This window comes from Muntiacus reevesi, chromosome X, assembly GCF_963930625.1.
Source record: "Muntiacus reevesi chromosome X, mMunRee1.1, whole genome shotgun sequence".
Taxonomy (NCBI): domain Eukaryota; kingdom Metazoa; phylum Chordata; class Mammalia; order Artiodactyla; family Cervidae; genus Muntiacus; species Muntiacus reevesi.
The window spans coordinates 97,816,601-97,950,592 of record NC_089271.1 but is presented as its reverse complement, the minus strand read 5'-3'; the positions used below and the strand labels follow the sequence as shown (position 1 = coordinate 97,950,592).

Sequence of the window (133,992 nt, the reverse complement as noted above, 5' to 3'; positions counted from 1 at the left end):
AGGCAAGGACACTGAGCACTGCTCCCATTTCCCCAAGCCAGTGCACCTAACATTATGCTGTAGATTCAAGGGACACAGGTTCTCATCTCAGGCTTTCCAAAGTGAAGGGCCCAATGAACACAAATAGATGTTTAGGAATGGAGACACTACAATCTTCCATCACCAGCATCCACCTTTTTTTGCAAGCATTGCCTAGTTGATAGTCTCAGAAGACTCCAAATTAGACCCCTTTGTTGGGACTGACTCTCACTCAGTCCCAGGAGTTTTGTTCATATTAGCTCCTTCAGCCCAGAGAACTTTCTAGAGGGACCTAGGTAGGGGAGAAAAGAAGAGAAGAATGTTCCTCCTTTTGTCTTATACTGCAGCCTATCTCCCAACTCTTGCAAGATGCCATGTCTAGCAGGTACCCTAGGAGATGCACAAGCTGTTGGCTTTCTTCTCCATGGGGGGGGGTGGGACAGGGGTTGGGGACCATCAATTCACAAACTATTAACAGGCTCCATGCTAAGTCCAAAGGGATACACAATTGACCAAGATAGAGCCCTTACTCAGAGAGTCCCACAGACAAAGGAACAACTCAAATGCCACTTTCCTCAAGAGCAGAGGTCTGCAAACTGTGAAGAGGTCTGCTTTGGTCAATATAGTTTTCTTGGTACACAGCTACATTCATTCATTTACATATTTTGGCTTGAAACAATGTAAACTTATTCTCTTGGGGTTCTAGAAGTCAGAAGCTCAACATCAATTACACTGAGACAAAGTCAAAGTGCCAACAGGGTGGTTGCTTTTGGAAGCTCTGGGGGAAAATCTATTCTCTTGCCTATTTCAGCTTCCAGTGGCTGCCTGTAAGCCTTGACTTGTAGCCGGTTCCTCCATCTTCAGAGTGGAGGTCTCTGCTTCCATTGCTGCATCTCTTTCTCCCCAATATGTAGACCTCTTTCAGTTCAGTTCAGTCACTCAGTTGTGTCTGACTCTTTGCGACCCCATGAATCGCAGCACTCCAGGCCTCCCTGTCCATCACCAACTCCTGGAATTTACTCAAACTCATGTCCATCGAGTTGGTGATGCCATTCAACCATCTCATCCTCTGTCGTCCCCTTCTTCTCCTGCCCCCAGTCCTTCCCAGCATCAGGGCCTTTTCCAATGAGTCAACGCTTCGCATGAGGTGGCCAAAGTTTTAGAGTTTCAGCTTCAGCATCAGTCCTTCCAATGAACACCCAGGACTTATCTCCTTCAGGATGGTCTGGTTGGATCTCCTTGCAGTCCAAGGGACTCTCAAGAGTCTTCTCCAACACCACAGTTCAAAAGCATCAATTCAGTGCTCAGCTTTGTTCACAGTCCAACTCTCACATCCATGCATGACCATTGAAAAAACCATAGCCTTGACTAGATGGACCTTTGTTAGCAAAGTAATGTCTCTGCTTTTTAATATGCTATCTAGGTTGGTCATAACTTTCCTTCCAAGGAGTAAGCGTCTTTTAATTTCATGGCTGCAATCACCATCTGCAGTGATTTTGGAGACCAAAAAAATAAAGTCTGACACTGTTCCCACTGTTTCCCCATCTATTTGCCATGAGGTGATGGGACAGATGCCATGATCTTAGTTTTCTGAATGTTGAGCTTTAAGCCAACTTTTTCACTCTCCTCTTTCACTTTCATCAAGAGGCTTTTTAGTTCCTCTTCACTTTCTGCCATAAGGGTGGTGTCATCTGCATATCTGAGGTTATTGATATTTCTCCCGGCAATCTTGATTCCAGCTTGTGCTTCTTCCAGCCCAGTGTTTCTCATGATGTACTCTGCATATAAGTTAAATAAGCAGGGTGACAATATACAGCCTTGACGTACTCCTTTTCCTATTTGGAACCAGTCTGTTGTTCCATGTCCAGTTCTAACTGTTGCTTCCTGACCTGCAGATAGGTTTCTCAAGAGGCAGGTCAGGTGGTCTGGTATTCCCATCTCTTGAAGAATTTTCCACAGTTTCCTGTGATCCACACAGTCAAAGGTTTTGGCATAGTCAATAAAGCAGAAGTGGATGTTTTCTTGGAACATTCTTGCTTTTTCATTGATCCAGCGGATGTTGGCAATTTGATCTCTGGTTCCTCTGCCTTTTCTAAAACCAGCTTGAACATCTGGACGTTCATGGTTCACGTATTGCTGAAGCCTTGCTTGGAGAATTTTGAGCATTACTTTACTAGCATGTGAGGTGAGTGCAATTGTGCAGTAGTTTGAGCATTCTTTGGCATTGCCTTTCTTTGGGATTGGAATGAAAACTGACTTTTTCCAGTCCTGAGTTTTCCAAATTTGTAGACATCTGCTGAGTTTTCCAAATTTGTAGACATCTTTGCCAGTCATCAATCAACTTATCACAGTAGCTAATGAGGTACATTGGATCCCAAAAAGGATTACTGTGGCCTGGTAGTCACTGGGGCAGGAGTGTCCTGGTCCTCTAAGGTTTGCCAAAACCAGTCAAGCATGAGGTTCTATCTGAATGCAAGGACAAGACAGTGAGACAACTCACTTAAGCAGTGGTCAGGGAGAGTTGCAGCCCTATGGGTAGATGCATACAGAGGGTGCTGAGTAGGCCATTGAGGCAGAGAAGGTACTAGTATGTGGCTGGCCTCCATCTGGAAGAGGGGGCCAAAGGGCAGACAAGTCCTGGCAGGCTCAGCAGCCATGAATCCAGGGTAGGGCAGTTCCTGCAGAGCTTGGCGAGGCAAGGCCCTGGGTAAAGCACCAAAGAGCTGCCTACCTAATGCTCTAACCTGCCTCTGATAGGCCAAGGGCTTTGAGCAAGCTGCTAGATCCCTGAAGCCCTGTCTACCAAATACTCTTCAGATCATTCACTGGGCTGGTTTGGCACCAGGTGATGGTTGTCAAACGTGTACAGAGGTCACTAGTATGATGACACTGGCTTAGAAGGTGCTGAGAAATGTGGGTGGATCTGTAGGGTGGGTTCAGAAAGGCCTGAGAATCCAACTGCCCAGGTGAACAAGTGTTTGTTCTAGCACTGCCTCCAGGCCCAGGACTAGGTCTCTGATCCTGGCCCTGGGCCTCGTGTCCCAGTAGAGGAGGGACTGGGATTTGGACATGTTCTCTGTGCCCCATTTGGGGCTGGGATTAGTATTCAGGAGAGAGAAGCTCAGAGGCTGAGCTAAGGCCATGCAGCCAAAGGCCATCTAGCCACAGTGAACTGAAGGGGCTCCCGGTGGTACCAAGACTGGGACAAGTCCCAAGGTCCCATGGCTCTGAGGGCTATTCAGGAGATGGTGCCCTGTACCACTGCAGCTCAAGGGCTCCAGAGGTCCCTGTCCTGTTAACACGACTGTCGGATTACTCCCTTTTATCCAGTTCTGGCTCGGACCGCTGGATGTTGAGTGGCTGTTTTCAGTGTGGAGTGTCCCAAGAGAACTTCTGACATCTACAACCAGGGATCATTAGAGGGACTCTCCCTGGACTGGGAGATCATGGCAGCATGTAAGGGCCCGTCCCTGGAATGCCTCCTGTCCCCTTTGCTGGCAGACTCCTACAAGTCTCTGCTGGGCCAGCAGCCTGGCTAATTGAAGCTCCCCCTGTGCCTGCTTCCTCCACCAGTGGCTCTAGCCCAAGATTCCTGGCTCTTCTCCCTGTGTCCCCCTAGACTAAGGAGTCCTCCAAGACAGGGCCTGCTCAGAAGCTCCCTGTGACCTCTGTCATGCGAGCACCATGGTGCCTACCTCCCCCCACCTCAGCATGAGTGATCCATAGAGCTGAGCTAAATGGAACTGAAGGGGAGGCAGAAACTTCCTGGGGTATCAGCCAGAGGAGGCCTCTGCTGTAGGAGGCTACTGGCATGAAAACCGAGCAACACAGTAATGAGAAAACAGGCATGACCCAGGGCTGAGGAAATTCTCCAGGACCATGTTCCATGAATCCTAGTTGGCCTAGGACTGCCTGGGAAGAGTCAGGCTCTGGTAGCACTCTTCTGGGGCCAGACTCCAGCACCCAGTTGGCTGAGATTTCTCCTCCAGGGTCTGTAACTGAGTGAGGGCACCTAGGTCAGCCCCTTCATTGCTCAGATAAGGGGCCAACACTCAGGGGTGGCTGAGATTGGTCTAAGAAGAAAAGCCTATTCATGAAAGAATACCTATTAAAATGATAATCCCCTCCTAGAGTCTTCTGTCCAGCTCCTTCTAGAAGCCTGTGCTGAGGGAAGTAGCAAGGGAGGGAAAGTCACAAGAAAGCACTCAAGGGCCACTGTATTCCTCCCTAACCTACAGTACCTCTGAACATGACATGACATGGCAATGGGGTCTCAGCAGAGCAGGTTGAGATGAGGGCATTCAGGGGGACCCTAATGCAATAAGATGATGCCCTAATGAGGAGAGGAGAGACACAGATGGCCGTGTGGATATGGAGGCAGAGGGTGGGAGGGGTGCAGCCACAAGTCAAGGAAAGCCTGGGGCCACCAGAAGCTGGAAGACATGAGAAGGATTCTCTCCAAGAGGTTTCTGAAGGAGCATGGCCCAGCACATACCTTGATTTCTGATTTCTGGCCTCCAGAACTTTGGGAAGATAAATGTCTGTTGTTTTAAGCTCCCCCCTTACTCCCACCATGGGTGGCACTTTATTGTGGCAGCTTCAGAACACTCCTACAAACACTTTGACACCTGTCTCCTAGTAGCCTCACAACCAGTCAAAGGCAGAAACCTGGCCCATCTTCCCATTCCAGTGTCTGTGCTCCTGGTGCTGCCTCTCAGCTCACTGCTTCCACCCCAGTTGTGAATAAACAGTGCTCTTCAGCTTCAAAGCACTCTGGACATACTAATTAACTCTTGGTTAATTGGATGAAATAACGTGAAGCTCTAGTGACATCATCTGCATTGTGTGCCCAGATCTAGCCACAAGCGAAGTCTAGTGACTGCTGAGCTGTGAGCTTCATCTTGTGGTAACATGTTGTGCCTTTCGCAACCATCCCCAGAGCAGCAGTCTGGGAGGCCCCATTCCCCCCTCAGCTGCACAGGCTTCAGAAAACAGCCAGCCATGAGCACGCTTGGCCAATCAAGCACATGTGACCCTAATGGTTTCTGTGATTAAGCATATGTGTGTGTGTGTATGTGTGTGTGTGTGTGTGTGTGTCTGTGTGTGTCTGTGTGTCTGTGAGGGAGAGAGAGAGAGAGCCACGCAGCCCTGAAATTGTCTTACAGACTGCAGACACTCACATGTACCTTCAAGTACTGCACAGGATGGCCCTGTGGGCCTCTGCAACCCTCAGGGCCTATGCACCTCCTGACTTCTAGAGCCCAAAGAGAAGAATTCCCCTGACCTTTTTTTTTTCTTTTTTTTTTCCCCCTGACCTTTATATTCACAACCTCAGAGAGCGAGCAGTACTTGAGCTGGGCAAGTAGCTGCTTGTGAGGCTGCGAGTCAGGAGCCTACCCCAAGTCAGAGTGGGGAGAAACTCGGACCAAGGTCTACTGGACACAAGGAGTGGTAGGGCTGGCACTGTCCCCACCGTGCTGGGGGCCCCGAGGACTAGACAGTGGGCACGCTATGGTACATGGAGTCCAGGATGGGGTTGGAGTCCACCTTGGACTCTGCCATGGATTAACCAGGTCTCCCTGATTCCATGCAGGCTCTTTTTCATTCCCCACCCAACAACCAGGGGCTGTGTGCACCAGGTGGGTCTGCTCTTGCCAATCCCTCATGTGTGTATCCCAACGGGTGCCCTGTAACAACATCAGTGAACAAAAAATAAAATAGAAAGCAGATGCTGTCCAATAACAAAGAAAGGAAGGTCATTCCTGCCTAATTATCTTCCAATCCTTCAGATTATTAAAAAAAAAAAATAAGAAAACCCAAAACTCCAAGTTTGGTGCCCTTATGTTTTTCTTACTTTGTACAGAAGTGAAATAGACCCTGAAATGAATGTGCAGATCATACATAAGTGTGCAGCTTGATGTCAGCTCACAAAGAGAACATTATCTGTGCAAAAGCACCCAGGTCAAGAAACAAAATCTGGCCAGCACCCCAGAAGCCTGTCTGCCAGTTCCTCTCCTAGTCACTACCTCCCTGAGGGGAACCCCTCTCTTGCTATCTAGTAGCAGACATTAGGTTTTCCCATTTTTATGTTTGACATAGATGAAACTACACAGTATGTGCTCTTATATGTCTGGCTTCTCTCACTCAAGTTCTCCTTGTGTCCTCACATGATCTTCCTTCTGTGTGTGTCTGGGTCCTCACCTCCTCTTCTTGTTAGAAGCCATATTGGACTAGGACCCTCTGTAACTACCTCATTTTTCCTTAATTATTTCTGTAAAGATCCTCTCACCAAATACTGCAATCACACTGTAAAATTTTTTAAAAAGATAAAACTACATGCAAATGAAGAACTTCTGTTCATCAGGACACACTGTTGTTTTATGTGGTGATAAGTCTCATTAGTTCTCAGGAAATGCAAATTAAAACTATGAGATCTAGGAGATCCAACCAATCAATCCTAAAGGAAATCAGTCCTGAATATTCATTGGAAGGACTGATGCTGAAGCTGAAGCTCCAATACTTTGGCCATCTGATGTGAAGAACTGACTCATTGGAAAAGACCCTGATGCTGGGAAAGATTGAAGGCAGGAAGAAAAGGAGATGACAGAGGATGAGATAGTTGGATGACATTACCGACTCAATGTACATGAGTTTGAATAGGATCCAGGAGTTGGTGATGGACAGTGAAGCCTGGTGTGCTGCAGTCCATGGAGTAGCAAAGAGTTGGACACGACTGAGTGACTGAACTGAACTGATCTAGAATTTTAAAAAAACAGAGAATGCCAAATGTTGGCAAGGATGTGAGGGCAACTAGAACTCTCATGCATTGGAGGGAGGCTTAATGGATACAAGAACTTTAGAAGACTATTTGACCTTGTCTACTAAAGTTGAATATGTATATTTCTCTGACCCTTATCGAAGCTGGGAGTAGCAGCCAGGGAAAGAGGAGATAAAAGTATATCCCAACCACTATCAAGGGCTATGAGTTGAATAATGTTACTCCCAAATTCCTATCTTAACATTTTCACCCACATCCTGTTTGGAAATGAAGCAACATGCTTCTGTATAACTATAGGTCAAAATATCATAATAGAAAGTTGAAAATACATTGAATGTTTTGATAGGGAAAATACTACATATCAAAATTTGTGGGATACAGTCAAGGTTGTGCTTAGGGGAAAATATTAGACACAAATGTGTGTAGTTATAAAAGAAAAGGCTAACATTAATGAGCTAAGTATCCCTCTCAAGAAATTTTAAAAAAAATAAGAGGAAAATAACTGCCTCCCCCACCCCAAAAAATGAACGAATGAAGATACAGAAATTAATGAAAAAGAAAAAACAACCAATACGGAGGGTGAACAAAACCAATATTTTATTGTTTGAAAAGTAGAAAAACTTTGGTGAGATTAATCAAGAAAGAAGACAGAAGGTACAGGAATGGAATAGAGACTGTAATTATAAATTCTATGAACTTTAAATGATAAGAAGTTATGAGCAAAAACAGAAAGTTTGAAATAAAATACAATTCATAGAAATAATGCAACTTAGAAAAGTCCGAATAGTCTTATAACTGTTTAACAATGGGATGAGCATTTAAAAGTTTCCCCAATCCATGATGACTGATTTTATGTGCCAACTTGACTAGGCTATAGTAGCCTGTTACTCAGTCACTCTTCTAGTTGTTGCTGTGAATGTATTTTATAAATGTGATTAAAGCCCATAATCAATAGACTTTAAAGGAGATTATCCTGGATAATCTGGGTGGGTCTGATTCAATCTATTGAAAAGCCCTAAGAGCAGAGCTTTGGCTCCTACCAGAAAGTTCTAGGCTGTCCTTCCTCACAGCCTGCACTACAGATTCTAGGCTTCCTAGCCAGCCCTCAATTCCTGACACTACATCTCTATACACCTCTTACTGATTCTGGTTGAACCCTGACTGATAAAAACAGACACCCATGGAGAACTTGGCTGGAGGCTGGTGCCTAAATTCAAGTCACTCCCTGATCTTTCTAGAAATATCCTGCTAAGAGTCAAACACATGCTTTCTTTCAAATGTGGCATTTTGCACTGATGTTTAAACTCTGGCATAAGCAGCAGGTTGCATCAGCTTCGTATATTTACAAGCTGCAGGATTCAAATAATTTATTTTGGCCAAAGGAAGAAAGCCTCCCTAGAAACTGACAGAAAGAAGGAAGGTGAGACCCCCAAGGGAATTTCTTTTCCCCAGTCTGAACCCAGTGAGGTGATAGATGTGCAAGTCAGGATTCCAGGCCCTGGAGACAACCCAGGCCCAAATCCCAGCTCCCACACTCACTAGCTGTGTGAACTTGGACTTCAGTCCCTCATCTGTAAAATGGGGATAATCATAGTATTGTCCTCAGAGGGCAGGTTTCAGAAGTGTCTCTTTTCTGGTTATTGAAATGTCAATCTCAAACTGGATTTGACTCTCCTCTCCCTGCCTCCCACCCAGTGCAGCCTCCCCGAGACCATGACTGCTCTGAGACCCTCCTGCCACTGTACTGTCTTCAGGAAAATTAAGGGACGCTGGCTCTTTCATGGCGGCGGGGGAGGTGTTGTGAGCTCTTTTAAGGGTTCTTTGGGAGCATGTCCACTGTCAGTCCCCTGTCATGGATGGGCAGGCCAGCCCCTGCTATTTCTTTCCCCAAGAGGGAAGAGGAGTAGGAGTGAGGGGGGCTGTGGCAATGGCTGGTGACAATAAGGCCTGTATGTACCTTTTGTACATGACAGTGGAGGGTACCTGGCTGCCACAGCTGGCGGATGCCCGTAGACTGTGAGGGCCCTTAATGCCTCACATTTCGTTGTCTGCCGGGGGTGGAAGAGCTCAAGCTCTTAGTGGGAACAAATCAGTCATGTGTAAACAGCCCTGGGAGCAAGCAGGAGAGAGCCGCAGGCATCCTGTTCCCCTCTGCTCCGGATGTCTTGCTTATTCTGCTCCTGGCCACTAGATGAGTTTGGACAAATGTGACTGCTGATGCCTGATCTCTGACCCTTTCTTCACAGGCTCTTTCCTCATGGGGGCTCCCTTTCGGTTAAGCTGAGCAGGGCTCCTCACTGGCCTCTGTTAGTCTACAACCAACTCTTGCTATGCTGCCAGAGGATGCAGCATATGTTCTCTGTGACCTCCAGTGGCCATTGCGAGCTGCCTCTGCCTCCACATGCTTGGCCTCCACCCTGCACAGTCCCTCTGAGCCCCAGCCCTGTACTATCCCATGTCAGTTTGTTTCCTCCACTTGGCTGCCGCACAGGCCCTCAGTCTCACTACCTCCCAAACAAGTTTCATTCCCTGACCCTCAGAAGGGCACTCCTGAAGAGCGGATTCCTACCCCGACTTCCTTCCTCAATTGTTTCATGAGGCTTCTCTAATTCTTGAATAAATGATGTGTGCAAGTAACTGAAGCAAGCGGGCACCCACTCTATGTCTCTCTCATTCCCAACCTAAGCTCCCTCTGGGCTCAGCCCATTTCTTCTTCTAATGTCAGTAAACACCTGCCCCTCTCTTTGTGGGTGAACCCAACAGTTCAACCCGTCTGAACACTGGGAGGGCAGGGCTAGTGAGGGCCTCCCTTGTTGAAGCTGGGAGTGAGGCCAGGGGAAGATCAGATGAAGTCTATCCCAGCCACATAGGAATGTTTCTGCTGCTGCAACAAACCTACATCAAAGTGGCCACAAGATGAGCTAATAGAAGACGGACAAATGTGACTCCACATTTACTTAGCTTTATGTGGAGTCTTGATTTCATAGGGAGGGCAGCCTGCCCATGCCATTTCCCTGATTCCTCCCCCTCCTCCCCCAGTTCCTGGATCAGGAGCCCCCCTCCCATCCTCCACTCCACTGCATCCTCACATTAAGGTTGGTTCTCGGCATTTGAGATTCTTATCTGTTCCTTCTATTATTCTGGAACACAGGCTCCCCCCTCTTCCTCCCCCACCTTTTCCCCTAGGGGAATATCATAGAAGAATAAAGACATTCATCTTGGAAAAACTGTGAGTCCAACTTTTACTTGTAGGGAATAAACTTCAAAGAAACTTGATGATGGTGCCATTTTATTGACAGGAGATTTCCTACTTCCTTCCCTTTCTCCCTCTGTCACTCTTTTTCCAAACACCCACAGAGCAGCCCATGTCCCTTGTGGGTGCCACCAGGGGCCCAGACCTATAACCCAAAGGAGCTCTCCACCACCCCAGGGAGACATGATATCACCTGCTGCCTCTGCCTCCTCCTTCCTTGAGGTCAGGCTTCCCTCCAGTCATCTTCCCAGGACCATCTCTTTCACTTCCCCTCTTCTGCCCCCTGGCAACACTCTACCCCTTCCCCACTGGCTACCACCCCACCCCAGTGGATCTTCCTCCCTCCTAGCACTAGTTCTCACCTCAGGACTCAGTGACTTGTTAAGCCTCTTAGGCAGCTTTGTCTTCCCCCAGAGCCTGTCCTGTATCACAGGGAGAGGGCGGGGGAGGAGGCTCAGGGAGCACCTTCTGGGATGAACTCATACAGAGATGTTTAAGATGTAGCTTTTTATTTTTTTGATTTATTTTTAATTGGAGAAAAATTGTTTTACACTGTTGTGTTGGTTTCTGCTACACAGCAATGCAAATCAGTCATAATTATATATGTATCCCCTCCCTCTTGAGCCTCCCTCCCCTCTCCCATCCTTTAAGAAGCACAATCTAACCTGTTTTCTAAACACACCAAGTGTTTACTGGGCTTCTACTTATGAACAAGTACTATTCTCACACACCTGTTGGGTTCAACCCCTGGGTTGGGAAGATCCCCTGGAGAAGGAAATGGCAACCCACTCCAGTATTCTTGCCTGCAAAATCCAATGGATGGAGAAGCCTGGTAGGCTACAGTCCATGGGGTTGCAAAGAGTTGGACACGACTGAGCGACTTCATTTTCTTTCTTTCACACACATGTTAAGAGTGGCCAAAAGCAGTGATCATGTAAGGACTGCTGAGGCCATCTCAGGAAGGGGAGGGGAGGGAAAGGGCACAGTGAACTCCCACACAGTTTGTGTGCTGTATGGCTGTCCTATTACAGAGATAGTATATGTTCAAGAGAGTGCTGTCTCTGCCAAGTCACTCCCTGATGGTGGGACCATGATGCCGGGACACATCCAGCTGTGACTCTGCTTTGAATTTTGAAAATGAGTGTTTGCAAAAAAGTGGCATCTGCATTTTGTTGCTATACTGGAGGTGATCCCATTCTCTTGACCCAACACTTACTGAGCACTTAGTAGTTCCCAGTGCCTGTCGCGAGAGGAGGTGTATGAATGGGAGCCAGTTTCTCCTTTCTAGAGCTCATGGGCCGTGGGGGAGGCAGAGGCAAACCATGTGACTGCCACGTGATGTGGTCCAGGAAGAACCTGAGCCACATGTGTTGCCAAGGCAGTGGCCAACAGCTCAGAGGAGCTACTGTGAGGAGAAAGCATCCATTGTTCATCCAGTCCCTGCTGTGTGAAGTCTTTTTTTGTTTTGAAAGTGTTAATCACTCAGTCATGTCCAACTCTTTGCAACATCATGGACTGTAGCCTGCCAGGCTTCTCTGTCCATGGGATTTCCAAGGCAAGAATACTGGAGTGGGTAGCCATTCCTTTCTCCAGAGGATCTTTTTTGTTTTAGATCAAATTAATTCATTCTTCATTCCAGGTGACCCCTGATTCTGCCATCCAAGTGTGTTGTAGATGCTCCCATGTTCAATGTTTCTACACCTTTCTCATCTTGTAGACTTTATTTCTTCCTAGGTCTGACCTTTATAGACTGAAAAGCACTTCATTAGAGACACAGGCTGTTCATTATTAGAGCTTGTCCCCATGCCTCGACAGTCACTCACTTCCTTGGCTGTGTTAATGGTTTCTCTGTGGGCCCTCTGAGGGGCTATCCTCTCCTTCCAACACAGACGGTGGGGGAGTCCACAGAAATATACTTTCTGGAAGTGATACATGGCTGGCCTCAAGGCAGCACCCAGAAGCAGGAGGAAATCTCTCCTGGGCAGCCCACCAACTGGCCCTGGCCCCACAGCCTGAAAGCTCTTGGGCCAGAGGCAGCCTGGCACAACTTGAGTGGGCTCCTTGTGAAGTCACTGGGGCCTCAGCATGGCTAGGTGGGCTGGGCTGGCCTGGTAGAGGCAGGGGCTGGCAGGGTTTGCTTGTGTGGTAAGAATAGTTCTTTTTTCTTTTTTGTTTTTATTAGTGGTTTTTTTTTTTTTTAATTATGAAAGTAATGCACTGCCATAAAAATTCAAAGAGTACAGAATGGAATAAAAAGAAAACTTAAAGTACATTCCCACTCAGCCCACACAAACCCACTGCCTAGAGGCAGCCATCCTGATCATTTTCATGTGAAACCTTCTAGATACCTTATAGCATATACAAACAGAAATATAATGATGTAGTTGTTGAAAATCACTTTTTTAAACAAAAAGCAGATGCACATTTTAAAATAAATCAAGCATTGCAGAAAACACACACAAAAAAAGAAAGTCAAGGTAACTCAAAATCCATCTCCCAGACATACCAAGTGTTTCAAGGTGTTTCTCAATGCATTCAAACAATTTTATAGAAATGAGCTCACACTATACACACTCTTATGTATCTCATGGAAATTGCTTTCTCCCTCTTGTTCAACAATATAGACATTTTCCATGTTCATATCTAGAGACCTATAATCATCATCTCAATCAGCTTCATATTACCTGTTATAAACTTTGAATGTACATATGGATGGAAACCTACACTGTTACTAGCTTTTTAATATCAAAAATAACATTGCAACGAGCATACTTGTACTGATGTTCTCTCTCCCAACCCCACGTAATTGCCACCTGAAGATAAATACCAGTAACTCAAAACCATTGTATTGGCAACAGTAACACCTCTGTATCCATTGCATTGGCAACTGTAAGGCCTCTGACCACGTCAAGTCTTGGCCAGAATGTGGAGCACCGGGTGCTCTCACCCACTACTGACCCAAAGGAAAATCACTGTTCTATTGTGAGGTCAAACATGCCCATATCCTAGAACCCAGCATTTCTACTCTTGGGTATAATACACCTAGAGCTCTGAATATCCAAGTATGATTTCCCCACCTGTAGCAAGAACATTGGGCTTCTCTGGTGGCTCAGACGGTAAAAAGTCCACCTGCAATGTGGGAGACCCTAGTTTGATCCCTGGGTCAGAAAAATCCCCTGGAGAAGGGAATGGCTACCCACTCCAGTATTCTTGCCTGGAGAATTCCATGGACAGAGGAGCCTGGCAGGCTACAGTCCATGGGGTTGTGAAGAGTCAGACATGACTGAGCGACTAACACTTTCACTTATATAATATGAGCATCACCTGGGATCTTGCTAGAAATGCCAATACATTCCTAACCAAACTGGGATCTCTGGGGGTGAGGTCCTGCTCTCTTTGTTTTTTACAAGCCCTCTAGGGGATACTGAAGTCCATGAAAATTTGAGAACCACTCACCTCAAGAATATCTTTTCCATGTGGTCAGGAGATGTGTACAAGAATTCCAGAGCAGCCTTGTTCTTAATGGCACAACAATCAGAAGCTCACCAAATAGTAGAGATGAGGAGAAGTGGCCAGATCTCTGTAGCCCCAACTTTGGTGGGGACAGCTGTGGGAGGAACAGGTTTGGAAGCACTGATAAGGAGTTTTATTTGGGTCACCAAATACAATGCCTAATCAATGTGCATTGAATAGGCCTTGGAATATAGGAATATGAAATTAAGGGGAAAGTCCTGAGTTGGAGATGTAAGTTTGGGATTTATCAGCCTTCCGATGGTGTTTAAAGACACAAGATGGCAAGATGAATAGAAATCACCATAAAAAAGAATACCATTGAGAAGTGTTCCAAAGTGAGGAGGTTGGAAAGAGTGGAGACAATGAGAAAGGGTCAATCAAAAGTAAAGCTTTTCCAGAAGGAGTGATTCCTGTATCCAATGATGCTAACATATCCAGTAAAATTAGAATGAAAGCTGACCACTGGACATAGCAAGATGGAGAGCACTGGTTTTAAAAAGAGCCATATCTGTTAAGTGCTGTCCATGAGATAGAAGGGAAGAAGAAGAGTAAGAGAGAGAAAGTGTAGGTTATTCTCCCCACGGTTGCTACTGAGAAATGGAGGAGGGAAATAAATGAAGAGTAGCTTGCATTTTGATCAAAATGATCCAACCAAGTGGAAATAATTGATGACCCAAGAAAAAGGTAGAAAAAACATTAGCAGGCCAGAGTAGGTGGTAGGAGATGGGGTCAAGTGCCCAAGCCAGGACAGGTCATCCTGAGTCTCAGGACAAAAGTCATAGATAATGGTGCTGGTTGGTTGGCAGATGTTTATATCCATCACATTTTATATAATATACATATATACTGCATTATAGATATCAGATAATAAAAAGATGTTTTTAATTTTTGAAAAGTAAGCTTATTGAAGCAGTTGATTTATAATATCATGTTTGTTTGAGGCATACAGCATGGTGATTCAATTTTTGGTTTGTTTGTTTTGGCCACACCACATGGTTTGCAGGATCTTAGTTCCCTGACCAGGGATCGAACCCATGTCCCCTGCAGTGGAAGCACAGAGTCCTAACCACTGGACTGCCAGGGAATTCCCAAAAAGAATTTTTGAATGTTAGTATTGCTAGGTCAAAAGGAGTCCTCATAGTTCTTGTTACATATTTCTACAAAAGTTACAATTCATTCTCCCACCTCTAGGACCCTTGAGGCTAAGGGTGACCATTTTCCCACACCTCAGATAACCCTGGGTTTTGCAGATCCAATGTAACTTTAACTTCTCTGAGACTGTATTTGCATTTCCTTCGCATGTTAATGGGGCTCCCGCAAACCTTGTTTTGTGAATTGTCTGTTCCCTTCTTTGTTGGCCTATGTTTGCTATTGCTGGCTTTGAAAGGAGCCTTTTTTTTTATTTCTGGAAGATTAAGTCTTTTGCTGTCACATGCAGTTCAAATAAGTCTTCCCTGTTTGTCATTTGTCTAATGACAGTTCTGATGGATTTTGGCATACAGAAGTTTTTAATTTTTCTCTTTTCTTTTATGGCTCCTGGTTTTCATGACATACTTAGAAAGGCTGTCCCCATCCCAGGATTCCTTCTAGTACTTTTATGGTTTCATTTTTTTACATGAAATTTCTGAGCCATCTGGAGTTTATTTCAGTGTGGAGTCTGAGGTAGGAAATCCAGCTTGTTTTTCCACATGACTAGTAGTTCCAATGTCATCTACTGAGTGATACAGTTTTAATCTCTGATTTGAAAAGCCAGTGTATTGTCTAATAACATACCACATTTGACATGATCTTTTATTCCTTCTTTCATTCATTTGGCAAATATTTTGTGTGTGACCACTAAGGAACCCTACCAGGTGCTTGAGTGAGCAGGAAAGCATGAGATATGTTTCCTACATCCAAGAGTACGGGAGGAGACAGAAGACAGTGATTCTGTAGGGTAATGAGTGCTGGGGCTGAAGGGCAGCCCAGGAAGAGACACTTGACTGGTCTTGATGTTTAGGGACAACTTCCTACTAGAGGTGTGTGCAGAGCAGGAGTTAACCAGGGCAGGAGGACCTCAGTCAACACCAAGGCTTTGAGACAGAGAACAAGGTTTCTGTGAGGATCAGCAAGAAGTCCAGTGTGATGGGAACCTGGAGCTTGGAAGTTGGGAGAAGAGGCTGGAACCACAAGAGGCATCAGACCTGGAGGGTGACAGGGAAAGAGGAGTCTCAGAGGCTACCCCGATTTCCAGCTTGGACAGCTGGGTGAGTGAAGTCACCAGACTGACAATACAGGGGGGAAAATAGATGTAATGGGGCAAGAGTGGAAGCCAGAAGACCGTGGTGGTGGGGTAGGGGGGATCAAGGGTGATGGCTTGGACTAGGAGGGTGGTGGCAGTGGAAGTGGGAAGAAGTGATCAGGCTCTGGGTATATTTTGGAAGTAGAGCCATAATGAGAACCTGTTGATTGATTGGATGTAGGAGATGAAGGCCAGGTGCCTGGGTCTTTGGGCATGCAGAGCTGGGAGGTGCCACTGATGGGGAAGACCTAAGAGAAGAGAAGTTTGAGGGGTGTGGAGTTTTATTTGATGTGTTTAGTTTTAGTCAACCCTTGGACATTGTAGCAGTCCCTGGCTAGGTCTGAAAATTAGACTAACAAGAGAAAAGAGTACCCATTTCTTTAACATAAGATTGAGAGCCTTCATAAGAAAATGAAGACCTGAAGAAATGGTTAATCCTGAGTGGTTTTTTCTAGGTTTGATGAAGATGGAAAGTCATGCAAAGCCAAGATAGGATGAAGAGTTTTGAGCAAAGTGCAGTAAATTCAGGGGAACTTAGCAAGGCCTCTTTGTTCGGATTCTTCTTGGCCTTATCCCTGTCTTAGAAATAAGGACACTCCTTTTGTCCAGGTATCAGGAGGGCACCTCTCACCTGAGAGTCTTATGAACTGCTTCCAGGAGAAAGGTGGGAGTGTAGGGAAGGTCAGGGAGACCTTCTTGTTTCTGCCATTTTCTCAAACTCCCTCATCTTAAAATATTCAACATGCCATGTTTGCTGGTAGTGTGTCTCAAACCCCATCAACATCCATTTGGTGGTTTCATTGAGTGTCTCTCAATGTAACAAGCTCTATTCTCAGCACTCTCTGTTACCAATGTAACCTTCACAATGACCCCAAGAGGTAGATGTTGGTATTCTCACCTCCTTCGTACAGGTGAAAACCTAGAGGTGGCAAGTGACTTGCCCAAGGTCACACAGTGATTAGTTGGCACAGCCAGGATTTATACCCACACAGTCCAGCTCCAGAGTTTGTGCTCCTAACCTTCAATATCCTTGGGGAAGTGAAGAGTCAGGGAAACCAAGGGAAGCATGTTTTTCCAGCCCGAAGGAGTGATCGACTGTGGTTAAGAGGTTAAGTGAAGGCAGAGATGTGAGCACTGGGTTTGGCAACATGGAGAATCACTGGTAACCTTGACAAGAACGATTTTAAGGAAGCAGTAGGGTTGAAATCCTGACGGGAATGGGTTTATGAGGGAATGAGAAGCAGAGACAGCCCGTATAGACAACTCTTTCGTGGAGTTTTGCTCAGTAGAGGAGCAGAGAAAAGAGACACTAAGTGGAGCTGAGAGCAGGGTCAAGTGAGACAAATTTCCTTCTTTTCTTTAACATTGATGGATATGCTCCAAATAAAGTGGACCTTCTTATGATGCAGAAAAAAAAGGGACAGTTACAAAGACGGAAGTCCTCACAGATGTGAGAAGGATTACGATCCAGAAATGGATATTGGCACCATTCTGCAGTTATGTGACCTTTGCCAGCACCATCATCACCTTGGGGTGGACAGGAAGAAAGCAGATGTTTAGATTTGTCCAGATCTGAGTGTCCAGTGAAGGTGACAGAGGGTCTGTGGAGCAAGGGAAATTCAGATGTTAACAAAAGAGGTGTTAAACTGATAGGCCATTGACTCTATGCTGTCTAGAGAGGGCCAGGAAGGGAGGAAAGAGCTAATGGATGGGAAGAAAGCAGACCAACAGACAGGAGATCCCTATGAGCCAGAAAGAGAACTGACTATGTGTCTCATTAGGAAGTAGAACTAATGTGAACAAGCCCACTGGAAAGAGAGGAGACAGGGGTCAGAAGGTGGAAGCCTTGCAATACAGTCTCCAGAGGTGATAACAAGATGTAGGTTGCCCCTGTGGGAAGAGGCAGCTGCAGTGGACTTGACAGTTTCTTCAGTGATATTGGGGTTGAAGAACTGAGAGGCCTGAGGAGGATGGATGGTCCACTGGTAGGGATGCTGAAGTCCCACACTCACTGCTCCCCAACACTGCGCCCCCTTCCAATTCTCCCAGTCACCTTCTCACATGCAGTGAGAACTGGGTGGAAAAGAACAATGTGTCCTGTGCAAACATTTGCCTGAATATTCGCCTGAGCCTCAAAGGAGGAGAGGTGTTCATCCAAAAACAGACTAGTCTACTCCGAGTGAGTGGTGTGTGGGAGAAGGGAATGCCTCCCTTGGCTGAGGTTGTGGGGGGGACCTCACTTAGCAGAGGGACCCCAGGCTCAGTTAAAGGGGAAATTGAGAGCTTCCTTCTAAGGAGAAGTGATTCAGCTAGACTGCTAATGTACGACAGAACTTGCTGCAGGGATGAACTCTTTTCTATCTGTGCTGTCTGTTACAGAAGCCCATGGCCACATGGAGCTAAATGTGACTCTTGTGACTGAGGAACTAAAGCTTCAACTTTATCCCGCTGTAATACATTTAAATTGCAATAACCATGAGTAGCCAGTGGAGCTCTAGAGAGGTATGCTGGTGTTGGAGCAGCAGTCCTGAAGGTCACAAGGGGGGAAGAAAGGGGCATGAGGGAGGGTACAATGCCAGGGAGCCTAAAGCCATGTGGCAAGTTCATAGTCTCCAAGTTCAAGCTGCTGTGATTCCCTTTCCTCCACGAGGAGGGGGTGGTCTGCCCAGATGGACAAGGAGGAGGCCTCTGAACTGTCCCCTTCCACCCCCAGTCTCTCAAAGGCTGCTCCCCTTGAGGAAATCAAGGCAGCTAAGCACCCAGGGAGGTTTCTGGAAAAACCAAGGTGAGTCACAGTAACTTGGCTCTCCTGCATTTCCCCTTCCCAGGTGTGAGCACAGCCCCTAGTGAAGGAACAAATCAGCAACTCTCGGAGCTTGACAGACCTTCAGATTGCTGTGGCCTCAGCTCCTCCCACTAGCGGTTTAGCCAAGCCAGGCTTAGCAGGGCCCCTGAGCGAGAGCATCCTCCCTTGCTGGATGGATCCAGCTCTTCAGGAGTCACTTTTCCTGTGCATCCTGCAAGCCCCGCTAGGTCTCCCAGCCCAGGGCCCCACTCAGGTGGAGGGAACCTTCCTGTTTCTTGAGCAGGTGGTAGCTCTCACACCTTTCCTCTTCTTGGCCTATGATCACCACGCTCAGTGGGCATCAGGCCTGCCAGATAATCCAGGGACCTGGGCTGCTTCTGGGGAAGCAGTGGGACCTCTGGGGGGGAGCAGGGCTTGAGCCCTGGCCCAGGAGGACCAGACAGCTCCCAGATCCCCCAGGCATGGCCCCTTGCTGAGAGCGGCTGAGCTCTGTGGACGAGGGGGCGCTGGGCAGCCCGCCTATTGTCTCCTCCTCATGACTTCCCTTCCTCCTCCTCCCAGGAGCCTCCTTGCTGGCCAACTGTACTAAAACTCCGGAAAACCATGGCGGGGAGGTTTTCCAATTAGAACATTCTTTTTCCGATCTGTGGATGATTCTTAAAACAGCAAAAAGTCATTCTTCAGGGCATGTGGGGATTATCTGCCAGCGAGGCCTTGGCTCAGCTCGTGCACTCGTGCTCTGGAGGCCTGGCCCGGGGCTGCTTCACAGCCAGAGACAAAAGGCAGTCTGCGTTCCGGGCATCAGGTCACAGAGGCCAAGACAATGGCTGAGTGTTTCCTGGGCTTCTTCAAAGTAGTAGTTTTAAAAGGCAGAGGGGGAGTTCAGCCTGCAGGGGTGGGAGATGTGCACGTGGCCAAAGAGTCCTGCCTGTACAATCTCTCTGCTCCCAGAGGTGGGGGCACTGTCCACAAGGCAGGAACTGCTTGGGCGTGGATTCCGCACCATGGACCTGAACTGGTCTGCCTTCCCCACCAGATCAGGAGCTACTTCAGGGTGTGATTGGTCTCTGGGTGGGTGTGGCAGTGTGGTAGGGAAAGGAGGTCCTAAAAGGGGCATTTGATGAGTAAGAATAAGTGTGTATGTCACACACTGGGGGGGCCCAGCCCCTAAGCCGGCAGTGCAGGTCGAGGGCAGCGCAGGGGCCTCACAGGCAATACCCGGCAGGCGGGGTCTTGCTCCCAGCCACATGGAGAGCTGGTTACAGACTCAGAGGCCGGGCCTGCAGGTTTGGGGATCCATAGGGGTCACTGTGGCTACAACCACGCCTGAGGACCCCTGTCATAAGGGGACCCACCCTGCTTGGAGCCAGTGGAGTCACCCAACAAGTGGAAACTGGTTGAAGAGCTTAGGAAGATGAGGTGTCAGGGCAGGCCCTAGAAAGAGGGAGGGCAGGGGGGATTAGGGTGCAAACAGGAGCCCAGCCCTCCTCACATGTGAACCTAAGAACACCAACTGGATGGGGGTTCCATCCACAGCAACCAGAGCCCCGGCTTTAATCCTATTTCTGCCTCAGAATGCTGTGTGGTCTCTGTGGGCTACGGTCCATCCCTCTCTGGACCTGTTTCCCCATCTGCACCATGGCAGGGTTTGGATCCGGCATGGGTCTCCAGTCCCCTCCGGTATGAGGACACTCTGCCTGGCCTGGTTTTGGTTGTTTTCAGGTTCAACCTCAGCCTGAAAACTGTCAGGCCTTACCCGTCGTCCCCCTCCCTAACCTGGGAAATCATGGTCTAGACTGGCTTGCCTGGGTTCTTTTCCCAGCCCTGGAGACCTGAATGGGGCCTTCCTGGAGCCGATGAGCCCTGCTGGCCACTTCCTTCCAGACTGCCGCCTGTCCCCCTGTCATCTGCTTGCTTCCCAAAGGACTCACCTCCATTCCCTGCTCCTGGTTCATGGCTCCCCTCAGCATAGGGGGTCACCACTTGCCCACTGCTGCTTTTTCCAGGTAGCCCAGCCTGGCTGCACCCTCCAGCCCATCAGAGTTAGAGGCAGCACTTTTACCCTCAGAGCAAAGCCTTGTTATGGGGGGACTACTTGAGCTGGGGGGACTCCAGGAGGACTCTGCCAGAGCCTGGAGGGCTGGTCAGCCTTGCAGCTAGAGATGGTGGTCAAGGCACAAGAGGAGCTGAGAGTAGACAGGGACAGGGCCAAGCTCAGGCCAGGCAGGGGTAGAGCCCAGTCTGGGGGAAACCAGCAGCCACCAGAGTCTTGGCCCTCCAGCTCTAATCTGAGGGGAAGTTCACGAAGGACCCAGTGTTCTGGCTAAGAATGGACAGCAGTTCACCAGCAAGAAGACATCTTGTGCAGGGCCCTGGTGGGACAAGAACACTTGGTGCATCTGGGTCCACATGCCCGAGAGCAAGGAGTCAAAGAGGAAGCTGATGAAGTTGGCAAGGGCCTCGAAGCCTGGCTGAGGTGGCTGGGGGTGGCCCTGGCGGGGGTGGGGGGGGGGGCTCCGTTGGGGCAGTGAGCAGGTGGGCAGGGCAGGGCAAGGTAGGGCAAGGCAGTCACCTTTCGAGTCAAACTCGTTTGCAGGCAAGATCAGCTGCAGGGCCTGGCAGCCTGGCAGGGAGGGAGGAGTTAAGGAAAGGCCTATCCCTCTGGCTGGTGCTGTCATGGCGGGACTGACCCAGTGGGGGCTGAATCACCTGGTATGTGGGAAGAGCTGTGAGGCCCTGGGGCAACACAGCCCCAGGCAGCCCTTGCTCACTGGCCATTGTTGGCTTTGGATACCACTCTCACTTGTGCTCTCTGGAGTGAGCTTGCCATTTCCTACTGGTGGCCTTTGAGAGGGGGGCCGCCCTCTTTCTCATCCTTATGTCTACTGCATCTCTGTGACCTCTACCTTCTACCTCTTTAAGTAAGGGGCTCTGGAAGGGTAAGGGGGCCCAGAGAAGGGGTGAGACATACCCAAGGACATATTGTGAGTATCATCTTTAGGAGTTAGGATGCCAAGTCAAATCCACAGTGACCAGCAACCTGAGATCAGGAGTGGGGAAGTGTTAGATGCTGGTCCCCAGACTGGAAGCAGAGAACATTTGTTGGCAAGAGACACAGGTGATCTGAAGCGACTTTATACTTTAGATATAATCCCTAGTCCCACACCCCACACATATATCCACTCAGATATAGGGCTGCTTGCTTTCTACCTGATAAAGCCCGAGAAGAGCAAGGACAGCTTCCTGAGTGTCAATCACCTCCCAATCTTCCCCAACCCCCCATGTTGGTTTCCATGTCCCAGTGATGACTCAGACAGGGCCCTTCCCTCCCCAAGCTCACCATCTAGAACAATACAAGGTGACAGCCACTATACTTGATTGATGCAGTCAGAGGGAACTGGGGGAGCACGGACAAGGAAGTGTTCTACTTGCCTGGGTGACCCATGCAGTCAGGAGAGAATTTACGAACACTTGAGGAAAGTTTTGAACAATGACTAAGAGCTCACTAAGCAGACAAGGGGACAAAAGACATTCTAGGGAGTCTGTGCACCAGGAGTAAAAGCATCAAGGAGACAGGATGTATTCAGAAAGCAGAAGGAGGTGAGTGTGTCTGGAACATATTGAACCAAGGGAAGAGAGTGGCTGGGTCTGCAGCCAAATCCTTGAGCCCCTTAAAGTGGTTACCTTTTATCTTGAGAGCGATGGGAAGCCATCAAAGGCTACAGGCAGCTTTGGAGCCATGTGCAAACTCCTCGACTGACTTCTGTGTGGAGACTGGATGGGGAGGAAGGCAAGACCAGTGGCAGGGAAAGCAATGAGGAGGTTGGTCCCATAGTCCAGGCTTGGACTAGGGTGGTTCAGTGGGCGTGGAGAGAAACGGATGGATTGGAGGACCCTTGGGACCTAGATTCATCAGGATTTGTTGAAGGAGAACCAGTAGCTCCATGGTTTGGATGCTCTCATCCTCATAGGCCATCTCCTGGCCAATTCTGTGTGGTCTTTTGGAGAGAGAAGCCCCACAGGTAAGGGTAGGGGCTTCATCTGACACTCAGTCCATCCTAGCCCCTAGCCCAGTGCCTTCACTGTCACCAGTACTGAGCAAGCATAACAATGACACAATTACTCCAAAAGCAGGAATGAATGAATGACACTCATGAAACCGCACTGGACCTCGGGATCTGGCTGTGGCCCCCCACTGAGTTTGCGGGGGTGCCCTGGCTAGGCGGACAGGGTGTTGGCTGCAGTGCCTTTGGAACCCCAAGTTTCCCAGGAGGATTTCCCAGCGTGAGAACTCAGGCGCCGCCGGGTAGTAGGCTCTCTGCCTTTCTTCTCCTTCCCAGCCTCCGGGACTTCCTGCATGATCTGAGCCGACAGCCCCCAGTCCCGCCCCCCCCACCCCCGTCTGGTATCTCCATCTGTAAAATGGATCTAGGAACAGTAGCTCTCCACAAAATGAACCTGCAGCATCTGCGCAAGTCATTGCCCCGACCCGGGGCCAGATCGGGCCGGGCGCGGGCTGGGGCGCAACTGGGCAGCCCGGGCTCTTCACGTGGCGGCAGCCTCCCAGCCAGGGGGCCGCGAGCCCGGAGGAATTTGCCTGGAAGTTTTCCACAGCGGCCGAGCCTTCGGGAGCTCGCTCTGGGCTCGGTGCGGGGAGCCCCGGCCTTGATTTCTCCAGCGGCACCGGGGGCGGGGCCGGGAAGCTGCCGGCGGGCCGAGGACCCTGGCGGGGGAATGTCCGGAATGTGCCAGGCGCATCTACCTACCCCTGGAGAGGGCAGAGGAAGGGGGCCGGCCGAGAGGAGGGGCGAGGGGCGAGGCTCTGGGCGCAGGAGAAAACCTGTTTGTTCTCCTGCGGGCGGAGCCCAGTCCGTGCCTCCTCGCCGGCCCGCGCGCTCCCCACCGCGCCCCGCGTCCCGCGTCCGCTCCCCAGCCCGGGCCGGCCGGCGCTGCCCACCGGAGGGAGCCCGCGCCCCGCGCCCCGCGCCCGCCGGACCCTACGCCTGTCCCGCGAGTCGGGCACCTGTGCCAGGTAGGGCTGTCGAGTCGCCGTCCGCCATCGGCGCGGCTGGCAGAGTCCGCGGTGGAGGGGAACTCGGGCAGAGCCCAGCCGGATGACAGTGACGACTCGGGGCCTCAGTTTCCCCACCCATAATCTTCACTCTCTCTAAGTGCTTCTGCCGGCTGAGGGACGATACTTAGTTTTCTGAATTCGCAGTGAGTGAAGAGACTAAGAAGAGAGGCACTTAAGGCTGGCCCGGCCCACCCTCTTTCTGCTAGAGGGGGTGTGATTGTTAGTAAATGGCCTGGGGCCAGGGTGCTCTATGAGTTGATTGCAGGCCGCGGGAATAAGGGAATCTGCGATCAGCTAGTTCTCCCTGTGTCCATTTTGTAGATGAGAAAACCAAGACCCAGAGTCTGGCTCACCCTGGCGCCCAGACCAGGAGGCTCAGCAGTTACTTGTGATGAGCGTGTGCTGGGCACCAGGCAGTCTCCTGAAGGGCCACTGGGAAGATAGCTGCTCAGACAGAAGGCGCCGAATCAAGCGCCGCTGGGTGTTATCAACAGGATCTGCCATGAGCAGGCTCTGTGGCTGGATTGTTTCGGGGGCAGGGGAGCCAAGAGCCTTGTCCTCTTTGGAAAGGCAACAGTGATACCTCTGCCTTGGAAAGAGACTAAAAGCTCACTCCTCTGCCTACTTTGCTACTTCTGAGCAGGGGGTGTCCAAGAGGGTAAGACACCTGGTTGCCTCCCACCCAGGGCTGCTGGGGGCTCACATGAGGTCGGTGGTGAGTGTGCCAGGGCTTTGCAATAGGAATTGTGCTCATGCTGAGCCATTTGCACTTGGTCTTCAGACTGTGGAAGGCCACACAGCCACATCTCAGGACGACTCAGCAAACCCTGAGAGAGAGCCCCTCACAACCCACCCAGAGGTGGTCCAGACCCCTGGCACCTGGACCCAGTCCTGCCTGGGCCTCATGGCCTTGTGGACTAATGATCGTGTTACCTGGCTGGGAACAGAAAACAGGGCCCCATGGGCCAACAGGCCTGGGCAGTTGGGAGGAGCTCTATGTTCCCACTCATCATTACCAGCTCACTTAGAGCTGTGGTGGAAGGTGGAGGTGGAATAGTACCCTACCTTCCCAGGGTCTCCACTGCCTCATCTGAAAAATCAGGGGCAACTCAGAGACCAGCTCAGAGGCCCTGCTTATTGCTTTAAAGCAAGGGGCCAGGACATAGATGCACAGACCAGGAGCCAACTTGCAGGTTGGCCCTGGTACTTGTGCTGTTCACCTCATCACCCCTGGACCACCCCAGGATGGGAAGGAGCAGAACCATCTCACCTGCCCTACCCCCACTGTCCATCAGTTCCCAGACCTAGCCCTTGTGCCTTCAGAAGCCAGGACCTCGCTGGGGCCTCTGTACTCAACTGTGGGGAGCTGATGTGAGGCGCCCAGCACAGGGCCAGGCACATAGCAAGTGCTCACATCTGTTCTTTTGTACCCTCTGGACACACACAACTCAGTGACAGAGGTGGACCACGACCACACTGAGGGCTGCCTCCCTGAGTAGCATTAGCACAAGGGGCTGTGGGAGCCTGGGATGGGGGAGCAGGCCTGGCTGGGAGGATCAGAAAATACTTCCTGGAGGAGGAGGACTTGGAAGCAGCAGAAGGAGCTCAGAACTGCCCGGCCAAGGCCCACGCATTCTTCTTTGAAATTGTCCACCTCCCTTCCTTCTCAATTCGAGCCAGATTCCAGACGAAGTGCCCCAACCTGAGGGCACTGATCCCAGGAGCAGCCAGTGCTTCACCTCGGCCTCCAGCCTGCCTTGTGCTTCTGCTTAGCACCCCTGTGGCCTAAGATTCAGCGGGACAGAGAGTCTGGGCCCCCAGCAGTGGGCCAGGGACCTGCCCATGGTAGGCATCGGCACCTGGTCCCCGAACTGCCCTCAGTTGATGCCAAGAAAAATTTCAAATCTGGCCCAATGAACTCTGGAAGCTGGAAGCCTGCTGTCTCCCTTCCCCACTCAGCCTCCATGGCTGACTGATCCCTTTGGACTGGATCTTGCTTCAGGCCACAGCTCATAAGGTGCCAGCTCATGCGTAATACCCGCTTGCTTTCTGCTTGCTGAATGAGGTTGCCTCAACTGCCAGCCCCTGCCCCTGGCATCAGACAGGAGTGTGGTTGAAGGAGAGAAGAGCTGCTTTCCATGGCTCCAGAGTCCTGAGCAGCAATTCATATGGAACCCCAGGTCTTTGGGTCCCGAAGTTTGGGATCCATCAGGGGTTCTGCATTCCTTCCTGCTGTACTTGCAGAGAGCTGAACGATGCCAGGACAAGGGCAGCCACCCAGAGACCCACGTGCCTGAAAGTGACCCTCAGAAGAGGTTAACTGGTGGTCATAGCGTGTGTGATCGGACATGCAGGCACCTTTACAGTCGAGTGGTAGGAAAGTGGCTGGGAGACCAGACAGGGTTAAGACCCCAACTTGGCCACAGTCTAGTTGTGCAAACCTGAGCACATCATGAAAGCTCTGGGGGCCCCGTGTCACCTGTCCAGAAGGGAGGCTGAAGCCAGGAGCGCTGTGCTTTCAGGGCTGTCAGTGGATCCAGGGTCACCATATCCTCCTCCAGGAGCCATGGTCACCAGGAGTGAGGTTGAGGCCAGGTTGGAAGGGATATGGCCTCCCTACCCAAAGAGAAACCATTTTAAAATCCCTGCTAGTCTGTGCGAACGATGGACTTATTGTGTCTACTCACAGTTAAGTGATTTGCCACAGTACACTTCATTCTTGGTCATTTCTGGATGCCTACTAACTAGCATTTGATTTGCTTTCTTTGACAATTTTCACACTTGAGTTTTTAACTTTTATCTTGGAGTAATCAAAAGCTCACAAAAAAGTGATAAGAATGGTACCAAGGGAGAAGGCAATGGCAACCCACTCCAGTACTCTTGCCTGGAAAATCCCATGGACAGAGGAGCCTGGTAGGCTACAGTCCATGGGGTCGCGAAGAGTCGGACACGACTGAGCGACTTCACTTTCACTTTTCACTTTCATGCATTGGAGAAGGAAATGGCAGCCCACTCCAGTATTCTTGCCTGGAGAATCCCAGGGACGGCGGAGCCTGGTGGGCTGCCGTCTAAGGGGTCGCACAGAGTCGGACACGACTGAAGCGACTTAGCAGCAGCAGCAGTCTTCACACTGAGAGAGCACTACTTAGAGAGAGCAATTGAAAAGTTTCCAAAATTTTGATTCAGTCTGAAGAAAGGAAGCTGGAACTGTCTGTTCTTGGTGCCTTGCAGAGAGACTCGCAGCAACTCTCCGTTAACAGCTTTCACGTGGCTTGGATGTACAACACATCCAAGGTGGCCACACCTGTGGTAGAGCTTGGTAAAAGACTGAAGATACATTGGTGCTTTGATGAAAAGGTCAGTTGGCTGGTCCTCTCTCGAAAAGCTTATTTAGCCCCCAAAGCCAACTTTGTAACATATTTAAAACTGCTATTTTCGCTTATTTCTGGAATGTAAAAAAAAAATGTATAAAATGAATTAGCGTATGCTTCCTGAATAAAAAGGAGCCAGAGTTGATCAAAAAAAAAAAAAAAAAAAAAAAAAGAATGGTACCAAGACCCCCCGTATCTGGATCCCCCACTGTGAACATTTCTGGTCATTTTCTTCAGGAAGGGGGACGCTGATGTGGGAGCACTTGTGTGACTGTCACCTTCCAGGGGCCATAGCAGGGTCAGGAGGTGGGACTGGCTGGACAATGAAAGGACCAGTGGCCCAGGGGGTGTCATTTTCAAACTCCATAAGGAATTAGGGGAGCCGGAACCTGCAAGTTAAGCACACGTCCCGGGAGACCTAGATGCCAGAGGGACCTAGAGGCCACTTTCAGAAACACTCCCTAGGCTTTTCCTGTGGGGAGGGTGCTCACAAACCACTGCAAGAGGTGGTGGCAGCCAAGGTGGCTCTGTGGCTCTGTGGCCACAGCCTGGGTCTAAGAGGAGGCCTGGCTTCTGGGAGCAATGGTGGGTAGGCCCCCCACCGCTGCTGCTTGTTGGTCCTGGCAGTCCCTGACTGCATCGTGGGCACACCGTGGGTGCTCTGTGTGGCCCCTTGCTCTGGTCCCCAGGATTGTTGGCTCAGCACACGGCTTTCTGATGACTCGGTCAGTTTCCCACTGAGCAGGCCTGAGGATTCCTACCACCAGAATGGGTATCCTGGGTACAAATGCTCACATCAGGCAGCGTCTGGTTTAAGACTGAAACAAAACAAAATGCAAAACCAGGACTTGCCTCATTACTTCTGCCCAGCGAGCTCCTACTCATTCTTTCATTTTTTTTTCAGAAAGACCCGAGCCAAAGGCACCTTCTTGGGAAATGCAGTGCTGCTCTAGGCCCCTGTCTGTCTGTCTGCCCAGCACCGGGTCGGGCTTCAGCTTTCTGAAAAGCCTTATGGGACAGATGAAAATGTGGCCATAAATGAAAATGTGGGAAGTCAGGATCTGCAGTACACAAGAGTGAGGAAGGAGGGGGCTGGGAAGGCAGATGGCAGCCTCACTCGTGATCTCCCATGACCAGGGGCAAGTGGAGAGGACTTCCCTGTCACTGGACCTGCTCTAGCAGAGGCTGAATGGGTGGCAGGAGTAAGGGTGAAGGGGTGTTCCTGGGGTGGAGAGAGTTGGTTGGGGTGGAAGTGGGCTCTGATGACCCCTGGGTCCCTTTCAATCCCCTTGACTGTCTGTGGGCCCCACTGGAATGAACTGAAGACCACCTTGGTTCCAGCCTGCAGAGATACCTGGAGTGTGTGCTGGGAGGCTCAGCAGGGGAGGTGGCCACACTGGGAATAGCTCTTGTCAGTGGCTCTGGCAAAGGGTCCCCGGCATGTTGACTCTGCCCAGCCCCCTGGCCTCCACAGAGACATCTCAGAGGGTCCTGCCCAGAATCCCTTGCTGGCCCTTGAGGCCAAGTCATCTCTGCAATAGTCCAGTTTCCCAAAGCAACTGCTTATATCCATCCTGCTGGGAGCTAGAAAAGGGGCACAGAAGTGACGGGTGGCCAGGTGGCTATGTCCTACTGGGGCTTGAACTCCCCACCTCCTGGAGGGAGCTGGCCAGCTTCAGACATCTGCCTCCCCGAGCTCTTCTGGTGCTGACGCCAAGAAGTCTAGATTCTGGGGTGTTGAGGGGTGGGATGAGGGGAGGTAAAATTCCAGACTTTCATGCAGAAGTCATTTACCTGTAAAGCACATTTACAAATATTCCCCCCAGTCCATGCATTTTTTTTCCATATTACATTTTCCCCCTCTGCAACCCAAGTCTCCTCCAGCTCTTTTTTCCATGTGGTGTGCCTCCTTCCTGCCACCCCTTGGCTTCCAGGCCTGAGGCCTAGGATGGGAGCAAGGCGCTCCGCTCTGCTGCTCGCACAGGGCAAAGAGGCTGGCCAGGGCTCCTGGGAGCTGTGTGCTGCTTAGCTGACTGAGGGGCTTGGACATGACCCAGCTGCTCAGCCATCAATCTGGAAGGCCTCTGAGGGTCCCCTTCCTCCTGAACCGCTGCCGAGAATCTCTGGATCCCAGGAACCCCTGGAGGAAAACAACCTCTCTGCTGACTGTCCTCTCGCCAGCTGCTGGAACCGGGAATCAGGATGTCCTCGTTCCTGAGAGCTGGTCTCGGGAGACTGTCTCACAAAATGGGATGTTTGATTGTTCCAGCCCTTTTGGCCTGGGGAATCAGGTCAGCTGACCCAGTGGCAGCTTAAGTTGACTGGGGTCCAAACTTCGATACTCTGCCAAGCTTGTGCATTGAGAAAAGGACCGGATGAGGCTAACCAAACAGGGATCCCCAGCCCCCTTCCTGCTCCCTGCCTCAGTGTTGTTTGTCTGGGTGCAGGTCCTCGCTAGGGTGCCAGGCCTTTGACCTCCAGGGATGCTGCCAAGGAAGGACAGGAGGCTATGGCTCTGATTATGAGCTGCACTGAAGCCAGTGCTGCCCCCTCATGGTCAGGTGCAGGGATCTGGGAGTGCTTTGAGACCCAGGCTTTATCCTCAGCCAGACAGGATAAGTGATGGGTCCAGTGACTTTTTCTGACACCACGGGACTTGGACTCTGTGTCTCTTGCTCCTTCCTTTGCACATGAGTTGGAAGAGACAGCAGGTGTGTCTCTCCTGTGAAGTGACAGATAGTGGGCCCAGATGGTTTATCTCCAAACAAGCAGTGTCCCCACCGTCCTGTAAGCTTCTGTTTCTGCTGCCCCTCCCTTCAGGCTCAGGGCTGCCAGGCCGCCTGCAGAGGGAAGCTCTCTAAGGAAGCCCCTTATCTAGAGGCAGAGCTCTCCAGCAGGTGAGCTTTGACTACCTCGTTGTCATCCGTCCCCTGGGACACATCATTACCCTGAAGGATCTTGAGAGGGGTCTCTCACAGGCATTCACACACAAGGGTGAGACCTCATCTTAAAGCTCAGAGGCATTTGCTTGAAACACAGCCAAAAAGGACCCAGCCATCTCTTCTGGGAGGTGGCTATAAGGCACAGGGACTTTTCTTTGAGCCTGTTCCCTGATGCTGGGACCCCTGGAGGCTCTTATTCATGGAGGACATGGGTACCAGCCCCACCCCTGGGCCCAGATCCCCCATCAGCAGGGCCAGTCTTCTGGTGTGTTGAGCTGTTGCACAGCTGTGAGAGTCATGCACAGGTGTCCTCCCCACCTCCCTATCTCCCCTTCTCACTGAGGGTGGCAGCCCCCAGGTTGAATTCAGCCAGGAGGTAGGCATGGAGGGACTCTGGCCAGGGGAACTGACTGGATCCTCAAGCAGTTTGTCATAAGAGGGTTAGAGGGGACAGGTGTGACAGCCGGGGTTCTCCTTGCAGGTTTTGTTTCTCCATGGTTTAGTCACGACACCTTCATCCAATGGTGGGGGAGCCAGAACCACATAAAAATGCTCACAGACAGAGCTTTTCTAAAACATTGCCTCAAGTTGGCCCAGCAACCAGCCCTTGCACTGGGTGGCCCAAGGTCTCATTGACTTCATCCAGATGTCCCTGTCACATCTGTTTTCAGTTACTGGGCTTGGCTGCATGGGTCACGGTCAGTTATGCCCTATTGCCCTGTCGCACTGCTTCTTCACTCTTGATTTCTGTGCCATGCCTAAAGTGTCTGCCTGGAGCTGAGCCGAGGACTCTGGTGCCAAGAGACTGCACTGCGTCTGATCCCTGCCAACCAGAGATGGGGCCCTGCAGAAGGTCCATACACATGCGGAAATACAGCTGGACCTCCTGTCAGCTCCCTGGCTGCAGTGTCCCGACTCCTCTCTGGGAGGAAGGCCTGCCCCTCGCTCCCCTGCCAGTAGTGCACCCACTCATGCTTGTTCATGGTGGCCAGAGTCCAGCACATACACATGAAGACAAGCCCCGACTCCTGTGCCCTCTGGCTGCAGCTCCTGGAAGGCAAGGCTGAAGGTGTTTTGTTCCTCTTCCCTCCCATTTCACCTGGGAGGTCCCTGCCTGGTACCCAGCACCTGCCACCTAGGGTGGGAGAAGGATGGTCACTCAGCCTGCTGTCGACTTTAGCATGAGCCCTGCTGCCTTGCCCCCACCATGGTGTTCTTCCCATTGTCTGGAAGAAGGCAGCCCATCCCAGATGAGCCAGGGAGCACCAAGGAAGAGTGTGGGGGCAGCAACAGCACAGAGGGCCCCCAGGGGGACATGAGGGCTCCTGTGAGAGGCGCCACCTGGGCTGAAGCTCAAGGCCTTTTGTCAAAGGTGGAGACACAGAAACCTGCTTGGGAGGGTGGGTGGGCATGACATGGGGAGTCAGGCATGAAAGTCCAGAAAACTTTCTCCCAGTTAGTTTTCTCATCTTGGAGGCAGAGCATGTGCCTGTGAGGTGACAGGATGACCTCTCCTCCTGCTATTTCTCCATCTCTATCTCCTCATACATCAACCAAGCACTGGTGTCCTTGTCTGCCAGCTCTCCCAGGTCCCTCCCTGCCACTAGTCTGCCTCCACAAGCTCCTCTGCCTCAGCTCTGACCCCTCTCGCTGATGGCCTCAGATGTCTCCAGACTCACTGTGGCTAGGCCCACAGGCTCCACACACCCCCCTCATTGGCTCTTCACTTTTCTCTATCCAGTCAAGGCCAGAAGCTCTTTTCCTGGGAGGTTGTGGGGTGGCCTTGTGAGGCCGCAGCAGCTGGGAGGAAGGTGCGGGGCAGCTACCTGCGTCAGAGAGAGCCTGTCCTGACTCTCTCAGCCAGCCCTGCCAGGGACACTGCCCTGGCCTGCCCCAAGAGACAAGTGCAGGCAAATGGAAGAGGGAGGGAGAAGGGAGTAAAGGGCACAGAGGGTGGCCCGACTTGCTCAGGAGGACTTGCACTTGGTCCTGAGCTGCCCTGGGACAAGTCTGGATATAGGGCCTTGGTTGGATTTAGCAAGGGAAAGGGTCCTGCCTAGTGGAGTCGAGAGAGAGGATGAAGGGTGGTAGGGAAGCCACCCATTCCTTTGGTGGCCCAAAACAGGCCCTTGGGCAGGGTGATGTGACACTTCCTAAGAAATGAGAAGCCATCTCCCTATCAGGGTAGATTCAGGGCTGTCGTCCTGAAAAGGTGCACAGTGAGGACACCCACTAGCATCCAGATACCAAGCCATGGCATGGACAGAGCTAGCACCAAATTACAAGGAAGGGCACATCGTCTGGCTTGGGGGTGTCTTGTCACAGATTTGGTGGTTCAGCACCACTTCACAGATGAGGCTCAGAGAGTGGGACTCATGGGCCAGGAGAGCCTAGAAGAGTTTGGAAGAAGCCCAAGTGCCCAGAGAAGGAGGAAGACTGGAAGACTTGATCAGGCGGGAATTCTGCCTTTTGAAGGTGGCTGGAGGTGGAGCCTTTGGGTGATGTGGCATCCATCTTGTCTTGTTCTCCACCTTCTGCATGGGGTAAGTGGGGAGGTGCATAGGTCTGCAGTTAGAACAGTTTCTCTCTTCCCATGTCTTCTTGAATTCAAGTGCAAGCCCTGGCCATGAGAGATCTTGGCGTGTTGGACCTGGAAAGGGTAGAGGCTGGGGCTGCAGTGTGTTGGCTGCCCACCTCGGAGAGGATTTTGGGATCTGGGACTTGGAGTCAGTCATGAGGCTAAGAGGCTGGGCAGGCACTGTGTGCATGGCGGATTCAAGTTCAAGGCCTCTTCTGTGCAGCCAGAACCATACTGGTGCCTAGCCACCTGCACCCCAGGCTCCGTGATGTTGTACCTGGGGTCAGCAGGGCTACTGTGCAGCCACAGCTGGGTGCTTAGGTTCTAGCTGGATCCCCCACCCTCTGAAAGTGTTGGAAGTGTTGGAAGCTGGCCTACCCCAGCTGAGTTTGCTCATAGTGAAGCAGGAAGATGGCATGCTTACTGCGGGCGGATTGCCCTGTTGTCAGAGCCTGCGTCTGTGTGCTCTTTCGTCCTACTGTGTCCTTGCGGTTTTGAGCTTCTAGGCATGTGTCTCCTGCCATGTGCATGTCTGACCCGACTGAGAACTCAACCCACAATGAAGACAGGGGCAGCATTGCAGGATGGAAGATGGAAGGTGATCATACACAGAGGAGTAAAATGTTTTTGTGTACATCCTTTAGATGTTTCTTTTCCTGTGCATTTTTGTGTATATAGTTTAAGGAAATGAACATATCCTATAGATATTGTTTTAAAAGCTGCCTTTCACTTAATAATATATAGAAACCAGTATACATGAAAGTTTGTTAAATATTGCATATATCAATATCATTTGTAATGGCTGCCTACTATTTGCTTGAGTGGTAGATCATATGTTTAAAGACAACTACTGGGAATTTATATTATTGCCAAATTTTCACCATCATGTTCAACACTGAGATGACATCCTCTCGTATACTGAGTTCTACTTATGCGCTTGTCTCCTTAGGAAAAGTTACTATGAAGGGAACGGCTGGATCAATGGCCTTGCTCTCTCTGAGGCTCTCAGTACACAAGGAAACTTGTCCTCCAAAATGATGCCCCGACTGACCCGCCGGCCAAACCTGTTTGAGAGCCTTCCAGGAAAGAGCCCTCTTCAGTAGTCCATACCCCATCCTGCAAAGCTACCCCTGTCTGCAGTGTGGGTTGAGTTCTGAGATGGGTCAGACTAAGGGAGGGGATGGTAGGTCTGAGAGAAGAACTGGGTCAGAAGACTGGTGTTGATATTGTGTGTCAGGAGCATGGCCCCCACCAACCTCTAGTCCAGTGGCATAAATGGGGGCAGGAGGCAGGGGGTGGCAGGAGGGGACTGACCTGGCAGGGCCAGCTTCCAGGGATGCTGAGGTGTATGGTCCACTTGGAGCACAATGTTGACATTGAAGTGTGAAGAGTGACTGGGTCAGGGGAGTTTTCCCCCAGGCTTAGAGATGGTAGGGAGCCAGCAGAAGCTGAGTGAGAAGCGAGGGCTGATGTGAGCCAAGAAGAATCAGGGGGCAGTGAGTGTTGCCAGAAGGAAGAACAGATGGCAGCTGGCCTGTGAACTGTAGGTGTGAGGGGAGTGGTAAAGGGGAGGGAGAAGCTAACTGACTAGGACACGGATTCAGACCTCAGGTGTGCATCCATCTGGCTGGGACTCCTCACCTAAAGTCTCCATGTCATAAAGAGCTGCCATCTTCAGTCCCATGAGAAGATTTTTCTTCCTGACTCAAATTTATAGCCCCATCAAAAAAGACTTGACTTCTGAGACGAAACATCCGTCATGGTCTTTGCCTGATGAGGTAGGACAACAAACTGTGAAGATGGAGTCTGGAGCAGGACACACCCAGCTCCACTCCCTTGTCGTGGGCTCTTGTGAGTGCCCCTGCCACTTTGGCCTGGGAGTCCCCTGTGGCCGCTCTGCCTGTATCATTGGGCATGTGCCTGCACCTGCCCTGATTTGGGAAGTAAGTGGCTTGTTTGGTTCTGATTTGACAGAAAACTTCTAGGCAGCGTGACCAAGAGGCTTGTCAAGGGGAAACTGATGAGTTTCCAACCAAGTAGTGGGAGGTCCTGAGCTGAGGCCCAGAAGAGGTAAGGGCCCACCCCCCACAAGGCCTGTCAGTCAGTCACCAGCCTGAGACCAAAATCTCAGGCTGCTCAGTGGGCTGCTCCAGGGGCTGCTGGGATGGGTCAGTGGGCAGTGTGGTCCTAGGATCACCTCCAGAGTGAGCTATGACGTGGCAGCCTTAGTGCAGGGCTAGGCGCGTGGGGCTCCCACTCACAGTGATGAGGTGCCGTTCCTGGCACGCGGCGTGCTCAGGCCTCCTTGGCTGCTCAGTCAGTGCAGTTTATGGGAAATCCAGGCCTTGCTGACGTGGCAAATTTGGTTTGCTCTTGGCGCCCTGCCCTGCTCTGCCCATTTTAGTGTGCCCCTGACCTCCATGAAAACATGTCCTGGACTTGTCAGCTAGCAGCATGGCCCAACTACTCAGGCCCTGGCCCTGCAGGGGCCCAAAGGATGGTGGGCCTCTAAAAGGGAGACCCTTGTGCCTAGGACTGTGCGGGTAGAGCCAGGGGCCCTGCTTCCTGGCATGGCCACTCACTGAAGCCTCCTGCCCCTCTCCTGAGGCCCAAGGGACAGGCTGTGGTGGGTAAGTGCTTTGACTAAAGCCATCTTTGGTCAGTTCCATTCTGGAGAGCTGGCTTCCCCTCTCCAGCCCCTCCTGGACCTGGGAGGCCTCAGAGACCACCATGACCTAGCCCTCACAGGCCACAGAAGGGCAGCACTTGCCTCAGGGGCAGAGAGGCAACAACGAGGCTAGAAGACCAAGTGAGGAAGAGAAATCAGAACACAGGACACCTCATCTGGTGCCCAAGGGCTTGCCCACTGGACACAGATCCTACCCTTGAGCCACACAGGACTGACACCTCCAGGCTGAGAGTCGCTATGATCACTGTGCTAGGTTGTGCTGGGAAGCTGCAAGAATATTGGTGTCTTCTGTCCTCACAGCAGTCCTGAAGGGTGGACTTTTCTTTTTTAATTCCCATTTTATAAATGAAGACACTGAGGTAAGTCAGAGGGAGAGGTTAGATGACCCATTCAAGGTCTGTCAGATGGCCACTAAGGAGTGAGAGAGACAGCCCAACCCCAAAGTGACTGTCCCCCAGCCTCTATCCTTCCCCCATCCCTCCTCCTGTATCCACTAGTGTCAACCACTGCTGCCAACACTCACCAGCCATGAGTCTGGCCATCAGAGTTCTCTAAGAGAGTTGGTGGCCTGTCTGTCTCAGCCATCTCCCCAACAGACAGGCCATGCGTTCCCCCAAGGTGAGTGGCCCTGGGCAGATGCAGGATGTGCCACCCAGAGGGGCCCTTCGGCCAGACTTCACCAGCTCTGGCTTCCCCATGTGCAGAGGGCAGTCTGTAAGGTCTCAGTGTGCCAAGGACCTTATGGTGATGAGCCATTATAAATACAAGAAGTGACAGACCATGTGCTTGCCTTTGCCCTCAGGAGCCCTGTTGAATCTACTGAGAAGGGACGTTCAGAGTGAACACCATGAGCATCTCAGCTCTTGGAGGAAGCAGCAAAGGTGAGGTCTGGGCGCCTCCTGGGCCTGGACTTGGCCACAGGGCAGCAGAGTGAGAGCAGTGTATGGGGAGGGCTGCAAGCAGGCCTCGGGGTCCTGGGGTGGGGCACCCCTGCTGAGGCCGCCTGGCCTTGCCACCGCCAGGGAAGCCTCTCCCAGCAGGCCAGGAGGAGCGCAATACTGTCCTCAAGCAGATGAAGGTCCGCACCACGCTGAAGGGGGACAAGAGCTGGATCACCAAACAGGATGAATCGGAGGGCCGTACCCTGTAAGTCTGCGTGGCTGGGAGGGCCGGCGGCGACAGGTTGGGTGTGGGATGGCACTCCATGGGTTACACTAAACCAGTCCCAGGATGGGAAAGGCCCGGTGCCAGAGTGTGCAATGTGGATGCGGGCCGGGGAAGGAGAAGGTGCAATGGGAATGGTTGGCCAAGTTCCTGAGATACATGTAGCAGTCCCCTTTTGTGTTCCCTCTTTGCTCAGTGAGCTGCCCTCCGGCCGGACTCGTACCACCTCGCTTTCATCAGTTGGGGAGGTCCCGAAGGCCAGGTGAGAGGTGCTGCCCAGATGGCAGGTGGGGTGGGCCCACACTGCAGTCCTTGGGGGACAGGGAGGCCTTTGAACTCCACTGGAAGGACTGCTTTTACACTTCCTGGGAAAAGGAGCACAGGAATGACTGAATGCAGGTCCCCTGAGGCCAGCTGCCTCTCCAGCTACACCTCCGTGACTTCAGCTGAGAACTGAGACCAAAATTATCACTGAACACTCCCAAAGGGGTGCAGACAATGTCTCTGACATCCTCTGGGGCCTTCAAGAGTCACACATGACTCCCCTGCATAAGTGCCAGGGCAGACTCAAACACTTGCTCCAACTGTCTCCAAGTTCAATATGACATGTTTTGGCAGCTGGCTCTCCTCTCTGTTTCAAGGAATTTTGCATAGAGGTGTCCAGGGCGGTTCTGAAGTGTCAGCACATCCTGCCCAGATCAGGGGGATCTACTCCTAAGAAGTAGGAGGTTAGCGTTAGGGGATAGGGAATTGGTTGGGGGGGGGTGTCGCTAAATTCAGCCTTGATCCTTGTTCCAAAGAGCCAGCAGTTGGCAGTTGAGGGCAGTGGCCACAGCTGGAAGGGTAGGGTCCAAGTTCAGTGCTAGCCCAATGGGCTGCCTCTGGTCACAGTGGCCTTGCCCAGAATCCCTCAGTGACTCAGCACCTGTCACCTACCAGGTCCTGTACTGGGCACAGAGGACACAACCCTTTCCTCAGGGAACTGACATCCTAGCAGGGTAAAGGGGCCTGACCCAAGTAGAGAGATGAGCTTAAAAGATAGAATTGCTGATTGTGATAGCAGTCGGCAGTTGGCAAAGGCCTGAGCACAGTTCAAAGATAATCTACTCATTGTGGAGTATGTTTACTTTGGGGGTGCAGTTCTCAGCCTGGGCTTTGGTTTGGAAAACACATGGGATAAGTGACATTTTTGCTCTGCTTCCAGCCCAAGTGAGTTGTGGGGATGGAGGGCAGTGCCCCTGCCACCTGCCCGTGTGGGTCCCTTTAAGACCATCCCATGCTACTCGAGTCTAATCTTCCCTGCCCACATCCCTCACTCTCTGAGCACTCCCTGCCCCCCCCCCCCCCCCCAGGCAGGGAGTGAAGGCATCCCACTGACTGGAGGAGGGAGGCTAGAGCAGAGTGGGAGGTAAAGGATAGCTGGCCTTCACTGGCTCCCTCCTGGGCTCCACACCTTGGACCCTCATGTGTCTTCCTGGAGAGGACTGGGCAGAGTGGGGCATCAGATCAGGTTAGGGGTTCTACCTGACATGGCTTCAGCCCCCAGCCTCTGACCACAGAGCCTCAAGCCTGAGCTGGGTCAGCTCTGAGGATAGAGGTAGGGAGTGTTGTCATCCATCCTAGAAGAACACCTGCTCAGGGGAGCACTGGGGCCTGGCAGAACAGGGAGAAACCTGACTTTGGATGGGATACCTCTGTGTTCATGCCCAGCCATGGAACATACCTTCCTGGGCATCAGCTGTGAGCCAGGGCCCAGAAGAATCAGCCTTTCCTGGGGAGCATGAGGGAGACAGGCAGACCAGGACAGGCACCCTGGCTAGGGGTGCAGATGTGGCTGGCTGTCTTGAGAAGCAACCGGCACCTCTTGCTCCCCTTGTTCTGACCACACTGAGACACCCACCAGCCCACCCCCTTTACTGTCATCGGGCAGCCTGGGCCCGCTCGTGAGGCTTTAGTTCACATCCTACCTTCTTTTCCCTCTGCAGGCCCCTGAGCACGAGGGCTCCCACGGGCTATATCATCCGGTAGGTGACCACAGGAGCCCGCCCACCCACCTCCCCATGCTCACCCACACGGCCCCTGGCTTCTCCCGGGGGGCTCACCAGGCTGCTTCTTCCGGACTCTTTTTCAGTGGAGTGTTCACCAAGCCTGTGGACAGCTCGTCCCAGCCTCACCAGCACTTCCCCAAGGCCAATGGAGCTCCAAAAAGGTGTGTTCACAGGGCGCTGGCCAGTTGTCCAGTGGGAGGTATGGGAGTCCCCTGCCTGTCACTAAGGGGGTGGTAGGTGTCAGGTCTCTTCCTGTGTAAGGAAGGGCCCTGGACCACACGACCAGTGGCCTTGTCCCTGTGCCAGTCGTGGCACAGGGTCACCAGGACAGAGTCACAGGGAAGAGGCTGCACAGAGCCCAGCCTTGCTGATCAGCTGTGCTGAGTGGGGTGCTTTGGGCCGTCACCTTCTCAACAGGAAAAGCAGGAGCAAGGGGGCTGGGCCTGTCTATGACAAGAGGGTGGCCCTGCTCAGGGTGGTGCACATGTCCTGGGTATCTGGCAGGGCTTAGAGCAAAGAGGAAAGGGCACCAGCACCCACTTGTCCACCTGCCACATGCCTGCTGGGCCATGTAGGCAAATGTGGAAGCAAGGCGGGGAGGGTGGGGCTCTGCGGGTACACACCTGAAAACTCCTTGTCTCTCTAGCATGGCCAGTCTGGGGAAAGCAGATCCCACTGGCCCTCCCCGCCCTTCCTCCTCTGGCTACAAGATGACCACGGAGGATTACAAGAAGCTGTGAGTAGGCAATCGCAGACCCAGCTTGGTTTCCTCTTCTCAGGGCCCAGACACGGGGTCCGCTGAGGGCAGCTGCTTGCTTGCCTCTGAGCACAGTGCAGACTGCTGTCCTGCCACTCTGACCTCCCTGCCAGTTGCCACTGTGGCCTGGACCCCACCAGAGGATGGCGAGCCCCAGGAAGTTGGACAGTGTGCACCTTGTACTTCTGATCTCAGGCAAAGTAGGAGCTGTAGGAAGCTTGTGGAAGGAGCTGGTGGGTCTGGAGAAAGCATCTTGGGTCATGGCCCTGACTGTTTCCTGGACTGGGCCAGGCTGGCCTAGCACCTGATGAGTCCAAGCGTGCTGCTGGTCCTGGCAGCCTGTCAGCTAAGGGCACTTTGTAACTAAATGTGGGTTGCTTCTTGTATGTCAATCTTTGGGGTCCCCCTTGGAGCTCCCCATGTGGCCGCACGCAAGGCCCCCTCCTGTGGACCCAGCAGCGCGGGGTCTGAACAGATGTGGATTGTGCCTGCATTCCCAGGAACCCAACATCTTTATCTTGCTTGTCCCCTGTCACCATCATCCACTGACATGGAGCAACTAGGGAATCTCTCTGGAGAAGGGGTTGAGGCTTGAACTGGGTCTTGGGGGACAGTAAGGGTGGGAATAGGGAGAGATAGCAAGTCTAGCTTTCCAAGAGGAAAGAGTGGCTTGAACAGAGTCCAGGGGCAGCCAGGCCAACACATGCTGTTGTTCTTATAAGTTAGGAGGCCAAGCTTCAGAGGGCATGACAGGGAATGGTGTGAGGGTGGTTGATGGAGGAGGGGCCATGACTGGCAGCATCTTCAATCCCCCACCCCAGGGCCCCCTACAACATCAGACGCAGCTCAGCATCAAGAGCTGCTGAAGAGGAGGAGATGCGCTTCTCTTCTGATGAGCAGAAACGGAGGTAAAGGTGCCTGCTGGGTGTCCCACGGACAGGGCAGGGCCCAAGTCTCCACTGCCTGGGGAGACAGGGATTGTGCATGACATGTGGAGCATCTGTCTTGTCTATTGGTGGAGGGTGAGCGCCAGCAACAGGGAGCATTCCTGGAATCCTTGAACCACCCACTCAGTGCTGGGCCTGCCCAGGGACCCCCTCTTAGGAACTTTCTATGAGGGCAGAACCAAGGTAATGAGGAATTTCTCTATCAGTTTGTTCAAAAGGGTCCTGAGCAAATGGACTGAAGTAGGCAGTGTCTGGTACCCAGGGACAAGCCACCTGCATGTGGCTGGGGACAGGACCAGGCTCTAGAGGGGCCCATGCCCCTTGTCCCAAAGTGAGGGCTGGGTGCTTGGGCACAGCTAGGCCCCAACCTCAGTCTGACCCCCAGTGCCAACATCTGCTGGCCTGTCCTTGACGTTGGAAACGCACCGAAGGCCCCCATGCTGAAGGCTCAACAGATGGGCAATGCTAAGGGCAGAGTCAACAGTAGCAGAGGGAAGAGCTAAGAGCTCCAGGGCCAGGCTGCCAGGCATTGATTTCCCACTGTGCAGCCCGCCAAGTGTGGGCTCTCGGGCAGGTCACTAAAGCTTTCTTCTGCTTCCTGAGTAGCTGCCGTGCCTCATCCATTAGCTGCCCCCTCTCTGTGCCACCCCAGGTCCGAGGCTGCCAGCAGTGTGGTGAGGAAGACAGCTCCCCGGGAGCACTCCTATGTCCTGTCAGCGGCCAAGAAGAATGCCGGGTGAGCAGCTCAGCAGGGGACCCAGCAGGGCCACCCAACCTGCTCCATACTCTGGGCCAGGTCCTTTCCCCTCAGGGCTCTGCTCTTCCTCTGCCTGTGACAGTAGGTTGACAGGGACCCCATGTGTACTTTCTGGAAACCTGAGAGGTCTGGCTGCTGCCATCAGGGCTGGCAGGGTGCTGGGGATGTCACATGTGTGTGGCTTCTGCGAACACGTCGCCTTTCTGCCTTCTTCAGCAGCCCTGCCCAGGAGACACTGGCCCCATTCATTGCCAAGAGGTAAGTGTGGGCAAAGGGAGAGGGAAGCTCTTGTACTCATAGGGGTGGAGTGTGTGGAAAGTGGGTGCAGGGGGGATGGAGTTGCTGTCCCTGAGCAGAGGGAGTTGTGCAGAGTTGGCGGCTTCTGTTTGGAAGCCAAGGAAGCCCATGGTTGGCCATGGTGGCACAGAAGACCCTGGCAAGCAACGCTGCATAGGCAGGAGCTTGGCTCAGAGAACATGGCTGGTGATGAGAAACTTCCATTTGCCAGTGGCCAATAGGACCAGGTCCCTGACCCAAGATGGAGCTGTAGTGTTTCTTGGAAACACTGGGGTTTTGCACACTGGCCTCTGGGGTTTTGCAGCAAGAGTAGGTACCAGGGAAGAAAGCAGTTGTTCCTTTGCACTCCTTCCCACCCTACCAGGGGTTGGCTGGACAATGCCTTGGCAGGAGGGGTAATTGAGAGCCCCTGCCTGACCAGGCCCTTGGGAATGACCATGACATTGAAGATGGGTCCTAAAGGCTGAACAGGAGCCAGTGGGCCGTGATCAGGACATCAGGATGCTGCTGCTGAGTGACGGGACAGGACATCTTCTGGGAGAGGAGAGTACTTGGGGAGGACAGGGAAAAAAAACTTCTGGAAAGCTGAATATTAGGGCTATTCTCTTGCATAGAGAGGGAAAACATCTATGACAAACTGAGGACTGAAAAACAAAGGGAACTTGGCATACCAAGTGTTCCAGGCAGAGGACCCAGCTGTGCAGATTCAGAGGTGGGAAGACCAAAAATGCAGACCAGAATACAGCCAGCATGATCTTGGAGACAAGTTCCCACTAAGAGTCAGTTTGTAGTACTTTGTCATGGCAGCCTCAGGAACCGCATAGAGCCATGCCAGGTCTTTCTCCCAGCTTCTGGTGTCGCTGGCAGTCCTTGCCTTATAGACACATCACTCCTACCTCTGCCTCCACTGTCACAATACCTTCTTTTCTCTGCGTGTCTGTGTCCAAGTTTCCCTTGTATAAGGACACCAGTTGTTGTATTTAGGGCTCACCCTACCCCAGTATGACCTCACTGTAACTTGATGACAAATTGATTGCAAAGACTATTTCCAAATAAGATCATGTTGCCAGGCTCCAGGCAGACAGAATTTTGGCAGGACACTATTCAACCCCGTGTCCTGTCCTTATCCCAAGCTAGAGTCACTCAGCCACCAACATGACTGAAAGAAAGCATATTGTTCAGGCCCCAAGTGCATTTGTTTCTCTTCTTGCCCAAAGGGTTGACGTGGTGGATGAGGATGGGTCTTCTGAGAAAAGCCAGGACGCACGTGCTCTGACAAGATTCCCTGCTGGCTTGAGCAGGTAATCAATTGCTTACCTCTGCCCATGGTTGGAGACTGCCAGGTCACCTCCCTACAGGGCCTCAGGGTCAGTGTCCTCATGTGCCTAGTGACAGGGTGGGACACTGAAATCAGTAAGGGCCTGTCTGGCTCAATGTCCTGAGGTTGAAAAGGGCAAAACAGCCTGGTCTTCTGGGAGAGAGTGCTTCAGTTTTGTCTTTCTGGTGCTTATCTGTGTCAACTTAAACCTTGCATCACTGAGCACTGTAGTGGCCAACTGTGGGATGTGAGATGGTCTGCAGCCAGGGTACTCGTTCAAGGCTTTCCTGTAAGTTGGTCAAGTTCACCCTGCCAACGCTGTCCTCTGCCTCCTTCTTTGCCAGTGCAGACAGGGGCAGAGCCAAAGTGTCACGGGCCACTTGGGTGGAGCTCATGCTGAACCCAGGTAGGTGCCAGGAACTGGCTCTGGCCCATGAGCCCATGAGATGGGAGGCTTTGGCAGTGGGGTGACAAGGTAGGGGCAGTCTGAGCGCGGGTGATCTCACTCCAGGCAGGGCTCTGATTTGCCCTGATTTCTGAGCCCCAGAGTGTTGGGCAGATAATGGTGCTCTCTTTTGTCTGCAGGCAAAAGGCCATCAATACCTCTTTGTACTCTGAGCTGAATCATGCTAAGTCCTGTGAGAACGCCACTGCCCCTGGGGCTGTTACGGGTCTCGTAATGCCACTGCATGTCCACACACCGCTCCTTGACTCAAGCCCCTCAACCATTTGTATGTGACCTTGGTCCTTGGGGCCACCTCTTCTGTGCCAGGAGAGAGATAGGATAACCTGCTACAGCCCAGACTGGTGGAGGAGAAGGAAAACTGCAGGAGTTCAAGGCCAGCCACAGGTCACAGCCAGAGCAACAGGAAAATTTAAGAGCTCTTCATGAGGTAGCATTGATGGGACATGGTGACTAATGGAATACAGGGGCTTAGTATGCCAGCATTGCTGGAACAAAGGGTCACAAACTGGTTGACGAAAATAGTCAAATGTATTGTCTCCCAGTTCTGGAAGCTGGAAGTGTGAAGTCAAGATGTCAGCAGGGTTGATTTCTACTAAGACCTCTCTATTTGGTGTATAAATGGCTGTCTTCTCCCTGAATTTCTTCACAAGGTCTTCCTCAGTGTGTCTGTGTCCTGACCTCTTCTTATAAGGACATTAGTCATATTAGATTAGGAGCCACCCTACTCCAATATGACTTCATCTTAATTATATCTGAAACATCCTTATTCCAAATAAGCTCACATTCTGAGGTACTGGGGATTAGGATATAAATATATAAATTTTGGAGGGGACAAAATTTACCAAAAACAAAGTACATTTCTAAAAAGCGAAAGTGAAAGTCTCTCAGTCGTGTCCGACTCTTGTGACCCCATGAACTATACAGTCCATGGAATTCCCCAGGCCAGCATACTGGAGTGGAAAGCCATTCTCTTCTCCAGGATCCTCAACCCAGGGATCTCCTTAATTTCTGTTTTGGAAAAAACAAAAAGCAATTAATGTTGGTTTTACATGCTTTCTTAAAGCACAGAGGAGGAGAACTAGGTTGTGCTATCAATTGAGAGGCATTTTAACATTTATTCCAGAAAACTCCTTTGGCTGTTTACTGCCCACCACCTGGCTGTCACAGCAAAGTAGCTGTCTGTCTTAGTCGGGCCGCCATAACCAAGGCCCCACCATAAGTATGCAATAGTGGTTTGTCGGGAAGGCTCTTCCGTTAGTGTTTGCAAACCACAAGGTAGCTTCCCCATGAACTGCTGGCTGGTCCCAGGCAGCCTTCCTGTCTGACGCTACCCCCATGAGGCCCTGCAGTGACTCAAGGGGTCACCATCAGCCCCTCCACGCCCAACTCCTGCCTGCCTCAGTTCAGTTCAGTCCCTCAGTAGGGTCCAACTCTTTGCGACCCCATGAACCACAACACGCCAGGTCTCCCTGTCCATCACCTACTCCTGGAGTTCACCCAAACCCATGTCCATCGAGTTGGTGATGCCATCCAACCGTCTCATCCTCTGTCATCCCCTTCTCCTCCTGCCCTTAATCTTTCCCAGCATCAGGGTCTTTACAGATGAGTCAGCTCTTTGCATCAGGTGGCCAAAGTATTGGAGTTTCAGCTTCAACATCAGTCCTTCCAATGAACACCCAGGGCTGATCTCCTTTAGGATGGACTGGTTGGATCTCCTTGAAGTTCAAGGGACTCTCAAGAGTCTTCTCCAACACCACAGTTCAAATGCATCAATTCTTCAGTGCTCAGCTTTCTTTATAGTCCAACTCTCACATCCATATGTGACCACTGGAAAAACCATAGCCTTGACTACACGGACCTTTGTTGGCAAAGTAATGTCTGCTTTTTAATATGCTGTCGAAGTTGGTCATAACTTTTGTTCCAAGGAGTAAGCGTCTTTTAATTTCATGGCTGCAACCACAATCTGCTGTGATTTTGGAGCCCAGAAAAATTAAGTCAGCCACTGTTTCCACTGTTTCCCCATCTATTTGCCATGAAGTGATGGGACCGGATGCCATGATCTTAGTTTTCTGAATGTTGAGCTTTAAGCCAACTTTTTCACCCTCCTCTTTCACTTTCATCAAGAGGCTCTTTAGTTCTTCACTTTCTGCCATAAGGGTGGTGTCATCTGCATATCTGAGGTTACTGATATTTCTCCTGGCATTCTTGATTCCAGCTTGTGCTTCTTCCAGCCCAGTGTTTCTCATGTTGTACTCTGCATATAAGTTAAATAAGCAGGGTGACAATATACAACCTAGACATACTCCTTTTCCTATTTGGAACCACTCTGTTGTTCCATGTCCAGTTCTAACTGTTGCTTCCTGACCTGAATACAGGTTTCTAAAGAGGCAGGTCAGGTGGTCTGGTATGCCCATCTCTTGAAGGATTTTCCACAGTTTCCTGTGATCCACACAGTCAAAGGTTTTGGCATAGTCAATAAAGAAGAAATGGATGTTTTCCTGGAACTCTATTGCTTTTTTAATGATCCAGCAGATGTTGGCAATTTGATCTCTGGTTCCTCTGTCTTTTCTGAAACCAGCTTGAACATCTGGAAGTTCGTGGTTCACATATTGCTGAAGCCTGGCTTGGAGAATTTTGAGCATTACCTTACTAGCATGTGAGATCAGTGCAATTGTGCGGTAGTTTGAGCATTCTTTGGCATTGCCTTTCTTTGGGATTGGAGTGAAAACTGACCTTTTCCAGTCCTGTGACCACTGCTGTTTTCCAAATTTGCATATTGAGTGCAACACTTTCACAGTGTCATCTTTCAGGATTTGAAATAGCTCAACTGAAATTCCATCACCTCCACTAGCTTTGTTCATAGCAATACTTCCTAAGGCCCACTTGACTTCACATTCCAGGATGTCTGGCTCTAGGTGAGTGATCACACCATCATGATTATTTGGGTCGTGAAGATCTTTTTTGTACAGTTCTTCTGTGTATTCTTGCCACCTCTTCTTAATATCTTCTGCTTCTGTTAGGTCCCTACCATTTCTGTCCTTTATTGAGCCCATTTTTGCATGAAATGTTCCCTTGGTATCTCTAATCTTATTGAAGAAATCTCTAGTCTTTCCCATTCTATTGTTTTCCTCTATTTCTTTGCATTGATCACTGAGGAAGGCTTTCTTATCTCTCCTTGCTATTCATGGAACATTGCATTCAAATGGGCATATCTTTCCTTTTCTCCTTTGCTTTTCACTTTTCCTCTTTTCTCAGCTATTTGTAAGGCCTCCTCAGACAGCCATTTTGCCTTTTTGCATTTCTTTTTCCTGGGGATGGTCTTGATTCCTGTCTCCTGTGCAATGTCACGAACCTCCATCCATAGTTCATCAGACACTCTATCTACCAGATCTAGTCCCTTAAATCTATTTCTGACTTCCACTGTATAGTCATAAGGGATTTGATTTAGGTCATACCTGAATGGTCTAGTGGTTTTCTCCACTTTCTTCAATTTCAGTTTGTATTTGGCAATAAGGAGTTCATGATCTGAGCCACAGTCAGCTCCCGGTCTTGTTTTTGCTGACTGCATAGTTATCTATAGTTATCTGCCTGCCTAGTTATCTAGAATTCCAGGCCTAGTTGTATCCCTGAAGGAGCTCAGAGCACTGGGGAACAGGGATTGAACCAAAATAATTGATTTGTGGCCAACTAGGAGGGCCACCCCCGTCTCAGGTGCCAAACCCTACAGGGGAACAGAAAGAGTGCCACTGCAGGATGCCCCATCCCCCTCTTGACTCCTGACCTGCCTGGGTGCCTCAATGGCCCCTCAGTACCAAGTGTCCAAATCTGAGCTCCCATCTCCACCATCTCCTCCATCCCTTTCCTTCCCCACCTCAAGAGCCCACTTGCGGCAGTGGCCCTGCCTCCATGCACCATGTGGCCTAGTTTCTTGGGCTCATCTCATTTCCCCCCTCTTGATGTGAAGGATAACTCCTGCCCACCTTCCAAAGTGCACTCACTCGGATACTCCCTCTTAGAGACGCTAGCCTGTGTGAGAGCCCCAGGCCTGGCTGCTGCCCCCATCTCAGCACCGCTCAAGCTTTCTTGCCTCTCTGCTTCACCTATCAGAAGTGCCTTGGTGCTGGTACAGTTGGGTGCTTCTTGAGCTGCAGAAAGAAAGAAAGTGAAAGAAAGTGAAGTTGCTCAGTCATGTCCGACTCTTTGCAACCCCATGGACTGTAGCCCGCCAGACTCCTCTTTCCATGGAATTCTCCAGGCAAGAGTACAGGAGTGGGTTGCCATTTCTGTCTCCAGGGGATCTTCCTGACCCAGGGATCGAACCCGCCTCTCCTGCACTATAGGCAGATGCTTTAAGGTCTGAGCCACCAGGGAAGTTCATCATCAAATGAAAAGGCCAATATTGCCCCCTGTTGGTGTCAGAGGGAAATGCCACCATGGTCAGCCGAGAAGGAACTCCTCTGTCCTCCCTCCCTGACTTCTCTCCCTCTTTTAGCTGGATGAGTCCTTTGGCACAGGCCACTTGCATTCCCATCTGTAGCTGTGGCTTCACTGGATAAGAGCTTCTGGCCTCCAGCAGCTCTCAACCTGGCTGACCACTTCAGATTGAACTAGAGCTGTGGGTGGTTGAGGGTCTGGAGAGGGGCGAGGCTGCTGGCTGCAGAGGAGAGGCTTGGAAGACCCCTTTGTGAATTTTCTGGGGCTTCCATGAAAGGGTTCCAGAAACTGGGTGGATTAAACAACAGAAATGCATGCTTTCAGAGTTCTAGAGGCCAGAAGTCCTGAATCAAGGAAGGTGTCAGCGGGGCTGTGTGCTCCTCCAAAGGCTCTGGAGTAGAGTATGTTCCAGGCCTTTCTCTCAGTTTCAGTCCTTGGCACCTCTTAGCGTGTAGATGCATCACTCCGACCTCTGTTTCTGCCATCACATGGCTGTCTTCCCTCTGTGTGTTTGTCCCCTTTCTATAACACACCCTCTCTACTCCAGTACAATCTCATCGTAAATGTTTACCTCTGCAAAGACCCTATTTCCAAATAAGGCCACATTCATAGATACCAGGGGCTTCAGCACATCTTTTAGAAGAGACACAATGCCACCCATAGCAGGACCCATGGGGGCTGAGACTTTAAGTCAGCTCAGGAGGCAAGCATTAAGGGAGAGGCACCAGCTGGGATAGCGCTTGGTTCCTATTTCCTGTCTGACAGAACTAGAAATGCTGGGGAGAAAGTATGCTTTACTTACCTGTGACATCCCCACGTGGAACGTGTCCCTGCTCCCTGGCACAAAGGAGCAACAGGCTGTCTTCATGGTCATCATGAATGGAGATGGGCTAGATCAGAGCTACCCATGTGCACCAGGCCCCCTCTGGGCTTTCGTGTGTAGAGAAGCCCTGTCCACCGCAGCCCTTCCATTTCCTCTCATCATCTAAGTGTCCAGAAGGGAAAGAGATGAGCAGCTCACTGACCTGCCCTCCAGGGGCTCCCTGTCTCCATCCTGCCCCCCACGCACCTCTCCTCCTCCTGGGACCCCCGACTGTCCTTTCTGACATGCCTGATCATGTCAAGGCCTCACCCCCACCTCAAGCACATCTTGTGGACTTTCTTTGCCACAGTCGATCTGGCCTCTGTCTTTAAGAGCCCTGCCAGCCTCTTCCTCCTCCCACTGTCTCCCTCCAGTGAGTTTGGGCTCAGCTACTCCTCCATGGAACTTTCCAGGTGCCTTTGGGGCTTGATTTGGGCATGGCCCTACAGGTTACTTGTGTCAGCGCCCATGCCACTTGGCCCTCATCCTGTTCCCTGCTGGGCCAGGGGCTTCACCAGGGGAGGCCTGGGACTCACCCCTACCTGTACCCCAGTGGCCAGGGCCAACCAAAAGAAGGAGTGAGTGGCTGTAATGTGGACCTGATAGGTGTGGTTTGGAGTGAAGGAGAACCCCACAAAGCCAATGTTCTAGATTCTCTCCAGCCCTAACCAACAGCACAGACAGATCCTCCTGGGTGTCAGGCCCTGCAGTGGGGACACAAAATCCAGTGGTATTGGAGGGCTGTGTGCAGTCACTCTCAACCAGGCTCTGAGCAAAGGAATGCTCAAAGGGACCTTCTGAGGGCTGAGAATGTCTGATCCTGCCCGTGTTCCAGCTCATGGGCACCTGCTCTCTGACCTTCAAGCCCTGAGTCTTCCCTTTCACTGGCTGTCACTCCAGATTCAGCGTGTAGGTTTCCTGGGGATCTTGCTCACCATGTGTTCCCATCAGCCCATGAACTCACAAATTGCCACTTTGGATGCTGCAGTGTGGCCACAGCCAGGGCTCACCTCTGTACCCAGAAGGCGCCCCTCACTGTGTCTGAAGGAAGCTGGGATCAAGAACACGAGACTGATAAGAGGTCCCTTGGTCCCCTTCCTCTGGCACATGGAGGTCAATGGCCTAAGTTCAGCTGCGGCACCAAGAAGACTCAAGTCCAAGGAGGAGACAAGAGAAAAAAAGGGAGGGACAAGGTCTGGGTGTCCCACTGCACTAGCCAGGAGGCTCCTGAGAGAGGACACCGTGGGACCCCCAGCACAGATGGGGAAGGGGAGGCCTTTCTTACCAGCAACTCTCTACCTCTCCTTTGGCTGCAGTGCAAGAGGTGAGGAGACTGTCCACCTGCAGATCACAACACCCGGGGCAGGACTCCACCTGGTGGCCCCACACCTGGAAGAAATGAGGTACACACGATTGTAGAGATGGGAGCAGCAGGGCCAGGCTGCAAGTGATGAGGTCTGCGGGCTGGTTGGTGGGAGAAATGAGCAACCTGGATTCTTTGCCCCATCTCATTTCACTCCAGAACTCCTGGGAGCAAGCACTTGGTTCTATGGGGGAACAGATGCAGCCCTGGGGACCCCCTGTCTGGAGTTGCTGACTGTCTGCTTGGTAGGGGGAGGCAGACACAGACACAAGTGAGGTCAGGCCTGAGATGCCAACCTAGCCATGTGCCAGGAGCCCCTGGAAGTGATGGCTCACCCTGCTGGGCCCTGAGGATGGGAGCAGCCAGCTGTACTGGGTGGGGATCTGGGCTTTGTGGAGCCCCGCCCCACCCAGGTCACTAAGGCCGTTGTGTGTGACTGGGGCCACCAGGAATGGGGCGGGGTCACTGGATCAGCCTCGACAGTTCAGGAGTGGGGGCGGTTCAGGGAGATGCACAACCAGCAGGGAGCACAGTGGACTCAGGCTTACTCCCAAGGTAGGGGGCAGACAGGTAACATGCTGGCAGGGCTTGGGGGATGGGGGGATGGGTCCAGCAAAGCTGAGGTGGGAGCAATTGGAAATCTGAGCAGGGAGGGGAGACCGCGGAGGGAGGGAGACTTCTGTGCTTCTCTGTGGCACTCTGACTCCTGCTCATTTAGCTACTCACCTGCCTCCATGCCAGCACCTGGGAGGCTGCAGTGAAGCAGACAGACTGAGACCCCACCTCATGAGGCCAAAGTCTGGGGAGGGAGGCCAGAATGGACACCCAGGCTAATCCTTGGGGCAGTGGGAGCTCCAAGCAAGGGCCTCTCACCCGCACGGTGGTGGGGGTGGTTAAGGAAGGTTTCCTGGAGGAACTGACATCTAAAATGACTCCTGATGGATCTGTGGATCCCTTGACTCTCTTCCTTGGCTCCACCCTCTCTACACCCCAGGCCCAGTCAGGCACTGAGTCCTGTCCATTCTGTTTTAGAGATATTTCTGTCCCTACTCCCTTCCCTGGGGCCAGGCCTCCTCTATCACTCACCCCATCCCAGAATCTTCATATTTCTACTTGGGTGCCATTTCTAAAGGGCAGCAGTAGTCCTCTGCCAGGCCTGGTGAAAACCCCTGCAACACCCCCTTCCTTTTAGGCTCTGCAGCCTGAACTCTACCTTGCCTGATGGGGCCGAACCACCCCCTCCTGGCTCCCCTTATATACACTCCTCCCTGGACCTTGCCCCCCAGCCTTCCCCAGCCCCACTTGGCTGTACAGGCTGTAGGCTCTGCCGGGGATGCCCTTGCCATTTGCATTGTCCAGTCTCAGCCAAGATGTCTCCCATCTGCTGCACCTCCTTCATCTGTGTGTCTTTCTGTGAAGGGCTTTCCATACTGAGCTCACACAGAGAGTCTTACACACAGAGTCATGATTGTCCACACACGGATGGCTCTGCCCCAAGAACCCCAAGTTCCTGGAGAGCCCAGAGCCTGTCCCAGAACAGGACCACAGTAGCATTTATTGCTGGAATAATTGAGAATTACCCAGTGTGACAATGTCTTTAATATGGCAACACTGGAAGCTGCTTCACTGTTTTCCTTAAGGTGACAAGTACCTGGGAAACAAGGGCAAAGTGACCCTGAAAGACACAGGAGGAAGCCGGGCTGTCTCTGAGGAAGGTCTGCACTGTGTGCCCCATAGGCCTCTGGCATTTTGTCTGGAAGTGACAAAGCTATAACAGCCCATTGAGATCCCCTGGAGTGCCCCCTCCAACTTTCCAACAGAAAGTCAAGTTGGAGAAAAGGAAGAAAGAGGGAAAACTCTTAATAGAATTCACTAAGCCCTGCCTTGCCCCAAACAGCCAAGCCCATGTCCCCATGCAGGATGTAGATGCAATCACTGTGTCCATTTTACAGATGAGAAAACTGAGACCCTAAATGGTTCAGTAACTGCTAAGTCCCATGGCCAAGAGCAGGCAGATCCATAATTCCCACCTAGCCTGCCTGACTCCCACCCCACACTTTTTGCTCCATAACTCACTACAGTAGTGGGGGCTAGGGGTAGAGGGCAGGGAGGGATGCTATACTTAGTACTTTACAAATTACTATTTATGATGACCTTACCAGGAGGCCTTTCACAGTTTGTGGTTGAGCTTTGGGAGAGAGGTCAGGGCTCAAGAGATTTCCATGTTCTATGTAGAAGGATGAGAGTAGAAATAATGGGGTTCAAGCTTGATGTTTACATGGGGTACAATGTCAAGGGGCTCAAGGAGAGAGGAGCTGGCAAACTGAGCACAGATCATATTGTGGAGGTGGTGGCTGCCTAATCATTCCCCTGGAGGCAGCTGGGGAGGTTGGTCAGTTCTGGCCATGTTGAGGGTGAGCTTCCTGAGGGTCAGCCCAGGAAGTAGTGGGTATATGGAGAAGTGGGAAAAGGCAGATGTCATTGGCTTCAGAATGACAGTTGACACCATGGGAGCAAAGGAGGTGACCAAGATCAGTGGCAAAGCATGCAGATGGTGAGGAATGCCAGGAACACCAACATTTAAGGGGCAGAAGAGGAGAAATAGATGGAAGAGTTATGGAAGGTGTGGCAAGGCAAGCAGGAAGTGGTGACACAGGGTCATGAAGGATGGATGGGGGAGAAAAGGTGGGAGTTACCCACTGGGTCAGTGGTCTTGAATGGTCACAATGACAGGAGTGTTTCTGTTGGGGTTGGCACTATGAGACTCCCTGATGACCTCAGAGAGAATACAGGGAGTTTGAATCAAGAAGGTAGGATCAATTTTTACCCCATAGAAGATTATAGTCCAAAACTCTGAAGAAGCCAGACTGCTTGGGTTCAAATCTCGGCTCTTCCCCTTATTACTTGTGGAACTTGGGACAAGTCACTCCAGGCCCTCTGTGCCTCAGTTTGCTCATTTGGAAAGTGGGCATGGATAAGAACAGTGACCATGCTGTGGGGTTGATGTGAAGAGCTAATGCATGCAGAGTCATGAGAATGGGGTCTGACTGTCAATCAATAGTAGTTGTTAGTAGATCCTGATAATTAGCCAATCCTGCAACATCAGGATTTAAGCTCTTTGGAGAAAGTTAGCATTTGGGGATGAGGTAGCTGCCCCCACTTAAGTGTGGGTGCTTAACTTCTGTTTCTTTCCACTTTAGGTCTTCCTCAGGTTCCAAAGACAAAGAGGTCCCTCACCCCGGAGAGCCCAAGAGAAACTTGACTAGTGAAGGAGCCTTTAGGAGCCCTGATGCAGACTCTGAAAGGTAACTTGGTGCAGGGACCAGAGCCCATGTGGCCCCCCATCCAAGGCCAGTGGATGGAGCTGGGACCAGGGCTGTTCCATTCCTCACTGTGTCCCCAGTGTCTGGGGTGCAGGTCCTCAATGAATATCTGTTGAAAGAATGAATGAAGGAATGCATAAGGCCTGGAGAAGGGTAGGCCTCCACCAAGATCCCTCAGGGAGGCAGTTGGACAAAACTCTAGAGGAAGACAAAACTGTAGGCCAGGCCACCCCAACCCCAGCCCTCGGCCCAACCTCATTGTGCCTTTACTCCATGGAAAGCAACCCTGTGGACAGCCACGGCAAGCAAGGCCCTGAGCTGGAGGTTTAGGGAAGTCAGTGATCAAAGGATGTATGGGCCCTTGCAGAGCATCTCATAGGGACTTCCAGGATGGCCTGTGGACAAAGGGAGATGTGGAAGGGGTGCAGGGGTGGGAGGCAGAATGATAACAGGGAATGACGAGTCCAGAGGGGCTGGTTGTGCCCAACATCATGCAACCATCCAACTCACATCTCCCTGAAGCCCAACCAGGGGAGCCTGGGTATGGTGGGCAGGGGCTGAGAGTTGGGCACGTCCTCAGTGAGAAGCTGGTAGCTAGTAACGGAGAAGAGCCTACAGGCTTGTCCACCTGCTATCGCCTTCTCATTGTGGAACCTCAGCCCTGGGCTCTGTGGTTTATTAGTGGCCCCAACCGTTTTGTCCTTTGTTCTGTTGGTCATGCCCCCACCCACCTCCCATTGTGCCCCCTTGCTCTGTTTCTTGGCTCCATTCTTGATCCCAGCCCATCAATTTTGGGATGAAAGCTAAAATAGTGCTGGTATTATCTTGGCTTCTGTTGAAGCAGTACAGAGTGGCAACTGAAGGCCTGAGCTTCTGGTCCTCGAGGACTGCTCTCAGGATGCCTGAAAGTGAAAGTCACTCAGTCGTGTCTGACTCTTTGCGATCCCATGGACTATATAGTCCATGGAATTCTCCAGGCCAGAATACTGGAGTGGGTATCCTTTCCCTTCTCCAGGGAATCTTCCCAACCCAGGGATCGAACCCAGGTCTCCTGTATTGCAGGTAGATTCTTGACCAGCTGAGCCACAAGGGAAGCACATTAAATTAATTTATGTTAATTTAAGTAAAATTAAATTAAAGCCCATTTTTCCAGTGGTCATGTATGGAGTGTTGGACTATATGAGAGTTGGACTATAAAGAAAGCTGAGCGCTGAAGAATTGATGCTTTTGAACTGTGGTGTTGGAGAAAACTCTTGAGAGTCCTTTGGACTGCAAGGAGATCCAACCAACCCATCCTAAAGGAGATCAGTCCTGGGTATTCATTGGAGGGACTGATGTTTAAGTTGAAACTCCAATCCTTTGGCCACCTGATGCAAAGAGCTGACTCATTTGAAAAGACCTTGATGCTGGGAAAGATTGAGGGCAGGAGAAGAAGGGGATGACAGAGGATGAAATGGTTGGATGGCATCACCGATTCAATGGACATGGGTTTGGGTGGACTCCAGGAGTTGGTGATGGATAGGGAGGCCTGGCGTGCTGCGGTTCATGGTGTCACAAAGAGTCGGACACTACTGAGCAACTGAACTGAACTGAACTGAATTAACTTACATCAAATCAAATTTACATTAAATCATTAAATTACATTAAATCAAATTTACATTAAATCTAAACTCTGTAAATCAGCAAATGTTTCTTTTTGCATCCAGATCAAGTGCACAGTCAAGTGATGGCAACATGGGATTGGAAGCCATGGGCTCCCCAGCTGAAGACTTGGTTGGAGCAGACATCAGCTCTGGGAAAGGAGGGTGAGCTACCCTGGGGAGGCCAGTGGCCCCAAGTTGCTGATTCTTTCATGTTCCTGGTGACAGTCTGGGGTCAAGCCTCCACAGCTGCTTGGGTTGCTGGGGGCAGAGCACTGCTCATTTTCCATAGTCTTGCCCACTGCTTCTCCCATCTCCAGCACTCCCACCACCACCACATCCTTTGTCCCTGGACTTTCCACTCCTGAGATTTACCTCTCCTTGAATCTTGCTTCTTCTCCTACTCTCTTCCACTGGCTCTCAAGTTCCTCCCAAGTAGGCACAAGGTAGACATGGAGAGCTAGGTTGATCTGTGGGTAGGAGAGAATGATGGATGAATCACTGCCTTCTTGATTCTTGGCTGAGCTCTAAGGGCAAGCTAGAAAGAAGTCATTCATCTCTGCTTTTTGCCCTTCCCTTCCAGAAGCCCCAAAGCCTCCTCCCTACCCCAATCTTCCTCCTCTGGCCAGCTATGCTCTCAGGTTCAGTGAATGGAAGAGCAGTGGCCCAGGAGAAAAAGTGGGAGACGAGTGTATCCACCTAGGCTCTGACTTCTTGGACTTGGATGGAGTCAGGGCCCATTTTCTCAGGTGATTTGTGGAGTGGCAAGGTCCCACCTGTCTCCAAGTGGTTCCAAACCAAGCATAACTCTTCCTGGGGGGAAAAGTCCAGGTGTGCAGATGTTGGCAGAGATAGTTCAGCTCCAAGCTGTACTACAGCCCTCATGGTTCAGAGCAGATGGCCAGAGAGGAATGGCGAAAGTGATGCCTGCAGAGAGCCACTAAAGCACTTGCCAGCCAGCACCCCTGCCCTACAGCAGTCTGTCCGAGGAGGGACTCCTTTGTTTTCCCAACTGGTCCTTTCAGCTGCCCCTACTTGTCCGGGCCCACCGGGAGCCTCTGCCTTCCCTAGGGTTACTAGTTTGCAACTGATGCCTGAACTCTGACCCCCACTTCCAAATCAGGAGCACAAGCCCACCTGGGAAGAGGATGGCAGGCTGGGGCCTCTGGTGCCAGGAAAGCCCATGGGGCCAGGGCCTTGGTTCTCTGAGCTTCCCATAGTGGGGAGGGCTGTGCAAGAGCCCCACACCTGCAGCCAGTGTCACGGTGCTGGCCAGCACAATTTTGCAGATTGACTCCATTCTCTGGTGCAACATTACTGGACTTGGTTCTTGATTATTTCCTCTTCGGATATTTATCCAGATCATCCTTCTTGTGTATGCCCCGTGACAAATTGAAGTCTTTGATTTCTGTTTTCAGTTTCCTTAAAATGAAGCTGAAGCTCATATTAACTTGCAAAATTATCTGAAGAATCTTCTAGATTTTTATAACTTTTAATGCAGTGTTTTACACTGACTCTTCTATAGTTATTTTGACAATGACTGTTAAGAGACTTGCTTTTATGATCTTTCTAAAGAAAAAGTTGTTTGTCATCAACAAAAAAGCACTCTCCTTTTCCATTCATTTTCCTGAGTTTACTTAATAATTGAATTCAGTGATTATGGTGGGTTTGGGAACAAACACAAGGTGGAGTGTGCAGGCTAGTACAGGTGACCAGGTGCTCCATAAGCCCTGACTTCTCGGAGTGCTATGATTCATGCAGAGACAGAGAACTCAGCCTACACCTGGGAAGGTTGCATAAGACAGCACCCACTGAATCTGTATCAAACTGACGGGCAAAGACAGACTGCAGACGGTTGCTGCTTCTACAGATAGCCACAGGGCCCAGTAATAATCACAGGAATGTTTTAGCATGTGTTAGGGCCCAGACTGATGCTGAAGTTGAAGCTCCAGTATTTTGGTCACCTGATGTGAACAACCAACTCATTAGACAAGAGCCTGATGCTGGGAAAGATTGAGGGCAGAAGGAGAAACATTGAGGGCAGAAGGAGAAGACGTCATCAGAAGATGAGATGGCTGGATGGCATCACCAATGCAAAGGACATGAAATTGGGCAAACTTCAAGAGATGGTGAGGGACAGGGTGATGCTGGGAAAGACTGAAAGCAGGAGGAGAAGGGGATGACAGAGGATGAGATGTTGGATGGCATCACCTACTTGATGGACATGAGTGTGAGCAAGCTCCAGGAGTTGGTGATGGACAGGGAAGCCTGGTGTGCTGCAGCCCATGGGGTCGCAGAAAGTCAGACATGACTGAGTGAGTGACCTGAACTGAACTGAGGGAGGTTTGGCAGGCTGCAGCCCGTGGGGTCACAAAGAGTCAGACATGACTGAGTGGCTTAGCATACTTGCACACACACTGTTCTCAGTAAATGTATGAGGCAGACACAGTTATCACCCCATTTCAGAAGCCACTCTCTTGGGGGGAGTAGACATAAAGACACAAAGTCCTGAACCAAGACCAGGCTTGGACTCCTTCCACAGGCCGTGCTCACCTGCTGGCTTCACCCCTCTCCTGGATGATCAGGAGGTGCCCAGTGCCAACTCACAACCTTGCAAGCCTGCACCAGCAACCATCAGGTAAGGGTTGGCCAACTTCCCAATGATCAACCTCTTTGCCTCTGGCACCTCAGGTTTCCCCTCGCACTTCTCAGCTCTATGACATCTTCACATCAGGCAATCACCACAGGACAGGGAAGCCTAGAGGGGCCTTGACATAGAGGTTAGCCCACCCACTGGGGGCAGTGGGAGAGAAGATATGGGTGATAAATCAGGTGACCCAGACAACTTAGCACATAGCCACAGGGACTCAAGCTGAGGTGGCAGAGAAGAACGCATTGGGAGGTGGAGCTTAGAAAGAGACCCTGCTCAGAGGAGTCAAGGGGAAGAATCCCAGGGACAGACAGTAGAGGGCTCAGTCCCAGGGAGCCTTTGAGGTGGCTGGGGGAGGTGCAAAGGTGCAATGGAAAGAGGTTGTACATTCCCAGGCTGCACGCTTCTCTGCCCTATTTGATCTACCAATCCACCAGTGGAGAGAAGCCATTTTACTATGGATTTGTGGAGCATTTAGTAAGTAAAGATCTTTCTGGATTTCCACAGAGCCCCAGGAAATGTAAGTCATGCAAAGATGCTGGAACCCAAAACTAGCAGGACACTTCCCTAGGGATTCCAAACTGGTCATGTCCAGTGCTTAGTCTTGAACTGGGGTGTTAAGGCCACAGCCAGGGCTCACAGGATGCTCTAACTCACAGCAGCCTTTATTGGCATACATAGGTCCTCCTTTCCCATGAGAATGCAGCTAGGAAAGGGAAGACCCGGGCCCCCAGTCTTCTTTGGTCTGAGGCTTCAGCAGGCCTGTGTGCTTCCTCCCTCAGCTCTGATGCCATTTCGGCCTCTGCTGTCCTGGCCAACAGGAAGAGCAACAGCCTGGCAGACCTGGAGGATATGAAGGCAAATCCAAAGGGGTAAGGCATCAGCCAACAGTGCTTCTGTGGTGGAGAGATGCAGCTCAGGTATGCATTAGCCCTTGACTGGGTAGGTGAGATCAGTGATGCCTACTAGCAAAAGGGATGTGGCGAGGGCTGAAGCTCCAGCTACAAACCTCTGGCCTGTGCCTCCGAGGCCACAGAGCTTCCCAGTACACCTTGTAGCATCTAGCCAGGAAGTTCTCCATAACCAGGAAGTCATCCACTCTTTCGGTCAGCACTCACTCGGACGGCACCTGCCCTGTCCTGGAGGTTGGAGCACATAGACAAAACCTGGTCAATACGAGAATAGGGGAAGTGGGGCCTAACACAGCCTTGTGCGACAGGTGATTTTGAGCTGAATTTTGAAAGGTAAATAGGAATCCTCCAAGCAGAGAGAAGAGTATATACATAAGACTCCAAACAACCTGGTATTTACTTGGCACTGTATGTAGCTGAGTGTGGAACAGGCTTGTCACAGTAGGCATGGGCTGACTGGCCTTTAGTACTGGATATCATTAATAATCACAACAACTACTTCACTTTGGGGTACCTCCTGTGTGCACAGTCCCGTAATTAGTTTCTCATACAGTCCTCCCCACAATTGTGAGCTTTGCACCTAATTATAATGAAGAACAAAGGACTAGAAGTCACATCTCTGTGACTCCTGGGAAGAACAGTGCTCTGAAAGAAATAACCAAGTTGCTAAGATAAGAAAGTAATGGTGGTGAGGAGGGTACTACTTAGATAAGTGGAGTGGGGCGATGATTCAGGAGAGCTCCTCTAAGGAGGAGAAGGAGCCAACAACTCAAGGAAGAGCAAGGAGAAAAGAACTGGAGATGGGGGAACATAAACTAAAAAAACTCTGCTGTGGGAACACTTAGCAGGTTCCTAAGCATCAAGTAACTGGAGCCAACCTGGTGAGGGGGATCACAGATGGAACTGGGCCCTGGTAAGCCATGAGACGGAGACTGCATCTTATTTCAATTTTTAAGCCAGAGAGGGACATGGTCTGATTTAGGTGTTTAAAAAGTGAGTGAATTCCTGCAATGCTACACCTCATTACAGCTACTTTTTTTTTTTTTTTTTTTTTTACACTTGTCACCCCTACATAAACCACGGTGCTGGGGGTTGGGTGGGCAACAGATCTCTAAGGTATGAGGCCCTATTATGTGACTTTTTGTTTGTTTGTTTTGAATTTAACTGAAAGTGAACCGAGTGAAAACAAAAACTGACACCTGTTACCACATTTGGGGAGGGTTAAAGAGGACCCTCCTGTGGGCTTCGGTTCTTGGTAAGGACCCAAAGAAGAATCTGGGATCTTACCCATGGCAAAAGAAAGTTTATTAAGGAAAAAACAGAAAGAACACCTCAACTGAGACATGGGCCAAGCCAAGAGAGGCACTGGCAACAGAATGATGAAGTACAGGGGTTTTTTTCAATACAGAGGGCTTTTACATATTCACCTAGACCAGCATGGACTGACAATTTTGATTGGCAATTGGAAGTTGCATAACAACAGGCTCTATCACACATTCTTTCCCATAATTCAGTCTGTTATAATCATGTATATATGTATAGATAGATGTATGTATGTGTGTATGCATAGAATATTTATGAACCCTCAGTGGACTCCTGGATGCCTAAGGTTACTTGAGGACACACCTGCACATCAAGGGCACATGTGAGGGAATTGAAAAAGCCCCTGTGGGCTTTGTATGGACCCTCTGCCTAGGGCATATGCGCTAGAGCTGGAGAAGTGTGGTTATTTTGTAGTATATCAGTGAGCTCTCCTGGGTCACAGTGGCACATGTCTGGGGTGGGGTTTAGACATCAGTTTGAATTATCCATTAACATATGTAATATTCCTCATAGCTAGGGAAGGATCTTGCTTCTTGCTATGCCATTTGACAGTGGAGGAAACAGAGGGCTCCTGTGAAGAGCAGAGCTAGGGATAGAGCTGAGACACGGCTAACTCTGGGCTTCCCTTGTGGCTCAGTGTAAAGAATCTGCCAGCAATGCAGGAGACCCAGGTTCAATTCTTGGGTCCGGAAGATACCCTGAAGGAGGGAATGGCAACCCATTCCAGTATTCTTGTCTGGAGAATTTCATGGACAGTAGAGCCTGGCAGGCTATAGTCCATGTGGTGGCAAAGAGTCAAACATGACTGAGTGACTAACACTTTCACATGGCTAACTCTTAACTCTGCTTAAAAGTTTGCAAAATCAAAACAAACTTTATTGATCCGTGTTTCACAACTCTGGCTGCATTTGATAACCACCCGGGACGTTTTTGTTTATTTTTTTTAAGTATCCAGAACCCATGCAGAGATTTAGACTTATTTGCTGTAGGGTAGTGGTTCTGAACCTGGGGCATCTCCCCCACCTCCAATCCCCGAGTCTCGTGGCAATGTTTGGAAACACTGCTGATTGCCACAAATGGGAAAGGGTGTTACTGGCAAGTAGTAGGTGGAGACCAGGGATGCTGCCCAATGGCCGAAAGTGCACAGGACCGCTCCCATCACAGTTATCCAGTCCAAAATTTCAATAATGGCGAGGCTGACAAATGCTGTCCTAAAGCTGATCTCTACGGAAAGTCAGAAGATAACGGGCTGGGAAGAAAAAACGGCGCACACACTCCCCACCTTCGCTGCAGGCAGCTGAGCAGTGGGCGCAGAACGTACGCGCCTGCACATGCGCACACCTGCACCCCTTTGACTAGGCGAGCGGGAGGCCTTCCAGTGTGCGCTTGCGCGTGCGTGCCCCGGGGTTGGGGGGGGATGTGAACGTATACGTCCAGCTCCTGTGCGCCTGCGCGCGCCGCCATTTCCTGCGGCTGTGTGCTCACGTCGCGGGGCTTGTCGGGAAATGCGACAGTCCACGCTTTGAAATGGCTACCTTGGGCGAGAGAAGCCTTGGCGGCAGTTCCCGTAAACGCCGCGAGATGGCGTGCGAGAATCACAATTCTGCCTGGCCGCCCATCTTGGGCGCCTTGGGCTCTCGCTGCCCATCCCCCGATGGTCTGGAGGATTTGGGTGGTCCCACCCGCATGGAGTTGATGCAGGCCTCCTGAACCCGAGTGCACCATCACCACAGTGCAGGCGGAGGCGGGAGAGAGGAAGGAAGCTGGGTGCCTGCAAAGATCCAAAGGGGCTGTTTGGCGAGCTGCCCTGGTGGTCTCTGAATGCCAGAGACTGGCCTTCAGAGCTGGCCGTGGCCAGGACCCATGGACACGAGGGGAGTTCGGCTCGACCCTTCAACCCCGAGGGACCCTGGGCGGACCTGCAAACTCGGCACTGGGGCTCCATGGGGAGAGGACGTCATTATCAAGAGGTCGAGGAGGGAGGTGGACAGGTTGGGTGGTCCAATTTGCACAGCAGTGCCTTTGTCCCAAAGTTGAAGAACTGCGCTAATCTGACTTTGGTTTTGCTTCATCACAGTACATGACAGGTACAGGAAGAGGTTGTATAGTGTAGTGAGCATGAACTCCTATGCCTGGGCTCTAATGTAACCCCTGTCCCTTACTTGCTGTGTGGCCTTGGGTATCTTACTCATCTCTGTGCTTCAGTTTTCTTACCTGTAGAATAGTGGCAAAAATACATCCTACCACGTAGGGCTGTTGTGAGGGTTAAATGGTTTTGTGTGTAGGTCATTTCCTGGCACAAAGTACTACATACATGTTGGAGTCTCGTTTTATTAAAAGTTAAAGCTAAATAACCAGCCCCAGAGGAATACCTCTTTCCACCAGAACTATTTAAGGACATGGGGAATGCTCCACTCTGATCCTCTTTTCCAGGTTTATTGGCCTGACTTCATTTAATGAGACACAGAGTCGCTCACCCCTTCCCCAGTATACATTAGACGTTACATCTAAAGCGTATACTGTTTTCCTCTGTGTTGCAAGTCTGGGTTTTTCAGGTTTGTGTTCTCTCTGCATTAGGAACAGGTGGACTTTAAGCACATGTATTCACTGTGGACAACTGCAGTCAATCATTGGAAGAGTCTAATGGAGGTACTGCAAGAGTGGAAGGAGCTGTTGTCTTCCGTGTAAAGAATATGACTGTGTCCACAGTTGGCAGTAGCTGGACTAGGCTTCCAGATTTTTGATCTAGTTACAGCCAGAAATATTATAATACGTTTACTGTCTCTAAACACTTGACTTCTAGGCAATGTATTAGGGGCCAGGAGGACTTCTGGGTTATTATATTGCTCAGCAAGACTTCTTGTGACTGTGTCACTAAAATTTATTTTTCATGGGTCAGGTGGGTTATACCTTCTATAATTGTAGTGACTCTGCTCTGAGGCTTAGGGAAAAGCAGCTTTATTCATTGACTTGTCCCTGTGTCACAGTAGACATTCAAATTGCTCTTTGCTGAGAATCTCGGCTTTATTCACAAGCTTGGTGAGGAAAACTTCTATTATCATAATTCTATTGGAGCCATGGGTTGGTACAGGACTCTGATTGAGTAAAGTTAGCTCATGGGGTTCTCAAGGCAAGAATACTGAGAACTAAAGAGCCTCTTGATGAAAGAGGAGAGTGAAAAAGCTGGTTTAAACTCAACATTCAAAAAGCTAAGATCATGGTATCCGGTCCTATCACTTCATGGCAAACAGATGGGGAAACAATGGAAACAGTGATAGACTGTTTTTTGGCCTCCAAAATCACTACAGATGATGACTGCAGCCATGAAATGAAAAGATGCTTGCTCTTTGGAAGAAAAGCTAAGACCAACCTAGACAGCATATTAAAAAGCAGAGACATTACTTTGCCGACAAAGGTCCTTCTAGTCAAAGCTATGGTTTATCCAGTAGTCGTGTATGGATGTGAGTTGGACTATAAAGAAAGCTGAGTGCTGAAGAATTGATGCTTTTGAACTGTGGTGTTGGAGAAGACTCTTGAGAGTCCCTTGGACTGCAAGGAGATCAAGCCAATCAATCCTGAAGGGAATCAATCTTGAATATTAACTGGAAGGGCTAATGCTGAAGCTGAGGCTCCAATACTTTGGCCACCTGATGTGAAGAACTGACTCATTGGAAAAGACCGTGATGCTGGGAAAGATTGAAGGCAGGAGGAGAAAGGGACAGCAGAGGATGAGATGGTTGGATGGCATCATCGACTTGATGGACATGAGTTTGAGCAAGCTCTGGGAGTTGGTGATAGACAGGGAAGCCTGGTGTGCTGCAGTCCATGGGTCGCAAAGAGTTGGACACGACTGAGAGACTGAACTAAACTGAACTGAAAGCTAGCTCAGGGCTTCCAGAGTCAGGAAACATGCTCTTTAGGCCTTTTTGGTTTGTCATTGACTCAAGCCTATATGTCATAGGCAAAGGTGGGGTGAGTGTGTCAGGGTATTCTGCTGGCTAAGGGAGTGGCACTATTGGAGAAGAGCATGCTCTCCAAAAGTTATGAGTTCTGCTCCTCTTGTTATTCCAGCTTGAAAGCAGTGAGTCTGCCTACTATGCAATTAACTTCCATGAATAAAGAGTCCCAGGGCTGGAGGTAGCTGGTGGTATGATCTTCTTGCCCTAATATAGCCCTACAAGCAATTGGAGGCAGGCTGCTGATTGGCAGGGTTGAATTCAGGATGGACCAGGATCAAGGTGATGGTGAACTAGATAGTCATTTTCTGGAATGCTAGGCTCATGTTCTCAATAACCTGACTCAGTCTTGGCCACTGGCCTAGTGGGCATATGAAATCTTTGGTGCCTGAGCACCATCACACAGGATGTGGAGGAGGCACCAGTGAGGAGAACAAGGCCCTTGGAAGCATGCCAGGATGGGGATGACAATGGGAGGATGATTGACTGCAGTTGTTCACAGTGAATGTGGATGTGCAAGTATAGGTGTGATGTCAGGCCAGGAAGGACAGAAGATCTCCCAAAGAACTTGATACTGAGGACATCTGGGAGGTCACTGCCTCCTTGCTGGATTCAGAGTGTGGCAAAAGCATCTGGGCTCAGGCTTCATCTTATACAGGGACAGCCTTTGTCAGTTGGAGGGAAGCAGCGGTGCTGGGGTCCTCCTGAGGAGGACATGAGTGCTCCCTGAGGTGGGGGCCATGCCAGGCTCCTCCCCCCCCCTCCCCGGGAGAGGAGCCTGCTGTGGTCACAGAAGGGGATATGGGTGTGCAGTGGATGATCAAGGATTCATTCTTCCTCAGCACCTTGGTGGTTTTTGAGGAGAAGAATGTGGTCACCAAGGAGGGAGAGACGTGGCAGGGGAGGCCCGGAGTCCTGCAAGATGATCAAGGAGACCCAGTTGTACCCACCCAGCAGTGCACAGACCCCAGCACCTCGGAGCAGACCAGCCCCAGAAATCCTGAGCAGCGCCTGGAAGTGGACAGCCCGGCCAACAGGTAAGGGTTACTCTGTGCCAGGCTCCTGCTAGCCTGCCTGAACTGGAATTTTTCCAGGGGCCATGACCAAGGTAGGACCCACTTTTGCCCCACATGCATGCCAGTGCCTGGCACATTGCACACCTAGGTACTCAGGCTCCTGCCTGGTGAATGCAGTTAGAATGGTGATCCCCGGGCATGGAGCAGTGTCAAGGGGCTTCCTTTGGCAGAAGGAATCGAGATGGAGCCTGTGATGGGAGCAGTCATCTGTTCCCAGAGGTAAGAAACCCTGGCTAATTTCTTATGTGTGGAAGAGGAAGAAGGTCTCCCAGAGTATAGGAGCACCACAGGTCGGGGCAAGGGTGGTCTCGGGTAAGATGAGGGCTATATGTATGTGTAAAAAGGCTCTGTCAGATAATTAAAAATGATGGGGGAAAGGGGAGACTGTGAAAGAGTACAACAAGGTGAAGCAGAGAGAGAAGGTCACAGTGACAGGGGGAAAAAAGGAGAGTGCAAGCATATTAGAGAGGTGCCCTGATACTGGCAGTAAAGGTGGGGGGTGGGATTATGATTGGTGATGTGTTGGTGTGTGGTATGCATAAGTGACAGGGCAGGTGTAATTGTCACTAGAGGTGACTTTGTGGTGTGGGTGTGTGGTGTTCAAGTCAAGGCTCTCCTGATGGCATCTGCCTGGCTGAACATTACATTCGTGCCCTATAAAGCTTATGGATGTGCTGAAAGATGATTGAAACACAGCCAGTTTGTATTGCTTGGAAATTTCATGGAGAACAAATGAAAGCACTTATCACTTCTGCAGATCCAAGCAAGAGAGAAATGCTAGAAGGGAACACCGGAGTGTTTCACTAACCCAGGAGACAGGGAACAGTAGCTGTAACTCCTATTGCAGAGACAGATAAAATAAAAACTTAAAGCTCAACGTTGAAAAAGCTAAGATCAAGGCACCCAATCCCATCACTTCGTGGCAAATAGAAAGAAAATGAAGAGTGGCAGACTTTATTTTCTTGAGCCCCAAAATCACTATGGACGGTGACTGCAGCCATGAAATTAAAAGACATTTGCTCCTTGGAAGAAAAGCTACAATAAACCTAGACAGTGTATTAAAAAGCAGAGACATTGCTTTTCTGACAAAGGTCCATCTAGTCATGGTTATGATTTTTCCAATAATCACGTATGGATGTGAGAGCTGGACCATAAAGAAGGCTGAGTGCTGAAGAATTGATGCTTTTGAACTGTGGTGCTGGAGAAGCCTCTTGAGAGTCCCTTGGATAGCAAGGAGATCAAACCAGTCCATCCTAAAGGAGATCAGTCCTGAATATTCATTGGAAGGACTCAAGCTGAAGTTGAAGCTACGATACTTTGGCCACCTGATGCAAAGAGCTGACTCATAGGGAAAGACCCTGATTCTGAGAAAGATTGAGGGCAGGAGGAGAAGGGGGCGACAGAGGATGAGATGGCTGGATGGCATCACTGACTCAATGGACATGAGTTTGAGCAAACTCTGGGAGATAATGAAGGACAGGGAAGCCTGGCGTGCTGCAGTCCATGGGGTTGCAAAGAGTTGGACATGACTGAGAGACTGAACAACAATCTTCATGATACTGTGGTTCTTATACATAAAGTTTCCATACTTAAACAGGAGGCTATTTTTAGTGCCAGGCTCACGTGTTAGATGTAACAGGTTTTCTTATTTAAGAATATCCAACTGGTCTTTGATTCCTTTTGCCCATCTTTGACTCCAGGCCCTGTAGGGGCCCAGACCAAGATACTGAAAGGACAACTCTGGACTTTGTGCCACAGTACTCAGTGTGCTCTCTGGTTAGACAGGGTGAAAAAAAATGCAGCCTGTAGGTAAAGGAGGAGGTGATTGGGCTTTGGGTGGGGGGGAGTTAGGGTGGATGTCAGGAGAGTCTTTCTTTATAGGTGGGATGAGGTTGAAGCTGGAAGACTTTGCCAGAAAGATAGATACATTGTGATGGAAATATAGACTCAGGGTGGCTACAGTGAAGGAAGAGTTAATGGTTGGCTTGGTGGGAAGTGATGAGCGAGGCTGGGCAGGCACCTACTCCTAGATTGACGAGCATGACCCACATTCTGAGGGCCCCAGGCACCACTGACAGGTTTTGCAAAGGAGAGTCTAAAGACCAGACATGACAAACGGGGTGGATATACAGCAACACAAGGGAGGAGACCAGTCAAGAGGCTGTTTGCCCAGCCAGGAGATAGCTGACAAGTTGCCTTATCAAAGGTAAAGGTGAAGGAAAGTGGTAGCCAAGGCTGCTCCCAAGATTTCACTTTTGAGCAACTGTGTGTAGTGTTGGCCCCAAGGTTTGATAGGAACTAGCTGATAGCTGGTGAGGTTAGTGGGGATTGATGTGCAGAGATGTGATAAGGTCATTTGGGCCTGTGAGGATGACTGTATGCTGAGTCCTGGGAGTTCTAGTGAATCATTGACCCCAAGGGTGGTCTTAGAGATACCAGCACACTACCCACTACATTAACCCAATAAAGGACAAAAACTGTGGTCACAAGCACAGGTGGGCAGGGTCAGAACCTTATGCCATAAGGACTTGGACTTTCTGCAGAGGAAAAAGAGCCAAGAAGATTTCTTTTTAAATTGTTATAAAATACACAAAACATAAGAATTACCATCTTAACCATTTTAAAGTATGCAGTTAAGTGGCATTAAGTACATTCATAGTGTTGTGCAGCCAATGTCCAGAACTTTTCCATTAAACAACAGCTCCCCATCCCCTCTACTCCCAGCCCCTGGCACTTACCATCCTACTTTTTGCCTTTATATATTTACTACTTTAGATACCTCATAGAAGCAGAACCATACAGTATCTGTCCTTTTGTAACTAGCATCTTTCTCTTAGTCTTAATGTCTTAAAGGTTCATCAGTGTAGCATATCAGAATTTTCTTTCTTTTTAAGACTGAATAATATTCCATAATGTGGACATACTGCTTTTTGTTTGTTCTCTCATCTGTCAGTGGACACTTGGGTTGTTTCCACCTTTTGGCTATTGTGAATAGTGCTGCAATAAATATGGGTGTACAAATATATTTTCAAGATCCTGCTTTCCGTCCTTTTGGGTATATACTCAGAGGTGAAATTGCTGGATCATATGATAACTTTATATTTAAGTTGTTTTAGGAACCAGTGAACTGTTTTTCCACAGCAGCTGCAGCATTTTCCATTCCCACCTACAGGGCCAGAAAGGTTTTAAGCAGACAATTGATGTGGTCAGATTTGTGCTTTACAGTTATCTCTATGGTGTCAATGAAAAGAATGGACTTGAAATGGGCAGGTACAGGCAGGGAGAAAAGCTTAGAAGTTGTTCCAGTCCTCCAGGTAAGAGATCATGAGGCCCTGTCTAGGATAGCAGCTGTGGAGATGGAAACAGAGTGGTTTAATAAGAATAATGAACCCAGAATTTGGGAAGCAATGAAGAAGAGAGAAGTGTCAAGTCAGAAAGTATGTGGCTAGGTGGAGTATGTAGCCCCTCCTGGCTCACGTGGTGGGGCAACTCTCCAAGTTGCCACTGCACTTCCTGGAGCCATCTGAACAAATGCCCACTTCACGGACATACCAAGCCAAGGCAGCAGTCTCAAACGAGTCAACAGACAAGGGCACCAGAGGCAAGGCTCTGGCTTCCAGGTGTGGCTGTGGACAAGCCCTCTTTACAGACCCAAATGATTCTCCACTTCTAGTCTTTGGGTCCAGTCACTGGCATGGTATCTCAACAGACTAGGTTTATCAGAAAATGTGGCATTTGGAGTGTGTAGGTCAGGGAATTAAGGGCCACTTACTCCTCATAATCTCAAGTAACAATCAATTCCTCAGCCCCAGCCTGGACATATGTCAGACGGAAAGGTGGTCTATGCACCCTTCCAGTGGATGCAGCTTGACTAACCTGGGATTCCAAGAAGCACAGAAGAGGGCAGACTGAGAAGTGCAAGGACACAGGCAACAATAACAGCAGAATTGTGAAGGTGACTTGGATGAAGGATAGAAAAAAATCCAATCAGGATCTTAGAATGTCTGAATTGGCCAAGTTAGAGTAGTTGAGAGCTGAGACAAAATAGAGAATTCTTATGTGTGGGTTGCATATAATTTCACATAGGGACAGTTGGTATGGCCCAGCAGAAGAGGACCAGAGGACAGTCATTGCCAAGGGTAAAATCTCAGGCTGTGGGAGATTGTTTTTCCATCAGCTTAGCAAGCTTTAATTTTTACATTTTATAATTTTATTATCTTCATTATCTCCACCATAGTTTGGTCTCAGGTCAAACAAGAGGGAGGAAACACAGTTCCACCCATCAACAGAAAATTGGATTAAAGACTTACTGAGTATGGCTCCACCCATCATAACAGACCCAGTTTCCCCCACAGTCAGTCTCTCCCAACAGGAAGCTTCCATAAGCCTCTTATCCTTATCCATCAGAGGGCAGAGAGAATGAAAACCTCAACCACAGAAAACGAATCAAACTGATCACATGGACCACAGCCTTGTCTAACTCAATGAAACTATGAGCCATGCCATATAGGGCTACCCAAGACAGACGGGTCATGGTGGAGAGTTCTGACAAAACGTGGTCCACTGGAGAAGGGGATGGCAAACCACTTCAGTATTCTTGCCTTGAGAATCCCATGAACAGTATGAACAGGCAAAAATATAGGATAGTGAAAGTTGAACTCCCCAGGTCAGTAGGTACCCAATATGTGACTGGAGAAGAATGCAGACTTAACTCCAGAAAGAATGAAGACATGGAGCCAAAATGAAAACAGTGCCCAGTTGTGGATGTGGCTGGTGATGGAAGTAAAGTTCAATGATGTGAAGAGCAACATTGTATAGGAAACTGGAATCTAAGGTCCATGAATCAAGGTAAACTGGAAGCAGTCAAACAGGAGATGGCAAGGATGAACATCAACATTTTAGGAATCAGCAAACTAAAATGGACTGGAATGGGTGAATTTAATTCAGATGACCATTATACCTACTACTGTGGGCAAGAATCCCTTAGAAGAAATGGAGTAGCCATCATAGTCAACAAAAGAGCCCAAAATGCAGTACTTGGGTGCAGTCTCAAAAATGACAGAATGATCTCTGTTCGTTTCCAAGGCAAACCATTCAGTATCACAGTAATCCAAGTCTTTGCCCCAACCAGTAATGCTGAAGAAGCTGAAGTTGAACAGTTTTATGAAGACCTACAAGACCTTCTAGAACTAACACTCCCAAAAGATGTCCTTTTCATCATGGGGGACTGGAATGCAAAAGTAGGAAGGCAAAAGATACCTGGAGTAACAGGTAAATTTGGCCTTGGAGTGCAAAATCAAACAGGGCAAAGGCTAACAGAGTTTTGCCAAGAGAACGCACTGGTCATGGCAAACACCCTCTTCCAACAACACAAGAGAAGACTCTACACATGGACATCACCAGATGGTCAATACTGAAATCAGACTGATTATATTATTTGCAACCAAAGATGGAGAAGTTCTATACAGTCAGCAAAAACAAGACCAGGAGCTGACTATGGCTCAGATCATGAACTCTTTATTGCCAAATTCAGACTTAAACTGAAGAAAGTAGGGAAAGCCTCTAGACTATTCAGGTATGACCTAAATCAAATCCCTTATTATTATACAGTGGAAGTGACAAATAGATTCAAGGGATTAAATCTGATAGAGTGCCTGAAGAACTATGGATGGAGGTTTGTGACATTGTACAGGAGGCAGTGATCAAGACCATCCCCAGGAAAAAGAAATGCAAAAAGGCAAAATGGTTGTCTGAGGGGGCCTTACAAATAGCTGAGAAAAGAAGAGAAGCTAAAAGCAAAGGAGAAAAGGAAAGACATACCCATGTGAATGCAGAGTTATGAAGAATAGCAAGGAGAGATAAGAAAACCTTCCTCAGTTTGAGGAAGAAATGGAAAGAAATAGAGGAAAACAATAAAATGGGAAAGACTAGAGATCTCTTCAAGAAAATTAGAGATACCAAGGGAACATTTCATGCAAAGATGGATACAATAAAGGACAGAGATGGTATGGAACTAACAGAAGCAGAAGATATTAAGAATACACTGAAGAACTCTACAAAAAAAGATCTTCATGACCCAGAAAACCATGATGGTGTGATCATTCACCTAGAACCAGACACCCTGGAATGCGAAGTCAAGTGAGCCTTAGGAAGTATCACTTTGAACAGAGATAGTGGAGGTGATGGGATTTCAGTCGAGCTATTCCATATCTTAAAAAATGATGTTGTGAAAGTGCTGCACTCAATATGCCAGCAAATTTGGAAAACTCAGCAGTGGCCACAGGACCAGAAAAGGTCAATTTTCATTCCAGTCCCAAAGAAAGACTATGCCAAAGAATGTCCAACCTACCGCACAGTTGCACACATCTCACGCGCTAGCGAAGTAATGCTCAAAATTCTCCAAGTCAGATTTTGATAGTATGTGAACTATGAACTTCCAGATGTTCAAGCTGGATTTAGAAAAGGCAGAGGAACCAGAGATCAAATTGCCACCATCTGTTGGATCATCGAACAAGCAAGAGAGTTCCAGAAAAGTATCTACTTCTGCTTTGACTATGCCAAAGCCTTTGACTGTGTGGATCACAACAAATTGTTGAAAATTCTTCAAGAGATGGGAATACCAGACCACCTTACCTGCCTCCTAAGAAATCTGTACGCAGGTCAGGAAGCAACAGTTAGAACCGGACATGGAACAACAGACTGGTTCCAAATTGGGAAAGGAGTACATCAAGGCCGTATATTGTCACTCTGCTTATTTAACTTATATGCAGAATACATCATGCGAAGTGCCGGACTGGATGAAGCACTATCTCAAAGCAAGACTGCCGGGAGAAATACCAATAATCTCAGATACACAGATGACACCACCATTATGGCAGAAAGGGAAGAGGAACCAAAGAGCTTCTTGATGAAAGTGAAAGAGGAGAGTGAAAAAGCTGGCTTAAAACTCAACATTCAAAAAGCTAAGATCATGGCATCTGGTTCCATCACTTCATGGCAAATAGATAGGGAAATGATGGAAACAGTGAGAGAGTTTATTTTGTGGGGCTACAAATCACTGCAGATGGTGACTGCAGCCATGAAATTAAAAGATGCTTGCTCCTTGGAAGAAATCTATGACCAACCTAGACAGCATATTGAAAAGCAGAGGCATTATTTTGCTGACAAAGTCTGTTTAGTCAAAGCTATTATTTTTCCAGTAGTCATCTGTGGATGTGAGAGTTGAACTATAAGGAAAGCTGAGCGCTGAAGTATTGATGCTTTTGAACTGTGGTGTTGGAGAAGACTCTTGAGAGTCCCTTGGACTGCAAGGAGATCAAACCAGTCCATCCTAAAGGAAATCAGTCCTGAATATTCATTGGAAGGACTGATGCTGAACTGAGGCTCTAATACTTGGGCCACCTGATGAGATGAACTGGCTCATTGGAAAAGACCCAGATGCTGGAAAGGATTGAAGGCAGGAGGAGAAGGGGATGGCAGAGGATGAGATGGTTGGATGGCATCACTGACTTGATGGACACGAGTTTGAGCAAGCTCTTGGAGTTGATAGACAGGGAAGCCTGGTGTGCTGTAGTCCATGGGGTCACAAAGAGTCAGACAGTACTGAGTGACTGAACTGAACTGAATAATTATATAGCTCTGTCATTTCCGATGCCTGAGTATAATAAAGACAATGTAATTTGGGATATAGAGGAAGACTTTTGATTTCTTGGATGACTTAACTGGTGAAATTTATTCCTCAATTACTTGAAAGAATCAGAATTCCTCATGAGGGAGTACTTGTTCCAACAAAAGTTTAGCAGCAGTAGTTGCAATGCCCCCTTTAAAAGGGAAAGCTTCAAGTCAGTTAAGGAACAGACATGGTAGTAAGAACATATTTAAAATCATGAGATTTAGGAGATGAATGAAATCAAATTGCCAATGAAGGAAAAGGTCTTGAACATATGTATATTAACAAAACTCCATAGGTAAGTGGTAAGAATTTCCAGTAGAAACCCACTGACTTAGAATACCTGAATTTAAATTTTAAAAAGTAAAATTGCAACCAAATTAACATTTTAAAAATAATTGAAATTATGACTGATAACATTGTGATTGATAACATTGTTCTCTAATATTGGGCAAGGCAGGGCAGCACTGGGATTCTGAGAAATAAAAGCATATCATGGACAGTGAGGGCACTGACAAATCTCTAAGAATTTTATATGGTTTCTGAAATATTTATGTAATTAACATTTTACTCATAAAAATTAGGAAATGCTTTGCATTGTTATTATTATTATTTATTATTATTGGATTAGTGCTTCTCATGTAATTTATATAATATAAAGCATATTGTACAGTATAAAATACAAATATACAACTCACAAGACAGCTGTTTTTATTAAATTAACAATATTAGACTAGCTTTGTTTGCCAAGGATTTACCTAAATTCTTTGAACTTGAATTTTTTAAAAATTCATGTTAGTTTATAAAAAATTCTTATAAAAGAATACTTTTTCTTCTGTACATTCAAAGTACTAGAAAAATTTTAATGAGTTTTAGAAATATTTAATTTATATAAGTGTTTATTTATCCCTAAGTCAACTGGAATAAAGGATAAGTGATCTTGTACATTTACTTGGTAATTCTATTCACAAGTAAAAAGATATTACACATATATAACATACACATGTACATAAATGTTCAGATAGACTCAAATGGAGATCTTATGTCTTGAATTCTAAAATTTCAGCCATGTGTCAGGTATAAACACAAATTAAAGACTCATTGGTTTGTATAAGAGCTGGTTCTCCTTTTTGCCACACTTTATATTTTTATCAGAATTCTGTTTCTGGCAGATGGGACAAGTTGATGTCACCTGCTCAACATGAAGGCTAAAGCTTCCTGCTAATATTTATATAGGAGGCTTTAAATTTTTTTTGCCTTGATATATAATCTTATGGAGACTGTAGACTAAATTTTGGGTGAGGGACCAAGGAGAAACTAGTCATTTGGGATATCTTAACAGTTATCTACCTGGATAAAATATCTAGAGCATTTCCAATTAGGTTTTTCAGCATGTTGTTTTTATGCTTTGTGTCCAGGGAGAGCTTCCCGCCAGTGGGGGCAGGACCTAGAAGGCAACATATTTGTCCTAGACACTTAGGGGAAGAGAAGTCCTTCATCACAGATAGTTTGCGATATTGGGAAGCAATAGTAGCTTCTGTGGAGAGTTGACAGGGAGATGGGAATGAAGAAGCGAGAAGAGCTAGTGCACCCAGCTCTTTCAAGAAGCTTGGCTGTTGCAGGGGGTAGAGAAGCCGCGGAGTTGGGGTGGGGTGGGGTATTTGAAGTTAAGAAAGACCTTTTTGTTTGCCTTAAATGGACCGTCTAAGTTATTAGCCCATGCTTCTGCTTTTATCCCACTTCCATCCGCAGACTTAGTGATGGGAAGTGTAGTGGCAGCTACTTGATCAGACTGGGGATGGGAAGGGTAGTTGAAGTTACATCCTGAGTGCAATTTGTGACCTGCAAGCAGACCCTCACCCCATAATTTTCATGTGTGTGTAGGGGAATGAAAATGCAATTACTTCGTTAAAAATAACTGTGACTGCTTGGCAATAAAAAAGACAAGGAGATCCTAACTGTGATTAACAAATGGGCAACAACGGTACGTCTGCACCTGAGCCTGTGCGTGTGCCTCGGGCTCATGCTCCCTGGAATTTGGCAGGTGTGAGCCTGCAACAGCCGCCATTTTCAAAAGCCGAGAGCTCTGACCGCGATGTCCGTCGTGAAATACGACTATCAGTAAAGAAAATGGCTGTCCTGGGCATGCTCAGCTCAGGCAGGGCTTATTCTGGGCTTTGCCCATGTTAGCCAGCAGATGGCAAGCAAGGATCACCTGTTGGGCGTCCTCAGCCGTCTTGGTTTTCTTGGCCCTTCCCCCCCGCATTGCAGGATCATCAGTCTGTTTGAGAATGTAGCAAGCCCTGATGATTCTCTTCCCACTCCTTTGCCCCCCTACCCGCCCCACCCCGCCCCCCGCCAGCCAAAGCAGGACTTCCCTGTAGCTCAAACAGTAAAGAATCTACATGTGATGCAGGACACCAGAGTTCCTTCTGTGGGTTAGGAAGATCCTCTGGAGAAAGGAATGGCAATCCACTCCAGTATTCTTGCCTGGAGAATTCCATAGACAGAGAAGCCTGGCGGGCTACAGTTCATGGGGTCACAGGGAGTCAGATATGGCTGAGCTGCTAACACACACAGCCAGCCAAAGCAGCTGAGGGGAGAAGCCTCTTGCCAGAGAGCTGGTGCCCTGCTGGAATTTTGTGCACAGGCATTCTGAGCACCCTGGTCTGGGTAGAAGACAGGATGGCTTGGGACTTTTTAAGCAGGACAGGTGAACTGGGACTGGGGAAATTTGGAGAAAGGAGTCATGGCAACAGGATGAAGGGGACAGAAATGCCACTGTTTCCGGCTAAGAGAGGTCTTTGTCTTTTAAAACATCATTGAGGTCATCAGTAGTCATTTCCAGTAGTCATGTATGGATGTGAGAGTTGGACTATACAGAATGTTGAGTGCTGAAGAGTTGATGCTTTGAACTGTGGTGCTGGAGAAGACTCTTGAGAGTCCCTTGGACTGCAGGAGATCCAACCAGTCCATCCTAAAGGAAATCAGCCCTGAATGTTCATTGGAAGGACTGATGCTGAAGCTGAAACTCCAATACTTTGGCCACCTGATGAGATAAACTGACTCATCGGAAAAGACCCTGATGCTGGGAAAGATTGAAGGCAGGAGGAGAAGGGGATGACAGAGGATGAGATGGTTGAATGGCACCACTGACTTCGTGGACATAAGTTTGAGTAAGCTCCAGGAGTTGGTGATGGACAGAGAAACCTGGTGTGCTGCAGTCCATGGGGTCACAAAGAGTCAGACACAAATGAGCGGCTGAACTGAACTGAAGTCATCAGGTGTTCTTGGGGACTGTGTTTGCAATGGGAGGGGAGCAGTGGTGCTGGTGTCCTCCTGAGGAGGACATGAATGCTCCCTGAGGTGGGGGCCATGCCAGGCTCTTCTGTGCCCCCCAATCCCACCTCCCCAGGAGAGGAGACTGCTATGGTCTCAGGAGGGGATATGGGTGTGCAGTGGATGACCAAGGATTCATTCTTCCTCAGCACCTTGGTTGTTTTTGAGAAGAATGTGGTCACCAAGGAGGGAGAGACGTGGCAGGGGAGGCCTGGAGTCCTGCAAGATAATCAACAAGACCCAGCCGTACCCACCCAGCAGTGCACAGACCCCAGTACCTCAGAGCAGAGCAGCCCCAGAAATCCTGAGCAGTGCCTGGAAGTGGACAGCCCGGCCAACAGGTAAGGGCTACTCTGTGCCAGGCTTCTGCTAGCCTGCCTGAACTGGAGTTTTGTCAGTGGCCACATCCCAAAGCAAATCCTAATATACTAGTCATGCCCATTACCTTCTGCAGGTGTGATTGGCTAGGAGTCCTTGTGTAACTGACCAGCAATGAGCATTCCAGGGGCAGGTCTCTGTTGGCTTGAGTTTGAAGCCACAGCATCAAATCTGTTACACAAAGCATGACAGACATTTGGAGCATGAAGACCTGGGTTGGCAGAGGGATATAGAGTGCCTTTGCCACTTGTGGGGGTGGAAGATTTCTGAGGAAAGTGTGCTATAATGTGAATAAATTCTTCCACTGCCACAGCCACCAGGATGGCCTTGCATGGCAGCATATCCATGTTCCTTAGCTCCCCCAAGATCTTTCCCCAGAGTGACCACAAGTTTGGGAAATGATATACAAATGGACTTCCCTGGTAGCTCAGATGGTAAAGAATCTGCCTGCAGCATAAGTGACTTAGGTGCAATCCCTGGGTCGGGAAGATCCCCTGGAGAAGGGAATGGCAACCCACTCCAGTATTCTTGCCTGGGGTATTCCATGGACAGAAGAACCTGAATACTCCATGTGAGCCAGCTGTAGGTAACAAACAAAATGACCAGCCCTCTATCCCCACCCTCATGAAGCACACAGTGAACCAATGACCAACTACTACAGCAGTTACACCACTGCTATTACAGCAGTAATAACCATTAGCATTTGCTTCAAGCTGAGAATGTGCAGACATCCTTCTGATGCTTTATGTGTACTCACTTAATTCTCACACCAACCATATGGGAAAAGTGCTATTATTATCTGTCCTATAGATAAGAAACTGAGGCAGAGGTAGGTTGAATAGCTAGCCAGTAGTTGTCCAACCAGACAGTGGCCTAATAGGGATTAAAACACAGTCAGCCCAGGGCCTGTGTTGCTAATCACCATGTCATATCTGCAGCCTCTCCATTCTTGATAAACTGGCTCATCTTATCCTTCAGGTCTCCTTGATGCTTCAGCTCTTTTGTCGCCTGAACTATTGTGTTGGGTGTGGATAAATGGATGCCAGCCACTTACTAGCTGCTTAGTCAGAAATGGATGCTGTTTCCTTCCTCTTGTACTCAGTCTTCTTTTCACTGTCTGGTTCTGTTCTTTATCCCCCCACCTGTCTTTCCAGGTTCCCACGGGGCTTCCCCTCCCAGCCAGTCCACTTCCTCCAGTCTCCATGGTGCATTCCTGTGTGCTAGAGTGATATAGGACTATCTCAGGGTAACTGGGCACACTGAGGCAGGGAACCTCACCCAGCCTGGGGTGAGAAGGCAGGTACCCTGGAAGGGCTTCCCAGAGGAGAAGGTGGTGTCATGTGCAAATGTGCTAGAGAGGTCAGATGCACATGACATAGTCCCTAAAGATGGGGCTTGGGAGCTGGGCAGGTGCTAGATTATGATTGTTCTCTACAATCCCCACTCTTAGACTAGTTGAAGTCCTGTGCACTGGATTCTCTGGCAAAGGGGTGGTAGCCCAGAGGCTAGGGCAGGTGGATGAAGCCACACTCAGGACATTATCTGAGTGGCACCATGTTGGAGAGAAGTCAGAGTTAACCCAGGGCAGTGTGTTCCCGTAAAGCTGGGCTGAAGATGTTAGACAGGGAGTTGACATGAGGTGATGGCACAAATGGGGAAGGCTCAGGGATGGAACCTAAAAGAATTCCCTGAATAGGCAGGCAGCTGCAGCAGCCTTTGGTATGGGACTGCTGATCCAGGAGCAGGCAGAATAAAAGCAAGTAATGGCCTGGCCAGAAAAACACCTTGTGAGCTGGCTAGGAGGTCCAATTCCAGGCCAAGGGTTGTGTGTTACACCAAAGGGTTGAGATTCAGAAAAACCATTATACCCATAAGTTTTCTTCCTCTTCTTATGGCAGGTGACTTCCAGAATGAGGTCCATCCACATCTCTTCCTTGGTGATGCCTAAATTAATTTGTCCCTCTCTTCCTCAGCTTTGTATTCTCCAGAGACTTCACTGGAGGAAGGGGGCAGGGAGCTCATTCCTGGAAGGGGCTGAGTCTGTCAAGTTCGTGCTAGCCCTATAGCTATGCTATAACCAAGTGAGTCACAGGCCAAGGCCCTTGGCTGTAGGAGTAGTTATGGGCACATGCTGGAAGGTTGGGGTCTTGCCTCTGACTTACAAAATGAGTGCTTCTACCCATTGATCTCAGGAGCCTCAAAGAACAGAAGCTCAGTGATCTTCAAGGTTTGTTTAAAAAACATTGGCATTCTTTTAAACTCCTTGACATGGCAGTTTTGGCATTAGCCCCTGATAACCCTGTGTGACTGCAACACATCAGTTCTCAATGTTGACATACTTGCCCCTCCCTCCACTTCTTTCAGGATGAGAAACCCCTCGGGCTGTATGGTCTCAGTTCCCAGGCCTGCCCCTTCTGAGCAGCATCCTATTCACATGCCAGCCTCCCCAAGTGAACTGGAGCCCAACTCAACCAGGTAAGAAGAGACCATCTGGGAGATGTTCTTTGGGCTATTCCCTGGAGCTAAAAGACTCAGCTTTTGTCTCATGCTACTTCCTTGACATTAGTTCTAGTGCCTACTGCAATTCCCAGCAGCCTGTTGGTCAAGGGGCCACAAAGTGTGGCCCAGGTTCCCCTAGTATAAACTCCTGTGTGGAGGCCTGAATGGAGTCTCCCAGTGAGAAGCTGATGTGCCACTTTCTAGGGCTCTGCTACCCTTTGGACCTTGCTAGTGTTTCTTGGGGAACATGCTTGAAAAGGCCAAAGAAATACCTCTGAGGTCAGGGCCTATGTTGTCTGTCTCTCTCATGTTATCTGTTGTGAGAAGAGGCACATACCTACTGCCTCACCTCTGCTCCTGGCCCCCATGCCATGTTAGAGTTCAGGAAGGGGGTCATTGCAAGGAGACTGAGTGAGGGGTGTGTGTGTGTGTGTGTGTGTGTGTGTGTGTATGTGTAGGAGAGATCAGAGGAGCCTCTACTGCCATCAAGCCAGCAGGCTGGAATGCAGAGCATGGGAATGGGGCCAAATGTGGGGTCATTATGAGTCTATCATGAAGTAGACCTTGTTTTCAATAATGCCAGTGGCTTGTCCAGGGTGAGGCAACTTCTCGACCTCTGGAACTCCTTGAGTGAGAAGGAAGAAAAAGGAGAGATTAGATTGCAGGTGAAGATTTGAATATCTAGGATTGAGACTTATAGGCAACCGTGGTCCCAGACAAAGGGGAAACAAAATGTGGTGAGAGGAGGATAGAAAGTCCACTGGAAAAAAAAAAGTCCACTGGACTGAAGTCTCAGGAGGGTAGTGTACCACCACTGGCTGTAGGGAGCCTCTTTCTAGCGCTATCAAATCTGCATACAGCCGGCAATACCCATGAACTTTGCTTTCAGCCCAAGTCCACTAAATGGGGGTTCTCCCTGCCCTGGATCCTGCTTTAGATCAGGCCCAGTCCCCTGGAATCTTCCAGTATCCAGTTTTCTGTTCTGTTATGCTTTTTCTACAGCAAAGGGATTCTCTTTGTGAAGGAGTATGTGAATGCTGGTGAGGTATCTTCCAGGAAGCCACTGTCTTCATTCTATGGCAGGTAAGAAGTCCCAGATCTTTCATATCATGGCCTTCTCCTGCCAGGCCCTGTGTTGTTCTCATTACTGCATCCCCAGTACCTCACTAAGTACATGGCCCGAGTACCTTCATTTATTGCATAGGTGGATGATTTAATCGCCCATGGATAAGATATACCTTTCCAGCTGTTCTACCTAACTTGATGTCTTGTGCTCCACTTTTATCATTACTTCATCCTATGCTCCACTTCCAGCCTCATCCATTTCTACCTGTCTTTCTCAGTAGACTACAAGCTTTCTTTTTGTGAAATACTGAGAGTATCACTCTTGATAGAGCTGTTGAGGCCCTTAAGAACCATCTAGTTAATTCCATCCTTCCAGAACTCAGAGCTCCTCTCTTCAGATCCCATGCTCCTTCCAGCATGCCAGTTTGCTTCATTTGAACACACATTTGACTGTGTGTATTCACACAGATACATGCATAACTTTCCACTCATCTTCTCTTTGCTTGCTTCCTGATGCTGTACTGAAGTCTACCTCTGTGCCACCTCAGCTAAAAACTAACCCACACTGAGACAGTGTCCTCCTGGGAATTTTTAAAAATGACACATCCCCTCACTTCTGGGGTTAGGATTTTAGTAACAGAAAGGAACATCCTGGCCTTATTTCAGGATTCGGCCTCTGGGGATCCCAGGCCAGCTTTCACTGCTGCTGTGGAATGATGAGCATGGGCACGAGGATCAAGTTCAAGTAGACTCAACCCTCATTTGTTGGGTCATTTTGGGCAAGATGGTCACAGTTTCTTCATTTGTAACTCCTTAGAATGATTTTTCCCAAGTAGCTTTTTTGAAATATAATTCATATCTCATAAAATTCACACTCTTTAAAGTGTACAGCCCAGTCATTTTTGGTACATACACAATGATGTGAGATCATCACAGCTATCCAATTCCAGAAATTTTTATCACCCAAAAAGAGAAATGCACACCTATTAGCAGCTCTCTCCCTCCCCCCGCCTGACACACACACCACCAGCCACAGCCCTTGGCCACCACTATTTTCTGTCTCTATAGACTTTTCAGGGAGGTTTTGATATGAGAAATACTGTTATGAGATATGAGAACTACTGTTTACTGTTATAAACCTCCAGCACCCTCAAGAGAGCTATCTTTGCCTCTATGAACACTGTCTATGAATCTGGTATTTCTTCTTCAAGTCCCACCAGTACTTTGTTTAATTGAGCACTTAGAATTGTGTAGCTCAGTGTGTTTTCCCCTTTTGCTTTACATTGCAGGAGGTTTAGAAATAAGCTTAGTGCTCAAAAGAAATCAGAAGCTGGGCTGAAATTCTAGTTCACTCCTTTTACTGCAAGCATGACCGTAGCCAGGTCACTTACCTCAGGAGGTCATCGCACAGCTCCTATGAGAATGGAAGCTTCACCAAAGCATGTCCTAGAGCTTGTAGCTAGTTTTTCTTCCTTGGAAATAATTTTTAATCATTAGTTTTTATATAAGAAGTCATATTATTGAAAAATAAAGACATACAAAGGAAAAAAGCCACCCTGAATCGCACTCTGTAACTCAAGCACAGGTATTATGTTGGAATGTTTCCTTCCTTTTTTGTTCCTATTCTTAGTGTCTGATTTCTGCTGTGAGTGGGCTCCTGGTGACTGTCACATTATAACCCAGGCATATATGTGGGGAGAAAAGCCATGGTCCTTTCCCCCTGGTCAGTGAAAGTGCCAGTTACAGCCTTCAGAATCCTAGTCACACATTTGTCATCTTCCTCATCATGGCAGGTCTTCTTTGCCCCCAATGCAAGGGATCTTCTCTGCAAGAATTATGCCTTGGTGGCACCCAGTTTAAAGCTTCCCCTACCATTTAGCATAACAGACAATGGCAAGCCAGGCAATCACGTCTCAGCTTGTGGCCACAGGGTTAATCAGAAAAGCATTGTCCACTAATGACTGCAGTAGTAATCTGCCTCCCATTTTTTGCCCTCCTCTCTACCATCACACTCCCTGCAGCACTGGCAGCAATGAGGACTCATGCAACATGGAGAAGAAACTCTCATATGATGGTACTCTGTACTCTGAGAAGTAAGTCTGCTGTGTTACCAAGGAGCACACAGGTCTACAGACGAGAAGCAGCTGAGGGAAATGTAGCCATTAAATCCATTTGCTTTTGTCTACTGCTTTGCTACTTCTGATCCATTTCCAGATGTGATGTGTCACACCACAGCATAGGGCATGCTTCCTTCATCCAGATGTCACACTTGTGGCAACCAAAGCCTTTGAATCCAGCTAAGACCAGAAGGCAAACACAGTGAATCAGTGACAGAGCTAGGATGAACCCCAGGGCCCTGACTGCTCTGCCATCTAACTGTGAGCTGGAACTGGCAGTGATAAAATACAAGGGAGGAGCAGAGCTGTGATGAGGGCAGGTGTCTTTTTAGCAACAGTGTCAAGAAACTGAGCCCTGGGCCAGCAGCAGGGCAGGCAGGGATGTTCAGCAAGTTCTGTCTGAGGGGGAAAAGCAGGGGTGACTCCAGAAACAAAGGCAGAAATCCTGGAACTGGGGAGATACTCAATCTACAAGTCGGTATCTAGGACTTCAGTATGAGGTCCCAACAGGCTTCACAGCCAAACTCACTTTGTGATAGTCCTTGGATCCTTGCTGTTCCTATGATATTCCAGGCAGGACCCAGTAGTCCCAGGCATGAAGAGAAGGGCCATCAAGACAGGGAGCTGGGTAGGGCATATAAGGACATGTCTCCTGTAGGAGAAGACATGGGTCTTCCTGTTTTAGAGGGGAAAAGCCCACCATGCAGATATGTTTGGCAGGGGGACAGGGAGAAGCAAGCTGCCTGAAATAAGAATCACATTGCAGTGCCCACACATATGATAGAGAGTAGGGTGAAGATATATGACTGGTTTCTGGAAACAGTGTGAGGGTCTACAATGGGCTGAGGTCCAGTGTGGCCCAAGGCTATATATGACCAGTTGCACACCACAGGTAAAGATGTCAGGCCGCCTGCATCAAAGCACAGAGTCTGCCTGTATCACATCACAGAAGTCTGCATACTAGCCTGACCATGGATTCTTCTTTTTCATTTTCCAGAACAAGTGGAGGGATCTGTACTTACTGCAACCGGGAGATCCGAGACTGTCCAAAGATCACCCTAGAACACCTTGGCATCTGCTGCCATGACTATTGCTTTAAGGTAAGAAAGAGGGGTGGTGTTGCCGAACATCATCCAGAGCTGGGGATTCCTTTTGGGTTCAGGGAGAGTGGAGAAGGCTTGATTTCTGTATACTCATGCTCCATCTCAAGGGCTTTGCAGAAGTGGGAGCTGTGTGAGCGCTCAAGTCTAAAGGAGTTAATGAGTGTTGGCAAGTCTATATGCTTAATACTGTGAGGGAAACAAAAGCAGCCTTATGGGGAAAGACTATTCCCAACAGAGGGCCAACAAGTGCAAAGGCCTTGAGGCAGGAGCATGGAGTATTTTAGCTCACATGGCCTGAATAGCATGAGTGAGAGATTAGTGGTAGGAGATAAAGTCACAAGGATGCCGAAGAACTGGGTCATGTAGGTGTTGGAGGACACAGAGAGACTTTAGATTTCATTCTAAATGAAGCTGGAACCTACTAGAGGGTTTGGGTGGTAGAAACACAAGGTCTGACTGAAGCTAGAGAAAACAAAACAGTCACTTGATTAGGGAGTTGGCATGGCAGATGTCAAGATGGTGGCTGGATTGGGGATACTGTTTGAAAATAGAGCTGGCAGTCAGTGGGGTGTGAAAAAATGTGAAGAGTCAAAGGACACTCCAAAGTTTGGGGCCCAGCCATTACCTGAAATGATGGTGGTGCCTTTTACTGTGAAGGGAAATACTGGAGGGGAGCAGGTTTGAGCAACAGGGAGGTGTAGATGAGTGAAATTTCAGGGAGAGCTACATGGGGAGCACCTGTGGTCATATGGATATGTGTGTTTGTGTTCCAGGGAAAGGCCAGGGCTGACGAAATCATCTAGGGTGTGGGTAGGTGAGGATGGGGGCTGACGCTGAGCCTTGTGTCTTTCTAGTGTTTAGAGGTTGGGAAGAGGAGGGGGTCTACAGAGGAGGATGAGAAGTAACACAGAATGTAATGCCCCAAGTGACACAGTTTCTCCAGAGAGTCCAGTGGTCACCAGTGTCAGTGGTTGCTGAGAGATCGAATGGGATGAAGCCTGAGGACTGTGCTTGAAATTTGCAGCATAGTGGTCGTTGACCTCAGTTGGAAGAGTTTTGGTGGAGTGATAGGGATAGAAGCCTGACTGGAGTGGGCTCATGTGGGCATGGACAGAGTCACTCTGCAACACTTTCCTGATGAGCTGGCTTTATAAGGGAGCAGTGCAAGTGGACAGTGGGGCAGAGGTGCTAAGCACAGGTTTATGCTGATGGGAATGGTAAGAGTAGCAAGCAGACACTGATGATGCAGGAGAAACAGATGCTGATGGTGATCCTGATGCACATCTGGAGGAGAGAAAGATGGGTCCCAGTGAACACATGGCAGGGACAGAAAAGGCTGAATCTGTGGGTCACTATGGAGAGGTTCCCAGGTTGGTGGGTAGAAGAATGAAGAACTTCTTCAGTAGTTGCCTCTGTTTTTCTCAGTGAATGAGAAAACAGGATTACCTTTGAGGGATGGGGAGGAGTGTTGGACTCTTGATAAGAAAGGGGAGGATTTGAAAATTTTCTCAGAGACAAGGAGGGTGGATGGGCCCTGCAGAGCCTGTTTGAAGGGAGGACTCATGCATTCCTTTGGAGACCAGTTAGCATGTAGTGTGTTGTTCCCTAGCCAGGCTCAGCCACAGAGGTGAAACAGGGACACTAGCATTTACTGGGACAGAGGTTATACCAGGTTTAGCACGATTTAGTCTGTGCTCAGGGAACAATAACAGTGAGGCAATGGCAGAGACTATCCAAGTGAGTTGGAGGACATGGAAGTCAAGGAGAGGGGCGAATGACTTATTGCTTATGATGAGGTCTAGAGCAGCAGTTCTCACACTGGAGTATGTGATTCACACTTTCACTATCCCCTGAAGGGCTTCTTAAGACAGAGTGCTGGGCCCCAGCAAGGTTTCTAACTCAGTGCATCTGGGTGGGACCTGAGAATTGGCTTGTCTAAGAAGTCCAGACAATGCTGAGGCTGCTGGTCCACAGAGAGTCTATCCAGGGTAGTGGCTGAGGTAGAGAGGGGCCCAGTACATTGGAGGAAAGGAAGAAAATGCTAGGTGGTTGGAAGCCCTTCCATCTGCGCGGATGCAGAATTGACTCAGGAGTAGAGGTGCAGGGAGAGATTGTGACATGTGGTTTGGCAAAAACATTGTTTTCCTGATTCCTGGACTTATGGGAAAAGTTATGAAAAAACTGTTATCAATAATTAAATCCCAATAAGTTGGATAACTGGGAAGAAATGGATGCATTCCTAGAAACATACAACATACTAAGATGGAACCAAGAAGAAATTGAAAGCTTGGAGAGACCAATAATAAACAGATTGAATCAGCAACCAAGCACCTCTCAACAAAGAAGAACTCAGGGCCAGGTCTTCACAGGCAATTCTAACAAATATTTAAAGAAAAAATAATACCAATCCTTCTTAAACTCTTCCAAAAATAGAAGAAAGAACACTTCCAAACTCATTTTATGAAGCAAGCATTATCCTGACACCAAGTCAAGCATAATATTAGAAATAGGGCTATGCTATGATCCAGCAATCCCACTTCTATGTATATACACAAAGGAATTGAAATCAGGATCTCAAAGCAGTCTCTGCACTGTCTGTTCACTGCAGTGTTGTCGATGATAGTCAAACCATGGAAGAAATCTAAATGTGCAGTGACTGATGGATAAAGAAAATGTGGTATATACATTAAAATGGGATATGATCCAGCCTTTACAGACAGAAGGAAATTCTATCATTTGCAGCAACATGGATGAAATTGTAGGACATTGTGCTAAGCAAAGTAAGCCAGACAGAGAAGGGCAAACACTTCTTAGTACCACTTATACGAGGAATCTAAAATAGCAAAATCCTTAGGAGAGAGTAGGATGGTGGTTACTGGGAGCTTGGAGAGGAGGTGAAATGGGGAGGTGATGGTCAAAGGATAGGGTGTCCGGTACGCAAGATGGGTTAGTTCTAGAGATCTACATGGCACAGTGTCTGTAGTTAATAATACCATATTATATAATTAGAACTTGGCTAACAGAGGAAAAGAATGTTAAATAAAAAATCCTAGAGTGCTTTTTCAACTTTTATTTATATACCCTAATCACAGAGCATCCCTGTTAAACACAGAATAGAATTACCTAAGCAACTCTTGGCACATTTGGTCCCACAGAGCCCAGTGTTGGAGGAAAGGTACAGTTGGAGTGGGTGGGCATCCAGGGAAGGCTTTGTGAGGGAGGTGGGTCTGGAGTCAGAGATGAAGACGTATCCAGGGGTATTTTCCAGATGGCTAAACAGGTATCCATCATGCGTGCAGAGGGAATGAGAAAGAAGAGGCCAGCAGGAGGCTGGCAGGCATGGGAGGAGGAGGCCCACAGTGGCAGGAATTTTAAACTTGCCTGACTGGGTTGCACACAGGGCAGGGAAACTTAGAATTGTGGCAAAACAGTGAGGCCTGGTATTCTTGGGGAATTCCTAAAATGTGGGCAGGGTGCCTGAGATCCACCCCTGGGGGCCGTGAGCACAGAGGTAGAAAGGATATCACTTTCACAAGATCACAGAGCTGCTCAGAACTGAAGGTCAAAATCCCGGCTCCAATATCAGAGTGAATGTTGTCCAAGTTGTACTCTGCAGCCTCCCAGGAAATGCCATTCCACTGCTCAGGTTCATCTGTATAAATTCATCTGTCACTGTCCTTTATCGGAGGTTTATCTTACCTCTTTCAGATTGACATAACATTTTAAAACACTAGTTTGTATTGTTATGTTTCGGAATAAAGAGAGGACACTTAATGTCCACAGCATCATAACAGCCTTTTAGACTCCTTGTTCTCCACAGAGTGAGGCATGTTGCAAGTCGGGGCTGTTGATTTTTTCTTTTTTTTCTGTTAGAAGAGGTTATCCTCTAAATGCATCACCACCACTAATTGGCTAAGTTGAGGTTCAAGCCCGGGCCTACAGTAACTAAAATGACAGAGGGCTCATACAGTGAAAAAATGGCCAGGAGACAGGAACTGAAAGGTAGAAGAAGAAAGACGTCAGAGAGGTGCTGGATGAGAATGAGCAGAGGGACTTAGGGATCCTAGCAGTTGATCTCCACTACTTTCAGCTGGAAGCAGAAGGCTTGTCCAGGGTGTGCCTGGAGACAGCTGGAGTCCCAGACATAGGGGGATTCTTGGTCTCCTCTTATTTGAGACTGTATGCAGGCCCCTCTGCTCTAACCTCTAATACCAGGAGGGTCTGCAGCAGATGGATAGCCATTTCATCCTTTAGAAGTTGTTTGGAGAGGCAGGCCAGAGGGGCTGGACTGCTGAAATCACCTTCCCTTTCATTGTGCCTTCATATCACCTTCCTTTCACTTTCAACATCACAATTAAGGCTCTCTGATAGATGAGGAAAAAGAGCCTCAGTAACTCACCCAAGCTCAGCCAGCTAACGAGCAGTTGATTTAGGGCTCAAACTCAGGCCCAATTCTGAAACCTGGGCTCCTAACGACTGTGTGGTCATTCTGCCTGTTAGTTTTTGTTTTACTGTTGCTTTTGTTTTTGTTTGGGCTTTGTCTCTGTTTATGCCAGTTTTAAATTGTCTGCTTCAAAGTCCAGGATGTGACATCAGCTTGGTGCCTGCCCACTCCACTCATTGAGATTGCTGCACTTATATGTTGACCTCTAGCTTGTTTTCTCTTTCAGTGTGGGATTTGCAGTAAACCAATGGGTGAACTTCTGGATCAGATCTTCATTCACCGTGATACCATCCACTGTGGGAAATGCTATGAGAAGCTGTTCTAGGTGGGTGCTGCCAAGCAGCAGGAAATTTACTAGGGGGAAGAAATGTGCCCTAGTGTCTCCCTGAGTCTTGACCTGAGGCACTGCTATCTCTCCTAGCCTTTGTGTTCAGGGGGCCTGAGTCCTTGTATCCCTATACCCTGTGAAACTTTGAAGTCTTAGGTGGTACAGATGAAGACCTTTCCCATGGACATTTCCAAGCTGCAGAAGCCCCAGTCTCTTCCTCTCAAGGAGCACCTTCCATGCAGCAGCTCAGCTAAGCCCACTAGCTGCCCTGCTAGGTCATTGGCCCATCTGGGGACAAGGAAGTAAAGACCTAAAAAGGAAAAGGACATGGAGAAGCACTTAGCTTGTAGATGGCACAACCAGGACCTCAACCCAGGACTTCAGATTCAGCTTCTCTGCCACAGTCCCCTGGGCTGCCTCCAGCATTGCTCAGAGAGCATCAGATCAGGACTCAACAGCCAAGATAGTCAGTAAAACAAGATATTTAGCTGGGGACCAGCAGCAGGTAAAGGCCAGGATAAGTGGGCATGTGTGGGAAGTGATGGTGCTGTCCTGGTGCTTGGGCAGCTTCTGGTCCACGTTGTCAACTCTGCTTGAACACAGGTTTGCATGCTAAAAACTAGTGGAATTGACCCTAGTGTCTGAGTTTCATGGGGCCTGGTGATCCTGGCAGCCCATCCTCCTTAGCACCTGTTCAACTAGAAGCACAGGACAGAGTATCTCCCTTAAAGGCAATGGGAATGGGTAGCAACCAGGCCCTCTACCAGCTACGAGCCTGTTCTACCTTTTCTCCAGAAGACACATTGATCTGGACTATCACTTCCCATGCCTGGAGTAGTCGCCCTCCCCAAGAGTCTCTGACTGCTCATTGGATTGGGTATGTGTTTCCAATCTCATGGATACTTCTATTTTCTTTTACTTCCTCCAGGCTGAGAAGAAAGTGATGACTCCTGGACAAGTTTGACTATCCCCAGTTGTCCCAAGTTGCTGGCTCTTCTTCCCTTACTTCCTCCCTCATGCTTCTGATTTGTTCATGTTTTTGCCCTTCTTAAGTTGAACTTGCTTATATCCAGTAGCATATCTTGATGATGTTATGATAATCCCTTGTGTGTGTACCTTTTTATAGCTGAAAAAGCACTTCCCATCCACGATCTTACTTCAGGTTCAAGCAAAGAGTGTTGAACCATAATTCTGTTTTGACTTCCCTAAGACCAGTCAGCTTCCTGATGAGTTTAGGTGGCCTAAGTGTGCCTTTGGGACTTGAAAGCAGAAGGAGACCCCCCTAAAGCTTCTTAGGGGCCAGGTTAAAGAATGCCGATGATCCCTGGTGGGTAAATTGCAGACACTGAATGCTAGGGATCGACATAGGCGAATGTTTAACTTGTCTATTTAGCATATATATTTTTGGACTCTCCATATCCTTTTACAACTAGTTCGTTGCTTTCAATTGAGTTACGTAGCAGATTTTAGTTACCTCCTCCTACCTACCTTTCAGTATAGCTGAATTCTTCCCTGCAGGCATGTGGGCATGTATTAGAAAGTTTACACATTAGGTTTAAATTCTCTATGATGTAATTCTGAAGAGGCTACTGACCAAATGGACACCTGTGTCTGAATTTTGATAGCTGATTGATACCTTAGACCTCAATTTCCAACCCCTAAAATTTATACAGGGATCCCCTAAAGTAGGTCTTATAGTGTATAGACTCCAGTAAGATTATGAAGGGAGGAAATCAGCTAGCATTCTTAAGGTCTTACTACGTAGCAGGCATTATAACAGAGTGATGGCATTAATCCCCGTTCTAATCTTGTGAATAGGGTATTCTTCTCCCCAGTTTGCAAAAGAGGATATTGAGGCTCAGATAAGCAGTCAGAACCATTGCTGTGTCTCTCCAGTAACTGTAACCATAGTCCTGAGCCTGTGTGGAGGTTAACCTAGTCCTCCTGGGGAATCTGCCCCCCTCAGACCTTCCCTGAGGCACACTTTTACAAAGAGAGGCAGGTGGGAAATTGCACTCCTCCTCTGGGCATCCTGGGTAAAATACAAGAAGAGCCAAACTGGCCCTCCTCACCCTCCTTTGCCATGAAAACACTTCTGAACTGAAATACTCTTCGCTGGGAAGAGATTTGACTCACAGGTCTTCCCAAAGAAGAGCTTGTCGACCCAGGGGAAGCTCCAGTGGGCTAGCTGATCTGAGCACAGGGCCCTCAGTGACGTCCCATTTTCCAGTCCAGACAGATCCCAAGCTAGCAGCAACTACCAAGACCCCAGGAACTTGGAACAGGGACTCCTACTGGCCTGCTGGACAGATGTAGGCCCGTGCAACTGGGCTCCTCCACCTTTGGTACCGGGATTACTGTGTAAATCGGGCTTCCCTGGTGGCTCAGTTGGTAAAAAATCTGCCTGCAGTGCAGGAGACCCTGGTTCAATTCCTGGGTCAGGAAGATCCACTGGAGAAGGGATAGGCCACACACTCCAGTATTCTTGAGCTTCCCCTGTGGCTCAGCTGGTAAAGAATCTGCCTGCAATGTGGGAGACCTGGGTTTGATCCCTGGGTTGGGAAGATCCCCTGGACAAGGGAAAGGCTACCCACTCCAGTATTCTGGCCAAAAGAATTCCATGGACTGTGTAGTCCATGGGGTCACAAAGAGTAGGATGCGGCTGAGCCACTTTCACTTTCACTGTGTAAGTTCCACAAAAGGACAAACTGGCAGTTTCTCTGATTAAAAATGAGGGCCTTTTCTCTTGATCTCGAAGAGTTTGGGCTGCCTTTCTGAGTGTCTGGTGTCCTCCGCTAGCATTCAGAAGTTGTTTTGTGGATGTTACTCCACATTAAAATAACATTTTTTTTTATGAGCCTGTGGGGGAGAAAGTGGTCTCCCCGTCCTATTCTTCCACCATTTTGGGACCACCCCTTCTCTTGATTAAATTAGAAAATGTCTCTCCATCTATGTCCAGTTTCTGAGCCCTGTGCACATTGGATGGTGGACTTGTTCTTCTTGCAAAATGATCAGAGAAGAACATTCCATTTATTTACTTGGATGTGCATCAGATTTGCTCTAGATGGGAAAATTGGCACGGCATGCCACGTACTGACACAAAATATGAGCTGGTTTTCCTCAAGACTAGCCCTCAGCCTGGGACTTGGCACATGGTAGGGATTGATACATAGATGCTGAATGAATTAGTGAAAGGGAAAGAGGTCCAAGATAGGCTGTCTTCCCCACCTTCAAGATACACTCTGCCTTTAAGGGAGTTTTAGAACCAGTGTGCAAGATACTGATTTTAATCTGAAAAAATCTCTTTCGTGGTTGAAATGGCTCACAATTCTGCAGACTTAAGGAATAGAGGTGGTTACATTACACTTTGCTTCTTTTTAGTTGCCTAGAATTTTTAATCATACTTGCTTGACTCACAGTAACGTACACAAACATAATAAATGGTGAGATACTTCATGTGTAAATGTTAAGGTTTCCTTTTTTAAATGTAATAACTTGGTGCATTTGGCTGTGTGATTAATTTTCTCCTATTACTTGAAGCCATTCTCTTTACAAAATCAAATAAATACTTTTAAGAAGTACCAAATATAAAGAGCTAAAAAAAAAAAAGCCAGCATTATCTAGAAATTATACATGCACTAGAGGTGTGCAATTCTAGACCTGTCAGATCTTTTTTTAAAAAAATTAGTTTTATTGGAGTGTAGTTGCTTTACAGTGTTGTGTTAGCTTGTGTTGTACAGCAAAGTGAATCAGCTATACATATACATATATCCCCCCTCCCTTTTGGAGTTCCTTCCTATTCAATAGACCTGTCAGATTTTTTTAGACCTGTCAGATCTTAATGAGTAATGTTTTATTCTTTTGGGCCCATCCTTTCATTGCTGATAGGTGGCTGCTTCATCCTTATTGAGCACTTGCAATGACCAGGAGCACAGTCCCTTACAAGCCCATTCTGTCTTTGGAAATGCATTCCTCAGTTGAGTTACAACCTGTTCCCTTTAGCTATCATCCACTGATAATCTATAATCCCTCTCTTGTATGCTAGCTCCTAAAATACGTAAATATGCTTATTGGATTCTTCCTCTGTCAACTTCCCATTTAGCACTCCTGTTCCCATCAACTCTGGCAGTAATTCTGAATAGACATCTCTCCAACACCCTCCTCAATGGTGCCCCCTCAACCACACATCCCAACCCATTCCTCCAGATGTGTACCAACAGGAAAGACTTTTCATCTTGTTCATTAGGGCTAGTGGCCCAGGCTGTCAGAATCCTGTTGAACAGCCATTCTGTATATCAGGTGATCCATGCTTCCAGGTTTTGTACCCGAAAATATAATTTACATGCCATCTATGTCTTAATCCCACCTGGGGCCAAAAAGGGTTGATCAGGAAATCAGCCCAAAGATAGAAGACATGTCAGAGAAATCCTTCCACTACTGAGTAGGGATGTTGGGACCCAGTATTCAGTTGATATTGAACTAGTATCCCTGTAGCTACATTCTCACTGCACCCTCAACCACCATCTTGGCTACATGAGTACCATTGGGAAATGAAGAAGATGCTTCACCAATTCAAAGGACAAGAACTATAATAGCTCCTAACTAGATATTTCTAGGAATCTATTGGTGATAGTATGTGATACAAACACCCCCACTCTACCCAAATAGAGTAGTGTTATTTTGAAAAATGACTTAGCAGAGCTGGTTCCAAGCAAGCCATTTGGTCACCATACTCAGCCTCCACTATTCCTCCTTCCCCTCTACAGATCCACACCTATGAGGGCCCTCAACCCATACACCCCACATGGGGTCCTCTGGGGGACTCTACTTATGAGTGTATTCCACCTGTGAATTTCCACAAAACACATTTCTCTTGTCCTGTTTTTCTGCACAATATCTTTCCCCCATGAATTTCCCAGTGGAGGAAATCTTCCACCAGGGGACCCAACAGTGGTTATATTGAATTCGAAGTGGAGATTGCCACCCGGTCATTTGGGACCCCTCTTGGCACTGAATCAACAAGACAGGTGTTTTTACCTGCTGGCTGACTGCTCCTGATTATTGAGGGGGAATGGAGTTACTACTACACCGTGAAGGCAAGAAGGACCATATCTGGAACCTAAGAGAAAAAAATGAAAGTCTCTCTTAGTGTTCCCATATCCAATAATATAAGCTAATGGATGGTTATAATGACTCACGCAGGACCAGTAAGGGATCAGATTGGTTAGGAATAAAGATTTGTATCTTACCTCCACATAAACAACCACAATCAGCTAGATGAGGTCATGGGGAATTGAAGTGCTAGTGGAAGAAGGAAGTTATAAATACTGAGTATGACCTCATGGCCAGTTGCCAAAATAACAACTATAGAAGCTACACATACTTTGTCTTGCTTTGTTATTATATGGTTGAATCTCATGCCCATTATTTTTTATTTCACCCATTTCCAAATGCTGTGTTTGAATTGTGTGGGTGGTACTTAATAACCTATAACCTATAGAGTACAGTATATCAAAGTGTAATTATGGCAGATCTAGAGAAGAAACAGACATCCCCCAGAGAATGAGAGTGTACCCAATGGGACTTTTGCCGTCCCGCCTTCCTGGAGAAGACAGAGGTGCATTCACCTGTATGAGGAATGGTTGCATCATGCTAAGCAGAAGCATGGTGTTGCTACTGTTACCATTTGGAAGAAAATAATGGAGAGAGAAGTATTATGGATGATGAGTGGTCAAAGAGTTGGACCGTGTTGGATTGACTGTTAGCAACTAGGCCACATCTCTGCCCCTTTGTACAATTTCTACTCAGTATATGGGATAGTCCTAGGAACTACATGTTCTAGAATCCCTTATCAAAATGCCTCCAGGTTTGATTACCCAGCTACTAGAGTACTTTGAGAGAAGAAGAAGCCCTTATTCCCTGGCAGCAGCACTGGGCACTAAGAAGTGTCAAAAAGAGGTTATACCTGGTTTCTTTCCCAGTGACTTCTGGGAAACCTCCTGAGAATCATCCATGACAGTCCTGCCTGCAGCTGAAATCACTGGGGGCTTTTTCCTAGTGTATCAGCAGCAGCCTCCCTCCCCTTCACTGCTCCAACCCTTCTACTGGTTGTGAAAGCCACTGATTTCCTATTCTCAACTCTTCCTGCTTAGGTAAGAGTGGCACTGCTTTTCTGATGGGCTACCCTGTTAATGCTGTCTCCATGCAGCCTTCCTCTGCGCTGTATACCCTGCCTGTGAGTGGCTTCTGCATCTTGTCACCTGTCCCATGAAAAACCCCGCACCAGGCCTTCCTCACTGTACACACCGAACCCCTTCTGCACAGTGCTGTAGCCCAAGGAGCACCTTCTGTGCCAGACCCATCACCTAATGACATCTGCAGGATTCTTTTTTCTCTAAACATCCTCTGAACTCAGCCCCACTCATGAATGCCCACTGTGTTCCCTCCTCATCCCATCCCCCACTGCCCAGGAACTCCTGTCTGCTGACCTGCTCCTCTGGGTGCCCACTATATTGTTAAGAGTTACAGATATCTTAAGATAAATGAGAAAGGGTTTCTTTCATCCAGAATATAGAGCATGAAAGCATCAGCAATGTTCCAAACAAAACTCATAATCATTCTTCATCAGTTAGTTAAGTCCTATGTAATTAATTCTCGTTCTGCTCAGTCTTGGGTTAGCAGCCTCATGAACCTATCAGCTTATATCCTAGAGTTCTGAAAACTCTGGCTCACTGCAGTGATAGAATTTCAAAGTTATTTAAGTAATGGCATCAGAAACTTGTGCCTCAACATTTGGCAAAGTTCTTTTCCTGAGGGTCTGAGACCTCTTTTCTTGAAGAGAAAGCATTGTGCCCTGTAGGTGATTGCAAGCGTGTTTGGGGAAGCATAAGTGCAAGACAAAAGATTTAAAATGCCATAGTTAAAGATCTGATGAGAGTTCAACACAAAAATAATGCAACTGACAAGGAAATTTGGTTATTTCTGTGCAACATTTAAAAAGATAACTAGAATTACGATTGATAACACTACACTGTTTGTTGTTGTTCAATCCTAAGTCGTGTCTGACTCTTGCAACCCCATGAACTGCAGCATGCCAGACTGCCCTGTCCTTCACTATCTCCCAGAGTTTGCTCAAACTCATGTCCATTGAGTTGGTGATGCCATCCAACCGTCTCATTCTCTGTTGCCCCCTTCTTCTACTGCCCTCAATCTTTCCCAGCCTAACAGTCCTTTCCAATCGGTCGGCTCTTTGCATCAGGTGGCCAAAGTATTGAAGCTTCAGCTTCAGCTTCAGCATCAGTCCTTCCAATGAATATTCAGGATTGATTTCCTTTAGGGTTGACTGGTTTGATCTTGCAGTCCAAAGGACTCTCAAGAGGCTTCTCCAGCACCACAGTTTGAAAGCATCAATTCTTTGGTGCTCGGCCTTCTTTATGGTCCAGCTCTCACATCTGTACATGACTACTGGAAAAACCATAATAGTAATAGTGTTAGTCACTCAGTCGTGTCCGACTCTTTGTGATCCCACAGACTGTAGCCTGCCAGGCTCCTCTGTCTATGGGATTCTCTAGGCAAGAATACTGGAGTGGATTGCCATTCCCTTCTCCAGAGGATCTTTCCAATCCAGGAATCAAACCCAGGTCTCCTGTGTTGCGGGCAGACTCTTTACTGTTTGAGCTACAGGGAAGACCAGAAAAACCATAGCTTTAACTATATGGACCTTTGTCAGCAAAGAGATATCTCTGCTTTTTAATATGCTGTCTAGGTTTATCATAGCTTTCCTTCCAAGGAACAAGTGTCTTTTAATTTCATGGCTGCAGTCACCATCCACAGTGATTTTGGAGCCCTAGAAAATAAAATCATGGTTTCTAATTTTTCCCCTTCTATTTGCCATGAAGTGATGGAACTGGATGCCATAATCTTAGTTTTCTGAATGCTGAATTTTAAGCCAGGTTTTTCACTCTCCTCTTTCACCTTCAACAAGAGGTCCTTTAAGTTCTATTTGCTTTCTGCCATTTGAGTGGTATCATTTGCATACCTAAGGATATTGATATTTCTCCTGGCAATCTTGATTCCAGCTTGTGACTCATCCACCCTGGCATTTTGCATGATGTATTCTGCATATAAGTTAAATAATCAGGGTGAAAATATACAGTCTTGACATATTCCTTTTCTAATTTGGAACCAGTCCATTATTCCATGTCCAGTTCTAACTACTGCTTCTTGAACTGCATATAGGTTTCTCAGGAGGTAGGTAAGGTGGCCTGCCATTCCCATCACCTGAAGAATTTTCCACAGTTTGTTGTGATCCACAGTCAAAGTCTTTAGTGTAGTTAATGAAGCAGAAGTAGATGTGTGTGTGTGTGTGTGTGTGTGTGTGTGTGTGTTTTAATTTTTGTCATTTCTCTATGAACCAATGGACATTGGCAGTTTGACCTCTGATTCCTCTGCCTTTTCTAAATTTCCTATATCTGGAAATTCTTGGTTCATGTACTGCTGAAGCCTAGCTTAAAGGATTTTGAGCATTACCTTGCTGGTGAAATAAGCACAATTGTATGGAAGTTTGAACATTTGTTGGCATTACCTTTCTTTGGGATTAGAATGAAAACTGACCTTTTCCAGTGCTGTGGCCACTGCTGAATTTTCCAAATTTGCTGACAAATTGAATGTAGCACTTTAACAGCATAATCCTTTAGGATTTTAAACAACTCAGCTGGAATTCCATCACTTCCACTAGTTTTGTATGTAGTAATGCTTCCTAAGGCCCACCTTACTTCACACTCCAGGATGTCAGGCTCCTGGTGAGTGATCACACCATCGTGGTTATGTGGATCATTTTTTGTATAGTTCTGTGTATTCTTGCCACCTCTTCTTAATATCTTCTGCTTCTATTAGCTCCTTGCTGTTTCTGTTCCCTTATCGTGCCCATCTTTGCATGAATTTAAACAGTTTAATATCAGGCAAAGCAGCACCAGGACATATCATAAACAGTAAGGGCATTGACAAACCTCCAGGAAATTCATACTGTTTTTGAAACATTCATTTCAATAACATTTTGTCCACACAAATGGAACCTAGGGAAGGTTAGGCATCTCTTGTGATTTGACAAAGCCTCCCATGAAATTCAATATATCAAATAAAATTTTTACAAGGTGAAAGATCCTTTGTGATTTTCCAGGGTCTCTCTAGGAAAACTCAAATAGGGTTTCAGAATAAAGACTATATCACTCAAGGGAATTCCTTGGTTGTCCAGTGGTTACGACTCGGCGCTTTCACTGCCAAGGGTCCAGGTTCAATCCCTAGTCAGGGAAATCAGATCCCAGAAGCCTTCTGGCATGGCGGGCGGAATAAACAAAGGATATATACCACTTAGGATTTGAGTGTGGGGAAAGTAAAATAAAAGATCTGTTCAATAAATTTGAACACTGGGTTAAATAAGATCATAGGTCCATAACAAACACTACTTGTCTATTTAACCAAAGTGACAAAATATTTTGAAAGTACATATTGAATGAAATGCAATTATAAAGAACCTTAGTTCTTTCAAAATTGACGAGGTTTGACTGAAGGCCATGATAAAGTCAACATAAAGCAAAGAAAATTATTCTGATAAGAATCTTTGCTTTCTAGGCAGATGATTCAAAAATTAAAGAAAAACATTTTACAGCCTTAGTAATTTTAGTACCAATAATCTAAGGAAATGTTTCCTGTTTAACAGAGAAAATAAAATAAAAAAATAAAAAATAAATAAATAAAACACACAAACAAAAAAAAATTCTAGTTTTGCATCAGTGTACTATTTGATATCATAGCTCAGTTTTTAAAATATTATATACAAACCCATTGATCTCTAGGCAGCTTTGACCACAAGAAACAAAATCCTTTTTCTGAGAAGCATATCCATTCATGTTTTGTCTTGCCCTTTCATCTTTTTCATTCTTTGAACAACCAGTAATTTTACTTTAGGAAAAAGTTATTCTTTTTCCTTAAGAAAAACACATCTTGCACATCTTGTATAGTTATCTTAGTATAAGTATTAAGTTTTAAGTTAGCAAAAGATCTTGGAAACTAATGTTGACATAATATATATAAAACATAATTACTGCTAAAATAAAGTTGTGTGAGGGTAAATTCACTTTCATTAATTCCTGAGAACTTTAAGAGTGTTCAATTCATAAAAAGCACTTAATTATCTCTAAACCAATCATAACAGAGCTCCTTGAAGGGCTTTCATAATCTAATTCAGTAATACCATCAGGGTAGGACATATTATATACACATACACACACATAAACATAAATGTAAGATAAATAAGTCCTGGGGATGTAATGTACAGGATGGAGACTATAGTTAATAAAACTGTACTGTACTGTGTATTTTTGAAAGTTGCTGAGAGGGTAGATTTTTTAAAATTCTCATTGTAAGAAAAAAAACTATGTGCATTGATAAATTTTAACTAGACTTATAATGGTGGTAATTTTGCAACATATACAAATATCGTTATGTTATACACTTGAAACCAATATAATGTGTTTTCAGACATGTTTTTTAACCTCCACTGTTCTTTGTGATGGCAATCAGAACACCTCTTCCCATGGTATCACTTTCTGTGACACCTATCATACCTGTAATGCCATGTGGCTGAGTGGGGGCTTCACAGAGCCACAGTGGACTTGTGTTATGAGAGCCCTCAGGTAAAATGCCCCACTTGAGTTCTGTGACTTTCTGACACCAGCAGGTAACTACTTTTTCTTGGCATGGGAAGGAGACTGATTTAACAGGCTTTCCATAGTACTTTCGAGTGAAGTCAGGCATATTTAGGTCTGTGTTCCCCTTCTCAGACAAAGGAAATACCTTCACTTAAAAAGGATTCTGTAAGTATCTTGCTCAGTAATCACCCAGCTTTCTAGAAAGGAGAAACACAGAATTTCAGTCCCACTCCAGTCCTCCTGAATCAGAGCTTGCACTTTTATCAAGCTCCCCTGGAAGTGGGATCCCACTATATCAGGCCAGATGCACCAGGACCATGCCATTTATCATGCCTGGCACACACCAGTACCGTGCCAATCAGGCATGGCGTGCACCAGTACCGTGCCATTTCAAGACATTGTGACCAGCCTTGGAATTGCAAAGGAACCTCTTGCACACCTAACCCTGCTCACAGCCATTGCAATCAGGACTGGGAGCTCTGGACCTTACCCTGGAGGGGAAAGTGGCTTCAGCCCTTTCTCTCCTGGCCTTTACCAACTTCCATTGATCAGACGTATTCCTGCTCTGGAATGAGGGGTGTTTGAGGTAGAGAGTGTGTAAACGGGTGGAGGGATTTAGGAAGGTGGGCCTAGGTGAGGGTGGGGGCCACAGGGAAATGAAGGCGGAGGCTTTGGGACAGTAGTTGGATTTGAGTGAGGTCAGGGCTTAGGACAGGCATTGTGCTTGGGAAGAGGTGGGACATGGCTTGAGTGGGGGTAGGGATCGGGCTTAAGTAGTGGCAAGGTTTCATTAGGGATGGGACTTGAGTGGGGGTTGGGTCACGGGAAGGGGTGGGGCTTCATGGGGGCAGAGATTGAACTTCCAGCGGGGTGGGGATTGGCATTAGGGGCTGAGCTCAGTTGAGGGTGGGGCTTCGTTGGAGGTGGGACTTGGATGGGGTGGGCCTTGATGGCGACCTGGGTCAAACGTGCCAGGAGGCTCAGCGTCAGGGGTGGGACTTAAGGCGTCGGTTGCGCTTCGGTGGAAGTGGGACTTGGCAGCGGGGGCAAGGTTTAAGAGCCAGTGAGGGATTGCAAGTCGCTCAGTCGTGTCCAGCTTTTTGTGACCCCCAGGGACTATACAGTCCATGGAATTCTCCAGGCCAGAATACTGGAGTGGGTAGCCGTTCTCTTCTCCAGAGGATCTTCCCAATCCAGGGAATGAACCCAGGTCTCCCGCATTGCAGGCAGATTAAGGTTTAAAAGAGGGCTGGAATTGAGGGCGGAGTAATAATAATTGAGGGCTTCCCGATGGCTTAGCCGGTAAAGAATCTGCCAGAGATGCAGGCAGACGTGGGTTCAATCCCTTGGTTGGGAAGACTCCCTGGAGGAGGAAATGGCAACCCACTCTAGTATCCTTGCTTGAAAAATCCCATAGGCAGAGGAGCCTGATGGGCTATGGTCCATGGGGTCACAAGAGTCAGACACATAAGCACACGCACTGCAGCAATAATCTTAACTGCACTAGCGCTGAATACCAGTTGAGCAGTTTCTTGTAAACCTGTACCAGAGTGCTTGTGAGCACTTCTGTAGACTCAGAATTGGCACAGCCTGAGCAGGGGCTTGTGAGGCAGAACCTCGGCCTTGCCTGGAACAGATCCAATGAAGCAGTGTCCACTGCCCCAGCACCAGGGACTGCCTGTGTGAAGCACTGGAGAGCAGGTCTGGTGCTGCCTGTGGGTGGAATTCTAGCATCTGCACTGCCACTGGATCCTTAACCAGCATGGTGAACAGCTGTGAGATGGAAGAGGCCTCTGTAACCCTGGCAAAAAGCAGGAGGGGCGGGGTTGCCTGCCAAGGTTTACAGGGTCTGCAGGGTAGGGTCACACCTATGGTCGGAGTTGTCTGTTCCTGCAGTGTGGCACTGGAGACCCTTTTTGGGTCCCTTTTCTGCCTCTGATTCTAGCTTCCAGACAGCTGGAAAACATAAGCTAATGTTTTCGGCTCTTGGTCCTTGCTGCCCAGCCCCCATCTTCCCTCCCCCCAACAAAAGATACTTCTTTGGTTAGAGGCCAGTGACATCACCTGTTGCTCCTTAACCTTACCTACCACATGACACCCTTCTGTGATGGAAACCCATGGCCCATGCTGTCCTTGGTATCCATGGCAATATGACAGCTTGTCACACATTCTCTTCAGTTCTTCCCATCAGTTTCACTGTCTTGTGCAGAGCTCCAGTCATCTTTCTCATCTGTCAGGCATTTTCTGAGGAAGGAGGGAACTGGACCTCTTCGTCCTCTAACTTTTGCCCCAGAGAAGTGGGTACCAGATGCCCTGGGACTGCACAGCCCTGAGCCAGGGCATGGGCATGCACATGCGCGTGCGTACACACACACACACACACACACACACACACACACACACACACACACACACACACACACACACACACACACACACACACACACACACAGAGGCTTTGTCAGGCCCCGCCTCCTACCTCTGGCCTTTTCACCACAGGCACCTCCAGGACACACAGCAGAGTCCTGGGACTTTGAGGAGGAGCCCACAGCAAGCGGAGGTCAGCAGGGACAGGATGAGGTGGAGGAAACTGGGCCTAAAGAAACCCCTCCACCAAATGATTGGGGAAGCCCTGGGAAGCAGGGGCTGAATCTCTGTGACCAGAAAGGGGAAGGGATAGTGGAGGGGTTTTGGTGGGGGTTGGGAGGTTGGGAATTAATGTTGTTCTCACTCCATATGCATATATAGGCTGTGGAAAACGGAGACGATTTGGCCTTCATACTTGGCATTGACCCAAAAGTCCTTGACTTCTGGTCACATTGTGAGCTGATTACTGCCCTTAGTATTAGACCAGTCCATAGAAACTGGGAGCAATGGCTGTGACTGTTGGAGGATTGGTGCAGAGGAATGGACCTGGACCCTAGGAAGGTCTTGCTAATCTTGGGGATCCCCATGGAGTGTAGTGAGGCGGAAATTAAAGAGACCCTGAGGAGAGGCTTAGAGTCCCTCTGCACCTACAGGGTGCTGGGCACAATGTTCAGAAGGGAAGACCAGGCTAAGGCAGTTTTCCTTGAATTGACTGACACTATCAACTATGCTACTGTGCCCAGCCGGATCCTAGGAAAGGGAGGTACCTGGGAAGTGGTGAAATCCCGTAGCCCATATGAGGAATTTATCAACAGAATGAAGTACTTCCTAAAAGATGAGAGTCGAAGAATGGTAGATGTGGCCAAAACCCTGGGCTACAGCACTCACTCTGAGGGGGCAGAGTCAGAGGGCTTGGCTCAAGTCAGGCAACCAGTCTTGCAGCCTCTGAAAGAAAGCCTGTGGTACCAAAAACTCAAGATGTTTTCAGGAAACACTCTCCCAGGACCAGGTGAAGAGAGCTTTGAAACCTGGCTAGAGCAGGTGACTGAGATGATGCAGCTATTGCAGGTGTCAGATTGAGAAGCGGCGGCATTTGCTGGAGAGCTTTGCAGCCCTGCCTAGTCCATCATGTGGGTGCTCAGGGTCAGCAATGACTCCATGACAGTGGAAGAGTGCCTGGAGGCCCTGAAGCAGATATTTGGGGCTAAAGAGGACCACAGAATCTTACAGTTTAAGTTATCCCAGACCTTCCAGAAGTCTAGAGAGAACATCTCTGGTTTTGTGGTATGGTTAGAGCCCCTGATTCAGAAAGCTGTGCAGCACAGCCCCTTGTCAGTGAGAAGCACAGACACGATTCACCTGAAACACATCCTAGCTCAAGCCTCCATGACCACTGCCCTCCGGGGCAAGCTCAAGCTACTGGATCAGTGAGAGTGTGTGCCCACTTTCCTGCAGTTAATGAAGCTCCTTTGAGATGAAGAGTGTGAGGCCCCCATGGCAGTGACCGAGAAGAATCAGGGTCCAGCAGAAAGGGTCTGCAGGGCATCAGAAGACAGTGTCCTGATCCCTCAGGTCATGGTACAGGCAGGGTCAATTGCTGAGAGCAACACTCAGACCATCCAGGAAGGGATCGTTCCATTTCTGAAGTGCAGTGGCTATCTTCCAGCTGTGACACTGGGGAGGAAGGCCACAGCCAGGCATTATTTCCTAGGGCCGAGAACCAGCCTCCGGCAAAGCCCAGGCCTCAGCTGGCAGCAGAAGAATCGGGGAACAAGAAAGGGGCTGGGACCATTGAGCCACCCCAAGCCCTAGGAAGCATAGGCTCAACATATCCAGGTACCCCCTCTGCTAGCAGACAACAGAAGTGTAACGGGGGAAGAGGCAGTCCACACAAACAGGGGGAACCCTGAGTGGGACAGAGGGGCAGGGCAGCCAGGCCCAGCCCCCTCAGCCTCTACCAGCTGGAAGGTGCTCCACCAACCAAGCCAAAATAAATTCAGGGAGGTGCGGGAGACCCAAGTAGGGGGCCGTCAGGTGCAGCAAAAGGGGTGCCTGTGCCTCAGACAAAGACCTCAACTTAGCAGAGACTGAAGGTGTAGTCAGGGGCTCTGGCATTGGCCCTGGTTTCTGGCCACCTGCAAACGCCCACCCTGTAGGCTCTGAGTTAACGATGCTGATGGTCCCCCAGGCCACATGGGGCCTAGAGGAGCCTCTCTGGAGGCTATCTCTGCCACAAGGTGCCAGCACTGTCAAGGAAGAGCTGTGGGGCAGACGGGAGATGCTCTGGTGGGGAGACCGCAGGATCCAGCCTGTCTTCAGAATCATCTACACTGCCCCAGGGAGTCCCCAGGAAGGCAGCACCCTGGAACCTTTCTGAAGTTGAGGGCAGAGGACCCAGAGGCCCATGGCACCCAGTACCAGCCTACAAGCTGTCTTCCCCCACCCCAGCCCCTGCAGCCTGGAAGGACTGTAGGGACAAGGACAGCAAAGACTGTGAGCAGATGATAGGGCCCTGGGTACCTGCTGGGCCAGTACCCCACAACTGGCTTTGGTGTAAGTGGGTGTGTGTGTAAACTTTTGTTCCAAAGGAGGAAAAGGGGAAGGAGGAGGAAGAGGAGGAGGGGGATACAGGAAGTGGAGGAGGATAATTCATTGGTGGGAGGGAGGATTCTTTTGTTCTGCTTAGGTTTGAGCTTGGTCACTGGAGACCTGGGACTTGCCTGGAGAAGTACCACTCACCAGCTGCCAATGCCAAGGTCAGCCCCAAAGCCTGCAAATGGAAACAGCCCTGAGTGGGCAGCCCCTGCCTAAGTGAGGGGTGCCTGCAAACAGCTGTTGCCCACACTGGCTTGGGAGACGTTAAGGGCCATATCATGGTGCCTGGGCCTCCCCCTCCCACCCCCCTAGAGGGGACCCCTATTCAGTATCCCCTGGGGAAGGCTGATCCCTGTCCTGGGAAGTCCAGATGTGTCCCTGTAGGCCCCCTAGTGACCCAGGTCTCAAGGAACCCCTCCCTGCCCCAGTCCCCTCTCCCCTCCCCAACAACACACACCCCCACACCCCGCAGAGCCCTGCGGTGCCCAAGAACCTGGGCCGGGTGTCCCCACCTACCCAGTCAGCCACCACTGGGCCCTGCCACATGTCCTGAGCTTCAGCACCAGCCAAGGCCCTACCCGCTGTGGTCCCGGGTCCTCAGCTCAGTGTGTGCTTTCCCGGTGCAGATTCAGGCTCAGTTCTGCTTGGTCTCCTGGAGATGTGCATGTGTTCTTCTCTGAGCAGTTCCCACAACCGTGGCCCAGAGACACCCCAGCCCACTCTCAGGAACCAGTGGGAAGGAGGGGATGGACGAGGGCTCAGCCAGTGTCCACCCCGGGACTTATGGAAGGAAGATCTGCATCGGGGCTGCAGTGGGGCTTTGGAAGGCCCCCAGGACCTGTGCTCTGCTGGGCCACCCTGTGCTTCCTCGGGATTCTGCGTCCTCGGCCTGGTGCAGTGTGCCCTGCTGTGTGACTGACTTGTACCCACCATAGGGCATGTGGGCCCAAGCGGGAGGAGCTGCCCTGGGGGTATCGGGCATTGCCAGTGTCCACCTTCCTGGCAAGACACCGCCTGTGAGGCCCTCAGGAAGGGAGAGTGTGGGGGGAGGGAGGGCTGCTGTGTGGGGGCAGCGCGGGCACCTCGTTAGGGACCCTGGGAGGAGGGGGGAGGCAGGACCGTGACCTGTGGCCGTTAGGAGTTCTTTGTGTTGATATTCCCTGTCTTCAATGGTTTCAGTCAGTGCTGCTCTTTAATAAAGTTTCTTGAAAGTTTCAGCTGTCTTGTCTCTGCTCTGGATAGTGGAGGGGAGGGGCTGCCTGGGGTGGGGGTACAGTGGCCTGGTACCCCGAGTCGGCACTGCAGTGAGGTCCCGGCAGGGTTCGAGATGGTCTGTGTGGCTCCCTGGGCCGGACGGAGCTTGGCGACAGGGATTTGTGGGCAGGGACTGTGGCTGGTTAGGTCCCCAGGAATCTCAGGGAGCCCCCAGGAATGAGTGGGTTAGATGTGGGGGGAGGGTAGGGTCAGTTGGTAGGACGCCAGGCTCCAGAATCCCTGGCAGCTCCGTGGGGACTCTAGGCAACCAGATGGTTCAGAGAGGTCACGTGTGCCATCCCAAGGACCAGCCAGCCACAGAAAGGTCCTGGTGTGAGTTCATGGCCACTGTTAGGAGTGTGGTGCAGGATTCCAGGGCATGGGTGTTTGCCCACCCTCCTGAGATCGGTCTACCCCTGCTGGCCAACAGCGGCCAGCCCGGCCCTGGGCACCCAGGGACGGGGGTGGTGGTGCGGGGGGGTTGGTGGTGTGATGTCCGAGGACAGGAGGGTGGGCCAGCAGGAATTCCACAACCCCCTTTCCTCAGAGGCGAGGAAAGGCTGGCAGCACTGTTCTCCACTTTGAGTCCAGGGCAGGGTGGCCTGCTGAGAGGCACGGGCAGCCCTCTCCCTGTCTCACTCCCCCGCACTAGTCCTGTGTTCTGGTAGCAGGCAGAAGGCAAGGTGCGGGGATGTCAGTAGGAGGCTGCAGACAGGGGCCCAGCGATAGCCCCTTCCTGCCCAGAGGCTGACTCGGGGTCTGCGGCTACCCCAGAACCCTCGGTGAGCAGAGCATTCACCAGGGTAGAAAGCACCACTGATTCCAGAGAAATTTTCTCGAGCCTGAGGCCATCCTGCATGCGCCTGCGTGTCTGTGCCCCGTGAAGTTGCGCGATTACGTCCGGCGCCTCTGCGCCTGAACGCGTCGCCATTTCCTGCAGCCGCGAGCTTGGAAAGCGACCATCCACGCTTCCAAAGGCTACCCTGGGCGCGAGAAGCCTCGGCGGCAGTTCCCATAATGGCCGCCAGATGGCGGGCAAGGATCACAATTCTGCCTGTTGCCCATCTTGGGCGCCCGGGGCTCTCGTTGCCCATCCCCCAATGGCCTGGACGATCTGGGTGTTCCCACTGGCCTAGAGCTGACGCAGACCCCCTGAACCCGAGTGCACCATCACCACAGTGCAGGCGGAGGCGGGAGAGAGGAAGAGAGCTGGGTGCCTGCAAAGATCCAAAGGGGATGTTTGGCGAGTTGCCCTGGTGGTCTCTGGACGCTGGATGCCGGTCTTCAGAGCTGGCCGCGGCCAGGACCCATGGACACGCAGGGAGGGCAGCTCGACCCTTCAAACCCGAGGGACCCTGAGTGGACCTGCCAACTCAGGGCGCTGGGGCTCCGTGGGGAGGGGACGTCGTTATCAAGAGGTGGAGGAGGGCGACGGACCGATTGGGTGGTCCAATCTGCAGAGCAGTGGCTGGCGCCTTTCCTTTTTCAGTGGTAGAAAGTGAGTAGAAGAGAAATGAGAGGATTACCCTGATTACCAAGTTGTAGAACTACGCTTAAGTCTGCGACCTCTGTTACTGTCATTACAATATATACTGCTTCCAGTTTGTGGGTACTTACTACTGCTAAGGCCTTGGTGAGCCTGGTGGGCATGGTGCTCAGGCAGTCGGTTCAGCCATGAGTGAGAGGTGCCTCTTCAACTGTCCTATTTGTTATCTAACTTCCTGCCTCCCAGATGCTTATGCGAGTGCACCAACTCTTCTATTTAGACAACTAACATGGTTATGCCTCTTGTTGTCTTCCTTTATACAATCAGGTTCTGCTTTTCTGCCTTATTTGATTTTTATTTCTTCTAGCAAAAGCTCTTCCTGAATTAAGGCCAGGCACAGCACAGGCCATTTTGAGGTTTCCATTTCCAGCCCTAAGAGCCTCCATTTCCCAGAGCCGCAACAGTGCAGGGAAGAGTATCACTTCCATCCCTTATCATTGGTAGAATTTGGCCTTTCCTTTTTCAGCTAGCCATTCCTCTCCCCCTTGTGCGTGATATCTGGGTAAACGGGGAAGAAAGCCTGGGTTCTCCTTCCTTTAGCACCACAGGGAGATCAGAACCATGTGTGCTGGTAACTACATGTGAGAACTCTCACTTTGGCCCCACCTTTTCTCCATGGTAAAATCCCAGGCCACTCTCTATTCCTTGCTCTCAAAAGTCACTTCACAACTGGTTGAGAGGCTTGTCCTGCTCTCTTCAGAACCCTTGATTCTGAAAGTAATGAACCATTTCTTGACTTCTTGATGTGGGTGGGGGGTGTGTGTGTGTATGGGGGAGGTGTCATTGGTCTCCACATCCAAATCAAATTTTAGGTTGTCATTCATTGTCTTTACATTGGTGGAAGTTATGTGCAAGTATACGGAACTGCACACCACTCGCACCCCATCCCCCCCCCCACACACACACTACCAAGAGATTCAATTACAAACAATATCACAGGAGACATGACAGAGATTAGAGCCACTTTTAAAGATTTAGGGGTGGTGGTCCCCATCATATCTCCATTTGCATTGCTAGTCTGTTGACTACAGAAATTGGTTGAATCCTGTAGAATGACTGTATACTTCAGGCTTCACCAAGTAGTAATTCCAATTGTGGATGCTGTGTGTTGGATGTGGTATGATTGCTCAAGCAGATTAATAAGCCCTTGACTGTGTGGATAACAATAAACTGTGGAAAATTCTGAAAGAGATGGGAATACCAGACAACCTGACCCACCTCTTGAGAAACCTATATGCAGGTCAGGAAGCAACAGTTAGAACTGGACATGGAACAACAGACTGGTTCCAAATAGGAAAAGGAGTATGTCAAGGCTGTATACTGTCACCCCGCTTATTTAACTTATATGCAGAGTACATCATGAAAAACGCTGGGCTGGAAGAAGCACAAGTTGGAATCAAGATTGCTAGGAGAAATATCAATAACCTCAGATATGCAGATGACACCACCCTTATGGCAGAAAGTGAAGAACTAAAAAGCCTCTTGATGAAAGTGAAAGAGAAGAATGAAAAAGTTGGCTTAGAGCTCAACATTCAGAAAACTAAGATCATGGCTTCTGGTCCCATCACTTCATGGGAAATAGATGGGGAAACAGTGGAAGCAGTGTCAGACTTTATTTTGGGGGCTCCAAAATCACTGCAGATGGTGATTGCAGCCATGAAATTAAAAGACGCTTACTCCTTGGAAGGAAAGTTATGATCAACCTAGATAGCATATTAAAAAGCAGAGACATTACTTTGCCAACAAAGGTCTGTCTAGTCAAGGCTATGGTTTTTCCAGTGGTCATGTATGGATGTTAGAGTTGGACTGTGAAGAAAGCTGAGCACTGAAAAACTGATGCTTTTGAACTATGGTGTTGGAGAAGACTCTTGAGAGTCCCTTGGACTTCAAGGAGATCCAACCAGTCCATCCTAAAGGAGATCAGTCCTGGGTGTTCATTGGAAGGACTGATGCTGAAGCTGAAACTCCAGTACTTTGGCCACCTCAGGTGAAAGGTTGACTCATTGGAAAAGACCTTGATGCTGGGAGTGGTTGGGGGCAGGAGGAGAAGGGGACTACAGAGAATGAGATGGCTGTATGGCATCACCGACTTGATGGACATGAGTTTGGGTAAACTCCGGGAGTTAGTGATGGACAGGGAGGCCTGGGGTGCTGCAATTCATGGGATCATAAAGAGTCAGACACGACCGAGCTACTGAACTGAACTAGGTCCATGTTATGTGGCCATTGATTTGATGAGTACATTCCTTTCTATTCCAACCAATCAGAGAAAGAGGATGTGAAGTAGTTCACAATCATGTAGACAGACATCTCTATTACAGTTTACTCCACTGCTATGTTAACTCTCCTGCCCTACATCATACCCGACCTCATAACATAGTACAAAGAGATGTGGATCATCTAGACAGCCCATAGAACATCACTCAAATCAGTTAAATGACATGATCGTATCGACTGAAGAAGATGAGTAAGAGGCATCTGTAAGACACATGTGCTCAAGAGCATGGGAAGTAAACCCTATGAAAATCCAGGGAACTGACAATTCAGTCAAGTTTTTTGGAGTTAAGTAATCAGAGGCATGCCAGGATGTCTCCTCCAAAGTGCAAGACAAATAATTGCATCTTGAATCCTCCACCACAAAGAAGACAGCAGGGTTATTGCTACAGTCCATATGATGATGCAGAAGGCTCAGAGCTGGGGTGCAGGAGAGGAACCTGCAGCAGGTCCAGGCTGCAGTGGAAGTGTGGACCATCTTTTATGACACCCCTCATGGTGTCAGATGTATCAGTAATGGGTAGGGATGCAGTGTCAAGTTCAAGACCAGCCGCTGTAAGGGAATTGCCACCTAGGTCCCTGGGGTTCTGTAGGAAGGCCATGCCATCAGCATCAGAGATTATATGTCTTTCTAGAAATAGCTTCTGGTGTGTTTCTGGGCCCTGGTAGAGACACATGCTTGACTATGGGACACCAAGTTGCCAGGGTCCAGCCCCAGCAGGATCCAGGGGTACCTTCAGGATGAACGGTGTCGGCGAGGGAGAGAGAGAGAGAGAGAAAGAGAGAGAGAGAGAGACCAGACTGGGGGTGTGCAGCAGAGTCTGGCAATGATTTATTTTTTTACCGTAGCTTTTATACCCTAATTTAGTACATTTCTAAGGGGAAGATAGTTTAACATTACATCAGCTTGTCCTTCACAAAACCAGGGTGTTTTCTGCATGCTTCTTTGTTTATGAGGGTCTTGTACATTATCTTCTGGTCTTGGAGTCTATTGACATTTTATACAAGTCAGGTGAATGTAAACCTATTTTTTCCTTTCTGTGGTGATCTTAACAGAAAAGTTTCAGTCTCTTAGGGCAACAGTACAGCATGTCACAACATAGTAGAAGTATAACCTTGTTAACACAAAAGTTGATTCTTTTGCAGAAGTTGTCCGTTGAATTTATCTAAGAGGTTTATCCCACACGGACTCTGAGGCTTTGGTGAGGCAGCCCTTGCCTAGCACTCCTGGCTAATAATTAACAACCATCTCATTGGTACCACACTAGGGTTAAGTTATTATTTTCCTAGATCTTTAACTATGTTAACAATGGTTTCCATAACACAACCTTAGCACATTAAGAGCAAAAACACAGCAAGCAAATGTTAACCCAATAGCCACTTTTAGAATAATTTTTCTTGTGTTTTCTAATAGGGCTTCCTCACTCCCTGAAGGGCTCTATGTCTATTAGGGCCTTTATATGATCAGGTTCTTTATGCTGTTTTATGATTAGGGTATTATAAGCAGTCATGCATATTAGTACCAAGGGCATAGACACCTTTGCTAATCAAACTAGAATGCCAGCAAAGGAGTTTAAATTGAAACACTCCTTTCATCCTGGATAATCTCATAAAATACCACCACCCGGGAAACTTATTTAAAGTTCTAAATTGATTCTTATTTGGAAAGAGATCAGGGAAGGCCTTCTGCCCGTGTCACAGAAATTAGGGAGTAGTCTATTGAAGCAAGCATCAGAAAGACAGATATCATCTTTAAGGTGAGTGCTGGGGGCAGCTTTTCAGAATCCCTGAAAACCTGATCCGCCTTGCCTGTCAGGTTTTCTCCTCATGACCTTGTCATGGGTGGAGTCTCGTGAGCTGGCCTTTTCAAAATCCCTGAAAACATTATCTGCCTTGCCTGTCAGGTTTTCTCCCTCATGACCTTGTCATGGGTAGGATCTTGTGTGTTGGCTCCCAGCACCAAGTGTTTTGGCCTTTCTCCTACCTTTGCCATGAAAGAGGAGAAGGAGAGGTATTCTCTACCCTCAAATGAAATGTGTCAGTTCAGGTCCTTCAGGAAGCCAAACTGGAGTTGGAAAATGTGAAAGATGTATGTTTCACCATGCATTGCCCCAAATGTCAGAGATGCAGCCTATTAAGAAGCAGAGACATTACTTTGCTGACAAAGGTCCACCTAGGCAAAGCTATGGTTTTTCCAGTAGTCATGTATAGATGTAAGAGTTGAACCATAAAGAAGGCTGAGCACCAAAGAATTGATGCTTTGGAACTGTGGTGTTGGAGAAGACTCTTGAGGGTCCCTTGGACAGCAAGGAGATCCAACCAGTCAATGCTAAAGGAAATCAACTCTGAATAGTCATTGGAAGGGCTGATGCTGAGGCTGAAGCAACAATCCTTTGGTCACCTGATGTGAAGAGGCAACAAGTTAGAAAAGACTCTGATGCTGGGAGAGACTGAGGGCAGGAGGAAAAGGGGGAGACAGAGGATGAGATGGTTGGATAGTATCACCGACTCAGTGGACATGAGTTTGAGCAAACTCCAGGAGATAGTGAAGGACGGGGAAGCCTGGTGTGCTGCAGTCCACGGGGTCGCAAAGAATCGAACACATCTGAGTGACTGAACAACAACAGCAATGCATTGCCACAGATGCTAGAGATACAAGGGACATTGAAACTACTCGTGGTTCAGGCCATTGTGGAGCTTAGAACTGCTGAAGGAACTGCAGAAATACATATGTAATCATTGGAGAAGGCAATGGCAACCCACTCCAGTACTCTTGCCTGGAAAATCCCATGGGCAGAGGAGTCTGGTGGACTGCAGTCCATGGGGTCGAGAAGAGTCGGACACGACTGAGCGACTTCACTTTCACTTTTCACTTTCATGCATTCGAGAAGGAAATGGCAGCCCACTCCATTGTTCTTGCCTGGAGAATCCTAGGGATGGCGGAGCCTGGTGGGCTGTCGTCTATGGGGTCGCACAGAGTCGGACACGACGGAAGTGACTTAGCAGCAGCAGCAGCAACATATGTAATCATTGTGTTAAGTGCTTAAGAAAAGCAAGTACTACAAGATTGCATTAGAGAAGAACTTAACTTAGGTGGGGACAGGAATGCCAGTTGAGGTGCTGTTGGTGAAGGGAGAGGAATACTGAAACATGAAGGATGAGTAGGACTTGGCCAGGCAAAGAGTGAGGGAGGTTGTGCTCAGGCAAAAAGAACAGAGTATGCAATAGGCAGAAAAATGACCTCTACCTCAGCCACCCACTTCCCCTGGTCACTTCCCAGGCATTGTCATCTCCTACAACTGCCCTCTCCCACCTCGATCATCAGTGATTCAAGCATCCCACTCTCTGATTACAGACTCCTCACTGTGGTCATTTTCCAACCTCTTCAGAGCCTTCATTGATTTTTTCTGTCTCTGTCAGCCATCTCCTTCTTCACTTAATCTTTTTATTTAAAATACCTTACTCAGGTATAATTGAAATGCACATTCTTAAAGTGTACAGTTTGATAAATGTTGATATCTTTTTACACCCATGTAACCATCATGATGATCAATATAATAAACATTTCCATCCCCCCCAAGCTTTCTCATATCCCTTTGAAGTCCCGGACTTCCCTATAGTTCAGATGGTAAAGAATCTGCCTGAAATGCAGGAGAGCTGGGTTCAATCCCTGGGTCAGGAAGATCTCCTGGAGAAGGAAATGGCAATCCACCCCAGTATTCTTGCCTGGAGAATCCCATGGACAGAGGAGCCTGGCCGGTTACAGTCCATGGGGTCACAGAGTTAGACATGACTAAGCGACTAACACACATGTACCGTGCAACCTTGCTAAAGTTACTTATTACTTCTAGGTTTTTCTTAGTAGATTCTATGGGATTTGGGGGCTTCCCTGGTAGCTCAGTTGGTAAAGAATCCACCTGCAATGCAGGAGACCATGGTTCAATTCCCGGGTCAGGAAGAATCCGCTGGAAAAGGAATAGGCTACACACTCCAGTATTCCTGGGCTTCCCTTGTGGCTCAGCTGATAAAAATCCGCCTGCAATGTGGGAGATCTGGGTTCGATCTCTGGGTTGGAAAGATCCCCTGGAGAAGGGAAAGGCTACCCACTCCAGTATTCTGGCCTGGAGAATTCCATGGACTCTAGTCCATGGGGATTTGTACACGACTGTGCAACTTTCACTTCATGAGATTTTTATATATAGAAACTGATGTCTTTGGGTAATAGCAGTTTGACTTCTTTTCTAATAATGAATACCTTTTATTTCTTTTCCTTACCATGAGGCAAATACTATTATGTTTTAGAAAGACTTTCTGCTTAGCTCATTAGCTTCTGAGTGCAATGTGACAGACTCAGTCCTCCATCTTTCTCCTTGCAGTCTTGGCTCCTTAAGACTCTAATTTTGTCTCTCTGGGCCTGTGAGACCACTGAAAGCTGTTTTTTTTTTTTTTCTTTTTTTCTTTTTTGGTCCCCAGATATAGCCATCTACCTGGATGAAGCCTGGATTCTCAGCCTCCTTTACTGTGCCCTAGAATTGGCAAATGTCTCCAGAGGAAAAGAAGCTGCAAAATGTCAGTGTATATTTCCATGTTTCTCCTTTATCCAGCATGTTGGCTCCTTAAGTCCTGATCACTTCGGTAGTTCTCCAATGGCTTTAAACTATTTTTGTCATACTTTAAATAATTGTGTTTGCTATTTATTAATGTTATTGTAAAATATTGTATATATACAAAGGGAAAAATGTATCATGTACATTAACAGTCCAAGGAACAGCAGAAAATCCCATAAATCTGTATCAGAGAACAAGCCTGACTCTGTATTGGACCTCTTCCTTTAGCTCTAATCTTTGTGCTGTCACCTGCGCTTAGTCATGCTGGCTCTGCACCTTCATCTCTTCAGTCAATAAAAGAACATTGCCTATCGCCTAAAACATATAATAGACTTTTTCTCAAGTCTCTGACTCCCAGGCTTAGCCTTTAAAGCCATAACACTTTTCATTCATACAGAGATAAAAAGTTTCAGAACAGAAAATAGCATTTGTCTTATTGAAGGTTTACAGGAACTTCATGACCTGACCTACCTGGACACCTGCAAGAACAAGGGATTATCACATTTCCTCTAGGGTCTGCCTAGCACCAAGAGGTCTGCACCAACCAGCCACACTCTCCCTTTTTACTATAAAAGAAGCCTGAATTCTAACTTGGGTAAAATGGTTCTTTTGGATATGAATGAACCATTTTCTTGATCTGCTGACTTTCTGAATAAAGTCACTATTCCTTGCTCCAATACTTTGTCTATTTATTTGGCCTGTCATGTGCTTAGCAATATGAGCTTGTTGTGCGTGTGTGCATGCTAAGTAGCTTCAATTGTGTGCGACTGTTTTCAATGCTATGGCATGTAGCCCGCCAGACTTCTCTGCCCGTGGGATTCTCCAGGCAAGAATACTGGAGTGGGTTGCCATGCCCTCCTCCAGGGGATCTTCTCGATGCAGGGATTGAACCCACATCTCTTACATCTCCTGCATGGGCAGGCAGGTTCTTTACCACTAGCGCCACCTGAAGCCCCATGAGCTTGGACTCAGTAACAAATCTACCATGCAGGTGAGCTTTAGGTACCCTCCTCATTTATAGTTATTCCTAGTCCACCCTCATGCCATTATCCTACATTATTCTTTTTTAAAAATTCCTTTAAAATGAGATATAATTGGCATATAACATCGTGTAAGTTTAAGGTATACAATGTATTGACTTTATACATTTATATGTTGCAATGTGTTACTGCCTTAAGGTTAGCTAACACATCTATCATATCACATAATTATCATTTTTTTGGTGTGTGGTAGGAATACATGATGTTTTAATGGGGTTTTCCTGTTGTTCTCTGTAGGAGCATTTGTCTGCCAAAAACTACCCTGAAAACTGAAAAAAACATTTTTAATCACAATAAATGGTATTTGCTGATTTGTGATAATGCTCAATGAACCAGGCAAGCACTATGTCACTTGATTTTCAGAGTAATGCAAATAATTATTTCCATTATTTCCCTTGTATATACCAATAAGTAAATAGAAACCTATAAGGTTTAATTTAATTGGTTAAGAACACAGAAGTGAGGAAGCTGGAATTCCCAGTCAGGCCATTTCAGCTCCAATGAATGTGTTTGAAACACACACACACACACACACACACACACACACACACACACACAATCTATGTCCATATCTGTATCTATATCTCTGAATTGTTAAGTGCAAGCAGGTAGGCTGAAGACTCAGGGAAAAGTTACTTTTACAACTTGAGTCCAAAAGCAGTTTGGAGGCAGAATTTCTTCCTCTTTGAGGGACCTCAGTCTTTTTCTCTTAAAGCCTTCAACTGTATGGATGCAGCCAACTTAGATTATGAGATTATGGAGAATAATCCATTTATAGTGCACTGATTAAAATTTCAATCACATCTAAAAATAATTTCACAGCAACATCTAGAGACATGTTTAACCAAGCAATTGGGCAGTATAGCCTAGTCAAGTTGACACATAAAAACAGCTACCATGCTCCCTGACTGTATTTTCTTTGTTAACAGTTCAAACAACGGGAAGAATAGAGAAGAAATAGTGTCACACTCTCACCTCTGTCCCCTTCCCTTCACAAAGAACACTGTCAACCTCTCAGTGAACATCCTTCCAGAACTCTGCCTATTCCTTTAACACTCATACATATAAATATATACATATAAAATGTGGTTTATTTAAATGGGATCATTCTACAGGTATTGTTTGTGTCTTATTTGCCCTCTTGAATGGTAAGTGGCATATATTTATCCTTTTATTTACTTGGACAAACATTTATCTAATATTTATAATATTAAATTACACAATTGAGTAAAAAGCAAAAGTCCATATTTGACCCCCTTCCTGAACCTCACTTTCATCCTCAAAAATAAATACTGTTATCATTTAAGGAAGCAGATCACTTAATTGGCTGCCTGTCCCACGATCCAGATTCTAGAATCTCCAGACAGTATTTATTGGGCACCCCGACCCTGGTCTGAGGCCCTTCTGCCCTGAGCATTCACTACCTGGGTAGAGAATGCTCCTGAGCTAGACTGGCTCCATGGCTAGTCAGAGTTCCCATGAGGCACACGCAGCCCGGCTGGTCCCATCAATTGATGGGGAACCTGCATCAGGGGACTTCTGTGATTCCTCCCCAGATCTAAACGTGGACTGAGGGGAGGTTTTGGAGAAGCAGGGTGAGCAACCCGAGAGCCAAGATCCAAGCCTCCAAGACAATCTGCCCCCACAGGGCCTGAACCCAAAAACAGCCAAGGAGGAAGAGAACAACACCATCCTCGGGCTGTCCTTCCCCAGGAAGCTCTGGAGGATTGTGGAGGATGTGGCCTTCACCTCTGCATGCTGGAATGACGAGGAAGACATGGTGGTCATCAAAGTAGATCTCTTCCAGATGGAGGTCCTCCAGCGCAGAGGCATGGACCAGATCTTCGAGACAGACAGCATCAAGAGTTTCATCAGTGAACTGAACCTGTATGGGTTCAGTAAAATCTGCCCTTCGGGTCACTCTGCAGGGAAGAAGATGATGATGGTAACACCGAAAGCCCTTCTTCAGAGCCTAGACTAGACAAACCGAGTGCTGGATGGGTTTCATTTCCCAGGAAAATTTTTTCTCATGAGAGGGTGGTTAAGGAAAGAGGAGAAAGCAGGATGTGTTGTGTTCCACCACCCCTCTTAGACAGGACCCACAGTGGTGACCCCAAACCTTGAGGGGCCGCTTGATGTCAGGGAGGGCCAGTAACACCTCAAGTGAAGACAGCCCCAGGGGAGCTCTAGGGAGCAACATGCTAGGGACTCATAATCTGCCAGGAATGAAGAGACCTTGTCTCCACAGTTAGGCAAGGCTGGGATGGTGGTGGGGAGGAGGGCAGCGAGGAAGGGCTCTTCTCCCACCCGATGGCTAAAGTGATTCATTTCCTTTCAGGTCTATCCCAACTCCAACTTTCAGAGAGACAAGCCTCTCCTCCTGCAGAACATCCAGAGGAAAGGCGACCCTGGAACAACTGCTCAGCCTGCTGCCAGCACAACAGCGACCACAAAGAGAAAGAAGTGAGCAGTGGCAACCAGACACTCTCCTCGACTCCACCACAACCAGTGCACCCAAGAGGCGGGCAAGAAAGTCCAGAAGGGAACGCCACCTGCTCACAGAACCCCCAGCTGGTGCTCATTTGTGTTCTCTGGCCTTTGGTCTATGGACAGTGTAGCTGGGCGGGCCGGGAGAAACCATCTCCCCAGTAAGCAGGGTGGTCACAGTGGAGAGGGCACGTCCAGCAATGCCACGTCTGTGCCCCCAGCTACTTCTGGAAGGGAAGTAGCAGGGGAACTGCCCAAGAGCCCCCCAGAGTACCCAGATTACGATTTGGTGATGGCTTTGCACAAGACCTGCTACTCCATCCTGATGGTGGCGCTTTCAGTCATGGCCCCAAACGAGGCCCCTGAGGTGGAGGAGGAGCGGGGAGAGCCCTCAGATTACAAGTGTGTCCTCTGTGAGCAGGTCAAGGACAAGCCCAATCCCTGACTGCTAGGTCCCTAGGGACACTCAAAAGTACTCTCTTGTAATCAAATAGATTTCTGGCTGTAATAAAGTAAAGCAAAACTCCACGGGAGTAAATAAAGAATCGAACGAGAACTGTGAGTCTCCCTTCTTTCTGTCTGTCCATGCTATTCACACATGGCACAGGGTGAGCCAGATGAGGCTGGAAGCCCATGCCCCAGGCAGGCTTCAGTCCGGTCCCCATGGTTCCTTTTCAACTGAAGCAGCAGCATTTCACACGCTCGGTCAAGGGTCTGCCCCACAAGCCGAGCGCTGAGGCGAGCCCAGGACAGGCTGGTCCCTGGGCCTTGCCTGCCACTCAGCAGATGGCCCAGCTGGGCTCCTGATCTTGGGGGTGTCACCTTCCTTGAGTCTTGCACTCTGAAGCAGAAGGGGCTCCTCAAGGGTCCCCCAACAATGCCACAACTTTCTGATCAGCAGCTGAGCATCTCTAGCTCCCGATCCAGGGGCCTGTTTCTGGGCCTGTGAGCCTCTCCGTGTGCTGGATGCCTCTCCACCTGCCGACACACAGCCTGGCCCCCAGCCTTCCCCTGTTGCCCCCTGGACACTGTTCCAACATCAGCGAGTTTGGACCAGAACAGAGAGGAAAAACACTAAGCGGTTTCCTATCAACACATTTCTCTCAACCACCCAGACACAGCAGGGCCAAAATGAATGGCAAAGCCATCTTATCATAAAGGTCAAAGATCGGGAAACTCTTGCTGAGTCCAGAGCAGCACTGCACGAGGGGTGTTCCGGCACCCCGACCCACACAAAGTTGGCAGCACATCCCAGGGTGGGGCCAATTCAGACTGAACCAGACGGGCATGTCCAGGGTACAATGGTGACGACAGTGTCACCATGTGCTGGTCTCTTGTCACCGTTTGAAAGCTCAGCTTGGACAGGCCTCCTGCCCAAAGGGGATCAGATGCTGGGGGATGTCCACCAGGAAGATGTCCTTCCCGCCCCTTCTAGGGACAGGCTGCAGCAGCCAGCGGGGGTTGGAGAGCACAGTCAGGTACTTCTGTCGCAGATCAGGCAACAGGGCTTGATTTTCCAGCTCCTCCATCTCTTCGGGATCTAGGTTTTCTGGGCACTGCAAAGTGTCTCCAATGTCCACGAGACCTGTGTGCAAAGACAGGACACAGCATGAGAACAAGGTCATTCAAAGTCTCGCCTGCTAGAAACTAAGACGTATCATGGCAGGGAACCAGGGTGAACTGAATCCTCTGGCTGAGTATTCCAGATGGGCTCACATTGGCAAAGGGAACTTGGGGCAAGGCCAAGCGAGGGAAGAATCGAAATGAAAGGGAGAGGCCTGGTGCTCCACGAACCCACCAGGCCACAGGCAGCTCTCACTCTGCCCACTGCAGGCTGGAGGGACAGAACAGGAGGGCCCTGGCGGGGAGCCTGTGGGCATCAGTTCCCCAAGTGATTCACCAGCAGAGAGTTGTTGCTGTGGGGTCTTACCCCTGGGGAGTCAGGGGACTTGCTCAGGCCTGGCTGCAGGCAGTGGCAGTGGGGAATCCAGGCTGGGTGCTTTTCTGCCTCTCATGGTCTCTGCTGGGTGCACACACACACATGGGGACACACACACGTGAGGACACACACACAGAGACAAGTGCCACCTGCAGACCTGGACCCGCCTCTGCCTCAGGGCACAAATGAGGACTGAGGCCCAGACTGGTGGTCGGGGACCTCGGGCCATCATCTCCCAGCCAAGGGACCCTTGCTGCTTCTCTGAAGAAACCTCAGCTTCCCGCCTCCCCCCACACCAACTGGTTCAACAGAAAACAATGTAGGGCAGCATCAGGGCCATGCAGACAGAGTGGGGCAGGGTGTCACTTGCCCGCGATCACTCCGCGGCCGAACTTGTCCCCGTCCTGCAGCAAGGCCTGGATCTGGGCAGGGCTCATCCCCAGCCTCTGCTCCAGCAGCTCCCGCCAGGCCTCATCCTCCCAGTCCCGGTGTGCGATGTGGACTGCCAGGGTACAGTGCTGGTGGCTGCGTAGCATGGGCCGCCACCGCGTCTCCAGGGTCTTGACACCATTTAAGATGAAACCTGCATAAGGCTGTCGGAAGGACAGACAGCCGAACTTCATCTCCCAGGGCTCTCAGGGCCTCACGTGGCTGCAGAAACACAGAACCACAAAGGTCAGGAGCCTGACACAGTGGCCTGCAAGCTCACAGCCCTGCGCTGGACTTCAGTCCCATGTGCCTGAGCATCCTCCAAGCCTGCTGACACTGAATGTGGGGGGTCAGAGAGGGCTGGCTCCTTCCATCCGTCTCCACGTGGTCCACTGATGGGGGGTGGTGACCCAGAGGACCCGTCCATCACATGGAGTCTGTGGGGAGGTCAGGAAGGAGGGCAGGACAGTGGGAGAGAGACACGTGGTGAGAGGCACATGGTGAGTTCCAAGACAGAGGGACTCGAAAGCCTGGGAGCACTGAGGAGGAAGGGCAAGCCCCCTGGCTTCACAGCCCAGTGGTCGGGCTCTGGTCCTCTCCCAGCACAGAGAGGCACTGTCCTGGGCTTGGCTTCCCCTACCCTCGGCCACCACTCCACCCCTTAGCTCCCGGCCCCAACCCTGCCCATGCTCTGGCGATCTCCATCTTAGCTCAGGGCTGCTGAGGGCAGATCCATGCGGATCAATCTGGCCTCGACCCTGGGGCGCCCCAGACCTAACACGGCTCTGCCAGGTATCTTCCCCAACCTTTGGAAGCCACATTCCTCCCAGTCCTTCCCACACCACTGCCTCCACTGTCATCAGATGCCCCGGCCCTTGCCCAGAGCCTAGAGAAAGAACGAAGAGCAGGAACTACTGGGATTGGCACACTCCCTGTCCTCGCCAGGGCCTGGGACAGCACCATGCAGGGATCACAGAATTCAAACCTCAAATAACCTGTTGGGTTACTGTCACCTTGCTCGACACCTGAGGAGGCGCTGAGGCACAGAGTCACAGCCCATGACTGCAGGGGACCTGACTACACGTACCTCCAACCTCACTTCTTTCCTTGTACCTGGAGGGGGGGGGGTCCCTGTTCACTGTAGGGGAGTGGAGGCGGAGGATCAGAGCCATGGGCCTGGACCTCAGTAGAGTCTCAGTACCTCCGAGGGAGCTTCCATTTCCACGTGGCTGTAAGGATAGGGACAAGGTCCCAGAGGCACCCAGCCCAGGGCATTCTGGGCCTTTCCTTCCCTGAGCACAGGAGAGCCACAATTCTCCCAGGCCCATGAGGCACCACGTGATCTGGTTCCTAGCCTGATGGCCTGTTCCTGCCCCTGGATTCACCCCCAGTAGCCATGAAGGCCATCCTTCCATCCTTGGAACACTCCAATCTGTTCCTACCTCAGAGCCTTTGTAGGGTGTGAGGTGTCACATCATGTCCCCTCAAATTCAGGTGCTGGAGTCTCAATCCCAAGTACCTTGGCATGACCTTACAGACAAAGGGAAGGTCTTCACAGAGCTGATGGAGGTCAAGTGAGCTCACTAGGATGGACCCTCCTCTAATAGGACGGCTGTCCCCATACAAAGGACACATTTAGAGACAGAAAGGCACACAGAAGAACTGGGGTGAAGAGGAAGGCAGAGCTCTTCAAGCCCAGACACACCCATGATGGCCAGCAAAGCCCGGAAGTGAGGGGGTGGATGGGAAAGACTCTCCACAGCCCTCACAAGAGCCAAGGTCAGCTCGACTTTGACTTCTTGACCTCAGCTGCCAGCCTCCTGAACCAACATGGTTCATATTTGAGCCCCCGGCCTGTGTGACCCTAACATGACTGCCAGCAAACGAAGCCAGAGTGTCGGCCCTGTCCGGACATCTCTCCACAGGGGCAAGGGGGGATGGCCTCTCCACTCCCAGTACCTTGGGCACACTCCTCCACGTCTGCACATCTCTTTTCATGTGTCTGTTTTCACCCTTACATGGTGTCTGTTTACACCTTCCAGTGTTGGGGGTCCCACAAGTTACTGATGCTTCCCTCCTGATGGAAAGGTAGGGAAAACTCATTCTGCCAATACAGCCACTCGACATGACCACACACTCACTGACTGAAGAGCCATGCAGGAGGCGGCCCAGGGAACAGGGCACACACCTGAGGTGCTGACACACGCCAGCAAACAGTCTTCCACAAAGGCTTCCCTGTGTCCACTCCAACAACCACAGGCAAGGGTGCCATGTCCTCACACACTGGCTGGCCCCGAGTATCATCATCCCCTTGAATCTCTGTCAACCTGCTGGGTGACAAAGGGTCACCCTCTTCACTGGTTCTGGCTTGGTTACCAGAGAGCCTGGCTGGCCCCTGGGGCATGGCCATTGCTATGTCTTCTATTGGGGTATGTGACTGGATCCCAGGCTTGCCCAGTTTCCTCCACTCAGTGTCTCAGCCAACCCAACCCCTTCCTCCTGGGCGCCTCTGAATCTCACCTGTGTGGGTGGAATCCCTAGCCAAGAAAGGGCTCAAACTTTCCTACCACTCGAAGCAGAGGGTCCCTGCTTGGTGGCCAGAGATGAAAACACTCTTCCGACTGCTTGTCTGCACGTTTTCACCTCTACGAGGACCGGAGGAACAGGGAGCACCAATGAGAAGCACCAATGAGAAGACAGCAATGTTGGACAACAAGCCATCATGTTCGTCTCCTTGGCAGGGGCCTCAGACTACGGGGACCCAGGAGGGCCCAACTGATGAGTAACACACAGTGCAGGTTCCCTCAGGGTGGGTTCTGCTCATCACAGCAGCTGGCCTGTCCTCATGTGACTGAGACAGGGACCCCACAATGCCTCAACGGTCAGCACAGAAACCCATCCCCCAGGAGTGATGGTGATTTATAGCCCAGGAGACTGGGGCAACTAAGAAGAGAAAACAATTCCTCCCCTTACACTGCCACTCTGGAAGGATCCGGAGGTCGGCACAGTCAGTCAGCCGCCCTCCATGGACTCCTCGTTGGGCCTCACCAGGAGGGGAACGCGTACAAGCAGCTGAGTTCTTCAGGTTACGGCCCGGTATGGGGAGCTCACAGCGGGTGGGTGGGGCTCGTGTGAGGTCACAGTCCAGGGGAGAAGCAGGAGGCTGGAGGGTAGGTCGGCAACTTCGCATGTGTCCCAGGGCATCCCAGGACACATACGTGGAAGGAAAACAGGCAGGGACTGTGACCGTGGAGGGGACCGGAAGGTCCTGGCAGGGGCTCCTGGTCCCAGAGCCTGGAAAACCCCGCCCGGAGGTACCGTTTGCGCACGAGGCAGGTCCTACCTTCCTGCAAGCAGAGCGAGTCGCGGGCGCCTTTTTGGGATGGCCGGGCAGCGGCCCCCAAGCAAGACAGTAGTCCGCCACAGGGACCGCTGTCAAGTGACGGCGCCAGTTACCCTTAGTCCCGTCGCGCCCACAAAAACACTGAAGCCGCTGATTTCCGGTGTGTACGGCTTCCGTACTTACGTAGGCACGCAGGTACGCAGGCACGCAGTTACGTAGACACGCACGTACGAACAAAGGCGCTTTCTCTCGCCGCCCCTGTCTGCTAGGAGACAGAATAGGAGTCGCCAGGCTCTGAGGTGCCTGGAAGGTCAGGCTGGGAGAAGTCTCGAGACCTGTGGCCTGGAGCGGGACCCTGAGGAGGACCACGAAGTGAGCTGCCTGGCGGAAGAGAGGGGAGGAGGTGAGCGGAGCAGGGCGAGGAGTCTGGGGCTGAAGTGTGGGAAACACCTGGGTGAGGAGGAGCTTCTGGAGAAGGAGGCGAGGCGGGGCGGGGCGGGGTGGAGCCACCAGGGGAGCGGAGGGGGGCTTACAGGGATGGAGCTGTGGGTCTGGGGAACCCACGGAGGCTGGGCTTGTCCAGCTCCATGGCGGAGCCCAGAGTGTGCCCTTTTGAGTCCGTGCCATAGGCATCCAGTCCGCGAGACTCGGCGAGAGTCAAAGTGACCGCAACCCAGTGTCCTCAGCGACTGCATCCAAGCTTCAGGGTGGACCCCAGGGGCCAGGGAAGCGGGAAGAGGCTCAGCCTCTGGGCGGAGTTCCCCAGCTCTGGGCAGAAAGCTCAGGCTGGCTCCCCTCCAAGCCACCCTGGGCTGGCCCAGTGCTGAGCAACAATCTGTCTGGTTTTTTTGCAGATGCGAAGGAAAATTCTCAGTTTCCTGCTGCCCCTGGGGCCTGAGATGTCCCATAAAAAAGAAGCTTCGCCTTCAAAACTGTTTCCTGTCCTCTTCCTCTGGTCTGGGGGCTCAGCCCACCCAGGACAGCCCCCTGACTCTGCTCCTGACCGCCACCCTCCCTGCTGTGCCCCAGCTTCCCAAGTGCCTGATCAGAGTAACGATCCACTTCCTGTCCCCACTGCTACTAGCTGAGCTCAGGCCTCATGGCCTGGGGCCAGTGCTGTCAGCCTAGCACGCCCCCCCCCCCACCTCGGCCCCCGCACTCGCCTGGACCCCTCCTGTCTCTCCTCCAGCTGGGTTGCACACACCATCGGTTCTGTGTCACATCCATCACACAGACATCTGTCCTCGTCAATCCCGGATTGAAAGAGCAGCTGAGCCCTCTCCTGTTTAAGCCCCAACCCGTCCATGGTGCCCTGGGGGTCTTCTGGTGGTCTGAGGTCTCCTTCCTCATCACCCAGCACTCTGGGTGGCTGTACTGGTACTACACTCTGTGCAGAACTCATCCGGGACCCCACACTTTCTCATGCAGTTCTGCCCCTGGACTACTGGCTCCTCTTGTCCTGACAACCTAATGTCCTCCTTCCAGGCATGACTGTAACATCCCTTTCTCCGTCCACGCGAGTGTCAGCCGCTCTCATCTGGGAGTTTTGAGGCGCCCTGCATCTTCTTGCTGCCCGCTTTTGCCCCCCTCTTCCCAGGCTGCGGCTGCTGGGCACGAGTCTGGACCCCTGAGTATTGCTGAGACCCAGGAAGGTAAGGTCAGTGTCTACCTGGTTCCCATTAGCCAGGCACCCACACAACTGCTGCCATGGGAATGTTGAGTCGGAGCAGTGCTTTCCCTTCTAGCATGCAGCCTGCTCTCTCCTTGCAGAAGCCTTCCAGCTACGAGTTGAGGAGCAGAGGCTGCCTCCTGGATTTGAGGCCTCAGCACTGCGGGTACCCAAGTGATCACCACACCCAACTCCCTCATGCTGGCACTCCGCTCCTCACCCTGAGAGTGGTTACTAGCTGCCTCTAGAAACCCCAGAACCTCCTGGTAGTGGTTTCAGATCGTGAGGGAGGTTTCTGTGAATGGTAGGTGGGATCCTGCTGATCCTCCCGAATCCTGGTTTTGAACTAGACGTTGCCCAGTGAACTGGGCACCTATGAAGTGTGGCTGCTGATGGGGCAACTGTGAGGACCTGCTCCATGGTGTTTCTCCTCACTTGTCCTTTCCCTGCTGCTGGCCCCAGCTCTCCTCATGTGCCCACATATGTGGACTGAGCCACGGGGAGTGCTGCCTCTCACCCCACCTGGGTCACTGAGGCTTGGTGAGGGTTCCACTTTCCTCCTGCTGTGCGTTTGCAGGCAGCACTCACCTTGGATGGGCTTGACCCAGATTCTCGGTTTTCATCATGCCCTCCTTGCCCAGTGTGTTTTCTTCTCTGAAATACCTGTTGCCCATCTCTCTGCTGAGTCATGTGTCCTTTTTGTGCCGGGATGTGGGCACTTCTTTCGGGGTCTGGGCATTCATCCCACCCTGGTGTTTGTATTGCAGATTCGTCCTCTTCTGTTTGCAGGCTAGTAATGGACCCAGTATTCACCTGGTCTCTCGGAGCTATAAGTGCCCCACAGGTCAGCTCATGTCTGACAGGCCCTCCTGCTGGGGGCCGCCATCCACCCTCTCACACCTGGGGCGAGCAGTCCCCAAGGAGGCGCTGCCCTGGCGTCCCGCACTCTACCCATGAGAGAGGGGTCCTTCACATCTGTGTTTGTCCCTTGGTCCCTGCCTGGCTTTAGTCCCGGGCCTTGGACCCTGCACACAGGACAAGCCCAGGGGCAGCCATGTAGCTCCAGGAGGTGAGCCAGACCTATTTCTTCTCTGTTCTCAGGGCAGCTCCCATTGTCCGCACCCCTCTCCATACCGCCTAGATGGAAGGGCCAGCCTGAGAACCGGATGCGTTTCTGATTTCATCTCAGTTCCACTGCAGTTCTTTGAGAGGACGCGGCACACATGGGACCTGCGGACACGGGTGGCCACTCTGCTGCCGCTGCTTGGAGTGCTGTCTGCCAAAGGGCTGGGGCACTGCCCAGGGGGGCCTGGGGGAGCTTCTGTGAGCCTCTGGCACTGCCCCGCTCGCATTCACATCACAGGCCTTTATATCACATCTGACCCGGGGTGGGAAATGCTGGTTTACGAGTGTCCATCATTCCTGAGCTCTGGGGTCTACGTGCTCTTCACTGTCCTCTGTCTGAGCAGGTTGGCCACAACCCAAACACCAGGTTGCGGCCCACTGAACGGGTCCAGCTGTTTAATTTGCGAGGTTGAGGAGCAAGGAGGGCGGCCTGGAGTGTGCATTGCCATCCCATACCCATGGTGAGAGGACTTCAGTGAGTGAATTCTCATGCGCTGGGCAGGAGCCCCATCCGGCTACCCTGTGAGAACTTGCATGCCCACCGTGGTGACTTGGCCAAGCACAGAGAAGATGTGAGGAGTCAGGAGCAGAGGCCACCCATGAGGCGCCACCAGAGGTGGGAAGGTTCTCCAGTTCATGAGTGGGGTGAGTATCCCCCTCTTTTTCTGTGTGTTTCAGGAGCAGAGGCCACCCGTGAGGCACCACCAGAGGTGGGAAAGTTCTCCAGTTCATGAGTGGGGCGTGTATCCACCCCTCCCCATTTTCTGTGCGTTTCTGTTTTACTCAGTGGAGTTCACTCGATGGAGTTCCATTTGGCCTTACCATCTTTTCCTCACATCACATGTTCCCCCAGGTTCCGAAGGACTCCTCGACAGACGTCTCACTAAGCCCTGCACCTGGCTCTGGGGGATACTGCATTCCAGGCTCTCCCAGGTCAAGACCGACTGGCAAATCCCTGGGACTGGCCCTGTGTTTCTTGCCCCTTGAGCCCCTGTGCCCAGAAACCCCAGCCCTGGGGGTCCTCCCAAAGTGGCCGCAGAGTCAGAGTTAACTGTGTCTCTCACTTCGGTGTCAAGTTGACCCTGTCTGGCAACCTCCACCCCTCTGGTGGTCCCACCACCCCATGTGGGGTCACTGACGCAGAGTCTGATGTCCCTTTGGGAGGGGCTGCGGTCATCCCTGTGTCTGTTTCCTGTGGTGCGGCAGCGTCCATCCCCCAGGGGCCCGCCCTGTCCCTGTTCCTCAGTTCGACCTGAGAACTGGCTTGGGGCTGAACCTGGACGAGGGATCTTGACCTGATGACTGGGGCAGCTGCCCTTGGCCTCAGTGTCATTTTGGACTGTACCTTGGCCGGTTGCCCACCTCCTGAGCCTCCGGGAGGCTGCATTTTAGTGATCACCTGCCCTGCTCTATGGGTCCGGCCTCCTGGGTAGCGGCAGACCTTCTCACGGTCCCTGGGTCCTGGCTGCTCAGAGTGACCGTGTGACCTCTGCTGCAGCCTGAGTAGTGGTGAGGGGTGGGGGGTGTCATCCGTCTCCTCCACCACGAGGCCCGTCGAGCCTGGCCTGTGTTGCACAGTAACTTTGCTCTGCTTGGTGGCCGGGCAGTAGATGACCAGCTCTTCCCATGGTTCCTTGGTTCTTGTGCTGGTAGTGCTGTGGGTCCTGCCGCAGATCGGAGCAGTCAGCTCCCATGCTTCCTGGGATGGAGGGCACATGTGGGGGAGGACTCCGGTCCCATTTGCTCCCTTGGGGGTGGAGGGGCACAAACTATTGGGTCGGGGAGGTGGGCTGCTGCTGCAGGCTCAGAAGTTCAGACATCTGGGATGTCCCAGTCTTTTGTACCCTGCCTGCCAGTCTCCCTGGCCCTTGTGTCAGGGATGCAAGTTTTCCCAAGAGGACCTCCAGTGCCAGTGGTTCAGGCCTGCCTTGGCAGAATGTTCAGTCTCTTTGAGGTTCAGCCACTCCTGTCGAATCCTGGGCTGATGTTTGTTCACTGCCTGAAGTTTTGTCAGCTACTGGGAAGACCCTGCCACCCCCCTTGTTCTCACTGTTCTTCACCCTGAGTGGGTCATCTGCCTGTGGACAGCAGAGCAAAGAAGTCACTTCCCTCTATTCCTCCCACGTTCCACACGCCTGGATCTTCTCACTTGCCAGGGAATTCCTTTCCCCCTGCCAGCCCAGTGAAAGTTCTAGCGGCTGGGCTGTGGCCTTGAGCCCAGGACTGAGGGCACACTGACTACCCCGAGGACGGCTCCTCATAACCAGTGGGGCAGGGGATGTCAACCCCCTACCAAGACCCCATTGTGCCACTTCTCAGACCACTCCAGGGCCAGCCTTCTCGGGATGGGTCCTTTGTGAGGCTATTCCTGGGGGTGGCGGGGGGGAGTTGGTGCAGGAGGTTGGCTGGGGACTCACCACCAAGGGGACAGGGAGCAGGCAGGGGTAGGCAGGGCATGCCTTCACCTGCAATGTTGCCCTGACAGTTCCTGCCAGCCCGTCGGGAGGTGCAGAGCACAGACAGGCATTGGAGGTGTCCACAGTGGGCCCCGGTGGTCGAGCCCTCACAGTGCCTGAGGCCTCGTGATCACTATTGACCAAATGGGAGAAGTGACACCAGGAATTGGTGGCTGAGCGGTAGCTTTGTGTAAACACAGGACGTCAAGTGCCTTTGCCTGGGTGGCACCATGCTCTGCCCTGCACGCAGCCTGGTGGGAGGGGCTCTTGGTGTCTTTTGCACTAGACAACTGCTGGGTTGGGCAGGAGAACTGCTTTCAGTGCAAAGGCCACCCGGCCATCTGCTAGCCCCAGTGTAAGCACAGCCTGATGGGAGAGGGCAGGTCTGGATGCCAGAGCTCACAAGGCAAAGCGCATTCAAGTCCAAGGATACCTGTCCTGCAAGAAACTCCTCCACTGTGCAGGGCGTCAGGTGTCCACTCACCCCTGCATCACTCAGGGCTGGCAGGTGGGGAGGCTGGAGCACATTTTCCAGGCAGACCTCTATAAAGAGCAGAGCCTGAAACGTGTCAGAGGTTGGGGAGCATGAAGTGTGGGGAACCAAACACTGATTCACAGTGATGGACCATGGTGGGCTTTTACAGACAGGAGGGCCCTCTGGGCTGGGTCTTGTAGTGAAAAGGGTCTCCTTGGCTGGGAAATGGGGGAAGGGCCCCCGAAAGGCTCAGACCCATGAAGGGAACTGAGCCCAGGAGTGTAGCTGGACCAGGCAAGTTTGTGGAGGGCCCCTAGCCTGACACAATCTGTTCAGGTCCCCAGGAGTTTTGGCAGAGGATTTCTAGAGACTTTGATGTGCTGTGAAGTTGCATCCATTGCCTGCAGAGGCAAGGCTGTGTGCTGGTATGTGCAGTGCTACCCAGGTAGGCTGGGCAGGCTCTGGTCCTCCACAGAGGCGGTGTGGGAGGAAGCAGACACTCTGCAATGCTGTCTCAAACCTGGATTGATCTGCAGCACCACCACTGCCGGAATGTGAGTCTCAGCAAATCACTCCCTTTATGAGTCTCCATTTCTTCATCTGAGGATGAGCACAGTGTGAAATGTCCCCATTAGGAGTAATCCTATTTGTTGGTGTATCTGATGGGAGTGAGAAGTCATGGGATGATTCACGTGAAAGCAATCTGTAAACCAGAAAGCACTTACTATGAATAGTGATTGAAGAGGCATCTCTTCCCAAGAGAGCTTTCCCCAGGATGAGTGGGAATGCAGGCGTGTACCTTGAAGCCTGCAGCTGGGAGACAGGGAGACAGTGAAGAGCCTCCAATTTGGAAAGGAGGAGAACATGGACACCATCGGTCTCCAGTCCCAAAGGTCCTATAGGATGTGGCCTGGGTTGAGACTTGAGGGCCATCAGTAGATTTTGAGTAAAGATGTATATAGTGGCCCCTGGGACAGAAGGCAGTGTGAGCTGAGTCAAACTGCCAGGCTTTGTGAACTGGGGACTGTAGCAGGACCAGGAATCCATAAAGCTGGGAGCCTCCTCCCTGAACTGTGCAGTAGTCAACATCTGCCAGCTGCCTCAGGTCCATAATCTGCTGTCTACCATTCTGACTCCCAGAACACTTCAGCAGCCAAGTGTTTTCACTAGCTTGACATAAACACTTTTATTAGTAAATCAAAAAATGAATGATACGAAGAAGCTATTTATAGTATCCCGAATTTTCTCTATATAGCCCACTTGGTATTAACAGTCATGTGGTTCACTGCAGCCATGTCAGTGTGTTTGCCAGCCCCTGCCTGGGTGTTGATGATCTCTGCATCCCTGTTAATGATTTCTAAATCCCTGAACTCTTGTGACCCCCAAGGCTTTTGGACAAAGTATTAGGCACAAGTGATCCTAGCCCCAATAAGAGCCAACACTTTCAGAAGACTGACGGAGGCCCAGGGGTACTGGATGTGTTACCTTCCAGCCTTCGGCCTGCAGGGATGCCCTTCCTGGGACAGGCAGGACTGAGGGCCAGCCCCAGGTCAACCTGGATGACTACACACCCCACCATCGCCAAATTGCCTTAGGATATGGAATCTTAGGGTAACAACCATGGTCTTCTGTGGTAGAATGGGAGGAACCTAGAGCTAAAAAGAGGAAGGACCCTTGGCAAGCACATGTATTCACTAGTTTGTAATTATAGAAACTTGTCCACCATCTTGTTTCAGGACACCTGGAGTCTGGTGTGGTCTCCCAGTACAGCCCCACAAAATCTGGGTCCACCCACACAATTCTGGGGTGTTAACATGATTCAAGAATCTCTGGTTTGGGGATACAGGCAATGACACCGGAAGCTCAGCAGCATTAGGCTCACCTGGTTGACTTGCTTTCTTAGTACAATTCTCAAGCGCCAATAGGAAATGCAGGTAGAAGAGATGAGCAGAAAGGGCACTGTGCTGCTGCTGGTGCTGCTTGCCCTACTGGGCACCCCCCTCTGTCTCGGAGAAGCCTGTGCATTAACTTTGGACAGGATGGAAAGCTGCCTCTAGGGAGTGGCTCCTTGGCCTCACTTTTCCATGCTTGGTAGCTAGTCACATTCTTAGGATTAACATGGACCCTAAATTGCAATGGCCAGGTTTTTCCTGAGCAAAATTGTAGTTTTTCTGCCAGCCCATGATCTGGAAGCTGTCTCTTGCTTTCCCACCCTGACTTCTGTGCTCCGGTGACCCTCCAGGTACCCCGGTTACTCATGAGGGTGTATGGCCATCAGCTTCACAGCTCAGGTCTGTGCAGCCCAGATCAGTGTCCTTGCCTGGGTTTGTCCTTGGCATTGTGGTGTCATGGCTCAGAGGCTAGGGTTTAAGGTCTTGAGCCAGTGATGACCCTTTTGCAGCCTCAGTTTTCACATCTGTATGCTGGGTGTAGTAACAGTGCACAGTCGCTAGGACAGCAGGGAGGGTTTCATGAGTTGAAAGGCTGGGATAAATTTGGTGTGCAAATACGTTACAGGGAAGAGAACCAGGAACACTGCCGGGTTCTTTCATCTGCTTTGGGGAACTACCATTGGCTGACAAGGGCAGAAGAAAGTACTCCATGCCACCTTGTCTCCAGCCTGCTAATCGCGTTCCTCTGGGGTTTTGGGGACAGTTTTTAAGCAACTTGCTCTTGGCATAGCAACATTGCTGGGAGACATATCAATAACCTCAGATATGCAGATGACACCACCCTTATAACAGAAAGTGAAGATGAACTGAGGAGTCTCTTGATGAAAGTGAAAGAGGAGAGTGAAAAAGCTGGCTTAAAACTCAACATTCAAAAAGCTTAAGATCATGGCATCTGGTCCAATCACTTCATGGCAAACAGATGGGGAAACAATGGAAACAGTGAGAGACTTAATTTTCTTGGACTCCAAAATCACTGCAGATGGTAACTGCAGCCATGAAATTAAGAGACACTTGCTCCTTGGAAGAAAAGCTATGACCAACCTAGACAGCATATTAAAAAGCAGAGACATTACTTTGTCAACAGAGGTCCTTCTAGTCAAAGCTATGGTTTTTCCAGTAGTCATGTATGGATGTGAGAATTGGATCATAAAGAAGGCTGAAGGCTGAAAAATTGATGCTTTTGAACTGTGGTGTTGGAGAAGACTCTTGAGAGTCCCTTGGACTGCAAGGAGATCCAACCAGTCAATCCTAAAGGAAATCATTCCTGATTATTCATTGAAAGGACTGATGTTGAAGCTGAAACTCCGATATATTGGCACATGATTCGAAGAACTGACTCACTGGGAAAAACCCTGATGATGGGGAAGATCAGAGGCAGGAGGATAGGGGGGTGACAAACGATGAGATGCTTGGATGGCATCACTGACTTGATGGACATGTGTTTGAGCAAGCACTGGGAATTGGTGATGGTCAGGGAAGCCTGGCATTCTGCAGTCCATGGGGTTGCAGAGTTGGACATGAGTGAGTAACTGAACTGATGGGCTGAGATGCTATGCTAGGCAAATTACACATACTGAGTGGTTGCTATAGATTTGAGTATACTATTACACCCACTTAACAGATGAAGCTAAGGTAACAGGTAGTTAAATTGTAGCAACAAGATTTAAGCCCAGAACCTGTTGACCTTTTTAGTCCTCTGACACCATGAGACTCAGCCAAGTGACAGTGTCCCTGCTGCTCGAGGACCCTGGCAGGCAACTTGACGAAGTGAGGTCAGTGGGTGCAAACCACAGCGAGCAAGAGAGCTGGAACACATGGATAGAGCATGATCTAGCCCGGGAGGAGCTGCCACTAACAATAGGAGGGTGTGCAAGCCAGGTCCAGGCCTTTTGATTTGTTCAGAGTGGCCAAAAAAGCTGAAGTTCAGTAAGAGATCTTCCAGTTTTTTAATGTTGGCTCCTTATTTTATAAAGGCATTCTCCACACCAGCTGCCTACACTTGCACTCATGTAGAACCTACTTGTGGCCCTCTCCTTCCTCCACTGCACTGTCTCCACACAGTGTTGCCCTTGCCAGGGGTTTGCTCTCAGACGTTGATCTTCTGTCTGAAAGTGCTCCCGCCTCAGCTCAAACTGCCTGCTCATTTTCATGAAAGCATACTGTTGAAGAACGGAGACAGACTCAGGGAAACTGCCTGCTTCTATGTCTCCTCCTGCAGTTTACTCAGCTCAGTGCAGACTGCACTTCTGAGCTTTCCCACGTCCTCTCTGTAGGGATCAGTGTCCTCTTGGCCAAAGTTCTCCCAAGGCTTTGTACCACGCCTGGCTGTATCCATTCTTCCTTTTACCTGGTCCATTTCTCCTCTCTCCCAGTTACACAGTCAGCCTCTTGGGACAAGTCCAAAGTCTAATTACCTCACTCTTCCCATCTTCCCCCAAGTCTGATCTCAGTGCTTAATAGGTTTACGTTTCAAATATTTGCTGAATTAAATATAAAAATTGCAGTAAAGGTGAGGCTTCTCTTCGTACTCTTATTAATGACAAGGCAGGTTCGGTTGCTTTAATAAAGAACTAAAAATGCAGTTACTTTGCCATTTTAAACCTGCTTTCTTATCTATTAAGTATTATCAAACCTATAGGAATCACTTAATAGGTGTAGATTGCATAGCACAGCGCCTGATGCAGAGAAGGCACTCAGGAGAGGTCAGTTCATCTTGTTGTCACAGCTTTCATGATTTAATACAATTGTTGTTTAGACTCTTTTTGATCCCATGAACTGTAGAACTCCAGGCTTCCCCGTCCTTCACCATCTACTGGAGCCTGCTCAAACTCATGTCCATTGGGTCGATGATGCCATCCAACCATCTCATTTCTTCAGCTTCAGCATCAGTCCTTCCTATGAATATTCAGGGTTGATTTCCTTTAATATTGAGTGGTTTGATCGCCTTGCAGTCCGAGGGTCTCTGAAGAGTCTTCTCTAACACCACAGTTCAAAAGCATCAATTCTTTGGCACCAAGCATTTTTTCCGGTCCAATTGTCACGTCCATACATGACTACTGGAAAAACCATAGCTTTAACTAGACGGACCGTTGTCAGTAAAGTAATGTCTCTGCTTTTCACTATGCTGTCTAGGTTGTTCATAGCTTTCCTTCTAAGGAGGAAGTGTCTTTTAGATTCATGGCTGCAGTCACCATCTGCAGTGATTTTGGAGCCCAAGAAAATAAACTCTGTCACTATTTCTGTTCTTTCCCTATCTATTTGACATGAAATTATGGGACTGGATGCCATGATCTTCATTTTTTGAATGTTGAGTTTCAAGCCAGCTTTTTCACTCTCCTCTTTCACTTTTATCAAGAGGCTATTTAGTTCCTCTTGACTTTCTACCATGAGGGGGGTGTCATCTGCATATCTGAGGTTATTGATATGTCTCCTGGAAATCTTGATTACAGCTCATGCTTCATCCAGACTGGCATTTCACATGATGTACTCTGCATAGACGTTAAATAAGCAGGGTGACAATATATAGCCTTGATATACTCCTTTCCCAAATTTGAACCAGTCTGTTGTTCCAAGTCCAGTTTTAACTGTTGCTTCATGACCTGCATACAGGTTTCTCAGGAGGCAAAGAAAGTGGTCTGGTATTCCCATTGCTTTAAGGATTTTCCACAGTTTGTTGTGATCCACACAGTCAATGGCTTTATAACATGGTCAATGAAGCAGAAGTAAATGTTTTTCTGGATTTCTCTTGCTTTTTTATGATCCAACAGATGTTGGCCATTTGACCTCTGTTTCCTCTGGTGCCTTTTCTGAATCCAGGTTGTACATCTGGAAGTTCTCGGTTTACATACTGTTGAAGCCTAGTTTGAAGGAGTTTGAGCAATTTTGAGCATTAACTTGCTAGCATGTGACATGAGCACAATTGTGCAACAGTTTGAACATTCTTTGGCATTGCCCTTCTTTGGGATTGGAATGAAAACTGACAACTTCCAGTCCTGTAGCCACTGCTGAGTTTTCCAAATTGGCTGGCATACTGAGTGCAGCACTTTCATAGAATCATCTTTTAAGACTGAAATAACTCGGCTGGAAATCCATCACCTCCACTACCTTTATTTTTAGTGATGCTTCCTAAGGCCCACTTGACTTCACATTCCAGGATGTCTGGCTCTAGGTGAGTGATCAAGCCATCGT

General features: G+C 49.4%; 2 protein-coding genes, 1 long non-coding RNA gene and 1 pseudogene across 9 annotated transcripts; 3 read left to right on the top strand and 1 right to left on the bottom strand.

The window, feature by feature from the left end:
* Nucleotides 1-23,533: 23,533 nt before the first annotated feature.
* On the top strand, nucleotides 23,534-90,964 carry ZNF185 (zinc finger protein 185 with LIM domain). 4 transcript variants are annotated; one of them, XM_065915206.1, is made up of 25 exons: nucleotides 23,534-23,681; nucleotides 34,589-34,684; nucleotides 36,106-36,184; nucleotides 36,326-36,449; nucleotides 36,664-36,729; nucleotides 38,453-38,491; nucleotides 38,599-38,676; nucleotides 39,162-39,251; nucleotides 40,094-40,180; nucleotides 40,872-40,955; nucleotides 41,193-41,234; nucleotides 42,491-42,574; nucleotides 49,670-49,756; nucleotides 52,917-53,021; nucleotides 54,746-54,844; nucleotides 57,222-57,317; nucleotides 58,112-58,201; nucleotides 64,362-64,556; nucleotides 75,753-75,944; nucleotides 78,346-78,456; nucleotides 79,483-79,563; nucleotides 81,567-81,638; nucleotides 82,660-82,762; nucleotides 87,436-87,534; nucleotides 88,466-90,964. In XM_065915206.1, the coding sequence occupies exons 3-24, from the start codon at nucleotides 36,151-36,153 to the stop codon at nucleotides 87,532-87,534; spliced, it is 2,058 nt and encodes a 685-aa protein (XP_065771278.1). In that variant the 5' UTR covers nucleotides 23,534-23,681; nucleotides 34,589-34,684; nucleotides 36,106-36,150; the 3' UTR covers nucleotides 88,466-90,964. The 4 variants fall into 4 exon arrangements, with proteins under 4 accessions (XP_065771278.1, XP_065771279.1, XP_065771277.1 ...); XM_065915207.1 differs by lacking the exon at nucleotides 34,589-34,684 and having other exon boundaries at nucleotides 41,196-41,234; XM_065915205.1 differs by lacking the exon at nucleotides 34,589-34,684.
* A 24,424-nt stretch (nucleotides 90,965-115,388) lies between these two features.
* Nucleotides 115,389-116,861, top strand: LOC136153363 (heat shock transcription factor, X-linked member 3-like; annotated as a pseudogene).
* LOC136153362 (protein EOLA1-like) lies at nucleotides 115,840-122,341 on the bottom strand. 4 transcript variants are annotated; one of them, XM_065915104.1, is made up of 4 exons: nucleotides 122,128-122,290; nucleotides 121,305-121,429; nucleotides 118,726-119,006; nucleotides 115,840-118,001 (listed from the first exon to the last, which is right to left on the bottom strand). In XM_065915104.1, exons 3-4 carry the CDS (start codon nucleotides 118,976-118,978, stop codon nucleotides 117,769-117,771), a joined length of 486 nt encoding a protein of 161 aa, XP_065771176.1. In that variant the 5' UTR covers nucleotides 118,979-119,006; nucleotides 121,305-121,429; nucleotides 122,128-122,290; the 3' UTR covers nucleotides 115,840-117,768. The 4 variants fall into 4 exon arrangements, with proteins under 4 accessions (XP_065771176.1, XP_065771177.1, XP_065771174.1 ...); XM_065915105.1 differs by lacking the exons at nucleotides 121,305-121,429; nucleotides 122,128-122,290 and adding an exon at nucleotides 122,311-122,341; XM_065915102.1 differs by lacking the exon at nucleotides 121,305-121,429.
* A 2,283-nt stretch (nucleotides 122,342-124,624) lies between these two features.
* LOC136153364 (uncharacterized) lies at nucleotides 124,625-126,615 on the top strand. Its single transcript, XR_010660389.1, has 3 exons — nucleotides 124,625-124,640; nucleotides 124,898-125,566; nucleotides 125,775-126,615. It is a non-coding gene; the product is annotated as an uncharacterized lncRNA (long non-coding RNA).
* Nucleotides 126,616-133,992: the final 7,377 nt, after the last annotated feature.

Coding starts and splice junctions, on each gene's coding strand:
- ZNF185 (XM_065915205.1), top strand. CDS start 36,151: ATGAGCATCTCAGCTCTTGGAGGAAGCAGCAAAG. Junction 39,252..40,093: donor ACGGAGGATTACAAGAAGCT/GTGAGTAGGCAA, acceptor CCCCCACCCCAG/GGCCCCCTACAACATCAGAC. Junction 53,022..54,745: donor CCTGATGCAGACTCTGAAAG/GTAACTTGGTGC, acceptor TTTTGCATCCAG/ATCAAGTGCACAGTCAAGTG.
- LOC136153362 (XM_065915105.1), bottom strand. CDS start 118,978: ATGAAGTTCGGCTGTCTGTCCTTCCGACAGCCTTATGCAGGTTTCATC. Junction 118,002..118,725: donor CGGCCGCGGAGTGATCGCGG/GCAAGTGACACC, acceptor CTTTGCACACAG/GTCTCGTGGACATTGGAGAC.